The sequence below is a fragment of the Argopecten irradians genome, chromosome 2 (genome assembly GCF_041381155.1).
Source record: "Argopecten irradians isolate NY chromosome 2, Ai_NY, whole genome shotgun sequence".
Classification (NCBI taxonomy): Eukaryota; Metazoa; Mollusca; class Bivalvia; order Pectinida; family Pectinidae; genus Argopecten; species Argopecten irradians.
Window position 1 is genome coordinate 16,714,134 of NC_091135.1, and position 144,179 is coordinate 16,858,312.

At 34.6% G+C, this 144,179-nt stretch overlaps 7 protein-coding genes and 2 long non-coding RNA genes across 10 annotated transcripts; 7 read left to right on the forward strand and 2 right to left on the reverse strand.

Annotated features, from left to right (window-relative positions):
- Positions 1–6,681: 6,681 nt before the first annotated feature.
- On the forward strand, positions 6,682–7,896 carry LOC138314628 (uncharacterized). Its single transcript, XM_069255065.1, has one exon. It carries the CDS (start codon positions 6,730–6,732, stop codon positions 7,852–7,854), a length of 1,125 nt encoding a protein of 374 aa, XP_069111166.1. The 5' UTR covers positions 6,682–6,729; the 3' UTR covers positions 7,855–7,896.
- A 25-nt stretch (positions 7,897–7,921) lies between these two features.
- LOC138314629 (uncharacterized) lies at positions 7,922–20,908 on the forward strand. Of its 2 annotated transcripts, none has more exons than XR_011207402.1 (4): positions 7,922–8,830; positions 18,801–18,911; positions 19,694–19,804; positions 20,332–20,908. It is a non-coding gene; the product is annotated as an uncharacterized lncRNA (long non-coding RNA). The 2 variants fall into 2 exon arrangements; XR_011207401.1 differs by lacking the exon at positions 7,922–8,830 and adding an exon at positions 11,433–11,641.
- Positions 20,909–27,158: 6,250 nt separating this feature from the next.
- LOC138314630 (uncharacterized) lies at positions 27,159–36,017 on the forward strand. The gene is made up of 3 exons (XR_011207403.1): positions 27,159–27,435; positions 32,798–33,051; positions 33,842–36,017. It is a non-coding gene; the product is annotated as an uncharacterized lncRNA (long non-coding RNA).
- A 6,644-nt stretch (positions 36,018–42,661) lies between these two features.
- Positions 42,662–48,045, forward strand: LOC138314631 (uncharacterized). The gene is made up of 2 exons (XM_069255066.1): positions 42,662–42,817; positions 46,714–48,045. Exons 1-2 carry the CDS (start codon positions 42,773–42,775, stop codon positions 47,857–47,859), a joined length of 1,191 nt encoding a protein of 396 aa, XP_069111167.1. The 5' UTR covers positions 42,662–42,772; the 3' UTR covers positions 47,860–48,045.
- Positions 48,046–53,532: 5,487 nt separating this feature from the next.
- Positions 53,533–73,665, forward strand: LOC138314632 (uncharacterized). Its single transcript, XM_069255068.1, has 3 exons — positions 53,533–53,645; positions 68,040–68,211; positions 71,905–73,665. Exons 2-3 carry the CDS (start codon positions 68,167–68,169, stop codon positions 73,048–73,050), a joined length of 1,191 nt encoding a protein of 396 aa, XP_069111169.1. The 5' UTR covers positions 53,533–53,645; positions 68,040–68,166; the 3' UTR covers positions 73,051–73,665.
- Positions 73,666–79,085: 5,420 nt separating this feature from the next.
- LOC138314633 (uncharacterized) lies at positions 79,086–92,605 on the reverse strand. The gene is made up of 9 exons (XM_069255069.1): positions 92,562–92,605; positions 91,634–92,269; positions 90,999–91,199; positions 89,377–89,778; positions 86,085–86,243; positions 85,319–85,692; positions 82,503–82,626; positions 81,788–81,867; positions 79,086–80,481 (listed from the first exon to the last, which is right to left on the reverse strand). Exons 2-9 carry the CDS (start codon positions 92,232–92,234, stop codon positions 80,428–80,430), a joined length of 1,995 nt encoding a protein of 664 aa, XP_069111170.1. The 5' UTR covers positions 92,235–92,269; positions 92,562–92,605; the 3' UTR covers positions 79,086–80,427.
- A 156-nt stretch (positions 92,606–92,761) lies between these two features.
- On the forward strand, positions 92,762–97,083 carry LOC138316470 (uncharacterized). The gene is made up of 2 exons (XM_069258164.1): positions 92,762–93,497; positions 95,659–97,083. Exons 1-2 carry the CDS (start codon positions 93,432–93,434, stop codon positions 97,081–97,083), a joined length of 1,491 nt encoding a protein of 496 aa, XP_069114265.1. The 5' UTR covers positions 92,762–93,431.
- A 1,418-nt stretch (positions 97,084–98,501) lies between these two features.
- Positions 98,502–99,237, forward strand: LOC138316900 (uncharacterized). Its single transcript, XM_069258547.1, has 2 exons — positions 98,502–98,941; positions 98,999–99,237. Exons 1-2 carry the CDS (start codon positions 98,529–98,531, stop codon positions 99,177–99,179), a joined length of 594 nt encoding a protein of 197 aa, XP_069114648.1. The 5' UTR covers positions 98,502–98,528; the 3' UTR covers positions 99,180–99,237.
- Positions 99,238–115,484: 16,247 nt separating this feature from the next.
- On the reverse strand, positions 115,485–127,592 carry LOC138314634 (protein PIF-like). The gene is made up of 10 exons (XM_069255070.1): positions 127,457–127,592; positions 123,234–123,331; positions 122,820–122,846; positions 121,813–122,016; positions 118,757–119,011; positions 118,009–118,155; positions 117,345–117,706; positions 117,086–117,218; positions 116,509–116,603; positions 115,485–116,210 (listed from the first exon to the last, which is right to left on the reverse strand). The coding sequence occupies exons 2-10, from the start codon at positions 123,316–123,318 to the stop codon at positions 116,142–116,144; spliced, it is 1,377 nt and encodes a 458-aa protein (XP_069111171.1). The 5' UTR covers positions 123,319–123,331; positions 127,457–127,592; the 3' UTR covers positions 115,485–116,141.
- Positions 127,593–144,179: the final 16,587 nt, after the last annotated feature.

Genomic DNA, 144,179 nt, shown 5'->3' on the forward strand with positions numbered 1-144,179 from the left:
AACTAGAAACAATAAATCCACCAAACACAAAAAATGTATTACAACATCCATTTTCATTGAGTTTGCCCTCTGTGTAAATCTAGTATAACGCCATCACTCGTATACTTTACGTCAACACATTATCCAGCAGATGTTTCCTAATGGACGGGGCAGTACAAACGCTGGCAGCTAGCATTAAAGATCTAATTGGAAAAAACCAATATGAATGCCATATCAAATTATCAGAGTTAAATTATTTAGTGAAATGTCAGTATACCCCATACGATTTGACCGTGTATTCTTTATATGAAAATGGTACTTATAGCATGTTATACATAGCAAGAAAAGATAGGAACTTTGCACTAGATAAAGAATATTATAGACTTTTTGGAAACAATAATTTCCCCTAACTAATTAACCATTCAATAAGGGATTAGACTGAACTTTTCTACTTCTGAAAAGAGCATTTGATTTATACATTATAATATCTTGTCTTAGAAATTCTACTACATTCAGTTCTTTACCAGAATTCGCCAAACCGGATGACAGTGATAGTGTTATGAATTTGATTTATACATTATGATATCTTATCTTTAAAATTCCACTATATAAATTGAAGTTCTTTACCAGAATTTGCCAAACACGACTGACAAAATTATATTGTCTGTGACTATAATTGATTACGGCCTAATAAAGCGTTTATAGTCCACTATATTATGATACATATTACTACTGTGTTATTCTTTTTTGTATATAGATTGTCGAGTGTTTCTCTCCACCGAACATATTTAACAATCATAAGGTATATGTTTGTAGATTGTCACATTTTGCACATTGACGCGTTTTTAACGTTAGGTTAGTGTTGCTATCAACAACAGTCAACATGTCACGAATGACAGTTTCTTAAGACATCTCACATCCTTTCCTGGTATCTATGTCACCATTCACTGCCACAGCACAGGAAGATATCATGACCATACTCTCAGCAAGAAGGCCACCTCATATACAGCAAAAACCAAATGATGAGAGACATCTGATAGTTAATAAAAAACAATATATTGATGGATATATCATATATTTTTAATAAATTGAACTTGTTGTCATATAGGTTATGTACCTGTTACTTCATGATCGCTAAAAAAATTGGAATTTTTGATATTTTTTCTTCGTCCCTGTGAGGAGGCTTTGGGTTCTGTCGCCATGAAGCAGTGTAACGACTGGTTTGCGTGAAAAATGCTAGCACACGAGCATTTGTGTCATATGAGTAGAGCCTCAACGGAAACCAGTTGTAACATCCGAAGGAGATATAGGCGAAATGATTAATTCTAATTTGTCATTTAAGTATCACATATCGTCAAAAGTTAGAATGACCAATTCAATGCTTGCGCTTCTCACACGCAGTCGTTTATTCCCCTCCATAAACACCGTCTATCATCGCTACACCGGAAATAGCTACACTTGAAGCGACAGCACAAAACACCGATAATTAAATCAATGTTTTTAGCTATATAAAATTAATATTGCTTGTCATTTCCTGGTTTAGGTGTTTCACAATCTATATTAGATTCGTTAAAGGTATAAACTTTGTAAATTGGATTCACCATAAAATTATTTGACATTATGTATGGTGTACATGGCGTGTACTTTCGGCGAGATGTTGAAATCTGAAAATAGTTTTATTTTATTGCAAATATTCGGCCTGGATGATCTTAATTGTATATTAGCAGTATGTATAATTGCTATAATATTGTAATTAGACCGATTTAACAACATGATTTGTACTATAAATCCCGTTTTTAATACGTAATTTAGTCGTTTTGTGTACGGGGTATAGTCATTTCAAAATAACATGTGTACGGAGTATAGCAAGTTTAAAACATTTTAAAACGTGTTCGTTTTTAGGAATTTGCTATTTAAAAAAAACTTAATCATAGTTGGATTTACAATCACAAATAAAGCATTGATTGGTTGATGTAATTAAGGTTCTTTCTAATTTACCAGTATAACAAAATATAGCAATATCATTACATAACATAACTTTTCGGCCCATTGAGCTTCTTGAAAATCTCAAAATCCAGCATTTTCCTCTCTTAAATGATTTTTCATACCCATTACAACAATTACAAAATGATTGTAGAAATTAATGCCTATTATGACGGACAACAGTATGACAACACTTACACCAAAACCTTAACCTGGGACTTCGAACGCCGACGCCAAAGTGATTCCATAAATCCCCTCTCTTCTAGAGCTAAAAATGGAAACTATTAATGACATGATAATGGTAATAGTGATGTTATACAAACAATTTGGACATCGATAAAATAAAATGCGCTGTCGGTTTTGAATGTCAGGTTTTGGACAAACCTGGTAAAATAACTTATTTTCATGCTTTCAAAAATCATATTAATATTAATCATATCAATTTGGAAAAATTAGTCATATCAGACCATGGTATAATGTTTAAACTTTATATTTATGCACAAATACACTAAAACGTAGTTAGCTAAGGGAAACTAAGCCTATAATTCGATGGTCTGCCGTCAGCAAAGAGAATGAAGGAGATTTGCTTGTTCGTCTTGTGTTGAAACGACAAACGTTCATGATAACGTTGAAAGTAAAACAGGGGAAACGCAATACTATCGTCAGAACAACATGTACACCTTCACATGACTGGTTCCTTCACACCTCTTTTAATAAGAAAATTACAATTACACTGTACTATCATTATCAGAAAATATATCCACTGTAACACATATATGTACTGGGGAATTACAAGATCGCGTAAGTAAATATTAACAGTTTTGACTGCTTTTCCATAGTTACTGACTGATTTTGTCGTTTTACTGGACACCAACTTCGCTAGTCAAGGGTATTTATCAAACTAAATACCATTGGCTAGCGAAGTATCGGACACATGTGTAAACAGGAGCGTCAACATGAAGCAAACAAACCGAAACAATCAATTGAATGGGGTAAATATACATTAAATCATTGATACTATTACGCTATACTCCGTACACCACAATAAAGTTTTTAGCTATACTCCGTACACCTCGCGAGTTATACTCCGTACACTGATGTCTCCTTATAAAACGAATATCTAAAAATCATTGAAGAAACCCAGGTTACCAACATTTTCTATTAATGAAAATATATGTATATCTTTTTATGTAAGAAAGGTGATTTGTGTTAAAATCATATAATCATTTCAAAATAAACGAAAATATGTGAGTAACCAAAATTTTTAGCAGGTACACACCACATATCTTCACAGATTATTCAATAAAGACGCATTCAAATTCAACAAGTTTTACATTTAATTTAATTCGAATGTTTTCTGAAACGACGAGACCAGGATACAGTCTGCATAATTGTGCTGTATAGTTAAAAACAATGACTGAATCATCCTCTGTCATGCTGTATTTTTGAGCTGTCGCTTCGAGTGTAGCTATTTCCGGTGTACCGATGATAGACGGTGATAAAAGCCTTGAAAAGTTCCAACTGTGTCATATGACCTATATAAGCTACATAACTTTAAAACAGGATTAATAGTATTGAGTGAGTATAACGGAGTGCAACCAAATGCCTATACCAAGGACGAAGAACGTATATAAGATGCTAGATGGAGTATATGACCAGAGATATAGCAGTGTAGTCACATTATGCCGCCAAAAGGCGCCAGAGGACATTCTAAAACAATGTACCCAAAGCGGGCAATGCTAAGTTCGTATCTTGAGGTATTAAACAGCCTATCGGAACTACCATCATGAACCAGTTTAACTATCCTGTCAGTCTGTGAGATGGCATCTTTACAGTAAGCTCATCAAAACCGATGAACAGTACTATGGTCTTCAACAATGGCAATATTTTCTATGTGCATAAAAAGGCTCGAACGCCGACAGAGCATAAAAGATAGCCATCATTTAAACAAAAACTGATGTATAATCGTGATTATATGTGTCTAACTAACACAAAAAAATCATATAAATTAATTTATTTTGCTTTTGATGCATGCATAATCAGCACTTAATTCCAATATAGGACACAGTGTCCTGAAATATTTTCGGGACGCAGTTAATTATTTTTAATATTTTTGTCTTGAATTAACTTGAAAAGAAGCTCAAACTTTTCAATGGTGGTATTGGTGCAAAGTACGTAACTGAAGAACAATGCTAATTTGTCTGCTCCTGTTTTTCATAGAGCAAAAAATGCCATTCATCTGCGGCGGTGCATCTATAAATGATTATCTAGAATACATTTATTTGTATAAAAAAATAGGATACTAATTCTAGTGGAAATGGTCACAAAGGGTGTCAAGGGATACCTTGGTGTGGTCATGCTTATCATCAACTGCTTATGTCTCAATTAAAACATTTTCTTCTGTTAATCATTGAAAATAAGTTTGAAAAACGAATAAAACCTAACCTGTTCTTCTCGCGGCGTGTCATTTATAAATCTAATGGGCCATTACCAAGATTGGTGAACGTTTCGCGTATGGTGCTATTCTCTATTTTTTATATATACCGTTGGTTCCATCAAAAGATCGATATTTGGATTCAGTATTATTGTCGGTAGGTCATGCAGTATTTCGTAAGAAGTATTGATCGAGCACTTTATTTGCACTTGTGTTATCTGCCCTTGCCTGACTTCCGTCTGTAAGGGTGGGCGTGGCTGGCTTCAGTCTATACTGCTATCATGGATCTGACAATGAAGTGGCTAACAATGTTAATCATATAATTGTATCTTCGAAACGACCCATCAAAAAAAGAAAGACGGAAATCTACCCTGACATGAAGCTTTCTAAAGTAAAAATTGTAAGTGCATTGTATCTCTGCTATACCATAATCGATACTTGGGTTCCTTACAGTCTACAGCAAGTCTGATGTAGTACCAATGGTTTCTGTGTCTAACATGATGAGGAACGTTAACTTCGAAGGGTCAAACAGATGTGTTAAGTATCTCTGCATGAAATGATATTTTTCTATCACACTCATATTTTATTGTACTCAAAGCGCGTGTGTAGACTCCAACTTGTTACTAAAGTTATGTTTAAGGCATTTCATAATAGCACCATTTCAAATACATTTTCGCTTAGCCTTCATTTTACAGTGCATAACATTTGGTTGAAAATAAATACAAGAAAAGAAGTTAAGCAGCCATTAGAAATATGAAATGATTACAACTTTCGAACCGTTAACGACTTAACGAAGGATTTTTGGTAGAATATTAATATTTGTAAGTTGAAACAGTGACTGTTCTTGTTTACGGAGTTTTTTAATCCTGAGGGTCAGGCTATCTTATCGTTCACATTTTAGTGTTCATGTTTTGGGTAGGCAAGATTAAGAGGCGCGACATGGGGAAACAGATTCATTGAATGAGAGAATTAGTATTTTAATGAGTTAAACATTAAATAAAAGCTCAGTGCATTTTAGATTCATGTGACTCAAAATACCAAGTAGGAAAATCTCAATATTTTATTGTCACGACTTTTGATATTTATTGACGACTTTTGATATTATTGTCACGACGACTATTGATACTGCTATCAGTGACGAAGCACATATGTGGTTTCAGTATAGTTGCAATCGTATGCTTTATAGGTATTACCACACAATAAACATAGTACCTTTTATGACAGTTTGTGATGGTGAAAATTACAAGAAATACAGTTTTAAGGTCCAATTCATTATATCAAAGTAAAACTTGTAAGCTAAAACATATTTAAACATCATTGAAACTATTTATTTATCAATTGTTTACAGAAATCGATGAGTGTATGTTGCCATTGAATGCATTTGCTCATAGTTGTATGCTAAATGAAGATTTCATACGACTACTATCAATTGATGTATGGGTCGATGCATCATAACACTTTTTACCCATTTAAAAAACGATTTTCTACAGTTAGTTAAAAACTTTCCTCGCATAAATAGCCAAAGAAACATACATCTGTGTTTTTTATTCAGTAAATTTTCCTGTAATATTTTTGAGTAGTTTAGTAGCGTTATACGATCATTGTAATGTGGTATTTTAATGTCGTGCCGTTAAAATCTAAAGATATGAAAAGACATTGCTGCTTTCCCTGCACGTTCTTCCCGTAAAATAAGTAATGCAATTGAACATCTAGCGTGATCTGATTGTTCCAAGGTTCGTAATTTTAGACATGTAAGATTTAACTAATTTGTAAATCATTTAGGTCCACAGTACATAATGATCACAGCAGGTAATGATCGGAGTTCATTTGCAATGTAAGAAGAATTTATTTTGTCTCTGGAGTTCTGAAATCAATACGTCATATAATAGGAAAGGGAAGGTTTATACATCAAGTTGTGCGCTGGTTACTGTCTGTTCCCTTTTTTATAGTGCGCTGAGACACCCATACACGTCTTTTGACTTTCTGCTGTGGATTTGGTTATTTTTTGTCGTGAAAAAAAGGTCACACTGCCTTTCGGGCCTAATATTTATAAAGAGTAGGATAGCGAGTATCGAAGTAGGAATGATATGATGACATAAACAAATTTTACAGCATATCAGAGAAATTGTCTAATTAACAAATATAAAATAGTATTGTATGTAGAAAAATGGAAATGATCGTGAAAGCACTATGTTCTGTCTTTTAGGTTGATATAGATGACATAGTTAGCATTATATTGAACATGAGTATATTAACACTACACCGTCTTTTCATTCCAGAGTGGATATATCCTATTGGCTGTACTTAGCGTGGTCTCAGTGATATTGGTGACGATGTATTTACGTTACACAATGCTAAACAATAAGTTTATCGTCAATGAAACACCAAGTTATTACAAATTCGTTATGGAAAATAGTTCTGAACATCACGTCCTGAAAACAAATATAAAGCGACACCTGGAGCAATCCTTACAGATGATGAATACAGATAAAAGTAGGAAGTACATTGTGTATGACTGCAGTCAGGCTAATCCAGGTGTTTGTGGTGGATGGTCTGACCGACTCTCTGGTATTCTCAGTACCTTAGTCATAGCCATCCTTACCAAACGGAATTTTCTCATCAAACATGATAAGCCATGTCTCCTCGGTGATTATCTAATCCCCACAAATCTTCTCGACTGGCGTTACAATAAGTCAATGCTTATCAATAAAACATTCTTATATCAGGACCTTAGTGCGCGCAAGTCGACAACACTGAGACCTTATCTGCGTGGAAAGTTGGATGTCACCTCGTATTTCAAACACGATGTCGACTTTCTACGAATCAATTGGGATTTCACGGAAGAATTCAGGAAAAGACCTACCATTGGGACTGAGATTCCATGGATGACGAAGTTACATTATGCTGACATATACCGACAATTATTTATGTCATTGTTTAAGCCATCGCCTTTGTTTTCCGATGCCTTGAACAAGTTTCGCAACAAACGAAGAAGACCTTACATAGCGTGTGCCCATTTACGTGTTGGGAGAAATCCGAATATGCCAGGAGATGATCCCCGAAGTACGCTTAAACTGAATGCAGTTTGGGATTATTTAAACAATCTTAATAAATCTACTTATGATTTTTTCGTTGCATCAGATGCAGAACATGTCAAGAACATTGCTAGAAACCGTTTTCCGACAAACATCATCGACAGTCCCGGAAAAATAACACATATTGACCAATCGAACGGTAATGACCCCAGTGCTGGTTTCCTAAAGCAACTCTTAGACTTTTACACATTACTTGACTGTGATGTTCTCATAACTTCCGTCAGTGGATTTAGTATATTTGCGGCATACCTCAGGGGCACAGACTCAGGTCTGTATTGTTTAGCAAGTGGAGGTCTATTACCGTGTAGCAGATACACTATCAATGATATTTTCCCAGGGGAATTCTTAGCTCCTGCTATATAATCACATGTGGAGGTATATACTTGACGATTTAAGAAATGCATCTTCCGAAATTGACCAGAATTTCTGGTTAAAATTTTGACCTGAAATTGACCTGAAAGGAGCAGAACAGTCAATTTCAGGTTAAAAAACTAACCTAAATTTCACCTGAAATTGACCTGAATTTCACATTAAAATTTGCTGAGGTCAAATTCTGGTCAATTTCTGGTCAAATTCATGTGAAATTCTGGTCAATTTCAGGTTAGTTTTTTAACCTGAAATTGACCTCAAATTATATTCTGGTCAATTTCATGTGAAATTCTGGTCAATTTCAGGTTAGACTTTTAACCTGAAATTGACCTCAATTTTCTGAGGTCATTTTCAGGTGAAATTCTGGTTAAATTCATATGAAATTCTGGTCAATTTCAGGTTAGATTTTTAACCTGAAATTGACTTTTCTGCTCCTTTCAGGTCAATTTGACCAGAAAAAATCTTGACCAGAAATTGACCTGAATTTCAGGTCAATTTCAGGTCAAGTTTTCTTCTGGTCATTTTCATGTCAATTTTACTGACAATGTCCTGGTAAATGGTTCACTTGCATCACTGTAGTTCTAGAATTGTACCCATTTCTGAGCATATCAGGTGTTGCAATCACACTGCTGAGGAATGTTTGGTGATTTTGGTCATTTGTATCAAGATATTTTGGAAAAGGAAACAGTCTTTTACAGTTGAAGAATATTAATCAAAATGTGACCATTGAATTGTTTTTATTTTTCATAACATTTTCAACTTTACTGACCATAAGGAATGAGTGTGACCACCCAAAAGTAGCAGAGGCGGCTTAACTACTTCTAAACCATGAACTTCGTGGATATAAAAGACCGCATCCAGTTCGTAGCAAGGAGCTTATGGCCCTAAACATTCCAAATGATCAGGTCACAAGGCTACTAGGTTGCAGCATCCGCACATGTTTATAACCTCCTTCAACACGTACAGTCGGGTAATGCTACCATCAGGAGACAACCTAGCGAAGTCTTATAAGAAATTACAAATTGTCTGACAAAAAGGTCACATTTTAACAAGTTTTCTTCACCATAGCATATTGTTTAAGTTTTATATACATGTACATGTAGATATACGTACATGTTGTAAATACATTTATCTATTAAAAGAAGAAATGACAATCAGATTGTTTTGTCACTTCATGATAGCTTTAAACGATTCACATTCAAAGAGGTTCACCTTCTTCAACTATTTTTTTCTAGGAACTTCGACTTTAGTGGGTCGATTTTTTTCGTAGAGGATCTGTTACACAGCCTAGAACCCTCCTCCCCTCCCTCCCCCTCCCCATCCATAGGAAAACAATGACAAAGTCTGTTTTCTGCTTTATGTTATTTATCTTCCAAAAGTCCTTTACTTGATCTTCTTGCCACTGCAATCCCTGAAATGTAAAAGAGAAACATTTACATTCCAACTGCACATGATCTACAAGTTATTTAGCTGAATCTACGGACATAAAGTCAAACTGCATGTAATATACTGGAGATGGCATACTGTGTTAACACTTTCATTAGAAGTCGGAATCATATTGTACACTGTTCTAGAAATAAAGAACACTTTGTCATCAAATGCATTGGTTTTTTCCCTCTAAAATAGTCATAGTAAGATAAAAAAAAATGTTCAAGTTTCTCTTAACATTGGGTTATATATACAATAAATCAGATGACTCAGCCTTACCAGTGTTTAATTAAATTAGATATTAAAAGTTTCAGGAAAAATCATATACTGTGCTCACTCTATGGATAGAATTTTGGGCATTTTGCTAATAGAAGACACTAATTGCTAAAATAAAAATAATCATTTTAGCATTTTTTACTAAGCCATTTTTTTGGCTGAAGAACGATAATAAATTTGTAGTTTCATTTTTTTTTCATTCTAAATACCTGAGCTATCAAATCCATATGATTCAAGATGGAATTTAAGTTCCTAAACATTTGTCATTCCAAGTGTTACACTGAAAAAATAATGGCCTGGTTATGGCCTTGAGGAATAAAGGGAGGGATATGTGGAAGATTATGAAAATATCATGTTCTTTTACTATTTTCTTAGTTTACTTTTAGCAATTTAAAGCATTGCAAATTTTGCCCTATGCGCTATTGTAGAAGTGACTTTGTTGGGCACTAGGTGTGTTCTGCTAAAAATATTTCTTTTTTGCTAAAGATAAAAGAAAGGTTTTAGCAACTTTTGCTAAGGCGTTTTTTTATCTAGAGTTACCAGAGATATATACATGTAGCATCTGACATAATTTTTTCATAAAATAAGTTATTGCAAAAGCTTAAGGATGTCATATGGAATTGTTATTATGAAATAAAGTCAGTCCCGTGTGTGCGTGTTATATTTGATATTTTATTAGAAACCATTTAATGCATCGTTGTAACTGCAATAAGGTAATATTAGTCAGTCATGTCATGATGTGATTCATGTCCAAATATATATACATGTATAAGCAACCTGCATAGCTAGAGATACCAACAGGCATGCATTTACACTACAATCATAATTATTAAATATCCCCAAATATCACGGATTTCATCACAAATCTCAATACAGCAGTCAGTCAATTTATTATATACAGCATAAGCCTACATGTACAAATGTAGTTGCCTGTTACAATATTTTACTCAACATGTAATTAACATAATAATAAGAAAACCAACAAATCAGAATAAATTAACAATAAATCTGTGTAATTATGACACTAGAATGTTTTATAAAGGCGTGATGTTTTACATACAACGATAATTATTCTATATAGACAATGCACTTTGTAACTTGTTTTTTTTTAAGAACTTGTATTAATAGGCCTAGCATAAAGTACAAATGTAGTTCTACATTGTACATTACTTGTCATTAGCTGCAACAAATTAGCTACTGTTTTAGCTAAAAGATATCACCTTCTGACTGATCTTTTTTTTTTTATTCTTTTTCTTGTGCAGGTACCCCTATTCTTAAAACCACTTTTAAATATGGTACTGAAAATCAATAGGAGTAGTTTATATATGTATATTGTATATTTACATACCGTACATGTACAATTGACAAAACGTCAAGCTCCTGCATGTGATTTACGTGTACTGGCTAGGCTACTTCATAGTCATATTTTTTCTGTATTTTGACAAAATTTCAATTTACTGTCATAATTGTATTAATTTTTTTAATTGGCAATTATTGCAGCTACACTGTATGGGCTTAACGAATCATATTCCCAGGGAAATCTAATAAAATATCCCAAGGGCCAGGACCCCAATGAAACTTTTCACAAATATTGTCTGATCAACAAAACAACAACCTTGTTTGTTTTATGAGAGAGAAAAAACTCGTCTAAATTTCATATTCATATCGACGGATTACCTGAAACACCTTCTTTCGCCTCTACTCATTTTCTACGGAAGATTGTCAACATCGATATCCCGGCCTCTGTAGTCAAAACGCGCACGTGCTGTTGTTTACGTCTGCTCGATATAGATGGCGCTCTAGTTCAAATCTAGATCATCGATATGTTTATCATTTACGGCTCGGCGGAGTCAAGCATCTCATCGACCCAGATTGGATGGAGTCTGTGACAACAGATCAAGACAGTGGCCTATGATATTGTCACAATATTTTGATTATATCGTCAATATTAGTGAATGTGGTGTAATACATTACGATATATGATGTTTACCGGTACACTACGACTAGGATGCCTAACTGTCAGCGATATTACAAGTAGCTTAACTATGTTATCGGAACAAAATACGACAATCACAAAGTAAGTTTGAGAAGCCAACATCTGATGAAAAATAAATACTATGCCGCCCGGAAGCGGAGAGGTTCTGATTAAGACAGTAGTTTTTTTACAAAGTACCTAAAATTAAAGCCAAAATAAATCCGTAAGAAAGCTCAGTCCATCTGACCCAATAAATAAAGGTGTATACATTATGTCCGATAGGCCTACTGTTTGTAGGTCTACTCTATGTAGAGTCTAGTAGTTTGTGTATCATCAGGTCCTGTATGGAGTGTATGCATATCCATATTCAGTGAATTAGATTGTCACAACCCATACTGTAATGAATCCTTCAAATTATATTTATAATCATGATTGGCATGAAGAAGTATACATGTACATTAATTGTACCCTACATGTCCGGTTGCGCGCGCATCAATGGCGGGTGGAAATGAAAATTCGAGGAAGGAACACTGTTGAAAATTGGAAATTTTTAGTGAGAAATCTTCGGAAAATAGGTTAAATAGTTAACATAACTATCAGGCATGTCATGCTGAAGCTATTCGGTTAGCAAAATGTAACTTAACTGATACGCTTAAGCGTTAAATGTGTAAGTATGTGTTGGACGTTAAAGGTGCGATCTACTCACCGTTTTTGATATGGCGAAAAGTCAGTGAGGATACCAATGCTTTGTGAGTATATGTAGCTAACTACACTGTTTATAAATGAGTGTTCAAAGACTATCCAAATATCTGGAAAGAACTGAACGAGATCTTATAGATTTGGGGGGCACATCACGTAAATTGATTATTGTATCGGACAGTAAAGGGAGACAATTACGTGAGCAGGCCTCCAGCGATGAGAGAAACTACATAGTTTGGTACATAAAACCAGGGAAAGGTTCGCGGTACATCATCAATTTTGTGATTGAAAATATAGACTCCTGGATTAGAAGATATGGATCCATTTTATTGGCCATATGGACAGGGACTTGTGATTTGACAAGGAAAGTTGATCGGTTTATCGACATAAACGACAGAGTCACACCTCAATCCATCGTTGAACAATACGAAAGGTTAACACAAATCGGTCAGCGTTATGGAAAAAACCTTCATATAGTGTTTCTGGAGTGCCCCTATTATTCGATCGAAATTTGGAATCGTCTGAAAGGTCACAACGCCAGCGAAGAATTCAAAAGTAATACAAAAAAACTAGAAGGGACTATTGATGAACTCAACAACATCATTCGAGACCTAAACAGGTCACTCGGAATTCATGCCCCTAAATTCCCTGAAGATATGTGTACATCTCGAAAACACAACAGGAACAATACATCTAAGAAAATCTCATACAACCTACTTAAAGATGGAGTTCACCCAGGTGATATGTTAGCTAAACATTGGCTAAGGAGGTTGATAGTAACACTGGTGAAAACTCACTGTGTATGAACGCATTAAACTGTTACGAACTAACTACTCTGATTTCATTCCCACAACACACAGTTTGTAAATACTATCAAAATGGAGTACAGTAGTGGTGAAGATGATAACCTATCTAATATCAACAAGAGAAGAAGAGATTACTCAGGATCAAAGTATTGTGGAAAGTGTGACATACAACTGAGAAATGACACAAACCATATTGAATGTGATTGTTGTGGTCTATTTTTCTGTCAAGTCTGTACTGGAATCCCTAAAGAAGTTTACACTCACCTAGCAGGTAATAAAACAGTAGGTACTTCATACCACTGTAAGTCTTGTAAAAGAATTCAACCAACATTACAAAACATTGATGACTCAATGAGGAAATTGATGATTACCAACGAAAAACGTTTAAAAGAAATAGACGTGAGAGTAAATAAACTGGAAGTAGAAACTCCGCAGCTGGTACATAACGAAATCACCAAGGCCAAGCACGACATCCAGACAACCCTAGCAACAAATGTAACTTCTTTGGTAGATGCCAGGCATAAGGAACTTGAGGACAGGAAAAACAAAAGTAATAACATCATCCTATTTAACGTTCCAGAGCAAACCAGTCAAGACCCACTGGACAACAAACGGAAAGATGAAAGAACAATACAGACTATTGCCTCATCACTAGGAACAGACGACCTCGCTATTGTTGCCCAGTTTCGGATGGGAAAAAGAAAACAGGGACAAAACAGACCACTTGTTGCTGTCCTAGAACACAAAAAACAGAGAAAATCACTGCTTGAGAAGGCACGCCAAATAAAAGACTCCGTACCAGAAAATCTAATCCGCGTAATCTTAACACGAGACCTAACACAAGAACAAAGGAGGGAAAGAAAAGATAAAAAAGCACTACAAGACCGGGGTGACCAAACTTCAGTAAAAGAAGATACAACAGAATCAGCTCTACGTAGGACGAGATGTAACCCGATGTTTGGGGAATGCTCCGACTCGGGCCATATCGTTCCTCACGTAGAAAATTTTGGCAGGACATTCAGTAGTAACCTGATGTTTGGGGAATGCTCCGACTCAAGTTCGCTGAAAATGCCTGCCAATAATCCTGGCCGAACTCCCCAAGTCTCAAACATAGATGCCCCACGGGCAAATCCACAGAGTATCACCAGTCCAAATATGGAACGGCAACAACCTAGGGTAACCCAGCAAAAAGTAAAACAACAGATGCAACTCCCACTGAGTCCAATAATAAATGAAAGTGCATCAAGCATGCAGAATAACAGTGCATACCACTACAACACCATTATGGATGACACAAACAACGAAGACTCTACCATAATCTACTCTGATTCACGTCTATCGTGTAGTCCCTCACCAGAACAACCTACATCACCTGTGGTGGATAGAACATAGGATTCAGGTTTTAACTATTTTAATACCTTACCAAATCAAGACACTTCCATCAGAATCAACAGGCAATACATCAAAATCTTCTATTCAAATGTTGACACCTTATCATCAGACAAAAAATTGGAGCTATTAGAAATTATTGAAAATGACAAGCCAGATATCATCTGTTTAACTGAATTTTTTCCAAAACACACAAGCCTTCATCTCGACGAGGATTCCTACCATCTGAGAAACTACACAACTAATATCTCAACAGTCAGTCACAGAGGAGTAGTAATCTACACCAGAGATACACTGAATGCTGAAAAAACTGATCAGCACATACCTTTTCAAGAATATACTACAATCTCTGTAAAACTCAACGAAAAAGATGAACTTTTGATATGCTGTGTGTATAGAAGCCCAAACAGCCCAGAGGACAACAATAAACATCTGAACGAGTTGATAGACAGTCTGGGAAACACAAAATGCTACTCACACATATTGCTACTCGGTGACTTTAATTACAAGGAGATTGATTGGAAAAACCAGATATCACTGTCAGGCCTAAATAAGCCAGCAACAAAATTCCTAGAAGCATCACGTGACAATTTCCTGATCCAACACGTAGCTAGTCCAACACGTTACCGAGTAAATCAGACTCCATCTACTTTAGACCTCATTTTTACCAACGAAGAAGAAATGATACTTGACATATCCTATGAATCAGGACTGGGGAAAAGTGACCATCTAAGTCTCCAGTTTAGACTTTACTGTTACAAGGAAACACCTCTAGAGAACCAAACTTCAACTCATCGAAATTTCTTCAAGGGTCAGTACACAGAGATAAAAAGTAACCTAGCCAAGATAGACTGTCATCGCTTAGACTCAATCCAAGATGTTGATGTAGCTTGGAATTCCCTTACTGTTCATTTTAACTACATTATAGAGAAATTTATACCAGTGAGTAAGGGGAGAAACACCAACAAACCTCAAAACCGTGAATTGAGTCACGAGGCCAAGTCAGCCATCCGAGCTAAAAACCGTCGCTGGATTAAATACTTACATTGTAAGACAGAAGATAACTTCATACTTTACAAATCTGCCAGAAACATTGCTACAAAACAAATTCGATCCTCGAAATACAACTACGAAAAGGAACTTGCTGGGAAGATCAAAACAAACCCAAAACTATTCTGGTCTCATGTCAAATCCAAATCCAGAGTTAAATCAACCATAGGAGAAATAAAAAACCAAATGGCGAACTATCAACCAATAACAAGGAAACAGCTGATACATTAAACAACTACTTTGCAAGTGTATTTGTCAAAGACCAAGATGCTGAATTAACTCCCTTTCCCCGAAGACATCAACAAGACGACATAGTCAACATAGACATTACAGAAGAAAAGGTACTAAAAGCCATTAAGAATATTAACCCAAACAAGTCTCCTGGCCCTGACAACATTCACCCAAAGTTTATAACCGAAGCAGCAGAAGAACTAAAAGGACCTTTGAAAATTATTTTTAAGAAGTCCCTACAAAACTGTAAATTACCATCAGCATGGAAAGAAGCCATAGTCACTCCATTATTCAAAAAGGGAGCAAAAAACGATCCTAGCAATTACAGACCAATTAGCTTAACATCAGTCCCATCAAAAATCATGCAACGGATAGTGAGGGATGAAATTGTAGCTTATATGGATATCAACAACCTATTTACTCCTCATCAACATGGCTTCAGATCTGGAAAATCGTGTGTCACTCAGTTACTAGAATCCATGGAAAACTGGAGCAGAAGCATAGATTCAGGAAAAAAGTGTTGATGTCATTTATCTGGACTTTAGCAAGGCTTTCGACAAAGTCTCGCACAAATTCCTCCTCCATAAATTAAAACAGTACGGAATCAACGGTAAACTGTTGGGATGGATCAAAGCCTTTCTCGACAACATGACACAACGAGTAACGGTAAATGGAGCAACATCAGAACCCCATCCAGTTACAAGTGGAGTACCGCAGGGGAGTGTACTAGGACCAATCCTCTTCTTGATCTATGTCAATGACATGCCAGACATGCTAAACTGTACAATTAAACTTTTTGCTGACGACACAAAGTTATACTCTAAAATCAACAATATGGATGATAGACAAAACCTGCAACACAACATAGACCAAATGTGTAAATGGACACAGACCTGGCTAATGAAACTTAATACATCCAAATGTAAATACCTGGAGATAGGCAGATCTCAAGGAAACCATGTTTATACTATTAGTCAAGATGGCATCGCAACACCAGTACAAAAAGTAGAGTCGGAAAAGGACTTAGGAGTGAACATTGACCAAAACCTGCAGTTCTCAATTCATGCCAACTCGTCAAGCTCAAAGGCCAACAAAATCATCGGCCTAATGTTTAGATCATTCTCATATATGAGCCCTCAAATGTTCCTGGCACTGTATAAATCACTTATTCGTCCAATTGTGGAATACGCAACACCAGTATCCTCACCACACCTGTTCAGAGACATGACCGTCATTGAAAATGTACAAAGACGAGCAACAAAAAGGATACCGTGTTTAAAACATCTATCCTACCAAGATCGCTTAAAGAGTCTAAGTCTACCAACACTTCAATATCGTAGAGAGCGCGCAGATATCATCCAAACCTACAAAATTCTAAATCATTTGGACATACTGAACGTTGAGTCACTATTCGATGAAATTGGACGAACTTCAACAAGGGGGCACTCCAGAAAACTATATAAAAGGCAATTCAGACTGGGAAAATCAGGCCACTTCTTCAGCAACAGAGTTATCAATATCTGGAATTCTCTACCAGAGGAAGTGGTGTGTTCACCATCTCTTAACACCTTCAAGTCAAGACTCAATAAGTACTGGAAAAACCACCCAGCAAAATTTCAACCATCTTTCTGACAAAATTGTATAAATCGGGGTGAAAAAATTACTCACAGGAATGGACAGCAAACCCTGTGATATTCTAAATCCATGGAAACTTTTTAATTAGTGTTTTTATCAGAGTCTGGCACTTATAAATATGTGTCGGTATCTCATTACTATGAGATTAAGTAACATTGTGTATATATATATCTCCTGTTCCCCTAACAACGGAAAAGGATTTCAACATTAATGAAATGACTGTATATACATTATTTTAAGCAACCGGAAGTCCATAGTACGCGTTAGGAGTACACAATGTCATTGTTTGAAGAAACTTTAATACATCTCCACAAGCTAGTCTTAGCTTACCAATGATGTCAACTGAGCGAATACTGAGCGAATATTATTCAGATAGACTACATAGTACATGTAGAAATCTACATATAATAATTGTACATGTAGAACTAATTATATATTTATAAGACTCAAGACTGTCATCATTCTCTATTGTCCATAACCTTGCTTAAATAGGCTTATATAAAGAATAAAGGTTAAATAAGAAATCAAATAAAACAGGAAATTAGAAATCAAATAAAACATGAACACTAGCTGTTAGGTAGTGTTATCACAACTTCAGTGTGGTAATTGTATAAATTCCACACCATAATGGATAATGTTTATATATGTAAATGGTGAAGTTTACATTGGTATACATTCTGCAGCTTCACAAATTAATAAATATAGTGCATAATTATGTACATATACCTACCAGGAAAGGATCTCTTCATGTTTTCGACACAGCTTTTTTAATGAAAAAAAAATCACTAGACTAAGAAATTAGAAATACCAGAGTAGTGATGCTTTAATTTAGATACAATAATAATGTTATAATTAATATAATCCTCATTCCTGATTCAATGATGGCATTTATGTTTTGTAAACATTCTTTAATTTGTTCTTAAATTTATCTATGGTACATATTGTGTCAACTGAATATTAATTCAGATCCAACATTGATGATTTCTTTGTGAATCTTATCAATATGCAATTTTGAAATACATAGATTATTTATAGTAAATAACTGGCAACCAATGGCTTAATATAATTATATGATTATTTAATAATATATTTCTAATATTTTGCTATCATGAAAATATAGAATATTGAAATTAATTGTGGATACTTATAATTACATTTCGTATGTCTAGTCTTTGATGAGGACATTTATAGAACTTTTAACTGATTCGATAGTTCTGTAAAATTTTATTTTAAGAGAACAGTTATCAGCATGGTGTAAAAGGGAAAAGTAAATCTTTTAAAGAACCTTACTTGCAATATTGATTCAATAACCCCAAGTAAATACAGGTAGTTAACCTATAGGTACATATAGTTACATATACACAAAATGTATACATGTACATACATGTATATGTCAGAGATACAAACATGCTAAATTGCCATCATTAGTTTATTTTTCATTTATTTTCCAGATTTGACAGATTGATGTCTTTGAAATTAAATACCGGAGATATAAAATTGATTTTAATCAAGAAAATATTCCAGGACTGGGCAAGAAGAACTTACCCAAACTTTTTTATTTGGTAAGCAAACAAAATGTGGAAAAAAAAAGTTTGTATGATATTGTACATATGAATGTCACTGTATTGATAAGTGTATTGGGAGCAAAGTTTTTATTCATTGTAAGTTTTATTCCATAATTAACTTTAAAATCAGATTGCTATAACTCATGTGGTATATTATACAATATACATGTATACTTCATAATATCTTCCCTTTGAATGAAGTGAGATATATTGTTTACAAGAACTGGCTCTTCATCCTCTTCTTATCTAATAATATCCTGCAAAGCCCTGCATTTCTGTAGTGTTAAATATATGACTTATGGTGATGAAATTTGAAGGATACATATGTAGTTCAATTCTGTAACTCAAAGCTGATATTTAATACACTACATTCAGGTAATTGACCCTATGTTCTAAGAGAAAGGTAAAAAGTAAAAGCCAAGTTCACAGTGATTTGATTGTCCAGGCTGGACCCTAACTTCTGAACTATTTGTAGTAATAACTACTAATAAGGGGAGACAATCTTGAGTTACGCTGCATATGATTTGTTCTACAGATGTATTGTTTAATTTTAGACTGGTTCCTTTCCCTTAGTTCTCTCTTTTTGATACACATGGGTCTGTGAAAGACTTGCTTTGTATAAAAAGTATGTAACCATTTTCACAAACATGTACATGATCTAATAGTGACATTCCAACATTATAATTTATATGTCTAGGCATTGATCATAACAAAAAGGCACTAGTATTGTAGCCTCTTTGTTATAAAACTTTATTAATGACAACTGTTGAATATTTCAGACTGACCACATTAAAATGCATGGCCACAAACAGCACTTTTCTCCAGACGTGAGAGTGTTTGAAAATTGAAGATCAGCAAACTAGCCATGCCTCTTCGGCTACGAAGATCAGGTATTTTTTCACATCTGAAATGATTTCATACTTAAATACGAGTTGTCTTTCTGAAATTTATGAAACTTACTTAGTCAATATATTTCTTTTATGACATTAAGTTCCTGTTTTGTAAATTTTAAATAATGTGGTTAACATTTACCTTGTTTGAAACACATACATTTCTAATGTAAGAAATAAGGACTTTTTAGTTGGAGTTGGAGAATGGTTTTATACTAACCATGTAGAATTTTAAATACATGTTGTAATACCTTCGAATAGATCAAATGTCCATAATTAATTAACTTGGTAAAAGACATACAAATGGTTTTCTGGATGAATAACATGACTTGGTAATTTGACGAACAAATAAACAAAATGTTTTTTTCTTTTTTACTTGCGGTTAATTAAGACCAATATTCATATTTTATGCATGCCGGCAAACCACAGAAACATCTAGTAATACATACGTGTACATGCTATCATGATATTTACTTAGTCAACATCATATTCATTGTGGCATTTGTTTTTTATTTCTATTTTTTTAGGTTTTCTTTCTCCCTAAATGGATGGACTGATGCCTTCTGTTGGTATGAGATTGCAGATATCTGGGGCCAGTCAGTGCCTGTAACCCCTGAATTGGAGGGAGAAGTCCATACTCTGTTTGTCTGAATTATTGGTTAGGTCAACAAGCGCCGGCTACTCTCAAGTAACAGGCTTGACCAAGGCAACAAGGGATTTGATTGGCTACAAGGCAACACCTCTGGTCATATACTCAGCTCCATATACATTGTATATCACACTGACAAAACCCACATCATCCTTTGTACAAAGCATGTACATATATGTAAAAAGTTAACTTCATCAGTGTATATACCAATTATTACTGAATTGTGTAATTATAAGTACAATTGCTATGTGTCAGAGCAGGAACTTTTGTACATACCGGTATATATATCATGCATAATTTGCGTATTTCTCTGTCCAAAGTGATGCTCAAACATGATATTGGTAAAGAGTTATCGCTCTTTGCTACAAATGATAAGCAAAACATGTGCTTAAGTTTTATGTAGCAGTTTTTTTTTCTTAACTGCAAAATAAATACTGTTTTAAAAACACTTACAATGTCTTCTCTTCATTTTTTCAGACGTTTTTATACTGGAAGAATCATTTTAATAGACAATTTTACAAATTATTTTTAATAGAAAGTAGATCTATGAAAGCCATAACAGTATCCAGTAAATGATCCAAAGAAAATTTGACCTGAAAGTCACCCAAGGAAATCTTAACCAGAATTTCAGGTCAAGATTTCTTGACCTTAAATTGACCTGAAATTGACCAGAAATTCAGGTCAAGAAATATTGACCTGAAATTCAGGTGAAGATTTCTTAACCTGAATTTTAGGTCAAGATTTCTTGACCAGAAATTGACCTGATATTGACCAGAATTTCAGGTCAAGAAATCTTGACCTGAAATTCAGGTTAAGATTTCTTGACCTGAATTTCATGTCAAGATTTCTTCACCTGAATTTCAGGTGAAGATTTCTTGACCTGAAATTCACCTGAAATTCACCAGAATTTTGCATGAAATTTGACCTGAATTTCAGGTCAAGAAATCTTCACCTGAAATTGACCAGAATTTCTCTTGAAATTTGACCTGAAATTCAGGTCAAGAAATCTTAACCTGAAATTGACCAGAAATTGACCAGAATTTCAGGTCAAGAAATCTTGACCTGAATTTCACCTGAAATTAACCAGAATTTCTGGTCAATTTCAGGTGAATTTCAGGGCAAGATTTCTTGACCTGAAATTCAGGTTAGGAAATATTGGCTGTGTATACTTGACGATTTAAGAAATGCATCTTCCGAGGAATGAAATGAAAAAATAAAAATGAAAATATCGCCCATGCATTGTAGCTAACAGCTCAGTTGAAGATCGATATATACAAACTATGATATAGCATTGTGATGGACCGAAAGGACTCGATCTCGCTACTCTTTTTCAACTTTTATTTTAAGACAACTCGTACGTTATTAATCATATTTCTCCAGATTATTTTTTAGTCTTGATAGATAATCACATACTGAGGTAGATCTATAAGATTGTATCTGGTTCTACAATGAATTGCACTTAAAATGACTTTAAAGGAATTATTTATTTACTTCTCGAAACTAACCTGCATATGCAGGTTATATACTTACGTCTGCTTTAGTAATATTAATAGTACGGATAAATTAGTTTCGTGGGAACCTGTCTCTATATCAAGACACAAAAAATACAAACAACGTTTTGTATGTATTAGATAAAAAGCATTATTTCAAAAGGTTTGTAAATAATATATAAATGCTCATTGTGGCTATTGATATATTTCAAAATAACAGATAATAAGGACGCAGCCCTTCGTGCCCAAAGTGCGAAGCACTTCTAAGGTAACGAATACACGAAAACAAAAAAAACTCTATCTTCAAAATTCAATCCTACACACTGACAGCTTCAGTTTGCGGCCGCCATTTTTGGGAGATTGTGCGTTGCTCCGGTACTGCTCTCCCCAGTAAATATATATTTAACTAATGCAAATGCATACCAGGGGTAATTAAACATTTTTTTTATTATTTTTGAAATAATAATGATAACACTTTGAAAATGCAAAGCTATAGAATGCATTCAAAATATGAAGGGTCCAAACGATCACCCTTGTCAGCGCCGGTAGCTGGCATGATTTTGTATAAATCAGTTTCGTATTTGTAGGTATGCGATTCCCTGTGTGTCAATATACGAAAAATATAATTTAATGTTATCTTTAAATTAAGTAAGAAATAATAATTGCCAACAATATGACAATTTATATATATAAAAGAATATAAGAATTCGTGTAATTTATACAATGGAAGAGTGCCGAGTTTTCCGAAGGAACGTCAGTTCTTCCGAATGTCTCAGACTTCCTTTCGCGCTGCCAGTTTAGAAGCACGTGTTTGAGGGTAAGGTTATCATTTAAGTTTTCTCTGTTTTTTGCTATTTAGGCCCTTTTTCTCATTTAAACTATGCTTAGAGTTGCCATTTTAGGATCTTCGCACGTAAGGCGCATGGATCAATCCATTCCATTCATTTTCCTACAAATCGGAGGGAATGACATTAAGGGGAATACATGTCCAGAGCATTTGGCTATGGACATTATTTCTCTTTGTCGTGAACTCGACAGTAGGATAAATGGCCTGAAATGTGTTATTATCGGTTCATTGTTTGTTAGACTTCGTCCACGTGGTGTGCCATCAGCTCAATATGAGTTAATGCGACAACACGTCAACGAAAGTCTGAATCGATTGGTATACAATCGCTTTGTCTTCTGGAAGCACAAGAGGCTCGCACCTTCTTGTCTCAGTGATGATCAGGTGCACCTCAATGCTGAAGGGAACAGGCGTTTGCACCAGTCGATTAAAGGTGCTATATGTACCTTTTTAAGGGGTAATTTTAATTTTCAAAAAAAATTAAGGTACATTTAGGGGGTATAATGTCATTTTAAATATCATGAATCTACTAGAGATTAGATCATGAATTTTAGTTTTAACACGAGGCAATACTGACTAACTGAGCAGCACATGGTATGTTACCCCACTAGTCACATTATACTGACAAATGTTGATGAACCAATAATTAATTTGATAGCTGAGAGTTAAGCCTAGGACTCTGAGCAGTACATAGTTACCTTACCCCACTAGTCACATTATACTGACAAATGGTTATGAACCAATAATTAAGTTGATAGCTGAGAGTTAAGCTTTAATTGCCATGATTATTTACTTTTGGTAATACAGAGATGGAAGTAAAACTATTTTTAAGAAATATATAGTTGTGGACCTGTGAATCGTGCAGACACAACTTAATAAAATGTATTTGTGAGGGAAGGGGAGACCGAATGGTTAAAACAATGTTACTTCTAAGCCTGCACATCTAATTAAGCTTTAAACTGTGTTCGTATGGATTCTATAGTCTATATAAATGCCAAAGCTTTGTAGACAATCATGTCATAATGCATGCTAGCGCATTATGAAATGATTGTCTGCAAAGCTCACTGCTCTGGCATCTATATAGACCATAGATTCCATAGGAACTGGAGGATAGCTTAATACTTATATTTACTTTTGTTTTATTAGTTTAACGTCCTATCAACAACCAGGGTCATGTAAGGACGTGCCAGGTTTGTTGGTGGTGGAAAGCCAGAGTACCCAGAGAAAAACCACAAACCAATGGTCAGTACCTGTCAACTGCCCCACATGGGATTCTGAACTCGCGACCCAGAGGTGGAGGGCTTGTGGCTTGTTTCGAGACATCTTAACCACTCGGCCACCGCGCCTCCTGATTATAAACTCATTTGATGTTACTATGTCAGCATTAGTGACGTCATAATGGTCACGTTTTGGGTTTCAGTTATACCACCATAGACTTTACTTTGCCTTGTAAACTTAGATTGTCTCTGTAGACGGAATCATCACATTTGAGCCAGATTTCTACTGTTTTAGTTTATATAGTACAAGTGGCAAGTGAATGTAAATATACAAATCAATATTCATGACTATGAGAGAACTTAATTTTGTCTAAAAGTTGGAGAATTTCCTGGCTTTTATTCTTCAACTTGTAATTTTACCATGTAAAACAAATCTTTTTCACATGTGTTATCCTAGTACAATACAAATATCTTAACTACACAATATAATATAATATTCTTAGTTATAGAGTCAGTTACTGTACTTACTGACCCCAAAAAGGTAAGCCATAGAATTTGAGTAAGATGTATAGGGACAAGGGCATATTTGGCAACAACCTGGACCTGTTAGAATCTTACATCAACCCTGAAAGTGATTGTAATGCCATGCAATGTAAGATTTCTGTATTTGGGTGCATGATCTTTGAGAATTTTATATCAACTATAAATCAAGGTTACTGTGCGCTAGTTCATAATATTTAACCCGAGGTGATGGTAATCAACTAATGTTACATTGCACGAGGCCGAAGGGTATTATTGTAATCTAGGATTGTCTCTGTAGACGGAAACATCACATTTGAGCCAGATTTCTACTGTTTTATAGTGACAAAATTAAAAGTTTCACTAAAGTTATTTGATAAATTGAATCTGACGGGCTCATGGCATATCAAATTATTCAACTCATTTGATAAGTTTCATATTACAATAGCAACTCATGTGAGTTCCTCTTTTTATCACATCTAAGGTAAGAAAATTTTCAAGGATATCTGATAAAAGGAACATGAAATTCAGATTATGTCTTTATATAGCTACCAGGTATATATCATTGACATCTTAAAAGCCAGAAGCAGTTTTCACATCTTTCAAATGATAAAACTATTATTTGGATTACTTTTAGAAATTTATGTTGCTTTGCAGCCATTCAGGTCAAACTCCTTGCATTAATGTTACTATTAAAATGTATTCAAAGTCAGCGGAATGTAAAGCTTTATGTTTATTTGTATATTCTAGGTCTGCTTACATTACATATCTGCCAAATTGACATATTGATTTATAAATCATAGTTTGCCATTGTTTCTTACAATAGATATTGTTTGAAGATAATAATATTAAGATGGTGTGAATACTGCTTAAGGTAAGCTATGAATAATTGTATAAAGGATGCCAAATGTTAAAGTATGTTAGAATATATATATATTTAAAAAATTGCCAAATTGAAAAAAAAAATTGAGATGAGTTTGCAAAAGAAAAAGTTTTGAATTTTGATTTACTATTTCTTCAGTTCATAGCTTACTGCTAGGGGGCACTCTCACAAACCAACATAAAGTGGTGTCATAATGACAATATACATTATGTGCTTAATACTGCACATTCCTCAGACATCATTTAATATAGTATAGATGTCTCCTATGCATGTCAAATTTACTAGTGTGAGATCACAGGCGTTTGTCTCTATATATAAGTTTCTTTTCTACCTAACTTTCATTCATTTGAAGCTGAAGTGTTGACATGCAGTGGTTTTCGAGCTACCCAATAGAACCCTGACGTGTTCATCGGAGGACAACACAGTATCCGACCAGATGAAATCTGAATATTGTACGATGTTTCTGGATACCTAGTGACATTTATACGGCATGATATATATTTATATATTATTGCCTTCTTTTGAGCGCACTATGCAGGTCTCATAGTGTTGTCGAGGTATGGCATAGTGCCCGAGCCGGATCATATAATTGACTATAATACATTAATATGCGAATGTCACAGGGGGAAATTGGATTAGGATAACTGCAGTTACCAAGATGTAATGTGGTGACTAAAGAAATCAATCACACTGTCTGTAAAAAAGTGTTCACAGAATAGACAGCCATTTTTAGGTCATCTGACTTGAAGGGTCAGGGTTGTTTTAGCACACCATCAGCACGTGGTCGGGCTATTCAAACTTGTGTATGATTAGGGTAATGAAAAGTGATTGTTAGGGTAAGACCATGTTGGATCTAGGTAACTGCAGTTAACTTAATCATAGTAATCCGGTTCCCCCTGTGAATGTCAGATAGGTTGTACTATTTTGTATTCTTTGCTCCCTTTTAAAAAAGATATAAATTTTCAGGTCAGGATGACCTATATTCATCATGCTTCGTGCGCTGTACGTAAACTTTTCTTCTTAATAATCGAAAGGCCCAGGGTCCTCATATTGGGCCTGCGGCATGCTGGCATGAAGGGCTACCATGTTTGTTCAAATGAATGACATTGACCTTCATTCCCTCAAGGTACTATATTCTTTATATTGTGCCAATAATCAGATGACTGTTAAGGCACATGGGCCTTTAAATTTGTATTAGTAATTGCCAATTTTTCAGGTTTGGATTTAACTTTATAAATATAATATCTGTCCTTGGAATATCTCCAAGGGTGATTTTTTTTCTCTTTTTACATCAAGGTGGCATATATTAAAGCATTGAACGTCTTTCAGTTAGCATTCATAGCTGAAATGAATGCCAACTGAACAGAGGCAAATTCCATGAAGCGCACAGCAATTGTGATGTCACAGTGATAATACAGTCATGAAAAAAAATGTTGAAGTTCATAGTTTATATGCTTGCAAAATGCACTTTGTAAGGTTACATAGTGGGACTGCAGTGGAAAAATGTAAATATTTGTAATTTTGCAATTGGTTCATTCAGAAAATTAGGGCAAACATTAACTTTATGGGGATAGTTTTGGGCGGGGTTTTTGGAAATAAGAGTTATCTCCCCCTGACCTTCATTTTTATTTAAGTTGTTCACATTTCCCTAGAGTACACTACCTATACTAAAGTTATTAGTATAAATATTTCCATTATACTTTCAGTTTCCCGTTTAATCTATGTTAAACAAAATGGGCAATCAGGCTATGAACTTCAATCTGGTCAAGCGTATGAATATTTAACGTTTCCGCGTCACTGATAATGTATACAATGTATACTAAGGCCTATACATAACAGTCAAAGAATATGTTTTGTTAGGTATTTATATTTACAATTCAAATTGAATTTGATTATTATGATTGCAGGAATCTCCATCTTCAGACAGTACGAGTAGACAACTTGCTGTTGCAGTAGCAGACCAACACATGCAGCTAGCAACCTCCCATTTTGACATCAAACCTTATGGATATGTAGCTTTCCAAAAATGGTAAATTAAATCTTATGTAATTATGCATTGGCTGTCATATTTTTGACATCCATTGGTGCGTAACATACATGGTGTGTTCTAGCATAGCCAAAAGATATACTAGCACAAAATGCTTATATTTACATTGTAACTAGTCACACCCTGTACCTCCTACCTTGTACCCTGTACCCTTACCCCTACCCCCTACATGAGTTGCTATTACGGACAACTTATGTAGGGGTTAAGGGTACAGAGTACAGGGTACAGGGTACAGGATACAGGGTACCGGGTACTGGGTAAGAGTTACAGGGTACAGGGTACTAGAATCAGGTACATCCCATTTTAAATAGAAAATAAGTGCATGCATGAAAATATCATTTGATGCAGCAGCCTATGATTTGATGGGAAATTATGGGCTTCCAGTGTGTTGCCATGGATAACTGCTGAACATTGGCAGTTGTTGAATGCAGAGCTTGGAAATTTCGTCTAGAACTACTCCTATGGCTCTTATAGTAGTGTGCTTGCCTTATCAGATGTTTGTTCTTGTCTAAAAATAATTTCATCAACTCCTCAGTGGTTATCTATTGCATTTGTGGAACATGCGTCACTTTGGCTCGGGTATGGGTACAGCGTACATGTTGTACATGCTTAATCGTATTGATCAACGATTTGGAATTTCAATGGTATCAATCAAAATACTCAACAACGACGTGAAATTTGTCAATATTTCTTGTTATATGTTTCATAAGGAATATAGAACAATACATTTATGTCATATTTTGCTTCGTGGTTATGTAACAGAATTAACCTCACTGAATTGTGCCTTTAATATGCTGATGTAGCAAAATTAATTAATTAATATATATCAAGTGTGTGCTTCGGTTTTATTGAAGCATTCATACTCAAATGAAGTGCCTGATATGACATTCAAATGAGAATGCCCCCTAGCGGTCAGCTATGAAATTTTCAAACGGTACCAAAATTTTAATGAGTTTCTTCTTCTCAATAACCGAAAGGCCCAGGATACTGATATTTGACCTGTAGCATGCTGGGATGAAGGGCTACCAAGTTTGTTCAAATGAATGACATTGACCTTCATTCAAGGTCACAGGGGTCAAATAGGCTAAAAATCTTTAAACAACTTCTTCTCAGGTCTGAAAGGCCAAGAATACTCTTATTGGGCCTGCAGCATACTTTGATGAAGGGCTACTAAGTTTGTTCAAATTAATAACCTTGACTGTCATTCATGGTCACAGTGGTCAAATAGGTTAAAATCTTGAAATAACTTTTTATGAATAACTAAGAGGCCTAGAGACCTGATATTGGGCCTGTGACATGCTGAGATGAAGGGCTACCATATTTGTTTTTAAAAAAAAATTACCTTGATCTTCATTCACAGGGGTCAAATAGGCTATCTTTAAACGAATATTGTGTATTGTGCAAACAGTCAGATGACTGTTAAGGCCCATGGGCCTCTTGTTTAACTTCAAATTATGAAAAATGGTCTACAGAAATCTGTAATTATATACATGTAATTGTCTTTTTTCAAATTAATGTATTCAAATGGTGATTGTACTTCATAGCTGACCATAAGCACACTTTAATAAACAGAGACTATATCAATATACATATTTAGCATATTTAGCATGATATTAATATAACCTTTACCAAGATAGGAACACTGCTTCTGGCTTTTATTTTAAATAAAAAATACTACCAAATACATATCTATCTACGTCAAAATATTGTCACATTTTTGGAAAAAATCACACTGCCTACATGTAAAATATTACATATAGTCTTATACTGCAATTGCCATTTGTATTTAAGCATTGAACATCTTTCAGTTGGCAAATTCCATGAAGCGCTAGATATCTATTGAATTTGCCTCTGTTCAGTTGGCATTCATATTGGCTATGAAGGACAACTGATAGACGTTCAATGGTTATATTTACATTTGGTTACAATTTTATAATGAAATCCCATAGGATTTTGCATCTATAATGAATTAAACATTCGTTATCGCTGGTTCGACAATTGTGAAGTCACAATGATAATGACGTCGTAATAAGCGCTTGAAATTCATAGTTTATATGACTGCCAACTGTGCTTTGTAAGGTTACATAGTGGGACTGTAGTGAAAATGTAAATATAATTTCATGAATCTTAACAATTAAATGAGCTTTTCAAGTTCTCATAAACCAAGAGGCCCATCAGAGACCTGATTTTGGGTCTGTAGTATGATGATATGCAGGGCTAACAAGTTTGATGACAATGACCTTAGTTCAGGCTTCAAATAGGCTTAAATGACTTCTTTATTAAAAGAAAAAGCCAATTTGGTTAAAAATATTTGCTTGAACAGGTGGCAGAAATCATTGATTTGGACATTATTTTTTTTACAATGGATGTTGATATTGATCGAAGGAAATGTGACAATTTTTTTATGTCTATTCTAGCTAGCCAAGTGTAAATGTACAAATTTTAAGTTGTTTTAATTTCTATGAATGAATATCATTATAAAGCTATACACATTCTAACTAGAACATGTTCCACTGTTCTCTCTATAAGTTGTTCAATATTAAAAATGTATGGGTGAATTGAATATTCACATTTTACGAAATTGCTGCTGACATTTATTTTTCAATAAAATGAGTACTCCACAAGCAATGTGGAGCTATGTATATGGATACATGCTCGATCAATTATAGCTGATCCAAGATTTAGAAATGATTTCGGGTAAAATAAGGCTTATTTTTACAGAGTCTGTGACATGGCACTTGAACTATAATACTATTTGACTATAACCAGTCACAATTCCAAAGCATATAAGTTGATATCAAATGGAAATAGGTAACTGATTACATTGTGCATATATATATATTGCTTTTATAGAGGAAACAGGGAATATTAATTAAGGAAAACAGTTGAATTGATGAAAAGTAATGACATATTTTTATCTGAAGTATTATTTCAAAGGATATAAGAGTGTTGGATGAGTAATATTTCGACATGAAAAGAATATAATTCATATATAGTTAATATAAAAAAGTAAAATCAAAGTTGAAGAATAAAAGCCAGACAATTCTTCAATTATCATTTACTTTTCATTTAATCTTTAAAAAATATTACTTAACTACAGAGTTCTCAAACGAGGAACCTTATTTAATATTTACATATGGTAAGTTTAGATAAAAAGTAATTATCATAATTAACTAATAACTGACACAACAAAGCATTAATGAGCCTAAGTTGTGTCTGCACGTATCACAGGTCCACAACAATTAAAATCATTTATGCCTTAAATTGCGTCTGTACGTATCACAGGTCCACAACAATTAAAATCATTTATGCCTTAAATTGTGTCTGCACGTATCACAGGTCCACAACAATTAAAATCATTTATGCCTTAAATTGTGTCTGCACGTATCACAGGTCCACAACAATTTAAAATCATTAATGCCCTAAGTTGTGTCTGCACGTATCACAGGTCCACAACAATTAAAAATCATTAATGCCCTAAGTTTTGTCTGCACGTATCACAGGTCCACAACAATTTAAAATCATTAATGCCCTAATTTGTGTCTGCACGTATCACAGGTCCACAACAATTAAAAATCATTAATGCCCTAAGTTTTGTCTGCACGTATTACAGGTCCACAACAAATTGAAAATTGGTATAAATTAAGGATTATTTTATGTACCAGGTAATTAGTGTAGTATGATAAAAATCCATTGGGTGTGAGAACCAAAAATGATTGTTTGAGTTAATATATAGTGTTTACCATGTGGCCAGGCAAATTCCTTAATTTCGGTTGTCAGTATTCTATTTGAAGATGCAATTTAATCAGACAGTTTAAAAAGCTTGATACCCAGTCATAATTATATATATTTCAACAATTTAGCAACAAGTACTACCTGACCTGGCAGAAATCTTATACAAAATGTATTTCCAAATGCATCTAACATGGTTGATCTTTTGTATTGGATTATGCAAGGCCTGATATTTAATCTGTGAATGTAATATTTATTTGAATATGTATAAAGATCATTGCTTTTGAGTGTCTGTGTCATCACTATTTGTGCCATATTATGAAGATGTTATAATTGTCATTTTCTTCCCATTGGGTAGTGTAATTGTCAAAGGTCAATTCAGTGTTTGTGGAGGGACTCTAAAGTTTGGGTCAATGGATATTCTGTCAGTGTTAACGATTACAGGATGGGTGTTTTCATTAGAAGTTGGTTGAATCCGATTATTCCTTTCTACATATGTAATTGGTGGATATGGTGCTACAGATGGTACATTTGGTAATGGTGATTGATTATTATCACCATTTGATCTAGTTAATAGTTTGGCTTTGTCTTCTGCTGTTGGAGCATGAAGGTTTATTTTACTTTTCTGTCTTTTGTTTTGAATTTTTTTGAAAGTAGGTTGTTTTTCAAAATTTTGGTTGCTTGATACTTTGAATTGGGGTTTCAATTTGGTTGTTGGCAGTAAAAAGTTTCTTGCCTCATTGATTTTTACTATGTTTTCAAGTGACACAACTATTGATTCCAGGTGTTGTGGTTGAGATGTTGCTGCTTCACTCTGATGTTGTATTGCATCAATAGCCCGTGTTAAGCGCTCTAATAACCTGTCTGTCTTCATTTTATCATTGACTTTATGAACTCTGGTGTTCACTAAATCGCTTACATGATTGTCATCAGAGTCCTTTGGTGTATTTAATGAGTGTACTTTATAAATATGTTTACACAATGAATTTGAATCTGGGCATGAACATTTGAACATGTGACCACACAAATTAACACATGGGATATTTTTACATTTCAAAAAACATGACTGTAGTTCACATACTGAAGCACCCCTGGTAACTGTGTATGGTGGAACATTTACATTAGATGACCTCACTGTGTATTGGTTTTCATTTACATGTTCTACAAAATTATCGGGGATGTCTAACCCTGAAGTATGCCTATCTGTATGATATATCTGTTGAATCGACATGTTGAGGTTTATCATAGTTGGTATATCTAAACCTGTTTAAATAATAATGCTTTTCCATGTCAAGTAGAATAGAAATTAATCTGTCGACTCTTTTGTTTTGTTTCCTATCAAAATATATAGTTTTAAGTTTATTGTGGAAGCTTTCCAAAAACATGTTAGTATTTAATTCAGTTTGCAGGTCTGGTTGGCGTAATAGAAGAGCCCATTTTTCAGGTCTGGACAGATAGTTTTTTTGGAAATAAGATACAAATTCCGGTTCTAATATTGAATATTTTGCCATGAACTGTTTAATAAATTGATTGTATTCAGATTCAGTCTTTGAATTTAAAATTGAACGAAGAAAAAAAACCATTTCTATTTTGTGGTCTTTATTTTTAACAGATGCATGTAATTTTCGACGCCATGACTGATTAACATGCCAGACACAAAGATAGTGATGCAAGTTATTACCAAATACTGTTCGGGCAGCTGTAATACTAGCGGAATCATCGTCTGTGAGAAAAAACCGTATTTCTGTATCTGGACATTTACACTTTACAGCATTGAGAAAAATTTGCAAAGTTGATGTATCTTCACGGCCTGAAATACAAAAAGCCACTGGATACCCTTTATGGTAATCGTCCACAACTAATAAGGTGATTAATTTGAAGTTATAAATATTTGTTTTGTGTGTAGAGTCCATGCACAGCAATCTGCTTCCAAATTTTTCATACATATCAATTTGTTCCTTTGTCAATAAAACTAATATAAAGTCATCTTTTGTTAATTCTGGTAAGGTAGGTTCCAATTTACCAACCTGTTTAAAACAAAGAACTGGATTAGTATCTGTATTGGATTCTAACTCCTTTACCCAAAGACAAATTGAAGTGGCATCATCGGGATGTCGTTTATACTCGCATTCTACAAGTTTACTTTTCATAGCCATAATATTTTTTCTGTTAATTAGTTGATAAAATTTAATATCATTGCTGCTGCGTCCATCTAAATTTCCAATGTCACATTGGATATCATCTAAAATTTTATCAACAGGAATCCCCAAATATAATTTTCTGGAAATGTCATTCCTTACATTTTCAGGCATAGGTAAATATTTAGTTTGTTCGAAATCGACAGAATGACTATGAGATGAGATGTAGGTTACCTTTACATGACCTGTAGCCTTATCTATACTAACATACATCCTAGATGGACAGAGATCATTAAGTTTACAAGACCCTTTCTTATTTGATCTGCGTTTTCTCATTTCCTTTACGCTGGTGCTTATTTATTCCACTTCTGTTACAAACAAACTGCATGGTAGTGGAAGTCTTGCCCTCTTTGCCTGGGCATTCGCTTCTGAAAAACACATTATTGTTTAACTCTTGTGTGCTTTTCCATTGTTTAAATTTCGTCAAATGTTTCAAATTCTAATTTTGTTGTTTCGAGGGTTGCAGAATGAACAGAAGTTAAATGGGGCAAAAGCTGTTTTACTCTATTAAAGCGGGCTGGACAGGAAGGAATCATGCAGCGGATTGAATTTTTGTTTTGAACTGCTTGGATTATCTGAGTGAATTCTTTTATTGTGGCGTTGCAAAGTTGTTAAGCTACTGAATACAGAATGACACTCTTTACAGCTTATCGTTTGTATACCTGATTGCTTTGGATTTTTGATGGGTTGACTGAAGCTTGAAAATTCCGTTTCTTCCCACTTAAATGTTCCAAATGGCTGCTCAAATGACATAGACTCTTTGCTTTGACTAAGATCAGTATTTCGTTGTACTACTGCATTATAGTGGCCACCACCAAAATTTGTAAAAGCTATGTGCAGGTCCATATGTGGTTTATTTGCAAAATGTTCGATAGAAAAAACTCTGGGATCTGTTATTGTACCCCCATATGTAACCAATATGTTTACCCCTAGTGCCAGTGATAACGCAACAACACTTTCCTGACCAGCATATACTCCATTCCTTGACAAACGGTTTATTTCATTCAGCATATGCTGATGAGGATCAATTGTTGCATCGTCTGGATGGAAAAAATCTTGAAATAAATGAAGATTTTCATTCATGAACTCTGTAGCAGTTTGACATAAGTATTCATGCGAATCCTCATCCCCTAACAAAACAAAACTTATGGCCCTTAATAAACAATTACCATCACCCAACACTTGTCTCCTCATTATCCGAAATCATTAAGATACTGGTCCTGATTCCTAACCTCAACATTCCTCTCCTTGGATCTTTGGGCCATCAACTACAAAAACATGGGTTTCCATAATCATTCAATTATTTATGATTAATGTCTTTCTTCAATTTACAATTTTGATTCATCTAAATTTGAAAAATTTAAAAGTATATATAGGATTTGATGTTTAACAAAATTTGAGTAAACAGACAGCACTATAATATGGGTTATCTATGACATAATTTTGTCTCTAGCAGTGAAGGTCCATAAATTTAAAAAAAAAAAACAATTTTCGTCTTGGTTTTCTATTTGCTTGTGGTAATATGTCGTGACATCTTTACCACTTGGCCACCTCAGGTATAGTGTAATTGTGAAAAAATACATTTACTATGTATTTTCAAAATGTTATGTAATTGTTTTCAAAAGTGGGCATTTAAATCAATATGAAAGTGGAACAGATGCAATTGTCAAAATAATTAAACTTCAACCTTTCTTGTCATAATTTGTTGTGATATGATTAAGATATATTTACATTACATTCCATATTATACATACCATAGCTCTTTAAAGGTATCAAAGGAAAAGCATTGGCATGAAAACAACAAAAATATGAACCAATATCCAAACTGGAATATAAATAACAAATGTTAGGTAATAAAACTCCATGGATGACTTTCACCTCTAGCAAAAATGAATTGAGAAGTGATTGATGTGTATTAAAATCAAACCCATATCCAATTCAGCAATGCCAGAAATAGTGATCTTTCATTGATGTGTTGATATGCAAGTTTCACATAAAAACAAATCAATTTTAATACTGTTTCAAAATTTCATAGTCCTATTAGAGCATGCCAGGTTTAGGAAATTAACTCTACTCAGGTGGAGGGCTTGTGGTAATACTTGTATATAGAAACACCGTACCACTAAGTCACCAAAGTCCGTTCTTAAGGACCAATAACAGAAAATTCAAAGACATAAATTTCAAATTGCAATAAAAAAACACCAGTTTTTTGTGATCATAAACAAAGTAATGATATTTACTGTCATGTGGATTCCTGCATCTAATGTAACCTGTGCCAATTATACAGTAGTTATGTTTGAAAACTTCATAAATTAAATAAACTGATAGCTCTCCAACAATAATGGCCAATTGGCAACTACATTTTAATTCAATAAAATAAATTTAAGTTTCACTATATACATATTGATGCTGAAATTATATTAAGTAATTAATTTATTTCTTCATCTTTTTAAATTTTATTTAAATCAATAAAACTGACATTTTTAGTATGAATATCTCACCATGGGTTCAATACTGGAAGTATTGGATTCAACGTTGGAACTGGCACTGACAGTCTGCATTTCTATGCAGTTCCTCAGAGGAATCTGCTTAATGATAGTGTTAATTTCAAGAAGTATGATTAATGAAAATTCTCATTACAATATTTTAAAAGCACGTTTTCTTTGTCATTGTCTATACAAATCTGTACTGAATCACATGCCAAACTTGCAATTCATTTACATTAACAATAACACAGTGGTGAGTGTAAAACCATTTCAACTTCTTACTAGATAGAGTCATCTGCTTTGCAGACAAATGAGGTTAATATTTGTATATTTACGTACATGTATCTTTCTCAAATTAATGAATATCTTGATTCAATCAACGTTTATATATTATGAATAAAGAAAAATGATATACAGACAATAACAAATTACACTTTTACCTCGGCATACGAATGCTCCATATTTAGCACTCCTGGAACCATCAAACCTGACAAGAGCACTATGCTCAACTGAAACACGTAAATATAGATTGCAGCTTAAGTAAAATACAACACACAAAATGTATTATCATATTTGTAGTGCCAATAGGTGCGTCATCTTGGCAGTGCTTATGCTAGCGTTACTGTAAATTAAATACAAAATACTACAAATGAACAGCATAATAATGTGACAAAGCTACATTACCAATGCAATCAGAATTGCCTGCATGACTAATTCTCCTAGATCAGCACTCTAAAACAAACGAAGACTGACGATATTTAGATCGATAGACGGATAGACCGCAGTTCAAATATCCTTGAATTTGAAAATTAGGCGGTAAAATACAGAAAGTACTTTCGTTTTACATGCGCTCTCTTATACCACCCTGTACTCATCGGATTTTATTAATACAGTGACTTCCGGAGGCAAAATATGAAACTAAAGGGTATAGGTGAAACCAAGGGTGATCAAAATTGACCCGAGGAGGTCCGAACGAACGGCGCATTCGACCACTGTTCGGAACGTCCTTAATTGGTTAATATATATACAGTTTGTTTCAGTTATATATATATCATGAAGATAATATGATGCAGAAGTAACTTGTGGCGATCTTAAGACCGCACCTTCACTTAAAATTATTTTTCCATAAATAATTTGGGTAAGTGAAAATAAATATTTCGCACAATTTCTTAAAAGGTGAGCCAGTTATCTGCCAAAACTCCTTCTTCCGTTGTTTATTCAGGATTATTTATTTTGAGCGAACAGAGCGTGTTGCTTTACAATTGAGTATATACAATTGAGGAGGTCTTTCGGTATATGTGTACGAATTAGGGAGAAAATGCTATTTTGAGAGAGAAGATATACTATACACCTAGGACGTCGAGGGACGACACAACCGCCGAGGAAACGACGGCCAGTTTATATTAATCAAGTGAGGAGGTGGTGTAGGGCCAAGGACGAGTTATACACCACATTACCAACAGTAAAAAAACAAGCTAGACTAGACGCCCAGATGAGAGACAGATATTATATCCTGAATGGTAAAATACCGTATCGCTAGCTGTATTTTTACCGTGAACCCGTAATCTAAACTGGACCTTATTTATGCTTTACATTATATCACCGTGGGATCTGCGTGCGCAGGAGGTGTATATATGTTTACCCCTGACTTCAATTTCAATCCTTTATATTACCTTAGGCCATTTGCCTTATCAGTTATTAACAAGCATATACATTTACACAATAACACAAATTCTAAAGAAAACATTTGACAAAATACTAAAGCGGTGCGTATTTTCCAAAAAAGTAATCATAGGAATTAAATACATACAACGTAAACAGAATAACCATTATATAATACTTTGAATTAGATCAAAGTTTCAATATGGAGTTATATGTACTATAATTACACATGTACCAATGACAAAAAAAGGGACGAACGGACTGATTGAAAGACACGAAAATATCGGATAGAGAGCAGCACTTAGAAGACAAAAGCATTACAGTTATAATGTTATTATACAATCTACGTTTATATGGTTCTAATATAAATCTTCTCAACAAGTTCAATTCTTTCTGACTCTTTGAGTTGATAGTTCGATAACTTTGTGAACTGATGGCTTGTGACAATAATATTTCTTTATATATTTCATCATTATATCAGAATAAAAGCGACAGACAAGAAGAAAACACCTTTCTACATTCCTGTATATCCCAGATTCTACAGCCAAATTATGCGCAGAAAGACGAAATTTCGTAATCATAATTCTTCGTTGATTTGGTAATGATTAAGTCCAAAAGAATTGCAAAGTTACTTTATCAACCATATGCCTATAAAGATCACATTTACTTGAGACTTATATCAAATAAATTATATTTTGATTGGCCTGATCTTCAATTCTCTGTTTAATTAGAGGCAAAAGATAGATATCATAACCAAAACCTAGCTCAAATAATTTACGCTTTAGAAATACTAACCAATTTTGCTTAGGATGTTCCTTCTCCGTTTCCTTGTAAAGAAAGTTATATACCTCAGATAAGATACAATTATCTGATTTTAATAATTTAAACCAATATTTTAACATTCTATACAGTTGTGCATTAGCTAGCTAGCGCGCGGTTGACGACCAAGTTCAATGTATTAGTGTTACATGTGGATTTCTTTACACGAAGTTAATTTTTGCAAAACTCAAATGAATTTTTTCTACCTCAACCGATTTATTAATTCCCCATATTTCACCGGCATAGAAAAAAACCCACTACAAACATATAAATAAAAAAGATGCAACATAGATTTGATATTCAAACTCATATTATGACATTTGGAGCGAATAGAGCTTTTTGTCCCGTCCCTGTTCAGCCACATGTTTAGACATAAAACTAGGTTTATTGTTGAATCGGAAGAGGCATTGAAAGTCCGAATTTAGTTTGCTTTAACTATACCGCCATTACGAAAAACGACAATATTAGTTTTTTTCTGTATTTACTGTAAGTTTCCATTTATCTGCATATGTATTCAAATATGATGTTTTTAACTTCGTGTAGATTCGTAGGTTATTGTGGTGTGTATAGATGTAGAAATCCAACGCAGATTCAGTGGATGGTACGATACGTTTATTGGAGTCTTAGGAATCGACTCTGTACAGAGATTATTGGCGAGTTAATATATAGCAGTACATCAGGATAACATATGTCAATATTTGGGTATGAAAGCCAATACCTGGACCAGATGACCCAACGTAGTTGCTGTATTACATAGGGAAACATGGTTACTCATCAGAACTTACCATGTATCATAATTAATAACATGGCTAGGTAATTAGTAGTTATACAATGACCCTAACAGAAGTTGGTTTCCACTAGACTTTACATGCACGTACATATACTATTGTAAATATGAAACACATATGCTTGACCTACACAGTGTAACATACCCCGTACTTGAAAGATATATGTAGGTAATTATATATTGGTCCAACTTTCAAACTCTAAAATTCTGATCATTTATATGTATTATACTACACAAACTGTTTAAAAGACCTTGCAACCCTTCAACCGATTCAGAAAACAATACCAGGTCGTCAGCGTACGCGTATAGATGAAGGAATAAACTTAATTCTCCAAACTCGTAACTAGGAGCACCATTTTCAATAAAGCTATTCTCAAAATCGTTTATAAACAAAGAAAAAGCAGAGGGGGCAAAATTTCCCCATGCATTAAACTTACGATATTTAAGAAAAAAATGAACAGTTTCCATTTACAAAAACCTAAAATTTAACAGAAGTATAAAGAGATTTGACCGTAGTCAAAACCTTTCCACGAATACCTATTTTGGACAGCTAGTACTGTCAAGGTGTTATTGTGGGGTTGTACCTGGATTGCTGAAGTATACAAGAAATCCTTTTTAAGTTTTTCGTGATCTTTATTGCTCGGCGATGTTTCAAGAGTGACGATTAAATCATAATATTCATTCACAGTATAAAGAGTGTTAATTAATGATAGTTGAACATACATAGTGCTTAACGCTTAGATATGAATAAACAATACATTTAAAGAATCGGGTTTGAGTGAATACATGACAGTTCTTGTGTTATATATACATCCCATCCTAACAGCGCGCTAAATTTAAATTGATAACGCTCCGTCAAAATGGATTGCCTTTCCCCAACAATTTCTCGGGGTAGAAACTATACAATCAGTGCAGACATATACAATAAAATTATCAGTGATCGTATACTCCCTTATAAATGTTTTAGACTGTAATTTAAGTTGAATTGATGAAGAAAATGTTGTTTTGTTATCTTCTGCAAGGTCTTCAAAACTTAACCGGAAATCAGCAAAGCAATTATAAAATTGGAACCAAAAGGAATAAGATTTCCGGATAAAAACTAAATTCTGGCTTTTGGAAGTATTCCGTAAAATAGTCAACTAAACATTACCGATTATAATGTAAAGCTTATAAATTATTTTATGGTTCAGTGATAGATGATTATTTACGTATTTTACACAGACAGTAAATATATCAAATATATCAAAAAATAATTATTTAGATAAAAGCAATACTGAAGTTGGAGACATAAACTTAACTCCTATCATCAACTTATTCAGAGAAATAACTAGGGATACATTATCTCCTAAATAAGGAAGTACAGTTACAATATATGTGAAAAATAATTTTAAGTTATTGATCAGGGAAATTATTCCATTAGTAAAATATGCTTTATATACATAAAATTGTTTACCAGCAATTGGTTATAAAACATTCCTATATTTAAAAAATAGAAAATATTAAACGGTAAAAGTTCATAAAAAATGTAATAAAAATACATTCAAAGTTTGACTCACCTGAAGTATACAAGAAATCCTTTTTAAGTTTTTCGTGATCTTTATTGCTCGGCGATGTTTCAAGAGTGACCCAACACCGAACATCGGAAATCTTGTATACCCCAAACATGAGATTAACTATTTAGCCAATGAGATGTCTTGTTTAGATTCTTTCTTAATTATGATGACCAATCAAAGATGATGTATTAATTGGTCAACCGTTCTGCCCATGCGTCAGGTCCCTTGCTCACGTGTCTCAGTGACGCGGACCTGCAGTGAAATAATCCTATTGCGCCTATCGCCAATTAATTATATCTATTATTCAAACAACTCTGGCTGACAGCAATTAAGTCCAATTCAAAGTCTTTTGGTTCGACATAACTGTTACCAATTAATTCATTCCGGAATGTTAGCTGTAATAATAATCTTTACAAATTTCGAGTCAGGAACATGTGTCAGCCGGCTTGATTGCATTTTATTTGTGATTTATCTAATCTAGACTTTACATCCTACAAATCCTATTTTCTTTGTTGTTACAGCTTACTGCCAAACTGGTTTTGGAATTACACAATTCCTACTCTTACAGAATTTGAGAATTATTTGAGAAACGTTTATTTTCTGAACATAGTAATATTTAAAATAAAATTTAACTATCAATTTATTGACCATATTTAGCTAGAATAAATTTCAAGTAAAAATACGGCGTGATAGTACCAGAGACCTGATCTATCTACGAAAATCTACACAACAACAATAAAGACGTTTTCTTTTAGACGAAGATTTTGCAATCATAGGAAAGCGAAAATAGCATCAATTTGTACTACCCCCAGGTCTGAATCCGATTTGAGCGTCCGTTAAAATATCATGTCTGTTACAGACATCTAATAATCTTTAATTAAGAACTGAGGTAAACAATTTACATAAACAGCTGATTAGGCTAATGCCCCTATAATTGTTAGGGTCAGTTCGACTTCCTTTTTTTATAAAAAGTACAATAACTGCAGTAGACAATTCAGACGGAAAACAACCAGAGTTTAAAATGTTGTTAAATAATGTATGCAACATACGACTTTGGGTGGCGCGGGACTGAAATAACTGAAGTCATTGCAGTCCGGTGGCTTGTATTGATGCTCCACCTTTTTGGTTATATGAAAATATTCACTTATGTTGTATATATGTTTATGCAGCATGGCTGACATTGTTGTTACCATGTCTGCCATGTTATTACTCGTCATTTAATAAAGATGACATTAACTGGACATTTTGATTCTCTGTTGTAAGTTATATAATATACCCAAAAACTTAGCTTCAATCGTGTCTTTTAGTCGGAGTGATGTAGATGTATAACATAAATATGCATAGGCAATGAAAACACTTTACCTTCGATAAAACATTTATGTATCTATGGATTATACTGGATATATTACACTATGTTATCTCGATTAATCTCATCGGTAGAATGGAAATCACTCTTGAAATGAGAGAAGCCTATAAATTATTTCTGGAAGCACACTTTAATAAATGGACAAATTTATTTATTAACAAATTGGGTCACATTAAGGACGTATATCCATGTATGAGACACTCGTACTAATAAAACGATTTTTCAACTGAAAAGGAGAGCATGGGGTTGTTATAGACAAATACAAATTAACACCTATCCCAATTCGTTCTTTTTATTTTCAAATAACTGTCCGGAGCTTTGTATCATAAACGGCACTCTTATGCATTAAGTGTATTAGTTTTATATGCTTCATTTTTTTTTTTACATTGTTTAGGAAATATAAGTCGTAGATTATGTAAACACTATTTATTCTTACATATACTAACTAAAATGTCCACATTTTCGTTGTTCACGTTATAGTCAATATCAATCAATAATATTTTATTTATAGTAATATTACATTTCGTGTGATAGAGATCCCCAAGTCCATGTATTAAACTATGCCATTATTTTTGCCTCGCGCATGCACAGTAGGTAACACTTGAAAACGGTTATAAATGAAAATTACTGGTAGCCACCCGGATCAGACTGACATGTTACAACGAGCCTTTGATAGTTGTGTGCTACAGTGAAGGGCAGTGCACACCTCTTCTAGAATGAAATGCAGGTTCATGGATCAAATTATGTCGACAAACAGAAAGGTAAATGATATTTTAGCTTAACTCATCTGAACATGCATGTACCTAAAACGTTATTTTCTTTTTTTTATTTCATATATTGTTTTAATTTCCACTTTGAATCGAATAGTTGTTGTTTGATTTTCCCTTTATTTTGAAATGCACGATTAGCTGTCATAGTTTTCGCTATATTTCTATATATTTCCATGTCGTGTGACCTGTCATACATGTATATAATCTGTAACCCACAAAAATGTGATATAAACTTGCATTTGTCGACATTGTAATGGAACGAAATAGCATTGCATTCGAACAGAACAATTATTCCGTTCGAACGAAATTTCGTTCCACCGCAACGATATTTTATTCCCATGCAATAGAATTTCGTTAGAATCAGAGATTTAGATAGTAAAATCTCTGATTCCACCGCAATGATTTTATCTATTTCATGTCCGCTGCCAGCCACCGTACATTCCCAACAAGGAGGGTGTATAAATCTGCTCACCTGCTTACGTGCTAGAAAGAAATTCCCTTTAGCAGTCCGGGGTTGCGGGTTTGAGCCCGGCTGGCAGCACATTGCCGTCGCCCTTTTATTAGGTCATCTCACCGGAAGGGTCAGGATAAGCTATTGCCATCATGCACCGTCCGTCGTCGTGCGCCGTGCGCCGTGTGCCGTGCTCCATGCGCCGTGCGTAAACTTTTTATTCAAACGGCTTCTTCTCAATAACCAAAAGGACCAGGGTACTGATATTTGGCCTGTAAAACATTGGGATGAATGGCTACCAAGTTTGTTCAAATGAATGACCTTGACCTCCATCAAAAGTCACAGGGATCAAAAGGGCTAAAATCTTTAAAAGACTTTTTCTCAAGAACTGAAAGGCCCAGGATACTCATATTTGGCCTGCAGTATGCTTTGATGAAGAGCTTCCAAGTTTGTTGAAATTAATGACCTTGACTGCTATTCAAGGTCACAGGGTTCAAATAGGCTTAAATCTTTAAACGACTTCTTGAGATTAACTAAGAGGCCTAGAGACCTGATATTGGGCCTGTGACATGCTGGGATGAAGAGCTACCAAGTTTGTTCAAATGAATAACCTTGATCTTCATTCAAGGTCACAGGGGTCAAATAGGCTAAAAATTTTAAACAACTATGTTGTATTGTGCCAATAGTCAGATGACCGTTAAATCCCATGGGTCTCTTGTTAATTTAATAATATATACCTTCTTATTTGAGTTACATCATATTTTGGTTTTGAAATGAACATTTTTTAAACAAAATTGTTGATGTTTTGCACAAAACTGTTTGCTTATGTAGTGTAAAGTGTTCTTTGGTCAGGAATAATCATTTACTTGCAAAGGTATTTCAGAAATCCTACCATTTAAAACATTTTAGACAAAATTGTTGATGTTTTGCACAAAACTGTTTGCTTATGTAGTGTAAAGTGTTCTTTGGTCAGGAATAATCATTTACTTGCAAAGGTATTTCAGAAATCCTACCATTTAAAACATTTTAGACAAAATTGTTGATGTTTTGCACAAAACTGTTTGCTTATGTAGTGTAAAGTGTTCTTTGGTCAGGAATAATCATTTACTTGCAAAGGTATTTCAGAAATCCTACCATTTTTTACAGATTCATTTTTTCACATTTTAGTTTTCCAATTAAAAATATATAAATATATATATAACTTTCAAAATAACATGGTTAGGTATGTTTTTTATTGCTTGTATGTTCAGAGGGTACCCATAGGCAATATTTATATCATTTACAAATTTACAATTTTTTTGTTGGTACACTTTACCTTAAGAGGTTAAATGTATTTCAAGAGTTGGCATTAACGTTGATATACAAATATAAAATTTAGTTTAAATAAATTGTTTCGGAGGCAAATTTCCATTGTTTGTGAAAGATGTCCTTTGTAGTTTTTTTTATTAATTACGGATTAGGGAAGACACGCTTTGATTTCTTAGATAGAAGTGTACATTTTAAATACATTGTGGTTTTTGCAAATGGTATGGTATATCATGAATTAGGAAGGATTTCTGTAGAGATTTGGAGAAAACTGAAAATGTTCAAATATAACATAAAATTGAAACAAATTGACAATTGTGTTTTGAATGCTTGCTATTAGAAACATTATACTTAGTATAAGGGTAGGGTGTTTGTGGAAGTTTGGGAATTTATATACACCTGACTATGCAATTAATGTTAGTTATGTAATATATCAATAAGAATACAAGCAAAAAGTATTTATCTTCAAAAACAGACGTGTAATTTCTCTGTAGAAAGCATTATTGGTAATGATAATTTCTGGATGTTTTCTATATACTTCTCTCTGAAAAAGTACGGTTTCTATATGTTTCCATCTGATCATGTACGGTCGCGAGATAATTTACTAATTTGGATAATCTACTCTTGGAATAAAAATATTGCTTAATCTCTTAAGAGGATAACAGTAATCGACATGCTCTTGGGTGGAAACGGTGATTTATCAACCATCGAAATTGATATAGCCCTCATTCGAGGCAGCACTTCCTCCGGTTAATATCCTTGCACTATCTACCTGAAAAAGGTTTAATATAATATTATGTTTCTTATAGCAGTAAATATTTCCATCTAGTCTATATAGACTTCACAATAAATAGATCTTTCTCATATCTCTGTAACACATTATCTAGTCTGTCTGTGGTCTGAATGTAGTGGACATATTATCTGAACATAATGTCCAACTGTAGTGGACACCGTGTTCACACGTAGTGCACTCCGTGTCCACCTGTAGTCTAAACCTCGTGCACTCCGTGTCTACTTTTAGTCTAAACCTCGCGCACTCCGTGTCTACCTGTAGTCTAAACCTCGTGCACTCCGTGTCCACTCGTAGTTCACACCATGTGCACAATGTGTAACCTTTAGTCTACTACCAACTGTATGTAAGGCAGATACTGATATAACTGATATAACTGATATATGGAACAAATTCACGTGGTCGTATTGACAGATAAAGTATATCGTATTGACGGATAAAGCACAAGTTTATACGGCAGTAGTTATCGGTCAGTATGTGGGACAGTTGCAGGATAAATCTTTTTTGAAGATATATATGTGATATTTACCCGGTTCGTATCAGTGCATATCTGAGTTCAGGATGCACTGATACGAACCGGGTAAATATCACATATACCCAATAGTCTATTCCCCGAGTAATAGTCTATTCACCAAAATCTCGCGCCTTCGGGCGCTCGCAAAATCATTAAAATACATTGTAAAACTCATCCCAGCCATTCTAAATCGTAATATTTTCCCGGGGTCGACCCCCAGAACCCAAAATCTCGCGCCTTCGGCGCTCACACGCTTATTTGGCCAATTTGCGTATTCGTTAATTTATTTTTAGTGACCCCACTGTCTATAAATGTGTACAAAGATTATATTTAATGATATATGAAAAAAGTATATAAAGTATATATGGTTGTGTGTTGAATTAATCTCCTCCTGTATAGGTGCGGCGCGAGGGTGTATGATTGTTGTCTGTTTTCAATACACCTGAATATGTATGTTTGATAGATGTTTACCCTACACATGAATATGTATAACTGTTATATATTTTCCCTTCACATGAATATGTCTGATTGTTATATATATTCGCTGCACATGAACATGTATGGTTGTTACACATGAATATGTATGGTTGTTACACATGAATATGTATGGCTGTTACACGTGAATATGTATGGTTGTTACACATGAATATGTATGGTTGTTACACATTAATATGTATGGTTGTTACACATTAATATGTATGGTTGTTACACATTAATATGTATGGTTTTTTTTTTACTAAACTTCTTAAATTTAACCTATCAGACAACTCGAGCAACAACATTTAATAGGATATGTCATGATTAATGTGTAATACGTCTCGTTTCAGGTGTTTATTTTGACAGCCAGTGTTTTAACGGTAACCTTACTCGGTGTACTGCCATTACCACAGAATCTTAACTACAGCACAATCAAACAACAGACAAAGTGTGATCGCCACACAATTATACATTCACCTGAAAATATCTTGGGGAAATTTATCCAAAAACGAATGTCTACTGACGGAGACAAATACATAGTATATGATTGCAGCAAGGCTAGAAAAGGAATCTGTGGAGGTTGGTCCGATAGGTTATCGGGGATTCTCTCAACCTTAGTCATATCGCTCCTCACTAAACGCCGTTTTCTCATCAACCATGACAACCCGTGTCGTCTTCAGGACTTTCTCGTACCCACTCAAGGCTTTGACTGGGTGTACAATGACTCTATCGTGAAAGGTAGAACCCAATCATTCCATAACCTGATAGCCCACGGATCTAGAAATCTTAGGAAGTATATGACTGGTTCTTCAGATATCAATACCTACTTCAAACATGATATCAGCTTCGTTAGAATGAATTGGGATTTTACAGAGGACTTCAGAAAAAGACCACATATTGGATTAGAGATCCCGTGGGTTACCGAATTACATTATGCTGATATGTATAAACAGTTAATTGATTACTTCTTCAAACCATCACCTCTCTTATCCAAATCACTAGACGATTTTAAAAGAAAGAATCGTCTAAGGCCTAAACTAGCCTGCGCTCATATACGCACTGGCAAAAATCCAAACATGCCTCATGATGACCCGCGGTCGGCCACTCCCTTGACAGTTCTGTGGAAATACTTTGACAAATTTAACAAAACGGAGTATGACTTCTTCATTGCTTCTGATTCTGACAGCGTCAAGTCTTTGGCTAAAGGCCGTTATGCTGCAAATATGATTGACACCCCTGGAAAGATTACTCATATTGATCAGCCCAACAGGAATGACGACCGCACAGGATTTCTGAAACAACTCTTAGATTTCTATACATTGGCCAGCTGTGATGCTTTGGTCTTACCTAAGAGTGGGTTTAGTATATTCGCAGCTTATATTCGTGAGAAAAAATCAAAATTGTATTGTGTCCGCAATGATGATCTTAGACCTTGTTCAAGATATACGATTCACAACACATTTCCAGAACCCATTCTTGCTCGGCCACCTCCTTAGACTCCCATTAGAAAAAAATCATAAAAGATAAAAAAGTTATAAGGGTCATAATGTTATGAATGTTTAATTTGGCAAAATTCGCGAATAACTTGAAGTAATCTGCGATAATAGATCTAATGAGATAAGTCGCAATTGGTCAAAAACAAGAATGTAGAATGATTGAATAAAACAAGACTGTAGAATAATTGAATTTCTTTACACACCTGGACTTTTCCTACCTGTTGTTCACATGTTTATGGTGTTGTAATTAGGATTGTTCAGCTGCACACATTCTCATATGAATATGCAAATACAGCTCATGTACCGTGGTAACTATGGATAGTCAATATTGTAATGAAAACACGTCGACAAATATATTATCGTTTGCCATTTCCATATGATGAATTTAATCATCAATAAGTTTATTGCATATATTCCTTGTTTCTATCAAGCAAACAAAACATAATACGACTGAGAAAACATGCTAACAAGCGTTGATGCTTATGTTAATTTCTTACCTTCTATTTAAAGATGCTACACCGCTGACAAACGATATTGTTCTCAATCAAAAACAGGAGAATACAATTAGTATTTTTTCATGTACAAAAGCTACTTAATTTATACCATTACCACCATTGAAAAGTTTGAGCTTCTGATTTCATTTTAATTTTAAAATGCGCATGCACCAAAAGTATATTAAATTATTTCATATTATTTTGTTTGTTAATTGGACAGTATATATGCTTGATTAAACACCAATAAATGTCCAAGTAATGACTATCGTTTATGCACATCTTTAAATCAAATACAAATGACAACTGACAATAAACAAGATATCAAAGAAATTGCTATCTAAATTAAATCCTACTGAATAACATATACAGACCGGCGATGTGTAGGGAGAGGAAATAAGTTAGTGGGCTTTGAGCTTTACAGCCTTCGAACCAAATAAAATCATAATTATGTCTATTATAAAAACAAGAAACGAATGTCGGCATAATTAATAAATAATCAGATATTTAGATATAGCATTGACAGGTTCATGACAACTAAAATCAGATAAATACTTTTATGAAGGTGTAAGCTTGCTAAATGTAAGTAAGAACTATAAAACGGTATTTAATTATAACGTAATGCGTCCCCAAGACTACTATAACACATGATTGATGAGATAACAAGAAAGTAATGATGTAGTTTTCAATCTGTGATTTATAATAGACAATAACAAGGCTAATTTTTTTTATATCAAATTGTCATAATAACAAGTAATTTGTAAATTATGACGACAGATTTAATGCATACTAACGATTCCAAACAATAGCTTCATGACGGAATAGATTTAAAAATAGATGATACATTAATTTAAACAAAAAGTGAACACCTTTCTTTGATAAAATATGACAAACAGGGCAAAACCTGCTCGTCATTCCAATCAGAAATTGCTGGTGTCTTTTTTAGTTAGTGTCGTGAACTTGTTTGTTACATAAAGGAACTACATGTAATTGGTCATATGTGTGTAAGTTACTGTTTAAATTCACGTTTTTATATATGTAACAGAGTGCAGGATTTTATACAAACACAACCACTGCCTCTGCTACAGGGATTACCTAAGGAAATGTATGTGTGACGTGTAATACCAGGTTCAAATAGAATATCCCTGTTGCATACCTCCCCAAAGACAGATTAGATTACAGTGTCACAACCCTCCTGAATACATTTCAAAATAAAGACATGACTGTGTAGTGAGTGTAGTTATGCTCCCTCTTTGTATCCGTCCTAAATATAAACAAATTAGTTGACAACAGTAGATGCAATAACTTTAGTAGTAAGAACACCTAAGGCTCTACCAGCTGATTTTGCAAGTTCCTTCACTGCAAGCTTTAAGTCCATATATTCGTCAAGCCATAACCCGAGGTACTTGTAGGCACTTGATATTTCCAATCGCTCCGATCCACACATAAAAACAAATTCAGTACGATTGCTTTTTGAAGGTCGAAAATGGACGACTTTAGTCGTAGAAATGTTAACTGAGAGCCTCCAATCGGAACACCACTTTTTTACAATATTAAGCAATTGCTGTAACGATTCCTCAGTTGATGCGATGAGAACTATATCATCCGCGTAAAACAGCGAACACAATGTTATATCGTCGATAAACCAAGATGACAAAGTATATCTATAATTTGTAATTTTTCGGGGCGAAAAGACGAAAAGACGAGAATTAAGATTTTTAATTTTCGTCTTTTCGGGGCGAAAAGACGAAAAGACGAGAATTAAGATTTTTAATTTTCGTCTTTTCGGGGCGAAAAGACGAAAAGACGAAATGGCATAAATCAGCCACCGTAATATTGAATACAATAGCGCTACAAGGAATTGCACCACGGCTGAAACGCACTGCCTTCCTTTCGTTTGAAGTAACCGTGAACAAGTAACGGTTTGTTTGGGGTTTTGGTTGAAAGCCCTTCCCGCTCATTCTGATTGGTCGTTTACTTGCAGTTATATATAGTGAAGATGTCCAACAGCAGCAGAGTGGAGTCACGTATATACACTAATTCATTAAAAAATTTAACACACCATCAGACATACCTCAAACATTGAATTTTCTGCTCATAAGCATGTCTCATATACATGGATATGGATTTTATTATAGTATTTTGAAATAATTAAAATATCATTTGAGACTATTATTGAATGAGGCTGTGTACTGTATTTTTCATTGAAATGATAGTATGGATCGAACTGATCATGAAGTCAAATAACATCTATACGAAGACTGCATCTGTATTACAGCATACCGCTTATTATTAAGGAAAACTTGTAACGGCAATCCTTTGATCTCCCACACAGCTCGGGCGACGACCAGTTTGCAAAACGTTTCTGATTGGCCGGCCAACCAGGGAACAGTATCGACGTGAGTGTAACACTTTGATTGACTACTTGCTGTACATATAGCTACATGTATACCATAAACACCGATCATTGGTATTCCAGGAATATACCCTTCACTAAGGGGAACCAAAACGCTAGGATATATTACATTTTATTATACTTCAAAATCTATCTGGAGCTATTTAGTAATAGTTTTGCCAAATTAGTCTGTTTATCTATAAAAAAAAATCATATTAAGGACGGAGCTTTCCGTTCACGTCTTTTCGCTTACCGTCAAAGCGCTATGTGTTGGTTTTTATGAACCCGTCGGTGATTAGGTTAACGGAAGACATGCGATTTCAAGCGTCTTCGTGACGTTGCTAATGTTGTAAACAGACGACGGGACGAAACCAAAATTCATTGAGATTTACATAAACGTTAAGATTAAAACAAACGCAGGAGACAAGACAACAAGAATTTTCACTTAATATTTATTGTTATTGTTTCTAGACTTTTGGTATAATAGAATAAATACTACCTGCATTAGAGGGTGACAGTGCTTAGTGTCACCCCTCGGAATATCACTGTCACCCGAGGCGAAGTGTCACCCGAGGCTTCGCCTCGGGTGACAGTGATATCCTCGGGGTGACACTAGGCACTGTCACCCTCTAATGCAGGTAGTATTTATATAGTAGGCCTATGTCCCTTTCGTATTGATTGTGTTGGAGACGAGCCTCACCATTTATATATTTGTAAAACGAGTTAATATAATAGCTATAGTTTTATCCGCTGCGCACGAACCATCTCTGTTTCCACTGTGGTGGAATTCATTGTAAGGCCCGGTCCCACTGAAGAGCGGATTAATTACGGATGAATTGAGTTTATAATTTTTGGCCGTTCGTTGTCATCCACAACAAAATTGGCTTAAAATAACAAATTTTCAAGTATAAATTACGGGTATATTAATAACATTCTGCGATTTTTTTACGAACAAATGCGGATATTTCACGAGTACAAGCGAATACGATATCTGACGCTCTCCCGTGAGGTGTACATTTGGTAAAAAAAAACAATTACGAATATATAACGCATACATTGAGGAAACAGATCGGAAGTATTGCGATTGTTACGGAAATATTACGAATCTATTAATAATGCATTGCGCAGATGTAACGGAAAGAACGGTTGTATTGCGCATGTAGGGCATCTGAATTACGGACTAAAAAGAAACGCGCTCGGGCCTTTCGGTATCGCTTTTCACAACAACACGACTGCAACAAAGATAAGCAAGCTGCAACTTTCATCCTACCTCCTCTAGATACAAAGAAGGTCCAGTCTGTTTCAAACTCAAATCAAAGCATACAACTTTTTCTTTTCTGTCTTTGAAACAATTTCATGACTTGAACAAGTAGATTAATATGATGTTGGATACCATTGTTACGCTGTACTGGTATTATTGCCGATGACCCATTATTACACCTGTACTTCTTGACGGACAGGATAAAATAGATAAATTTGTCGATTTTTGCCATATTTATAAAGTAGTTTTAGTTTACGCAACACGTTTTTTATACATTCGCAAATTATTCTCAAATCAAATGCAAAAAAGACGCAATACAAACGCTGAACTCAATATGCATTCGCTACAAATTATTTTAATTCGTGATGTCAACGTGATAGGTACGCTATACATTCGTTTTACACACTGTCCCAGTTCGCTATAAAGCCGCAAAAGCCAGTCAGTTGCGGATATCAACGAATAACAGCGGATATACATATAGTATATGCATATAGTAAGCATGTATTGAGTATGTATTGCGTACGAATAGCGTATCTAATGCGAATGATTTCCGCAATCAAAATTTCGTGCAGTTCAAAAATCCTGGGAACGGAAAAACATGCCATTGCGGATAATTGCGGACGTGTGCGGATATTGGGCGACAGATACAAGAACGATTTACGAATATTGCGTATGTTCAGCGAATATCAGCCAATTTTGTGCGCAATACATTCGCAAATCTTCCTAAACGCCAGTGGGACCGGGCCTTAAGGGATGCAAGGCATGTATACATATAATTCATTGTATGATGCGTTAGACACGGTTCTCGGTTTTACGATGGCCGCTGATTTAAGTAACTTGATAAAGAGTGCATTAGATAATGTACTTCAGAGTAAATGGCCATGTACACTTCGTATAACTGTGATAATAAAGAGTGCAAAATTGACCGTTTAATTGAAGTAGACTTTTTGTATATCAAGTATTAATGTAGAAGAAGTTGAATTTGACGGCTCAATCGAAGTTTGAATTGACCGGGCTCAAACCGTACATTTGAGTTTACCTGTACGAATTTAAAATTGTGTAATGCATAGTTAATTAAGAGTGAAATTCTTTCACATACCACTCGATATTTGATCCTTTGTTTTGTTAGATGGATTTTTTAAACAAACGTGCTGTCACGCTACTGATCTTAGAATCTATGTAACTTGTCTTCTTTCAAACAAAAATGAGATGAGTCATCATTGACACTTATAACCTGACAAATAATAGATAGTTATTGTGACATTGGGCAAGTCTTATGTAGTGTTACTGCACATTTTTTTTTTCTAAAAGATGCATATCGTCTGGAATTTCAATGCCGTGTCAGATTTTGACCCGAAGTGGAATCCAATATACATTTCTTTTTCCTCGTCACATATATCAAACGATGTTTTAAAATTCATATTCTAATAATAAATTTCTTTTGTGAATAAATTTATAGTTTGAGAAAATCAACTTAAAATCTATGCCCATCTTGATCGCACATGTGCTTGTTTTGTACCGATGAAATTAAAGTTAGAAATTGGACCGGGCCGCGATTTCCGTCGAAGTCAAAACTTATTTCGGCATGTTATGAATTACATATTTGAGTATTTTGACCAATGGATTCTCGGCTTTCTTGGTATGTATAGTAAATAGATATTTTGTTAATTTTGTATTAGGATTAAGTTAACTGTGTAGTACACAATATACTTATTACATGTACTTAATCTACGAGAAAATTATTGTTTGAAGAGTGGATTTCTTTCAATATAAGTGGTCACACATAAAATTGACAATATCAACTACAAAAACTGTGAAATACAAGTATTAATTCTTGCTACTTGTTGACTATTTCGAGACACAATTTCGATTCTACGCTCCGGCGGTTACGCCGTCTGACACACGACGTCAACAATTTTAAAATGCTCGGATTTAAGTTAGCATGATTTTTCAACTCACTGAAAGAGAACAGAGACGTTGCCAAATGAATTTTTGTTTGAGATAAAAGTTGTCGGTTATTTACAGTTGTTTTACGACATGTAAACAGTATCCCGATAGCTCAAGAAATAAGAGAGATATTGCGATTTTCTCAACACCGACATCACTGTGGGTATCCGTACACGGGATATTGGTACCGACGAGGCGGTGGCCTGTCACAGCAAGGGGAAGTTTTGCAATATTTTCACAGTTTTAATGTAATTAATGTATCTGAAACTATTGGTCTGTTCAAGCTAAGTATATATCGCATCCGTATGCGATCTGTCAACCCCCAGCGTCATATATTTATGGAGGGATAGAAGGAATCCAGGGTCACCTGTAGGGGGGTACCGCAATGAAAACGACTGTGAACTATTGTTCGTGATATTGAATTACTAGATTGTTCCATGTTATCATTTAAGGGTTGTATAGACGGGTTATGATATGGAAGTTTATGTTTAGGCCAATTTCATATTGTCGTGGCCATGGATGTTTCAACAAGAAGACTGAAAATTTAGCTTTTGTACGGGGGCTTGCTAAACTGGTGTACGGGGACTTGGTTTATGTGATAAAAATGGTGTACGGGACTTGGCATAATTAAAATGACAAACTTCACAATTTATTTAAAACAAATAGCGTCTAGTCGTCCAAAAGACAGATGTAAAGTTTTCATCCGACGTTTATGTCTTCGTAGATCTCATGTAAAGATGTCAATGGAATAGTAGGCCTTCCAGACGAAGTTGATGAATGTTGGTTGGTCTGCAGATTCTGTATACAAGATCAGTTTGTTTGTTGGCAATTTTGTTAAATTCTTTAACGGAGGGGATCATTTTGAGGAAGGAATTCCTGTACTTGTATTACACAACCATATAGCGCCGATTTCGATAAGAAGTATAACTTCATCTGGTGGGATTCAAGTAATTTTACTTTTGAATTGTAAACCATGGCTACGAATACATATTTGTCATAGCGTTGTTTTGACATCGCGTTTGTACAAGAAAAACTCCAATCAGGTATTTTCCACAATGCTCCAACACAACGAAGGTGAGTAGTATATTTTAGCATAGTTAATTGTAATATGTAATGATATTTACGGTGCAATGTTTGACGGAAAGTCTGTGAATCTCAGCAGCTGCAAAACTCGTAATTACAGTTTTAAATATTGACGATGTATCATGCCAAAGAACTCTATAATTCGAGAATACAACACGGAACTTCAGTTTAATGTACAGTTGTCCAGATGTCACCCTTTACTGATATGGTTCCGTTTCTTACATTTTCCGTTTTAATTTTGCATCCTTTCCTTATTTGTCAGATTTATTGTTTATCATTTGCTGTTATTTATCTTTATCTGAAGATAATGTTTTAATACGTTAATACTTTTAGTTGCCCAGACTTAAACATTAATTGAAAAGATCAGTTTTTGCCTGAATTGATCAAAATCAAAATAATTAATAATTCTACATAGCGTATCGTTTCAATCAGTAATTTGACAATCATATAGAACGCTATATATTGATATCTAGAAAGGAATATTTGGCTTAAAAAGCTGCGTTTATCAACTCATCAACCAATTCGCCGTACAATCTTCAACTATGCTGCCGTACAATCAACATCCAAGCCCCCGTACACTTGATTTCTAACAACAAGCAAGCCCCCGTACACAACGTGATTTTCACGGATTTATTTCGTAATCTTCATGACCTCAAAATTTGTCATCGGGGCGTGAGTTGCTTTCCTATGTTGTGAATTAGCCATAGAAAATGAATTCCGTTTTCAGAGAAGCATTATATATTCATATCAGTGATTTATTTTGAAGCGCATTTTTCACTGCGGTACCCCCCTGCATGTGACCCTGGATTCCTGTCTATTCCTCAATAACTATATGACGCTGGGGGTTGACAGATCGCATACGGACGCGATATATACTAAGCTTTAACTGACCAATAGTTACAGATACATTAATTACATTAAAACTGTGAAAATATTGCAAAACTTCCCCTTGCTGTGACAGGTCACCGCCTCGTCGATACCAATATCCCGTGTACGGGTACCCACAGTGGACATGAAAATGCGTAGAAATGCGTAAATGGGAGTAAGACCGTCCACTCTGTGATGTCATGCGTTTGTAATGTTGCTACTGGATCCCGGTAAATATACTTATTTCTCCGTACCCCACTTCTGACACAGGGATCTGAGCATTAATTACAGATTATATAATCATGGACCCACCAGAGTGCCGTAAGACCATTTTCAGACGTTTAAGAGGTCTAAATCAAAACACGGTGTTAAAATCATACTATACATGATACCTTATACGAGTAGAAAGGGCACTTTGGTGGGTCCATGATTACATAATCTGTGACTAATTCGCAGATTCCTGTACTTCTGACATCGGTATTCGAGCGATTATTTCGTCTTCGTCTGAAGTCCGAGTATCAAATTGACGTGTACCAATCTAAATGTGTTAGTATTAGTAGAGATTTATATTTAAATCTCTGGTATTTGGTAATATATTGATAGCTCTCGATTTCTTTAGCAAGGGATTTACTTGCTTGACCGTTTATAAAGTTCTATTTTCTTTGAACAAAAAATATGTAATTATGTGTCACGATCATACTAATTTGACATTCACTTTTGTGTAATCAGAAAAGATGTCTCAAAACAAAATTCTCACCATTATTGTCAAATTTTAATGGCGACAGTATTTATATACGGGACACCTTCGTGCGAATATTACGCAACTGTTTTTTTTAATCGAGAATATATAAGTGATACGTCATCTACGTCCTTGTTTTAACATAGTGTTCGGAGATGGCTTTATGCTGGCATTTTAAGAAAGTTTCCGTTTTATTTCAGTAATATATCAAATCAGTCTTCATTTAAAAATCACATGGTAGTTGTTTCAAGTAGCGCTGCAAATCTAAGAAATAGTTTTTAAACTATAAAATACGTTTTTAGCTGTATTCGCATTCACTGAAAGTTACATATCACACTTGCTCTGGTTTTACAAAGCATATATTGTATCGGTTATTCACGGTACTTTTATTATATATCTACCTTGCATTTGGCACATACATTGTATACTTTATTATAGTTTTAATTAAATTTTATCTGTAATCGTAAATATTAGCTAAATTTTGTATTGAATACAAAGCAAAAACAAAAAACGAACTACCATGTTTTAATGCATTGCTTTTGTCAAATATTAACTTACGATGTAGTTTGACCTTTCAGTATTATAGACGAAAAAACAAAAAGGCCACAGATGATACTGTTCCTATCTTAGACTGTGTATAGGTTGTAAATGTATCTTCTGTGTTTCATGGCCTTTCCGAGTTCATTACTGTCGTTACAAGCAGTATGGAAACTAAACTGGGTACTAGCTTGAAAAAACTCATTCTTAAAAAAAAATATTAACAATGATAATTCAATATAATAACATGCGTCATGTACTTTTATTTGTATTTATTTATGTTAGCACTCAACTGGTCATTGGTCACGTAGATTGGCCGAGTCACTACTGCACTACACTACAACCAAGGGATTAGCTCACGTGTCACTCATACCTCTACTGTATGGGGAACCCTTGTGGTTAGCTTAAAGCTGACAATGCAAGTTAAATTATTAAAATGATTTTTTTTAAATAAGTATACTCGAATTTCAAGAATAGTTTATGAGACATTCCCTGGTTGAGGACAGCCATTTTTAGTCCTTAAGTCTTGCAAAGCAAGGCTCCAGGGACTATTGTCACCGCTTTTGCCGAAGTACGCTTGAACTAGCTTTTTACCCCCCCCCCCCCCCCCGGCTGACGTTTTGACGGAATATGCATTCATAAGTGGTGGTATTTGTGCTAGCAATTTGCACTCACTTGTAAAATAACATTGTTTAGAGTACTTGTGTAAGTTAATCTTGAAATATTATATCATCAAAAAGTCACAAAAACGAAAACAAACAGTAAACAAAAGTGATCTACATGTATCTACATGTATATAGCAGAAATTTTCACTCTATATCTCTAAGATGGAAATGTGGTATCGAGGTAACATGCAATCTTTCTGTGCAAGCGGCATATAACTTATACAACTCGTGTGTATTTTTTTTTTATTAATGTTTAACTTATATCATGTAATAAATAGATTTTTTAGCAAAATGTTATACCTGTTACATTCATATGTAATTGTAGTCTTTACAAAGTTGCTTTATGTACATACATTCATGCATTTGATAAACATCCTTAAACGTAGAATCCCTTAATGGACATTTTTAGTGTAGTTCATGTGTATTGAATTTCTACTATTAAAGGTTTGAACATTATGTGCTTGAATGTTTTAGGAAATGCGCCGCACAGCGAACAATTTTTTAGAATGAAGTACGAAAAATGTGCAGGAGGACCCTTTTTCCTTTCGAATATGCATTTTTAGAACATTTCAGTCGGCGAAAATAGGGGGGGGGGCAAAAAGATATGTTTGCCCCCCCCCCCCCTGGGGAACGGGGGGGGGCAACTTGAACGGGGGGGGGGGGACAGTTGCCCCCCCCACCCGCTTCCTACGCCCCTGTATATTCTACAATTAATCAATTGGGGAATTAATCGGAACGTATCAGTATTGAAAGAGGTTGTTGTCAAGGAGATCCAATAGCTCCTTACATTTTTATCATATGAGCAGAAGTACTCATATTAAAGGCATTGATGTGGATAATGTACCAATTTTGAACGTGCAATATGCAGATGACACTGGTTTGATACTAGATGGGTCAGAGAGGTCTCTTAATGAGTCTATATCGGAGCTGAATAGCTATGCAAAAAAATCAGATTTAAATATTAATACTAGTAAAACACAAGTTATATGGTTAGGGAGCTATAAATACAGTAATATAACATATAGGCCAGATTTGAATTTACAGTGGAGGAAAAACCAGATTTACATTTTTGGGGGTTGAATTTTCAGTTGATTTAGATCAGATACCAAAAATGAATTTTGACAAAAAAATGTAAAACTCAAAACACTTCTTACTGCTTGGAAGAGGCGGAGCTTGACTCCAATTGGGAAAATCAATGTTATTAAATCTTTATTGATCTCGCAACTTAACTATCTATTTACAACCTTACCAAACCCACCAGAAAAATATTTAGCTACAATAAATTCTTTATTATTTGATTTTTTGTGGAATGGTAAATGCCATAAGATCAAATCAGATGTTATGATTCAAAATTATGCAGATGGTGAACGTAAGATGATTGACTTGTATGCTTTCATCCATTCATTAAACTTAGGATGGATTAGAAGATTATTCTCGTCTTCAGGCAAATGGTATCTGATCCTCAAGTCAACTCAAGATTTAAATAAGATATATAATTGTGGGAAGGATTATGTAAAATTGTGTATATCCAGATGTCGTAATCAATTTTGGAAAGATGTCTTTAAAGCATGGGATAAATTAAATTATTCTGAAGATATGAGGCTAAATAGACAAGAGTATATCCTCAAAACACCTCTCTGGTACAACAATGATATTAAAGTTGATAATAAATTTGTTTTTTACCCCAATTGGTTTAGGTAAGGTATTTTAATTTTAAATGATGTGATGAAAAATTCTGACAATTTTACTTTTCTTTCTTTTGACGAATTTATACAAAAATTTGGAATTGATACTAATTTTCTACAATACCATGGACTAATATTGTCAATAAAGCGCTATTTAAGAAATCTCGAAATAAAACCAGAGAAACTTTCATACCCTTTTATACCACAATTATTAGAAATTTTCATTAAAAACAAAAAGGGTGTGAAAGACTTCTATAGGTTTATCATAACTCCATCAACAACTCCAACAGGTACTAGGATATAGAAATGTGGTTAAAAAGATATACTCTTCCACTTAAGATAACAAAAAATTCCAAATTGATATGGTTTCAAGTCAGAATTATTCATCATATATTAGTTACTAATACCTTCCTTCATAAGATAGGAATAAATCCTAGTCCTATGTGTACTTTATGTAATACAGAAAGGGAGACAATTATACATTGCCTATGGGAATGCAAAGAGGTGCAAACTCTGCTTCAAAATTTTGAAACTTTATTAGATTTATTTTTTATTCCCTTTGCATATAATAAAGATTCATTTCTTTTTGGAATAGTTTTACAAAATTGTAGCTCTGTTGACAATGAGATTTTGATAATTATGAGACATTACATTTATAAAACCAGATGCCTTAGCAACAATGCTCTTATTAATGTAATTAAGGATAATTTTTTAGTTCAAAAATATATGTTTTTAGTCAAAGTGACCATGTTAAAAGGCAATTTGAAATAGGCTGGAGGAAATGGAAACCTTTATTGGACCTTTGAGTATATACCTTTACCCTAGTCTTTCACTTAGTCTTTTACTACTGCTAACTTACTTTAATTTTCTTTTTTATCTTTTGTTGGGGTTTATATAGTTGATCAGCACAACGATTCTTCAGAACAATTTTTTTTATTTAGTATAATATATTTAAACTATGATATACGTGTATGTGTAACGGTACCTCCTCCTCCCTCTTCTTTCTTCTTCCTTCTTATCTTTCTTCTTTAGTATGTCTGTATGTATGTATGTATGTATGTATGTATGTATGTATGTATGTATGTATGTATGTGAGTTAGAGAGAGAGAGAGTGAGAGAGCATGCATATATGTGCGTTATGGTTGGCTATTAATGGCTAATATATGTTTTTATGGATGTTTCATAACGTACAACTTGATGTTTTTAAGTATTGTGCATGAGTGCATATGCAAGTGTTTGTGTGTTAGTGTCCATTTTTATATGATGTGTAAAATGTTTGAAAATTAAAAATTAAAAAAAAAAGAGTTATATGTACTAGAATTACACCTGTACCAATGACAGACAAAAGGAACAAGCGGACGAACGGACTGATTCGATAACTTTGTGAACTGATGGCTTCATCCTGAACTCATCGGGTATTATCACGAAAATATTCCCCAAGGAGTTTTGGATGCTGATGGCTTGTGCCAATAATATTTCTTTATATATTTCATCCTAATATCAGAATAAAAGCGACAGACAAGAAGAAAACACCTTTCTACATTCCTGTATATCCCGGATTCTACAGCTAAATTATGCGCAGAAAGACGAAATTTCGTAATCATAATTCTTCGTTGATTTGGTAATGATTAAGTCCAAAAGACTTGCAAAGTTACTTTATCAACCATATGCCTATAAAGATCACATTTACTTGAGACTTATATCAAATTAAATATATTTTGATTGGCCTCATCTTCAATTCTCTGTTTAATTAGAGGCAAAAGATAGATATCGCTGGGAGTCTGTCTGGTCCAAAAATAACCAAAACCTAGCTCAAATAATTTACGCTTTAGAAATACTAACCAATTTTGCTTAGGATGTTCCTTCTCCGTTTCCATGTAAAGAAAGTTATATACCTCAGATAAGATACAATTATCTGATTTTAATAATTTAAACCAATATTTTAACATTCTATACAGTTGTGCATTAGCTAGCGCGCGGTTGACGACCAAGTTCAATGTATTAGTGTTACATGTGGATTTCTTTACACGAAGTTAATTTTTGCAAAACTCCAAATGAATTTTTTCTACCTCAACCGATTTATTAATTCTCCATATTTCACCGGCATAGAAAAAAACACTACAAACATATAAATCAAAAAGATGCAACATAGTTTTGATATTCAAACTCATATTATTACATTTGGAGCGAATAGAGCTTTTCGTCCCGTCCCTGTTCAGCCACATGTTTAGACATAAAACTAGGTTTATTGTTGAATCGGAAGAGGCGCCTAAATAATAAAATTGATCAACTACAGAAAGCTGTTCCCCATTGAAAGTCCGAATTTCGTTTGCTTTCACTATACCGCCATTACGAAAAACGACAATCTTAGTTTTTTCTGTATTTACAGTTAGTTTCCATTTATCTGCATATGTATTCAAACTGTTTAAAAGACCTTGCAACCCTTCAACCGATTCAGAAAACAATATTAGGTCGTCAGCGTATAGAAGAAGGAATAAACTTAATTCTCCAAACTCGTAACTAGGAGCACCATTTTCAATAAAGCTATTCTCAAAATCGTTTATAAACAAAGAAAAAAGCAGAGGGGACAAAATTTTCCCATGCATTAAACCTGCGATATTTAAGAAAAAAATGAACAGTTTCCATTTACAAAAACCTAAAATTGAACAGAAGTGTAAAGAGATTTGACCATTGTCAAAAACTTTCCACGAATACCTATTTTGGACAGCTAGTACCAGAGACTTGCTCTATCTACATAGTCAAAAGCTTTACGAAAATCTACATTTAACAACAATAAAGACGTTTTCTTTTAGACAACGTTTTTTCAATCATAGGAAAGCGAAAATAGCATCAAATGTACTAACCCCAGGTCTGGATCCGATTTAAGGGTCCGTTAAAATATAATGTCTGTTACAGACTTCTAATAATCTTTTATTAAAAACAGGGGTAAACAATTTACATAAACAGCTGGCTAAAATTAGGCTAATGCCCCTATAATTGTTAGGGTCAGTTCGACTCCCTTTCTTATGAACAGGTACAATAACTGCAGTAGACCATTCAGACGGAAAACAACCAGAGTTTAAAATGTTATTAAATAATGTATGCAACATACGACTTTTGGTGGCGCGGGACTGAATTAACTGAAGTCATTGCAGTCCGGTGGCATGTTTTGATGCTCCACCTTTTTGGTTATATCAAAATATTCACTTATGTTGTATATATGTTTTTATGCAGCATGGCTGACATTGTTTTCACTATGTCTGCCAGCATGTTTTGATGCTCCACCTTTTTGGTTATATCAAAATATTCACTTATGTTGTATATATTTTTATGCAGCATGGCTGACATTGTTGTTACCATGTCTGCCAGCATGTTTTGATGCTCCACCTTTTTGGTTATGTCACAGTGTAAAAAACACTGTTGTTTTATTTTAAGTAAATATATACAAAATGAATTTTAACGTTATTAATAGTTGAATTGAAAAGTACAATTTCGGAATGAAATACAAAATGTTACATAAGTAGACTTCGGAAAGGTTATTTTCATAAAGGTTTTACTAACGTTTCTTTATTAGACAGTTATTACCTGGATGTTGTCACCGGTATATATATATATGACACAAAAAAATTTATTTTCAACTACAAAAAGGAAGCGATTCCTCGCCTAGGGATGCGTATGGCATGTTAATAGCCATCATCAAAGCAGACCTAAACTTTAGTTACGGGAACTTGCCTTTGGTTCTAGTTAATTTAATCTTACCCTAAGGTTCTGTATTGGTCACCGGACCTTGCCACGTTTCGTATCGGTCAGCTTGTCCTCATTGGTTAATTATTATAATTCTCTTTTAAAATCCTAATAATTAAATGTAAACCCAGTTTTGATTGGTCAAGGAAAGTTCTGAGAATCTTGATATAGTCTGGTCCAAGCTGTTGTCCTCCACTCTTTCGACGACAGCAATAAACTTTGGACTTAATTCAAGACTTCTCTTTATATTTAAAAGGTAAGAACATTCCTTTGATGCTTTATATTTATACATATAATTTTATGTGTAAATTATTTATTTTTTGATAATGGTATTTATCTTAAATATGTATTAATTCGTAATGATTCTTGATAGCAGAATTGATATAGCATTTTTGTTTTTAAGGTTAAAGATAAAAGTTATTGAAAAATAGCTTAATTTTTATATTTTTTTGCTAATCGGTTTCACATGTATGTTGTAAATAGTTCTGAATATTCTGTAAATACATTATAGACCATGTGTTTTATTTCGGATATTTGATAACTAATTGTTTATCAATTATTTAATTAATTCCGGACATAATTGTCCGTCTCTTTTTATAATATCATTTGTCTTATTCCGGATATTTTATAACTAATGGTTTACCATTTGTTTTGTTAATTCCGGACATAATTGTCCGTCTCTTTTTATAATATACATACGCATAACTGACTTCCGCAACAAGACTTTCGGCTTTTTGCAAATTAGGAAAAGGGCTTTTATAGTTGTTTTATCAGGAAGTATATGTGTTATGAATCGTGAAATATTTATTTATGTTACCACGATTCATTAGAATTATCTATTTATCATTGTTATTCAATTTTATAGGAATTATTTAGACTTTATTAGACAGTTATTACCTGTATGTTGTCACCGGTATATATATATGACACAAAAAGATTTATTTTCAACTACAAAAAGGAAGCGATTCCTCGCCTAGGGATGCGTATGGCATGTTAATAGCCATCATCAAAGCAGACCTAAACTTTAGTTACGGAAACTTGCCTTCGGTTCTAGTTAATTTAATCTTACCCTAAGGTTCTGTATTGGTCACCGGACCTTGCCACGTTTCGTATCGGTCAGCTTGTCCTCATTGGTTAATTATTATAATTCTCTTTTAAAATCCAAATAATTAAATGTAAACCCAGTTTTGATTGGTCAAGGAAAGTTCTGAGAATCTTGATATAGTCTGGTCCAAGCTGTTGTCCTCCACTCTTTCGACGACAGCAATAAACTTTGGACTTAATTCAAGACTTCTCTTTATATTTAAAAGGTAAGAACATTCCTTGAATGCTTTATATCTATACATATAATTTTATGTGTAAATTATTTCTATTTTTTTGATAATGGTATTTATCTTAAATATATATTAATTCGTAATGATTCTTGATAGCATAATTAATATAGCATTTTTGTTTTAAAGATGCTCCACCGCCGACAGAGCATAAATGATATTCATTATTTGTGTTTAATCATGTATATATATGTCAAATTATCACAAACAAAATACAGAATAATTTATTTTTGCCTTTGGTGCATGGGCAATCAGTACTTCATTCCATATAGAATATAGTGTCACAGAATTTTTTCGGGATGCAATTAATTATTTTTTGTATTTTTAACTTGAAATAAAATTAGAGGCTCAAACTTTTCAATGGTGGTAATGGTGTAAAGTAAGTAACTTTTGTAACGGAAGAAAAATACTAAATCGTCTGCTACTGTTTTTATAGTGAAAAAATACCATTTGTCAGCAGTGGAGCATCTTTAAAGGTTAAAGGCCCACTACCTTTCCGAAACGGTTTTTTATTTTTAAAATGGGAATGTAAAACAAGATTAATAATTTTGTAGAGTGGCAAAAGTTATTAACTTAACGTTAATACTACATTTATTATCACCTCCTAAACATTTAAATTAAAATAAATTAAATGTTAATTTTCATAACGCGGGTCGTCTTATGTTTTCTCCCGTCGTCCTAAATACCGCGCGGTAGTTGACTATCACTGCGGCATACGGTAAAACAGCGAAATCACTCTCCATTGTTATTATATATTACGCAGGAAATCTTGCATATGTTTGGTGTTGTAACCTCATCTTAGGCCATCGGTATATATTTCCTGAGGTAATTAATGTTTCAAGAAATCTTTATATTTTGCTCCGGAAAGGCAGTGGGCCTTTATAGATAAAAGTTATTGAAATATAGCTTAATTTTTATAGTTTTTTGATAATCGGTTATATGTTGTAAATAGTTCTGAATATTCTGTAAATACATTATAGACCATGTGTTTTATTTCGGATATTTGATAACTAATTGTTTATCAATTATTTAATTAATTCCGGACATAATTGTCCGTCTCTTTTTATAATATCATTTGTCTTATTCCGGATATTTTATAACTAATGGTTTACCATTTGTTTTGTTAATTCCGGACATAATTGTCCGTCTCTTTTTATAATATTACATACGCATAACTGACTTCCGCAACAAAACTTTCGGCTTTTTGCAAATTAGGAAAAGGGCTTTTATAGTTGTTTTATCAGGGAGTATATGTGTTATGAATCGTGAAATATTTATTTATGTTGCCACGATTCATTAGAATTATGTTTTTGTCATTGTTATTCAATTTTATAGGAATTATTTAGACTTTATTAGACAGTTATTACCTGTATGTTGTCACCGGTATATATATATGTATATATATATGTTTTTTTGACAGTGCAAAACATTAACCGCCCGAAAAAGATGCGCACTCGTTTCTTTTTTCGACGCCATCTTTGTTTTTTGAAGCGACGCTTCATAATTTATCTGGAGCTATTTAGTAACAGTTTTGCCAAATTACTCTGTTTATCAATAAAAAATCATATCAAGGACAGAGCTTTCCGTTCAAGTCTTTTCGCTTACCGTCAAAGCGCTATGTGTTGGTTTTACGAACCCGTCGGTAATTAAGTGAACGGAAGACATGCGATTTCAAGCGTCTTCGTTACGTTGCCAATGTTGTAAACAGACGACGGGACGAAACCAAAACTCATTGAGATTTACAAAAATGTTAAGATTTAAACAAACGCAGGAGACAAGACAACAAGAATTTTCACTAAATGCTTATTGTGGGTATTCTTTTTTTATAATGCAGTGATAGTTAGCGCTACTGAGTAGGCCTAGAAGCTGATATGCTATTCTACTGCCGACGGTGACTGTTCGACTTTTGCTAAAATCAGTTAAAGTGTTTCAATATATTGCAAATACTTGAAAATTAGTTTTGTTTCTAGACTTTTGGTATAATAAAATAAATACTACCTGCATTAGAGGGTGAAAATGCCTAGTGTCACCCCTCGGAATATCACTGTCACCCTCGGCTTCGCCTCGGGTGACAGTGATATCCTCGGGGTGACACCAGGCACTGTCACCCTCTAATGCAGGTAGTATTTATATAATATTATGATGTTGTTTTTATTATTCGATTTAAGATCATCTGTTTGTTAAATGTAAACATTTTCTTTGTTCATCAATTCAATAACTTCATTATTGATAAATGTATTTGTATTTGTAACTGCACTCTTTCGACGACAGCAATAAACTTTGGACTTGATTCAAGACTTCTCTTTATATTTAAAAGGTACACTGCGTGCCACAGTGAAGCTAAATGAGTTCAGCTAATTCCCCAACTGTGTCACAGTTATATCAAAATATTTACTTATGTTGAATATATGTTTATGCAGCATGGCTGACATTGTTGTTACCATGTCTGCCATAATATTACTCGTCATTTAATAAAAATGACATTAACTGGACATTTTGATTCTCTGTTGTAAGTAATATAATATACCCAAAAACTTAGCTTCAATCGTGTCTTTTAGTCAGAGTGATGTAGATGTATAACATAAATATGTATAGGCAATGAAAACACTTTACCTTCGATAAAACATTCATTTATCTATGAATTATACTGGATATATTACACTATGTTATCTCGATTAATCTCATCGGTAGAATTTAAATCACTCTATATGCAAAAATTGTTGGTTTTTAATTTTCCTCTCAATATCTGTCTATAATTGCATTGAAAAATGCAAACAACTATCAATTTTGACGGGAATTTTATTTTCTATTTCTTAAGAAATTATACTGGATATATTAACACTGTTTTATCGAGTTTAACATTCCTTTGCCCGACTTTTCACTTAAACATATTTAATATTTAAAACATGTGGTCGTACACTTGAAATGGGAGAAGCCTATAAATTATTTCTGGAAGCACACTTTAATAAATGGACAAATTTATTAATCAACAAATTGGGTCACATTAAGGACGTATATGCATGTATGAGACACTCGTACTAATAAAACGATTTTTCAACTGAAAAAAAAAAATTGGTCTGATAAGGAGAGCACGGGGTTGTTATAGACAAATACATATAAACACCTATCCCCATTCGTTCTTTTTACTTTCAAATAACTATCCGGAGCTTTGTATCATAAACGGCACTCATATGCAAAGTTTCTTAGTTCTCTATGCGTCGTTTTTTTTTTACATTTTTTAGGAAATAAAGTCGTAGATTATGTAAACACAATTTATTCTTACATATACTAACTAAAATGTCCACATTTTCGATGTTCACGTTATAGTCAATATCAATCAATAATATTTTATTTATAGTAATATTGCATTTCGTGTGATAGAGATCCCCAGTTATTAAACTATGCCATTATTTTTGCCTCGCGGATGCACAATAGGTAACACTTGAAAACGGTCATAAATGAAAATTACTGGTAATACTGCCACCCGGATCAGACTGACATGTTACAACGAGCCTATGATAGTTGTGTGCTACAGTGAAGGGCAGTGCACACCTCTTCTAGAATGAAATGCAGGTTCATGGATCAAATTATGTCGACAAACAGAAAGGTAAATGATATTTTAGCTTAATTCATCTAAACATGCATGTGCCTTAAACTTTGTTTTCTTTCTTTATTTTATATATTGTTTTAATTTCCACTTTGAATCAAATGGTTGTTGTTGGATTTTCCCCTTATTTTGAAATGCACGATTAGTTGTCATAGTTTCCGCTATATTATATCGTGTGACCTGTCATACATGTTTATAATCTGTAACCCACAAAGAATGTGATATAAACTTGCATTTGTCGATATTGTATTGGAACGAAATAGCATTGCATTCGAACAGAATAATTATTCCGTTCGAACGAAATTTCTTTCCCCCGCAACGATATTTCATTTCCATGCAATACAATTTCGTTGGAGTCAGAGATTTAGATAGTAAAATCTCTGATTGAACCACAATGATTTTATCTATTTCATGTCCGCTGCCAGCCACCGTACATTCCCAACAAGGAGGATGTATAAATCTGCTCACCTGCTAACGTGCTAGGAAAAAATTCCCTTTAGCAGTCCGGGGTCGCGGGTTTGAGCCCGGCTTGCGGCACATTGCCGTCGCCCTTTTATTAGGTCATCTCACCCGAAGGGTCAGGATGAGCTATTGACATCATGCACCGTCCGTCGTCGTGCGCCATGCGCCGTGTGCCGTGCTCCATGCGCCGTGCGTAAACTTTATATTCAAACGGCTTCTTCTCAATAACCAAAAGGACCAGGGTACTGATATTTGGCCTGTAGAATGTTGGGATGAAATGCTACTAAGTTTGTTCAAATGAATGACCTTGACCTCCATTAAAGGTCACAGGGATCAAAAGGGCTAAGATCTTTAAACGGCGTCTTCTCAAGAACTGAAAGGCCCAGGATACTCATATTTGGCCTGCAGTATGCTTTGATGAAGAGCTTCCAAGTTTGTTGAAATTAATGACCTTGACTGCTATTCAAGGTCACAGGATTCAAATAGGCTTAAATCTTTAAACGACTTTTTCAGATTAACTAAGAGGCCTAGAGACCTGATATTGGGCCTGTGACATGCTGGGAAGAAGAGCTACCAAGTTTGTTCAAATGAATAACATTGATCTTCATTCAAGGTCACAGGGGTCAAATAGGCTAAAAAATTTAAACAACTTTGTTGCATTGTGCCAATAGTCAGATGACCGTTAAATCCCATGGGCCTCTTGTTAATTTAACAATATATACCTTCTTATTTGAGTTACATCATATTTTGGTTTTGAAATGAACATTTTTTAAACAAAATTGTTGTTGTTTTGCACAAAACTGTTTGCTTATGTAGTGTAAAGTGTTCTTTGGTCAGGAATAATCATTTACTTGCAAAGGTATTTCAGAAATCTACCATTTTTTTACAGATTCATTGTGACGAGCCTCTTAGTTAGATTCCTGCATTCTGAACGCCTTGTCAGAAATGGAATTTCTTATTCTACTCATGATGTTTCTTGCTTATATATTGTTGTAACAGTAGAACAAAATATATACTAATATAAACTATCAAAACCACATAAAAGTGTCATATTTGTATAAATGTAGACAACTAACAACTTGACCGGAAGTCTTTGATGGCACGAAAATCACTTAAAGGGAATGGCCGCCGGATCCGGAAACAATAAAGCTCGATTACATCTACTTCAAACAACAAATATTTAAAAATCGGTTTTATGTCCAACATATATTTTTATAATTTTGATATGTTTGGGTGTTATCAATGGTCTGTATAATAAATCAAAAACATCAAAAAGTGCTTTATCTTTTCAATATAGTGGAAATATATTACCTTCACCTCAATTTTAGCAAGGAGTCGGGCGTTATTATTCTAAAAATGCAAAAAATGTCGGGATATTTCTAAAACCTGTATGCATACGAGTAACACTCATACATTTATTAACTATATAAAACAAGTTTAAGTTATGTTTATGATAAAGGATACCAGAAAAAACGTTTTATTTTTGGTCTTCTGTGATACGGATATTGAAGTAATCGGCCATCTTTATGACGTCATATTGACCACTGGTTGCGACTCCAAGGAACAAGGCATTGTTTTTCTGATGCCCACGGTTGTTCTTAACAAAATGACATATGCCTTGATATTTCTTCACGAAATGCACACAGAAGCCTTTTTTACGCCCTAAGGTACCGGACTAGAAGTTTAATGTTAATTCTGGAACAAATCAACACTAGACAATTTAACTTCGGTATTTCATCTAAATGTGATGTTATATGTATGGCTTAACTTTAGTAGACATGCAATTGTATCTTAAAGAAAAAAGGGTCCTCCTGCACATTTTTCGTTCGTCATTCTAAAAAAATTTCCGCTGCGCGGCGCATTTCCTAAAACGTTCAAGCACATAATGCTCAAACCTTTAATAGTAGAAATTCAATACACATGAACTACACTAAAATGTCCATTAAGGGATTCTGCGTACTTCATTTGTATTTCAAAAATTGTTTCTCAAAAGATTACTTTGTTTATATGTCTTAGCAAGACAATTAATCCATTATTATTTTGAGTTACAAAACAATGTGCCGATGGTGTGAAGCCGGTATGTTCAGATCGAGCAGGGTTGCACAATGATATGACGACACAATTATCACAATTATTATTTCTAAATGCAGGTTACTTTAAATCGAAAAATTACCATGGTAAGAACGCTTTAAAATCATTAAAATACATCGTAAAACTCATCTCAGCCATTCTAAATCGTAATTTTGATTTCCGAGGGAGACCCCCGGACCCCCCAAACACCAAAATCTTGCGCCTTCGGGCGCTCGCATATTCATCAAAATGCATCGTAAAAACTCATCTTAGCAATTCTAAATCGTAATATTTTTTCCCGGGGAGACCCCCAAACTCTACAAAAACCCCTTCGGGCGCTCGCAAAATCATTAAAATAAATTTTAAAACTCATCTCAGCCATTCTAAATCGTAATATTTTTCCCGGGGTCGACCCCCAGACCCTAAAATCTCGCGCCTTCGGCGCTCACACGCTTATTTGGCCAATTTGCGTATTCGTTAATTTCCTTTTAGTGACCCCACTGTCTATAAATGTGTACAAGGATTATATTTAATGATATATGAAAAAGGATATAAAGTGTATATGTTGTGTGTTGAATTAATCTCCTCCTGTATAGGTGCGGCGCGAGGGTTTACAAAATATTGAGAACCTTTGGCCCCCCCCCCCCCCCCAATTACGTTTCATCTTCCTACTCCACTGTATATATTTGTTTAGATATTTGTACGATATTTTCCTCGGCATGAATATGTAGAACTGTTGCATATTTTGGCAACACATGAATATGTATGATTGTTATGTGTATATTTTCCTTACTCATGAATATGTATGACTATTCAATATTTTCCTTACATATGAATGTGTATGATTGTTGTCTGTTTTCAATACACCTGAATATGTATGTTTGATAGATGTTTACCCTACACATAAATATGTATAACTGTTATATATTTTCCCTTCACATGAATATGTCTAATTATTATATATATTCGCTGCACATGAATATGTATGGTTGTTACACATGAATATGTATGGTTGTTACACATGAATATGCGTATACAGCAGGTCACATACATTGTAGATCACTATTTTACTATAATTCTTAAATTTAACCTATCAGACAACTCGAGCAACAACATTTAATAGGATATGTCATGATTAATGTGTAATACGTCTCGTTTCAGGTGTTTATTTTGACAGCCAGTGTTTTAACAGTAACCTTACTCGGTGTACTGACATTACCACAGAATCTTAACTACAGCACAATCAAACAACAGACAAAGTGTGATCGCCACACAATTATACATTCACCTGAAAATATCTTGGAGAAATTTATCCAAAAACGAATGTCTACTGACGGAGACAAATACATAGTATATGATTGCAGCAAGGCTAGAAAAGGAATCTGTGGAGGTTGGTCCGATAGGTTATCGGGGATTCTCTCAACCTTAGTCATATCGCTCCTCACTAAACGCCGTTTTCTCATCAACCATGACAACCCGTGTCGTCTTCAGGACTTTCTCGTACCCACTCAAGGCTTTGACTGGGTGTACAATGACTCTATCGTGAAAGGTAGAACCCAATCATTCCATAACCTGATAGCCCACGGATCTAGAAATCTTAGGAAGTATATGACTGGTTCTTCAGATATCAATACCTACTTCAAACATGATATCAGCTTCGTTAGAATGAATTGGGATTTTACAGAGGACTTCAGGAAAAGACCACATATTGGATTAGAGATCCCTTGGGTTACAGAGTTACATTATGCTGATATGTATAAACAGTTAATTGATTACTTCTTCAAACCATCACCTCTCTTATCCAAATCACTAGACGATTTTAAAAGAAAGAATCGTCTAAGGCCTAAACTAGCCTGCGCTCATATACGCACTGGCAAAAATCCAAACATGCCTCATGATGACCCGCGGTCGGCCACTCCCTTGACAGTTCTGTGGAAATACTTTGACAAATTTAACAAAACGGAGTATGACTTCTTCATTGCTTCTGATTCTGACAGCGTCAAGTCTTTGGCTAAAGGCCGTTATGCTGCAAATATGATTGACACCCCTGGAAAGATTACTCATATTGATCAGCCCAACAGGAATGACGACCGCACAGGATTTCTGAAACAACTCTTAGATTTCTATACATTGGCTAGCTGTGATGCCTTGGTCTTACCTGAGAGTGGGTTTAGTATATTCGCAGCTTATATTCGTGAGAAAAAATCAAAATTGTATTGTGTCCGCAATGATGATCTTAGACCTTGTTCAAGATATACGATTCACAACACATTTCCAGAACCCATTCTTGCTCGGCCACCTCCTTAGCTAAGTAAATTTGTCTACAATCATTTTGATGCAATTTTAGACTCACATTAGAAAAAAAATCATAAAAGATAAAAAAAGTTATAAAGGTCATAATGTTATGAATGTTTAATTTGGCAAATTTCGCGAATAACTTGAAGTAATCTGCGATAATAGATCTAATGAGAGAAGTCGCAATTGGTCAAAAACAAGAATGTAGAATGATTGAATAAAACAAGACTGTAGAATAATTGAATTTCTTTACACACCTGGACTTTTCCTACCTGTTGTTCACATGTTTATGGTGTTGTAATTGGGATTGGTCAGCTGCACACATTCTCATATGAATATGCAAATACAGCTCATGTACCGTGGTAACTATGGATAGTCAATACTGTAATGAAAACACGTCGACAAATATATTATCGTTTGCCATTTCCATATGATGAATTTAATCATCAATAAGTTTATTGCATAAATCCCTTGTTTGTAACAAGCAAACAAAACATAATACCACTAAGAAAACATGCTAACAAGCGTTGATGCTTATGTAAATTTATTACCTTCTATTTAAAGATGCTACACCACTGACAAACGATATTGTTCTCAATAAAAAACAGGAGAATACAAATTAGTTTTTTTTTCATGTACAAAAGCTACTTAATTGATACCATTACCAACCTTGAAAAGTTTGAACTTCTGATTTCATTTTAATTTTTAAATGCGCATGCACCAAAAGTATAATAAATTATTTCATATTATTTTGTGAGTTAATTGGACAGTATACATGCTTGATTAAACACCAATAAGTGTCAAAGTAATGACTATCGTTTATACACATCTTTAAATCAAATACAAATGACAACTGACAATGAACAAGATATCAAAGAAATTGTTATCTAAATTAAATCCTACTGAATAACATATACAGACCGGCGGTGTGTAGGGAGAGGAAATAAGTTAGTGGGCTTTGAGCTTTACAGCCTTCGAATCAAATAAAATCATGATTATGTCTATTATAAAAACAGTACACGAATGTTGTCATAATTAATAAATAATCAGATATAGCATTGACCGGTTCATGACAACTAAAATCAGATAAATACTTTTATGAAGGTGTAAGCTTGCTAAATGCAAGTAAGAACTATAAAACGGTAATTAATTATAACGTAATGCGTCCCCAAGACTACTATAACACATGATTGATGAGATAGCAAGAAAGTAATGATGTAGTTTTCAATCTGTGATTTATAATAGACAATAACATGGCTATTTTTTTGTATTATAATGTCATATAAACAAGTAATTTGTAAATTATGACGACAGATTTAATGCATACTAACGATTCAAAAGAATAGCTTAATGACGAAATAGATTTAAAAATAGATGATACATTAATTAAAACAAAAAGTGAACACCTTTCTTTGATAAAATATGACAAACAGGGCAAAACCCTGCTCGTCATTCCAATCAGAAATTGCTGGTGTCTTTTTAAGTTAGTGTCGTGAACTTGTTTGTTACATTAAAGGCACTACATGTTATTGGTTATATGTGTGTAAATTACTGTTTAAATTCATGTTTTTATATATGTTACAGAGTGCAGGATTTTAAACAAACACAACCACTGCCTCTGCTACAGGGATTACCTAAGGAAATGTATATGTGTCGTGTAATACCAGGTTCAAATAGAATATCCCGCTAGCATACCTCACCAAATAGACATGACTGTGCATTGAGTGAAGTTATGCTCCCTCTTTATATCCGTCCTAAATATAAACCATTTAGTTGACAACTGGCGTAGGTTAAACCAAGTGTGTTCCGTCTTATGTAAGATATATAAATATTGACAAAGACTCCACTAAATTTTCCTGCACAAAACAGACATTGCCAATTTGTCAGTGTCATAGTAAAGCAATATACTGTACATTGCTTAGTCTTAATTACCCTATATTACTTTTTTGTTACATTATCTTTGTTATTTATTTTATTGAGTTTTCCCGTAATAGCCTCTCATTTCCATACGTGTCCATCTTATAGGAAGTGAAAGTTGAATGCATTTTATATACATTTAACCAAACAACAATTAGCAATAATGTTTCCCTAGTGTTCCCTGTATTGGAGAGCCACAAAAATTAAAAAAAAAATCAAACCTAGTAAATGTTTCTTGTCACATTTTAAATGTGTGTTTTATCACTTACTATTTTGTGACACAAGTCACGTAACCGAGCTAAATTTAACATTAAATTAAGCATTGATGTCACTATTTATTAATATTATCGGGGTATGAAAAAAAAATTGTTTGCAAACGGTGTGAATCCGCGTAGCGGATTCTCACAAAAGTTTACAAACAATTTTTTTTCATAACATGATAAAATTAAAAAATAGTGACATCAATACTTATAATTAATTTTATACTCTATTTGATAAAATGAAGTATGTTTAAATGTAACATTATAGTGGTTTTTCAAGGGATTCTTTTTTTCCGAATCAATACGCAACGTCAATGTCTTTATTATGACGTCACGATAACGTCGGGGTTTCGCGCCATTCTCGGATTTTTTTTCATAGTGGTATGCAAAATAAATATTAGCCAATCAGAAAGCCAGATATGGTATGAAAACAAAGAAAAATTAATTATTTTGCAATGAACTAGGTTTAAGATAATGTCGATGTCAAAATGTGCTGTTATATCACGCCATCTCCGGATTTCTGACATCACGCCATTGTTTGTAAATGATATCACAATCGATTAGTGGTTTTTTTTCTGATTATCATGCGATTTACATGCTATTCATTTCACACATGTTAATCGCATAATTTATATTTACATGTGAAAACATGGGTATGACACATATGAATATCACCTGAAATATTTTACATATCAGAATCATAACTGAATTTTCATCCGATTTTTCTTAAATTTTCAACTTTTCCTAAATTTTGATATTTTCACTCTTTTGCAATCTCTCATGTCATTTTTGTGTATATTCTATCGAATCTGTTTTTCTCGTTAACTGTGGTTTGAGTGTTAGAGACTATAATGTATTGGCGGTATGTGCTTTGATTTTTAAATGCAGAGATTTCTTATGTCGTGCAAGGCAATCAAAAATTCCAGTCATATATTAAGTACATATCCGTGTCATGGTCGGAAAACATTTTACAAAAAAGTGCAAAATGATTACATTAAAACTCCACATGAAAATAGGAACAAAACATAGTTTGGAGAACATAGTTTTAAGGAAACGAGAACTTGTTATGAAAGTGATACCAACTATTGCTTTTGTGTAAATATTAAACCGACCCTATAAAACATATATAAGTTATATATAAGTGTATAGGAGCTTCATGATCGAAAAAAATATATATATATATTTTTAATGCAAAAAGGTTACAAGAAAATTATGGAACAAAACATATTTTTGAGGACATATTTTTAATTAAACAAGCCATTAAAATGATTACTAAATATTGTTTTTATGTAAATATATGTCCGATTCTGTGATTTATTTTTACTTACAAAATTTACCTATATGCAACATTATTAAAATGTTTGGTTTTGAGCATCAGTGTATAAAGTGGGGGAGGGGGGATCACTGCCATATAACTGTATTTGATGTACATGTAACTGCATTCAATGTAAAACATACTGGTATCCTGAGCTAGAATATAACAGGATTTAAATTCTGATCAGCCATTAGGAACCATATCTGTCAGCAAACTTTGATCTAATACAAAAGGACGGTTGTAGACTGATTTTTTTAATTGAGCAAATTTCAAAATAGTCAAATTATTGCCATATGTACTGTAGGATTTGAGCAGTTAACTAAATCTTTTGTCCTTTAGAAAACGCCTGAAAATATAAATAGGCTACCATTCAGTAGAACATTTCAATTGCAATTATGCATTGAGAATTTAAATGGAAATATCCTTGTCAATTCCTAGATCTAACTATAAATATTTGGTGGTCACTGATCATGGCTTTAAAGTTAACTTTCCATCGAGATAGGATGGGATCCCGGGCTTGCACCAAACAGTGACGTTTCTGACGTCACTAAACATTCTAACAACTGGAACCAAGTGTATTCCGGATATATCTATTTATAGCAAAAATTGTACTTGCTGATTTTATTTCAGTCAATTAAGTTTGGTACTTTTAAAAAAAATAATTCTTAAAGATGAGTTACAAAGAATTATTTTTTTTTAAATCTCATTATTGAAAAAATGTCGGTATATCTTCCGGTATGTGCTATCCGGATTATGTCGTTTCGGAAATTGCACCATTCCGGTACGGAAGGACGCTGACAAACGGACTTGACGAACGTTGACAGCAGCACGCGGTTGAATAACAGCTGAACAATACATGGTAAGTTGTGATGGATGGGGGCATATAGGGCCTAACCCGTTGTAAGTCAGCTGAACAGTTTTAATTGGAATCGCCATACGTGGTTTTTTATGATTAACCGCCATAGTGATACATGCAGTCAATGACGAGCCACTTGCTGTCACTCGTATCGGCATCAGTCAAGCTAAAAACAGTACAGTACTGTAGATTGTGTCGTTGCAACATTACAAAATAAATATAGACATGCAAAATAAAACTGTTCATGCTCAAAATGTTTAGGCAGTAATACACTACCATGAATATATGAAATAATTTGAAGTCAGAATTGATCAGGTCGTTTCGGTGCAGAGTTTTACAAAGTCGTTCGGTACAAGCGAGAGCAGTTTCGGTACATTAATAACTTATAAGCTATTTTGGCATTTTAAATTTATACTTTTAATGTTATTTATTTGTATAAAGCTTTAGTTGGATTAATACTATTATTCTATTATGGCCCTTTCCAGAGGGAACTGTTCTCCTATAGTATTGTCTGGCGAGGTATGGTCCCTGAGTCGAAGACGAGGGGACTAGACCTCCCGAGACAACACTATAGGAGAACTGTTCCCGAGGGAAAGGGCCATAATAGAATAATAGTATTAATCCAACTGTGTTTCTCGCATGATTCACCTATGAATTTTACTCATGATAAACGTGTATTTCATGTGTGGCACTTTTGCCTGTGCAATTGCATGCGACATTTTGCCTGGGAAATTAAATTTTGTTCATTCGCTGAAAAAGATTTCATCCAATGAGGCGTTGTATCAATTAACTCATAAACACGTTATATTACCACAGTCATACTGTTTATTCAAGTAAATCATTATCATTAACAGAACAGAAAAGGAATATTCATCTGATTTATGTATATATTTATTTTATGAAAAAAAACTAAAACCTTATCTGACGAGTAAATCATGGTTAATTCCGCACATCAGGTTTTGTCAAGTGTCTCACCAACGGAATCATTCACCTAAGACTAGTGCTATTTTTGTTAATTCAAGTTACTAGTAGCTGTTATGTGACATGCTAAATTTCAAGAAAATGAGTTTTTGACATGTTTCTATGCAAAATAACAAAATTACCATAGATACCATTCCGAACTTCATAAAGAATAAACAAAGACGAAATATGAGCAAAACATAAATGATTACGGAAAATCTAAAAGAGTAACGATATAAATAGAACTTTAAAAAATAACGGTGGCGACAACAGAACGACCACTGGAGGACCGTCAAGGTACACAGACTATTGTCAAAGAAGCTTTCTTCTCTCCTTATCAACCTGCATCATAGTCACGAACACATCAGCACTACTTCTTAATACGTTTGTATTTGGGGAAATATTTTCTGTTTTATTTGAACATAATCTTATTGTTTTCTAGTGACTGCAGATACTAATTAGACATTACCTAAATAGTCTTTGATTAGATATGAGGGCCGCGATGACTGAGTGGTTAAGATGTTATTTATGTTAATACTCTATTTTGAATCTTTTATTGAGCAGTTGTCAGGTACTTGTCTTTTTGCAGGTATTAAGTCTTTTGTCTACCACCTCAACTTGGCCATAAAATGACTGACTATTGAAATATGAAGCAAATAAATAACAAAGGTAAATATACAAAACATTTATTGGAATTAAAACAAAAATAATGTTTACATTGTTAAGATGAATACGAGAACATAAATTGACAATTATAATTTGAACAAACATTTTTATTCACACTGATGTTCGTACGTATAATACACACTTGGCGTATTTAATTAATCAGGTAAAAATACCAATGCTCATTAGACCTAAGTTTAATTTTAGCACCACTGCATGCATGTAACAATAATCACACTCTATGGTTAAGAAGGTATTCAAGCTAAATTTAACTTTGTTAAAGACGAGTTTGTTATGTATGATATAAAGTTATGTTTACTACATAAAATCCTATTCTTAGGATTATAATGAAATATCGCACAAATGAGCAACATAACATGTGGATGGATATTGCCCAACATATGTAAACATTTATGCCGTAGAAACAGGTTTCACATTTGAAAAAAAAAATCAGTATCAACTAGGAAACTAAATCTCATCATTGCCAGAAGAGAGCCTACAATGAAGAAACATAATTTCAAATTTAAGGCAAGGGACACTGCTGCACAAAGACCAATAAAGAGTCACTGGTGCACAAAGACCAATAAAGAGTCACTGCTGCACAAAGACCAATAAAGAGTCACTGCTGCACAAAGACCAATAAAGAGTCACTGCAAGAACGTTAACGGAATAAAACAAGTTTCGTTTTCACATGTTTATTTTGGGGTCGGATTTACACGAATTGTGAACTTCTAAGGAAATCTGCGGCAAATACGACGCTAGGGCACATGAAATTACTACAAACCTATAAAAATTACTACAAACATATAGAAGTGGTTTAAGAAAGCTACAACAAAATCTACGATTGGTTATTTATTCTCATTGTGGTTTTTTAATTCATTTTTTGTTTTGTTATTATCTTTTTTTTTTTTTTTTTTTTGAAAATGTATATTTTCAAAAGATAAACGTTCATAATTGAATTTACTATTTGAGTGAAAGGCCATGGATTTGAAAAACAAATTACGAAACAGACAAACAGTGCGCTAAGTGGCTTTTTAAAACCAATAACACTAAATAATTATTTTATTTAAAAAAAACTAAAAATAAAATGCAATTAATAAACTTAACTATATTATCATACACAACTTAACGTCGTTAACACAGGATCGTGTTCTGGATATGGCCCTGACCAATACTTTCAATTTATATTCAAAAACTTAATACTTATAACTCGAATCCTCTGATAACTCGAAATATCTAATAAAACGAAATCTCTGATAACTCGAATTCTCTGCTAATCTTACCCTGGGTACATCGGTTTTGTCATTGGAAACATATTATTTCGGGAATATCAAAGATTTAATATCATACCATAATTTGAATATATATCATAAGTCTTTCCAATTACATGATATATTACATGACATTATTCAAACTGTTCATGCAGAAGGGCCCCCAGCAAAGTTGCCATTCAAACAGTCACCAATACACACCTGGAATGAAAACAGCAATACATGTTGTATTTTAAATTTATATGTGCTGTAACTTGGCAAAAAGTTTGACATGCTATTTTTTCTTCATTAATCTATTGAATACCACAATGTTTGAGGAATTAAGTTGTGAAAATCATTCAAATAGCTTCATATACCTTATAAACGTAAGTTATAACACAGAAATTATGTACTGTAAAACTGTTGTTTTTATGCCTTATACATGTTTAAATGGAAACATACCTGCAGAAATCACTTTAAAATTACTACTAACACTAAACAAATGTTAAATGAAATTGTAGACAACAATTTGGCTTCATGGTCTGACCGTAGGTACTCATATTATTTTACTATTGACTCAAACATACTGATTTTTAGCAGTACTGCCAATAATTATCTACAGCTCTTATTTGTACTTTAAAATTAAAAACCTATGCATTGAAAGTACTGTAATTCTCAAAATGTAGTTAAATTTTGGTGGCGAATAACATATTAAAAACTTTTTTCGATCCGGGAGTAGGAAAAATACGGCACATATAACTCTAAGTGTTGCATTTTCACAGAATGTTGACAATATTTACGTTCTTTTTCCTGTAAGCATTCACGCGTACCTGAGGGAAACGCTTTGCTTAGTACTGTATAGCTGTTTAATTTTAAGGAAATAAAATTCGCGAGTTTCAGTTTGAAACTTATTCACAGGGTTTATTTTCGCGGATTATCTTTGTAGCCTTCGAAAACGTTATTTATCAATCAAACTGCATTATGTATACAGTAACCATGATTTTGAAAAAAAAATCGAGAGGTACCAAAAACGAACTTAAAACCCTCGTGAATATTAGCAACTATGCATTGCGGACTTTAAATGCTACATAGGTCTGTGTTTAATGTTACGTTTGCTAAGAAAGATGCCAATGGTAATTATACATTTAGTTACTATACGCTTCTGACAAATAAAAATCATTGTGTTGTGTGTTTCCTGTCAGAAGGTGCGGTATAAGAGGGAATCATGAAATTAACCCTCCTACCTAGATACTACAACAACTGCATACAATCGAACTGATCAATAACAAAGGAGGACACGGTTAACTTGTCACTCATTAACATCATAAACAAAAGCCTTTCACAACATCGGCACATCCATAATTAACGTATATTTAGGTTTAATTGTGTAGAAACATGTATTATAGAAATACATTAGAACTTGTATTTTTAAGACATTATTAACCTGGTTGTTTCAAATCTAAATTATTTACAATAGCTGGAGATTTCAAATGTTTCCGAAAAGTCTACTGTGGTATTAGATACTCACATCATCCATTTCACCATGGAAACCATCTCTGTCAAGGCATTTACCTATCCTTAACGGCTCTAACCCCACTTTGAGTTCACCTGAAGCCAAACGAAAGTCTCTAATCAGTTATGTAGTGGACCTCGCCGGGAAAAAGGAATAGAAAAACTCTGATTACGATACGGATTGAAACATAAATAAGATGAATTTCTTTATATATCTATTTTGTTAAACTGACTGTTTATGGACGCCCCAGTACGAGTTCGTATTAGTATGTTCCTTGGCGTCAAACTGACTGTCTATGGACGCCCCAGTTCGTACCTGTAATTTCCTTGGTGTTTAACTGACTGTCTATGGATGCCCCAGTACATACCAGCAAGTTCCTTGGTATCAAACTGACTATCTATGGACGTTCCAGTACGCAAATGTATTTTCTTTAGTGTCAAACCGACTGTCTATGGACGCCCCAGTACACACTTATATGTTCCTTGGTACAAAACGGACAGTCTATGAACGCCCTAGTACATACCTGTAAATTCATTGGTGTCAAACTGACTTTCTATGGACGTCCCAGTACGTACCTGTAAGTTATTGATGTCAACCTGACTGTCTATGGACGCCGCAGTACGTACCTGTAAGTTCCTTGGTGTCAAACTGACTGTCTATGGACGCCTCAGTACGTACCAGTAAGTTCCTTGGTGTCAAACGGACTGTCTATGGACGCTCCAATACATACCTGTAAGTTCCTTGGTGTCAAACTGACTATCTATGGACGCCCCGGTGTCGTAGTCTATAGTATTTGTGGTGGCCGTTAGTCTCTGTCCATTAAACACAAGCTCCAGACTGGTCCATTGGTTAGGCTGTTGGTGAACGACATGTTCTGATTATATTGAATTATTTATCATTAATTCTATTTATTTACAATTTTATTATCGTTAAAGTAATCAATTGTTTTTGGGTTGTTGTGATTGTTATCACTGTCGCCCATTTTTATTTGTTTTACGTCATTTTGAATAGAATATAACACACAAAATCTATATTTTATGGTAAAGCGAGATGTTCCTTTGCTGTTCTTGTTACTTTTTACAAAAACAAAACAAAAAAAACCATTCTAGAGTATCTAAAATGTTTCTATACTTCAAATCCGGTCACAAATTCATTGAAGTGTATCCAGGCAGGGATATGATTTTAAAGATGATGGCTTAGTTGCAACAAATATTCGATACAGAGACGATAACATGTAGCGGCCAGACTGGGATTCGAACCCGGGACCTCCGAAGACTAGCCGAATGTGGGGTTTTTTTTTTCAAGGATAAAAATAATTTTATTTTTCCCGTCAATAGGGTGCCGGGGGTTGGGTCCCCCGAGGTTCCTCACAAAACAAACAATTAAAAATAATCATAGAAGCATCTGCACTAATACTGTAAATACAGGCAATACATAATCATAGGACTCACAACTTCGTAAATAGTTTTAAAAAATAATTTGAATATCACAGTCATCTAGTACGATAATATCATTTGAAGAGATGAAATACTTTATGAAAAAAAATTCTTTTATGCGTACTTATAAAATAATGAAAAATATATCGAACAAAACGTTTGAACGTGATTTTGAAAAAAAATGATAATATCCACATTTCCTTCATTGCACATGACAATATTCCTTCTTTTAAAAACACAAAATCGTAAGGTAAAGTTAACAACATGATGATTTACATTCTTCCACTTTTCATAAAATCCAAGCAACATCAAACGATGCCAGTCTATATACCATTTCTGTTTTCATCACTAGTACCAGAAAAAATTTTTTTGACAAAATTATTAAAAAACACATAAAATTCATCTAATTTGGGACAATCTAAAAACAAGTGCCATAACGTTTCCGTTGCCTGTTTACAGACAGGACATACATTCGTATCCGAAATTCCACATCTAAATAATTTATCGCGCGTGAATATAGAATTATGAGCAACCTTAAAATGCACTTCCGCTACTTCGACTGGATAATTTGGGGCATGAATTATACTAAATACGCGCTCGATCTGATCATCCGGAAACCTACTTCCCCAAAACTGTAGGGCAACAGGTGCAACGAATGTCCCACTCAACAGTACCGCATAAATATCACGTGTGGATCGTGGTGACACGCGCGTGCCGTCAGGCCTTTGTAGCGTAACAACGGGATCTACGGCACATGTTTTTTCATAACAGTAATTGAGAATACTTGTGAGGACTTTATCAGGGAAACTATGGATTACCTTTACTTACTCAGTGATTATATTCTTTCTTGGGATATCTGGATAATATTCATGAACTAATTCAACAATGGATTCTATTGGAAGTAAACTTGGAAGTACCTCGTTAGTAAAATCTTTCACATGGACAAGACCCGCTTGAATAAACACACTACTGTTCAGTTCTTTTCCACAATATTGAAACAGCGGGTTAAAAAATACAGGCTGGCTATACATATAATCACTTTTTTCCTCATATTTAAGAAAATTAAATATATCCATCCAAGAAAGCAACATTTTTTAATAAAAATCTGTATATTATTCAACTGCGAACGCTTGAAATTGCAGTTAAAACAAGATCAACCTAATTTCATTTTCCCAACTAAAGATAGGAAATATTTTCCGGTATTTTTCCATAATATATTGTCATTGTTCAAAAATCTAAATGCAAATTTAATTCTGAAAGATTTCAATTTCAAATCAATGTTGGGAAACTGCACCTTTACCTTTCAGGCCTATGATCGTTTTATACGAAACAAAATGTTTACCATTGTTCCAGAGAAATTTCAAGCACATTTCTTTTATCTGAACTTTATGTAATTCGGTTATAGTAGCAGCAGACAATACATGCCAACATTTTGAAAGTAACAAGGAAGAAATAACTGTAGCCCGGCCCTGGATTGTTAAATATCTCTGAGACCACGACGTCAAAATCCTACGCATAAAATTAATTTTACCTTCCCATTCAGTGATTCACAAATTTTACAATCTGGACCCAGATATACACCAAGTATAAGTATTGTTTTATTCAGGATTTTGACTTGGAAACTCTTTGCCTCTTCTGCTGATAAAATGCCACACCCAATGCACATTACCTCTGACTTTTCAATATTAACTTTGGCCCCGGAAACTTTGCCACAACAAGCCGAATGTTCTACCGCTGAGCTACCTGGTCACCGGTGATCGACCCAGTCCAGTCCCGCTACACTCCTTCCTCCTTTTTCAAAGACTTCGTCCTCGCAGACACACGAGACCCTTATACTACCACCGTGGGTATTTTAGCTTAGCGCCAAGTTGGTAACAAGAGAGAATAACATGTAGCGGCCAGACTGGGATTCGAACCCGGGACCTCCGAACACTAGCCGAATGATCTACCGCTGAGTTAACTGTCACCGATGATCAACTCAGTCAAAATCCGCTACAATACAATACATGAACACGAACATTCATCCCAATTGACGATGAAAGAATTTACCTGTACTGTATGTGCGATAATAGCATTTTGATCTTTCTTTGTTGTTGACGTGGCAACTTACCTGGAATGTATGGGCGATACTAGCATTTCCATTGTTTTTTGTTGTTCCCAAGAATATTACATAATGTTGTCCAACAGATTTATCAATGATAATGGCTAACGAAGGCGAGAGTCGAGAATTCCTTGACGATATTTCAGTTCGGCAATTAGAAATGAGAACTTGGCGATCCTGTCCTTTTCCGGGAGTTGACTTAAACAACATCTTTATATTGATTCTCTTAGAGAAGCGCTCGTTGAACGAATACAAAGGAATTGCTAGGTATGACAGGCCATTAAAATGGCCACGGCCCCCGCTGATGTCAACGTTTTTATCATTCTCAACTTTAACAGGATTCATATGCGGCTCAAAGTCTATACAAACTTCCGGTTTACATTCTGAAACATACAAATTATATCGAAATCTGAAAGGTTTGAATCGTTCTATATTAAAAGCTCTATATGATACTGTTCGTGTCACATATTGCTTATATCACAAATCTGTTCTACAATAAAGACCTCTTTAACGTTTATCTCACTCAAACCCTATGGAGCTATATAATGACACAGTACAACCAGACAACTTGTGTATAAAAGTATTAAACTCCAACTATTTCATTTATAAAGTTTCCAATACTAACTACACAATATTTCAAATTAATAAATAAGTAAACTTAAGTGAATTCAACCCATTTTCATTGGGATGGAAGGGTCACGAAATTCTAAGTAATTTCCTGGGCACCTGAGGTCATATACACATGGGATGTACATATTTATTTATGATAAATTACCTCTTGGTAGAGTGTCCAACACATCTGCTGTGGGAAAGTCACATGTACACTTCTTAACACTAAATAAAAGATTCCCAGGACACGACATTACGTGGTGCTTGTTGGTATTTCCGATGAACTGGAATTTATCTTCGCCTACAGCTTCGAGGGAACAGCTTGCTAAAACACCAATAGGAGGTTTTCACTGTAAATTAGAGCTTACAAACACCGAGGACAATGGTGTAGGATGTTTAGGATGTCAGCGCGTAAAACGTAAAATATGGTATAGTATCTTATAGATATCGTCTCTACATTTTAAACTGATAATACCAAACCAAATCATTTATTCGATAAAAGTCAATGTACATATAAATTGTTCAAAATGCAATATAATGACATTATCTTATTAAAATATGCTACGCTACCTTGTAGCCCAAGCAAACATAAGATTTGAGAATGCCGTCTCTCTACTGCAACCAATCTCGTTCGCAACGAGAGTAACAAAGTTTTGTGTCCCTCCCTCACAGACTAAAGGAAATGAGAGGAAACAGAAGGATGGGTTTCCATAAAATTACAAAATCCTGCTCACTAGGTTGAATGGAGGGACAGGATAAGCATGCATCTCTCCCAATCCAGAGAAAGATCATTCTGTCAGAACCGGCTGGCAGCGCATATAGATAGTGTTTGCCAGGACATTAAATTGCAGAGATGCTCATAGCATCACAAACCATTTTGTAATTCAGAATCTTCCAAAAAAGCATACAAAGCCAACATAACAGCCTGCATCTCCAGCACGTCGATGTGCCCTGAAAGCTGTTCCCCAGATCAATCCACCTACTGGCAATGGCTATCGAGGTAAGCCCTTTACCCTACTATACACGCATCCGTGGACCAGATTATGGTAGGAGCTGGCTTGGACACCCCTTCCCCCTCTCCCCAAAACCTCCCATTTCCTAATGGCTTGTACCCAGTTCGCGAGGAGGAACATATCCAATCTAATATAAAGTCTCCCCAGGGGGGTCTACATCTGCCAGAGCGTTGAGATAACCCAGAAAACTGGAGAACCAATTAATCTGGACAAGGGAACAGCTGATGAAAGTCATGTCAAGATATATGACCTTAACGAACTTCCCCAACGGTGGAAAGGCAATACTCTGAACCTGAAATTGTAAGAAGGGAAACTCTCGGGATTCAGTTTCAGGACTAGACGAGTGTTCTGCTCTTAAGATTCCCACACTAGGTGGAGCATGAGGGAATAATCAAAATAGGTGTGAACATCATTTCCCCCAGAGTTCAGAAACCCCACGACAACCTGCTGCAGCTTCGTGAAGACCAAAGAAGGCGGCATTGCTCGGACGTAGAATACATGTACATCCCGTTGCAATTGGAACGGAGGGATTTCTGTGCTGACCTCTTCGAGGTGGAAGTGTATAGGCATCTCATAAGGTGGCCCACCCATTGAAGCTATGATGAGATAATATATATGCCTGTTGAAGTAACACTGAAATATAATTGGACACCGAGCTCCAAACTTCTTACGGACCAGAAATATTATAGAATAAAAGCTGTGTGCGCAGCCCTCCATAAATACCTCCTTCACTGTGCCCTTTAGAAGCATGGCTTTCGCGGTCTGCATTCTTTTCAAAGAAATGCAAAAAGAGTGGACCTAGAGAAAAAGTAATAGATCGATTGGGCAGTTTTTCAAAACAGAAAACACGCTTAGCCAACAATGACACCTGAGGCCTGTTCAGGATGGCGAACGTTCCCCGTAAGTGCTTGCACGACAAGAAATATGTCATCCTGAACAGCAGCGAGTACTCGGACGCGCATTTGATATGGTGGTCTCCCTTGTACTTGTTCTGGCACTATATGTATTGAAGAATCATAAACAGAGCGTATTTGAAGTAGAAGTAGGGGGTTGAGTGACAGCTTACATTTTAATAAGGACAACATGTCTCTCTCTCTCTCTCTCTCTTTTAGCTTATGATGTTTAAAACTATGTATTTCACAAAGAGTTGTATGTTTTGGTGTCGTTTTTTGTTTGTTTTAAAATATACCAATAATTAAGTCCCATTCTGTTAGTAAGGACTTACTTGCTCAATCAAATCGTCACATAGGATTAACTCAATAGATAGACTTACGCGTGCACGTCCGTTCAGAAGCTAGCGCCCGTTATCGCTCGCGAGCGCTTGTCATTCTGAATAGTAAACACGCCTCTGTAATGATACCAGCGCTCGCAATATTCAGCGTAGAGGTAAATCTGTCCTTAATGTCCTCTCTCTCTCTCTCTCTCTCTCTCTCTCTCTCTCTCTCTCTCTCTCTCTCTCTCTCTCTCTCTCTCTCTCTCTCCCGATCTCGATCTCGAAGACCCAACTCTCAGGCAAATCAGACAACCTATATAGACTAACTGTCAGGAATGACAGCGAAACTAGATAGAGAGACGCAACAGCCTCTTCATCGTGTGGTTTTCCACTTAGTGTCGAATAAAAAAAATTAAGATTACTCCACTGCCGACAGAGCTTAATGATATTCATTATTTAAACAATAATTGATGTTTAATCGTATATATATATGCCTAATTAACACAAAAAATAAAATGAAATAATTTTTTACGCATTTGGTGCATGCGTAATTAGTACTTCATTCCATAAAGGATATAGCACCATAGATTTCTTTTCGGGATGCAATTAAATATTTTTCATAATTCTAATTTGAAGTAGAACTTTTCAATGATAGTTATGGTGTAAAGTAAGTAACCTTTGTAACTGAAGAAAAATTCTAAATCGTTTGCTCCTGTTTTAGTAGTGAACAAATCTCATTTGTCAGCGGTGGAGCATCTTTAAATTGATCATCAGAATACCAAATAATACATTTGCAACCATTTATAATCTGAATAAGTATATAAAATTGAATAAGTAATCAATGAATTGAATAAGTAATTGGCCTTTAATGAGTAATTAAAATGTCAAATTGATTAATGTGCTACATAATAATGTATTTTGAACTATTTTTGATGTTAATTAGTTGTTAGAATTGGAATTAGTAATCAGGGACTCGAACGAGTAATGGAATAAGGAACAAGAAACTACGAATCAACTTTGCGGGGGTTAGTATTTACGCCGAACAAAGACAACGATTGTCCATGTAAATAGTCCAAGAATTTTATGACATGCAGTGGTTTACAGCGGGATATTTTCCACCGGCTTATGCCGCTAACCTTCAGAATGACCCGGGACACTTGAATGTATCAAAGTGAAGGCCAAGAATATGGAATCTATGAAGAACCTAACCGATTCTTTGTACAGCTACTCACGGTTTGGTGAAGGCTGGTTTGTTGTAGCAGTGGTCTTCTCCACCCTCTCAAGTTGGAAAGCATCCACGGGACATGGTACGGTACACAAACTATCATCTACACATGTTCCATTCATATAGGACTGACCGTCAGCGCAGCACATAGATTTGGACTTTTTATCGTGACATTCATAGAAGCTGCGACAATTGAGTTCATTGGGGTAGGCTGTGGTATCTGTGTTTTGACAAGGCTCCGGACATGCAGTGGTACAGTTACTGTCCTCAACACACTGACCATGCCTGTAGGAGTGATACTTCTCGCAGCACAGAGGCACAGAATGCCCTCTCTCACACGACCAGAACGCTCGACAGTTCTCATTCAGACCACTGTCGTACGAGGTAAGGGAGGGATTTCTACACAGATCTGAAAGAAACCAACTATTTTAATATTTTCTTGTTCAATAAATACTTGTAAAAATAATTCAATGATTAGATATTTCGTTTTTGCATATTACATAGTTACCTCCCTTACGGATAGGTCTCCCAATGTGATGTCATTATTTTTTGGGTGAAACTCACCTTGTTTTCTCTGAAAAGTATGACGTTACGCTCGCAAACACATGACGTCACAATCAATACCCATCCGCAATGGTAGATCATTCCATATTTTGCATATACAGAATTAAATAATTTTGTAGCCTTACATAAATTTTTAACCTGTTTATTGGTAAAAACAACGTTGTCCAAATTGATTTCACTTATACATTTTTTTCTTCTTTATGAGAACAAATAAAATGTAGTAATAATATGATAAAATAACATCAAATGGGCCGAGACATTTCGTACCTGCACACAATAGATGTAAACAAACATGTAGACAAACACGTTGTGTTAGTGTTATTTCGGACTGAAGAAGGCCCTATAGTGGCTGAATATATATTCCATAGAAATGATTTTGATTTTACTTTGAATTTATTTATTTTGGCCTTTTATTTCGGATTATTAATATACTAGCTTTATACCGTTTTTCCTCATTATGATAAAATAAAAACCAAGGTTTTTATATCTGTTACATTATGACTTAACAGAAGCATATGCGTCATATACAAATATTGAACTCATATCGGGTCAATATCTGAACTTAAATTTCTACAAAGAAAATATTTCCTTCTGCCTCTTTAATCCATTGAAATTAGGTCAAGGTTTGTTAAATTTAATTGGAATTTTAAGTTTTTCAATGACATAACTCACTATCATAATATTATAATCAAATTACAATATTATATTGAAATAATGCAAAATAACTCATTTGTGTTATCATTATTTATACGAACGACTCAAAATAAAAAACTAATTCTTTGATCTCAATGTTTGAAATACTTTAAGAAAAATAACAATTTTTAATAGAAATTTATGTCATTCTATTTTATATAATACCCGTATGGTAATGATATTTTACATGATACTTATATTGCAGTTCTATCATACATGATACATATTAGGTAATACTATTTCATATGATAGTAGTAATTATATGTTATATGATACGTGTATAACAATTTTATAACATAATGTACATGTATGACACAGTATTATTATATGAACTGTACGATAACTGTAAGGCAGTTTTATTATATACGATACCTGTATGACAGTCGACCATGTGAGAGAACTGGCAAGTGTTATCCTCATCTGACCAGAAGGTTCCGAAGCTACAGCGCATTATAAAAGCTGTCCATTTATCGTTCTGGATAAAACAGTGAATATATTTCCTGCAGTCACGTGGGTGCTTCAGAAAACAGGAATTTCGTACTGTTATATCCGGGTTACACCTTTTACAAATCGCTGAAGAAAATAGTTAACGATGTCATAGTTACCAACACGTTCTGATTACGTGCCAAAATAAAATATACATAATTTTAAATTAGAAAATAAAGTCTGAACGGAGATTCGTTTTTATATATACAAGAAGTACTTGATTATTTTACTGTGATTTATGATAATGGTAAAACGCTATTGGCCTAAATAATAATACGACATTCATCATAGTATTAAAAACGTGAAACGGCAACATTTTAATGAGATGACAAAACAAGCTATGTGCGGTGTGCAATTAATTTGAAATTAAACACTAAAGTCAAGAAAATATATGAACATTAACAAATAACGACATTTAGAAAAGAAAATATTAAAGTTTTTGTTTAGGGCTTATGATTATGGTTTTGACGTCTAAATATTTAATGATGGTAGAGAACGATTTATTTATGTACTTTAGATACCTGCATCATAGAATTTCTCTTTATCAGAGTTAATTTCCTCCACAGTGGGATATGGTCCTGAAAACAACCTATCTTTCAGCCCGTTCACGTCACTATTATGTGTGTTTACGTCACTTCCTGGTGTTTCAATATGTGTTGGTGGTTTTCGAGCACTTTTCACTCCCGCGTTCGTCCGGTCACCAGGTGGCATGGAATCTACCTGGTTACCATCGAGAACGCTGTCGATTAGTCGTTCAGTTAAAAATGTGTCAACTTGAGCATCAAATGGAACCTTGTTTACTTGATTTCCAGTTTGAACTGTATCGATTTGACCAGTGTTTGGAATATTTTTAGTTTGGTTAGCAGACAGAACCTGTTCTCTGCCTTGGTCTGGGATTATGTCCACTGTATCTCCGACTGGAGCTGTTTCGGCCTGATTCCCAGTTTCTATGTCTATTTGATTTCCAGTGGCTACGTCAGTTCCATTTTCACCTTGAGCTGTGTCGCCATGGATACTAGACGGAACAACATCGGTTTGGTTGTTGAATGGACTATTTGAATTTGGTAGTTCAATGGTGTCGTTCATTGAATTGTCAAGGACGCCAGCTGCTATATCAATCATGCCCTCCCCTGCTGTATCATTGGCTGGGGCGCTGTCTGAAATAAGTTGGCTTATTGATTGTCAATAAATATTCATACATAGTATAACAAAACCATGATTATATAGACAACAATTTAACAACAATTTATAGTATACAAATATGAACAGACAACTTTTAGGTGTTTAAATTTGCCAAAAAAGTTATAAAGGCCCAAAAGGTAACTTAATTGTCAGGCAGAAAAATGATCAATTCTTTTCGTCAGTGACTACCGACATTTCGATTTGCGTATTGAATCAGAATCCCACCAGAACCCATCATCGTCTGAACCTGTTTTGATATCGTCTTACCTATACATGTGAGTGCTAGTGACAAACAGATGAGACTGAGTGTAAGCTGCATCTGGAAGTAAAATTGAGAAATGGTAGAAAGTTTATTCAAAGAGTTTCTTGTAACCGAAATAAAAGAACGATTTCATCAAACAATAAATATAAATTTGTATATGGGTCACTTCATGAACTGCCGTAAGCATAACGGTATGTTGCAATAACAAATGCAAACCATATATTATTCATTTAGTATTTATTTACCACTTACCATCGATAATGCGATTTGAAGATGTAAGATTTAGAAAATATCCTGTTATAGTTGATATTATCTTACCTAGCTCATCATCTAAATACTAGTGTAAAGGAACACATTGCAATACATGACCATACTATTTATCACATACGTATAATTATTCATATTACTAAAAATATGACTCAGCCTGCAAAATTAAGATGCGTAAATCACTGTCACAGATTAAGGAAGTATATTTTGTCTGAGGTAAGATATATCAGCGGATAACTTTACAGTTCAGAAAAAGGAACTAATGGTATTCAAGAACGGAAGACTGTCTCCGTCGTTGAAATAACATAAATATTGCGATCATGGAGAATATCGTCAATCTATTTTGGGAATAAAACAAGATATTGTGTTCAGCTGATCAACCTATGGCCGCTTGTGTTTTAACATGTGCTGTTGTTTCACTTATGACCAAAACGAGGAGAGCCAACCACAGTACTGGAGAGACAGCCAGGCCAAAACATCGCCTTCTATTGTTAAACAGATCATTGATAGTAATGTTTATATTTTAGACACGTGACTTCCGAAATTCTGACGATTTTACAATCAATAGCCATTGGAAAATTCTTGGATAAAGATATTATTATTTTGATATGTACCAAGATTACCTCGCCTGTATAAGCTTTTGTACCAAGATGAGGATATCTAAAGTAAAAAATGTAAGTAGATTTCTTTCTTATTGAATCAATTATCAAGATGTTAATTCAGGTAAATTCAAAACTACGTCCAGTTATCAACATATGCTATTAAGTCCCAAAGCGACTGGGCAAATGACGAGCAAATTGAGAGGTTTTCACTGCAGCAAGCATTTTATGTTCTGTTAGGGTTCGCCGTTGTTTGTGATTGAAAAAAAACCCTGAACAAATGTAGCTTGGTAATTACAAAAGTGAAAAAAAGAAGAAGAAAAAGATCGTTATCAGAATGATATTATTATTACGTAACATGACTTCTAGGTGGATTAAAATGACGTAATTTACATAACAAAGTCAGCGGATGTTCTGTCCATGTATTTAATATGTAAGAATGCTAAGATTTATTGTAATACCTAAAATCTCGAGAATACGCCGTGGCTTATATTCGTTTTCGATAGGAAACCCCAGGCCCGGTTTCGAGACCGGCCTATTGCAGTCTTACTTTCGAATTCATCCTGTAAACCATATAGGGATCACATAAAACAGGGTAACTTTAGACAGTTTTCGAAAGTAAAACCTAACATTCACCAATGTAACAATTCGTTTTGTTTGAATTAAATATTCAAATGAAAAAAAAGTATTAAATGAACTAGTTTGGTGATATAAATATGTATGCTCAAGATTTCAATTTTCTGTATCTATATACATAATAAAAGAAAAACAAGTAAATTGCAAGGAATGAATCTTACGTTCAAGCTTATTTTTTATTCAGGTTATTATCGATATTTTAAGATAAACACATGTATCTAGAATCCCAGCCACTGTTTTATATTGGCATTACACATTGTCACTTACTGGCCTAATTGGCTTTTTATAAGAATGCTTCTTCCTATAATATGTATACACAGGCATGTTCTGTGTTATGGTAGTTATCGAGAGGACAGGACCTGATCCCATCTTTTGTGTACGCTTCAGAGAGAGATAACTTTTACTCAACCGACAAGGTTATCCCTTGTTTGCTAGGGAAAGATAACTGTGTTTTACAGTAGAAAATGACGTCACTGATTTTAAGTATTGCGACGTCTTTATGATGGCGCCTCTATAAAAATGTTTCCAAAATTGTCACGATTTTTAGATTAAACATGGTAGAACAATACTAAAACATGTAGCTGTCATGTGGACATAAATATCTTATTTCTAGTGAAAGATTTTCGCCGTCACTCCTCGGCAAGCCTCGGATTGACCATCCAAATCCAAGTCCAATTGATGGATCCATATAATGATTAATTAATGAAGCGAGATTTTCTGTTATCATAAGCTACCGATCTGGGATAGATTCCATAACAGTACTAGGAAATAAAAGCATTCATGTTATGAGAGGAGACATCTTAGTACAGGTCAAATCTAGTGTTGTTCTGACGCTGTAAATTGGATGTGACGGTATAATGACAATTGATACCATGCAAAATTCATGCAGCATCAGAAATAAAGTATTCAAATGATCAAACATGGTAGAACAATACTAAAACATGTAGCTGTCATGTGGACATAAATATCTTATTTCTAGTGAAAGATTTTCGCCGTCACTCCTCGGCAAGCCTCGGATTGACCATCCCAATCCCAGTCCAATTGATGGATCCATATAATGATTAATTAATGAAGCGAGATTTTCTGTTATCATAAGCTACCGATCTGGGATAGATTCCATAACAGTACTAGGAAATAAAAGCATTCATGTTATGAGAGGAGACATCTTAGTACAGGTCAAATCTAGTGTTGTTCTGACGCTGTAACTTGGATGTGACGGTATAATGACAATTGATACCATGCAAAATTCATGCAGCATCAGAAATAAAGTATTCAAATACACCAAATTATTTCATGTTTTTTCTAAAGCAATAAAAAGATATTAATTTGAGTGAAAAAAAGTAAATGTTAACTTGATATGATGTTTGATATATCAAGTCTTATTTTTTTCTAACGTATTATATCGAGACAAGTTTTATTAATTCACATAAAAACACAAACAGATAATCCTGAATCAGCTGTCGTGCCTCCGTTCTTGCTTGACCCTTAGGCAGGGATATAAAAATCTGAAATACTGTGTAAATCTTTTACTTAAATACAATGTTTTACCGTATGTTAGCGACACTATCTAGTAAAATTTAATTATGACTTATCATTTCAGAACCGGTACATCTTGATCATAGCAGGTGTGATGTCACTACTTGTGATTACAATGCTGTTTCGTTACGTCATTAACAGTGGGATGATAATCAACGATACACTTATCTATAAAGAAGTCATATTGGAAAACAGTTCATCAAAAAAATATCAAAAAGAAAACACAAAGCAAGTGCTTGTGAAACACAAAATGAATCAGATAAAGAACGCCAAAATGAAAACACTTCAAAAAACAAACTTAAAAAATAGTTCAGTGAAATATCTTAAGGATATGAATGCAAAACAAAGTTCACTGAAAAGACTTCAGATAAAGAAGGCGAACAATAAATCAGTGAACAAACGCCAGAAGCCAAACATAATTTCAGTAAAACAGTTTCAGAAACTCCTCAAGAAATTTAAAACTGAAAATTGTTCAGTGGTTAAACTTCTGGAGCAATCCTTACAGTTGATGAATACAGATAAAAGAAGGAGATACATAGTGTATGATTGCAGTCAGGCTAATCCAGGTGTTTGTGGTGGATGGTCTAACCGACTCTCTGGTATTCTCAGTACCTTAGTCATAGCCATCCTTACCAAACGGAATTTTCTCATTAAACATGATAAGCCATGTTCCCTCGGTGATTATCTTATCCCCACAAATCTTCTCGACTGGCGTTACAATAAGTCAATACTTATCAATAAATCATTCTTATATCAGGACCTTAGTGCGCGCAAGTCGACAACACTGAGACCTTATTTGCGTGGAAAGTTGGATGTCACCTCGTATTTCAAACATGATGTCGACTTTCTACGAATCAATTGGGATTTCACGGAAGAATTCAGGAAAAGACCTACCATTGGGACTGAGATTCCATGGATAACGAAGTTACATTATGCTGACATATACCGACAATTATTTATGTCATTGTTTAAGCCAACGCCTTTGTTTTCCGATGCCTTGAACAAGTTTCGCAACAAACGTAGAAGACCTAAGATAGCGTGTGCCCATTTACGTGTTGGGAGAAATCCGGTTATGCTAGGAGATGATCCCCGAAGTACGCTTAAATTGGATGCAGTTTGGGATTATTTACACAAGCTTGATAAATCTACTTATGATATTTTCGTTGCATCAGATGCAGAACAAGTCAAGAACATTGCTAGAAACCGTTTTCCGACAAACATCATCGACAGTCCCGGAAAATTAACACATATTGACCAATCGAACGGTAATGACCCTACTGCTGGTTTCCTAAAGCAACTCTTAGACTTTTACACATTACTTGACTGTGATGTTCTCATAACTTCCGTCAGTGGATTTAGTATATTTGCGGCATACCTCAGGGGGACAGATGCAGGTCTGTATTGTTTAGCAAGTGGAGGTCTGTTACCTTGTAGCAGATACACTATCATTGATATTTTCCCAGGGGAATTCTTAGCTCCTGCTAAATAAACATCGATTGAAGTACACAAAGTTTTGGTCATGTCTGTAATTTGTTTGTTGTCTATCTACAAACCAGAGATTTGTTGACAACTAAATCTGACACATTGTATATCCAGAGTCAAGATAGAACACCCAATGTATATGACACATCATCGTATATAATAGAACTACACATCATTGTATATAACAGAACTACACATCATTGTATATAATAGAACATCCAATGTATATTCCACATCATTGTATATAATAGAACATCCAATGTATATTCCACATCATTGTACATCATTACCCAATGTTTCTCCCATAGTTGACAGGTTTATCCCGAGATTGCTAGATAACTCTGTCCTTTACCGGGGTAGGGAAAAGAAAGCTCACACGCGCTAGACAGCGACGTCACCAATACATGCGACGACCATTTTTACGCACAGCGACGTTCATGTTGACTGAATTTTTACCATTTCTCGTTAAAGTATGGGAGAAAAAGAATCATACATGGGCCAGTCAGGTGGACAGGGATATCTCAACCCTCGTGAAAGATTTTGACTATCAACCCTCGGCAAGCCTCGGGTTAACCAGCCAAAATCTTTCACTCAGGTCGAGTTATCCCTGTCCACATGACAGGCCCACGTAAGAATCTATTGCTCTTACACACCACTTCACAGCTGGTCGCGATGGACTTTCTCTCCTTGGAAACTTCGAAAGGAGGATTTCGAAACATCTTGGTCATCGTGGGCCACTTTACCAGATATGCGGTTGCCATACCAACGAGGAACACCACCGCAAAAACCACGGCCGAAGTCTTCTTTAATAACTTTGTGACTCACTACGGACTCCCACAGCGGATACACAGTGACCAAGGTCCTAATTTCGAAGGGAAACTTATCAAGGAACTATGTCAACTAACAGGGATGAGCAAGTCACGCACGACTCCATATCACCCCATGGGAAACGGAACCTGCAAAAGATTCGATAGGACACTCCTTGGAATGTTAAGAACTCTGGAAAACCCACTTAAACAGGACTGAAAGTCTCACGTTCCGACATTGGTACACGCATATAACTGTACAAAACAGGAGAGGACTGGATTTTCACCTTACTTTCTTATGTTTGGGAGAGAACCACTTTTGCCAGAAGACCTTGCTTTTGGTCTAACCAGAACTTCAGGAAGGACAGAGCCGACATCAGTCTACATCAAACAGATGAGGAACCGCCTGAAGGAGGCTTATGACCTTGCCAAGAAACATGTGAACAAGGCACAGAGGAAACAGAAGTCTTGTTATGACCTTAAAGCGAAAGATGCGATGCTACAACCAGGCGACGGGGCACTGGTTAAGGTGGTTGCTTTCGATGGAAAGCATAAGATAGCAGACAGATGGGAGGAAGAACTCTATACAGTCTTGAGGCAACCAAATGATGAAGTACCAGTGTACGAAGTACAGAGACAGGATGGTATGGGGAGAAAGAGAACACTTTACAGAAATCTCCTACTGCCAGTAGGACTGAGATTAAACATATCAACTCTGGAACCGGACACCAGTGTTAAACGGCCGAAACCTGCACCCAGGCGAAAACATCGCAACATCACTGTGATGGAGGATATTGACCCCTATCAGGACGACAGTGATGAAGAGGTCACATTAGAAGTAACTCCTAAGAGTGTGGTTGACCCCCAAGTGACCTTGGAGGAGTATGAGGACCACCAAGATGATGATGACGCTCCCACGAGTACTGGTAACGACCAGTTATTGGAGGATGAGGAGGATGGACAGAGTCAGCATCCCCCATCAGAGGAGGAGGAGGAGCAAGATCAGGAGAGTAATGTTCAAGAGGAGACTAATGAGGACGCAGAAGTCCAACATCCTCCGTCAGAGGAGGAACCAGAAGTTGACCTCGACCTTGATGAAGTGACCTCTTGACTTAGGCGAACACGGATACAACCAAAGTGGATGCAGAGTGGGCAGTATGTCCTAAGTCAGCAGCCAGATTGGGTCAGTAGAGCTAACTACATCAGAAGCTTCGCCAGGTCTGGGGAATTCCAGAATGCCCAGAGTGACCTCACTCGAGCACTTCTGAAGGTTATCACAGATAATGATACAGAATAAATTTGTTTCATCATTGTTTTTAACTATGATTATATAGAAATATTGCCTTATGTTTCAAATGTCCAGAAATAATATTATTATATTTCTGCTATTAACTGAATTTATTTCTCTTCAGGTATGCAGAAGAATTAAGATGAATTATTAAATTCAGATTAATCATTCTTTATTATTTGTTTTAAAAGTTGCAGATGCCGGGGACGACATCCTTAAGCAAGGGGAGAATGTGGCAGGGTAATTAACTATGTAATCAATTAAGTAACTAATTAGTTTATGTAATTAGTATTAGTGTATTTATGTATAGTTATAAGTTAAGCTGCACCCCTGCACTACATGTATGTGTTGTCCCAGTACTGTCTATATGCCCCTGTCTTGTTTACCTGTATACCTGTATATTACCTGGAATGAGAGAGTGCATGGATGGATGAGCACATTCTTTGATTATAGGTATGGGTAGTACCAGTTAGGTGACTTACCTGGCTGGTCAGCTAATTGTTTTTATTGATTTAATTGGTTAATAGATATAATAATGTGTGTTTTTATTGGACAAACTTTCCCTCCAAAATTCTATCTTTGGAGAACTTTCCTTTGTCTGTGGGCAGTTCACAGAGAGAGTTTAATGAAAGCAGTTGTGTTTTGGTTTCTCAGATATTTTGTGGAATTTGGATATATATAGGAGGAAATTCTTCTACTTCTGTAAGTCTCATTTTTCTATTTCTTACTAATATTGTATATCCTGTGCAATGTTCATAAAGTAAATTATTTATATTTATTTGCTTATTTTGGTAGAATTATCAGAATGTGTTGAACTATTTTTGAATAAGTTAAATTGACATGAAAGTGTAAAAGTATAAGTATGTATTTGAATTTAAGTGCAATTGTCTATTTATATGGACAATTTGATATAAAGTAATATGTATATATTGATTTCTATTATAACCGTCATAGAGATGGAAAAATTAGTGTTTTATATGGAGATATTTTGTAAGTTTAGACCTTTTTGTGATATTGTGCATTTTATTCATGAATATTCAAAAATGTATATCTTTGTATTTGTATTAGAATATGATGTAAGTAATGCATTGATAGAGTTATGTGTTGTAGTGTCTAAGTGGGTAGATCATCTTCCCTTAGATTTTAGATTATAGTGGGAACAGATTGTCTCTGTAAATAGATTAACTCTGATATTATTCATATGTATTGTGAATCTGATGTTGATATACCGTAGGCTACATAGGGACCTTGTGTGTATGATTAATATGAATGTTATGTTATTATGTATTATTGAAATGTGAACCTGAACTTAATGAGTCTTGTTTTATCTTGTTACAGACGATTATACGCTCTTCGATTATACGCTGATACGCATTTACGCTTATACGCCTATACGCATTTACGCATGTACACTTGTACATATATAGACAGTAAAGCATCATGACTTAGAAGATGGATTGTGTCATTATTCTCTAACCGCATACCCATCTGTGTCATCTGGGACCTAACCCAACCCAGCAACAAGATTGCAAATACTTGAAAACTAGTTTTGTTTCTAGACTTTTGATATAATAAAATAAATACTACCTGCTTAAGAGGATGACAGTGCCTAGTATCACCCCTCGGAATATCCCTGTCACCCTTGGTGATATCCTCGGGGTGACACTAGGCACTGTAACCCTTTAATGCAGGTAGTATTTATATAATATATTAACATTTCCGTTTGTTCTTTTCTATATAACCTTACCAACTGGGAAATCGTTTACACTTGTGTAAATGCAGTCAGTTGTCGCGCAAGAATACATACACCAGAACACTGAATTCCGCAAGTAGTGTTAATGTGCATCAGATTTGGCCTGTGTTGCTTCTGTATCTTTAATTTTACAATTAAACAAATTGAATGTAATACATATCTAAAGTATATTTCAGAAAACAAAATATTTGAGAAATATTGCATCAATGAAATGACAAATGTGTTATTGTGGAACTATAGTTTGTGTTCTTCCGGAACTTGACAACATTTCCTGCCAAATTGGAGCCAGCTGTTCCGGGATTCCATCAACTGACGGGCTGTTACATCAATCGTATAACGTTGAAAAAACGATGTTTTATTTCATCAGAACGTTGAATTTAAATGAAATAGTCGGATGAATATAAGAAATGATTTTTATTTTTCGTTGTTTACTGGTACGTAAACTACATTTGTTGGACAGATATTTTAACATGACGCGCTAACGCGTGTCATTTAAAATAGTTTTGCCACGCGTCATTTAAAATATCTGTCCAGCAAATGCAGTTTACACACTAGTAAACAACAAAAAATACAAATCATTCCTTAAATAGCACTCTTATTCAATCCACCTTTCACGATCAGGTGCATATCCACAATGTCACAATAATGGACCCTGTCAACAATATGTCAATTTCGTTTTGGAATCTCGAAACTCCCGTATTTGAGAAATTAAATAAATGTAAAATAAATATGAATTAGTCTACATACAGCTTTAACAGTTGACGTTCAAAGCTCATATTAAAATGTTTTATTTAGGTTTATATTTTGGTACTTAGTTCATAGAAAAATGTTTACATGTATAGAATGCCATTCTTCATCATCACTTTAGTCAAATAAGTAAAATATGAGCATTTTCTTTCCAAATGCAATTCATGCATAGTGATGAATATTAATTTCGTTAGTTTTTCTTTAGCGCATTGTCAAAGTTGTCTGGATAGTTTTTCATCTATTGTAAGATTGGAATTTGCAGTCAGGCCTCTCAAGACTTGACTTACAGAGGGTTACGTTTTAATCAGACATCCGCTATGAGATAGGCGCATGTAAATGCCAAAATTAACAAAAATTTTATAATGCATAACGCGTAAAACATTCTACCTCTGCCCCCAGTTTTTAACTAAATGACTTATATGCAGTAAAAAGAGAGGAGAGGGAGTGAACAAATAATGCAAACAAATACATCGTTCACAACCTATACGTACGGATAGGGATGAAATAGCAACTTCATTGATGTTACCATCAGGGATTTTTGTCATTATATTTATTATATAAGTATATATATTAGTAATTATATTATTATTTATTTATTTTTGCTAAGGAAATATACATGTATAGGAATCAAAATTCTGACTTGTTGTTTTTCACTCCTACTCGAAATTACTTTAGAGGACTTGAGGCCAGCGCGGCATTGATGTGTCTTATTGCACTGGTATACAGGTGGTCAACTTCGAGGTGTCCAGAGTCCGGCCAAAACATTGCTGTAGCAGTAATTCGGCTCCGTTATTTCCATAAATTGCACTTTTAACAACCTTCTGTGCAATCAATAGGTACTGAAACATCAGGCTCCGCTCGTTAAGGCCTTAAAGGGCGCAGCCAGATGTTTCAGTACCTATTGATTATACATTAGAATGTTAAAAAGTGCAATTTATGGAAATAACGGAGCCGAATTTAAGTTTATTTTCTATTCATATATTCACACTCTATCATTGTCCAGAAACACTCATTTGAGAAGAAACCACCATTAGAGATCGAAGTATTTTTTCCCATAACGGATATTACGTTTCTCTGCAACTGGTTATATTGAAAGGTAGTCTAAATCACTTGAACGCTTGCAAATAAATAGCGGATTATGAGCTTACTTCAAAGCATCATATCCATGGTGATAACCCATGATTCCCCTCCCCATAGGAATAAAAAATGGCGGCCGCAAACTGAAGCTGTTAGTATGTAGGATTGGATTTAGAATATTTCGTCCCGAAAAAAAATCCTTGGCAATATATATAATGTACATTTATTCTCTATGGAATGAAGAATGGATTGCGCATGCACCAAAAGTATTAGAAATTATTTCACATTATTTTTTGTGTGTTAATTGGACATATATATACTTGATTAAACAAAAATACATGTAATTGTCCAAGTGATGAGTATCGTTTATGCACTGTCGGCGATGGAGCATCTTTAAAATTGCCACAAATGAAAACTGATAATGAACAGGATATCAAAGAAATTATTATCTAAATTAAATCTTACTGAATTACATCTACAGACCGGCGGTGTGTAGGGAGGGGAAATAAGTTAGTGGGCATTGAGCTTTACAGCCTTGGAATCAAATTAAAATCATGATTATGTCTATTATAAAAACAAGAAACGAATGTCGGCATAATTAATAAACAATTAGATATTTAGGTATAGCATTGACAGGTTCATGACAACTAAAATCAGATAAATACTTTTATGAAGGTGTAAGCTTGCTAAATGCAAGTAAGTACTATAAAACGGTATTTAATTATAACGTAATGCGTCCCCAAGACTACTATAACACATGATTGATGAGATAACAAGAAAGTAATGATGTAGTTTTCAATCTGTGATTTATAATAGACAATAACATGGCTATTTTTTTGTATTATATTGTCATATAAACAAGTAATTTGTAAATTATGACGACAGATTTAATGCATACTAGCGATTCCAAACAATATCTTCATGACGAAATAGATTTAAAAATAGATGATACATTATTTAATAAAATATGACAAACAGAGCAAAACCCTGCTCGTCATTCCAATCAGAAATTGGCTGGTGTCTTTTTAAGTTAGTGTCGTGAACTTGTTTGTTACATTAAAGGCACTACATGTAATTGGTTATATGTGTGTAAGTTACTGTTTAAATTCATGTTTTATATATGTTACAGTGCAGGATTTTATACAAACACAACCACTGCCTCTGCTATAGGGATTACCTAAGAAAATGTATGTGTGACGTGTAATACCAGGATCAAATAGAATATCCCGCTTGCATACCTCCCCAAAGACAGATTATATTAAAGTGTCACAAACCTCCTGAATGCATTTCAAAAGAAAGTCATGACTGTGTAATAAGTGAAGTTATGCTCCCTCTTTGTATCCGTCCTAAATATAAACAAATTAGTTGACAACTGGCGTAGGTTAAACCAAGTGTTTTCCGTCTTATGTAAGATATATAAATATTGACAAAGACTACACTAACTTGTCCTGCACAAAACAGACATTGCCAATCTGTCAGTGTCATAGTAAAGCAATATACTGTACACTGCATAGTCTTAATTACCCTATATTAACTTTTTGTTGCATTATCTTTGTTATTTATTTAATGAGTTTTCCCCTAATGATGTACGTAACAGCCTATCTCATATCCCCACGTGTCCATCTTACAGGAAGTAAAAGTTTAATGCATTTTATATACAATTTAACAAAACAACAATTAGAAATAATGGTTTCCCTAATGTTCCCTATGTTGGAATGCCACAAAAATTAACAAAAATCTAACTTAGTTCCCTTAAAATTAAAAAAAGAACAACTTATTATTGTCATACAATCCTTTGTAATATATAAATGTACAGGGAGAGAACCATCTATTTTTGGAAGATTGGTAAATCTAAAATAAGCATCGAATAGTAAATGTTCCTCGCCAAATCTTTTAATGTGTATTTTTATCACTTGCGATTTTGTGACACAAGCAAGTCACGGAACCGAGCAAAATTTAACATTTCATTTGCAATGAACATAGATTTAAGATACTTTAGTCATATTGTAACAAAGAATGTCGATGTCAAAATGTGTTGTAAAATATCTAGCGGAGGCAGCTATTTTATCACGCCATCACCGGAATCCTGACATCACGCCATTGTTTGTAAATGACATCACAATCGATTAGTGGATTTTTCTTTTCATATTATTATATTTCTGTCTCCATTTACTAATTCTCTAATATATGAACCAGTGTACCGTTTCACAAAGCTTCGTAACTTACGAATTTTTCGTAACTTTTGCGTAAGTCATATTTACGAATTACTAAGCATTTCACAAAACTTCATAACTTACGAACGTTCGTAAGTTACGTCACAAATCTTGCGTAACTTTACGCCAACTCTACCCTGTCGTAACTTCTACGCATTTTCATGTCGGTGTTGGAAAACTCGTCATATCTCCTTCATTTGTGGATATATCACCAAGCACTATAAATTACACGTTGTAAAAACTACAGATAGAAACGGAGAACTTATATTGTAACCGAAGATGTCAAAATTGTAGTAAAATATCACTTGGCAATGTCCACATTTCTCGGATTCAGTGACATCACGCCAGTTTTGTAAATGACATCACAAATCGTGATTTTTTCTTTAGACATTATTATATAGTTCTTTCTCCATTACTAATTCTTAATATATGGATAGGTATGTATGTTACTGTCTTAATTTCCCGTACGTAAAAAAAACAATTTTAAATTCATGTTTTGATGTTTTTGTTTATTGCGAGAAATGAATGAATTTTAACTGATTCAAATGACTATTGATTTCAAACAAATAACTTTTATCTTATATAATTGGACTTCACAAGGATAGGGCGATTGTTTATAATAGATGAGAATGATGTAGTGGCGATACCTAAGGCGACCATTAGATCTGATACGAATTCATTTAACATTTACCAAGTCATCAATTGAATTAACTTATTTTAAAAGTCGTCGTTCCTAGTGAGGATTTATTGATTGTTTAGTTCATCTGATGTTACAGTAGGAATACTGGAGCCTTATGTCTGTATTTCTGAAGCTCTAATATATGTATAATGATAATCATTTGACACCAATGGACATACTTCAAATGAAGCTAATTAATATCTTATAAAATGCTTATTACCACGGAATACGGGGGTGCGACGGTACTGAATCAATTACAATAAATAATGTATTCATGTATTACTGAATCAGTTACATTATAACATGTATTTTACGCACTGTTGAATCAATTACATTATGACATGTATTTCATACATTACTGAATCAGTTACATTTTAACTTGTATTCTGTGCATTTCTGAATCAGTTACATTATAAGATATATGTGATATATATTTCATATATTACTGGATAACTTACATTATAACATAATTTCTATGCATTTCTGAGTCAATTACATTATAACATATTTTTATATATTACTCAATCAGTAACATTGTAACTTGTATTCTGTGCATTTCTGAATCAGTTACATTATAAAATATATGTTACATATATTTCATATGTTACTGAATAACTTGCATTATAACATGAATTCTATGCATTTCTGAGTCAATTACATTAAAACATATTTTTCATATATTACTCAATCAGTTACATTGCAACTTGTATTCTGTGCATTTCTGAATCAGAAAAAACAAACAAGCTTGAATGCTAATGGAAGTAGTCGTTATTACTATGTTATGCAAGAAAAGCCCAAGGCGGTGTAAATGCCGTACCATCGCCCGTGTCAGTGCAACTTTGTCTCGAACAACAAAAATCGCTCTTAAAGTAGCATGTTTGCCTAATTAAATCTTTTTTCGCAATTTTTTCATTTTTTATTGGGTTTTTGTTGGGTTTTTTTTACGTTTTTTCCCCAAACTCATGTAAGTTATGCTGTGCACTTTTTGCTGTTATTGCTATTTATAGATACTTTTTGTTACGACCAAATGTTATAAAAGTTAACGAACTAGTGAACTCACCTTACATAAATCACTGGAGAAATTGTGTACATGGTTTAGGATAAATAACAATATTATTTGTCCTCTTTAACAAGCAACGTATTCATATAAACAAATGCTGTATACCTTTGTTAAATACTAATGATTGCATATAATATTGCAATTCTCTATGCATATTATCATCAAAAGAGAAATAAATGAATTTTGAATTTGTTAATTTTTCATGAAGATTCAAAATGTTTACTTGGGCGTCACATTGCCTTATGTATTACACGTATTCATTTGATTTATCAACCGGCAAATTATGGTTGGAACTAATAAGAGAAGGAATCGATGGAAAGCTGTTATTACTTATAAAGTCATTGTATGAAAATGTTGTGTCATCCATAACAAGAAAGCCTTGATGTTTGTGATCAATAATGTTACACTTGTTTACCTGATAACTGATCAACAAATGCTTCATGCATGTACCTGCCCTATTCACTTATGTTGTATTCCTCTATTGTCTACGTTGTTACGTTACATATATTGAGGATCAAAACGTGCCGAGTCAAAGCGGCAAAGTCAATTGTATATAGAGGGTTCGAAGGCTAACAGTATTTCAGGATTCTTTCTGACCTATTTCGTAATGCGTACAGGTGGATGCTGACCCTTGTCGATAAGGGCTTCCGTTTTTGGGATGCTGACATAGACTCATGCTGTGAGGTGTGACCCTTATAAAATGTTGCTGCATATACCATTTAGTTTAAACTAGATTTGATCGCGATCAAAACACTGCCGATTTCCGCCCAAATAATGATACGCTACTTACATGTATAAGTAATGTTATCGATCAATCGATTGCTTTAATACCCTTTCCCTTCTTGGTTTTTTAAGTCGATATGAATGAATAACGAGCGAACGGATAAAAGCTGCAAAGAAACATTTAATGACCGAAATTAAGAACGATCGGACAAATAAAAATGCCGCCATAATTGGTAATTTGTATATTTAGAGCGCATAATTGATATCAAACTCCGTATCCTTACCTTCCGACTATTAATACTGTTGTGTCGCACACCGTAAATCAAGTATTTTGTAATCTGTAACAATTAATGGCTCCGCTACGTTTTTTACAACGTGTGTTTTCGTTTTTATATTCATTCCGTAATATTAACCATCGCTTAAATAGTTACCAAACGAACACTTGTACATGGGTTAGGCCTAGTACACGTAAGTCTTGTTTATAATATACGTATGTATTGCTAACGATAGCAATACATATGATTAATTGCATACTTCGTTTTTATTTTTCTTTTGCTTGTGGTAAATGCAATGTGTATAAAGTTTACGGAACGGAGACGACATGTACACAACTACCACAGTTGGTCATGGTAAAAAAAACATCGGTCTAATTTCAACCACGAATAATTCGAAGTCTCGATGTTTCGAAGTTTTTCTGACGGTCCCTTGAACTTCGATACATCGAGGTTTGACTGTATATAGAGGGTTCGAAGGCTAACAGTATTTCAGGATTCTTTCTGACCTATTTCGTAATGCGTACAGGTGGATGCTGACCCCTTGTCGATAGGGCTCCGTTTTGGGATGCTGACATAGACATTCTGTGAGGTGTGACTTAAAATGTTGCTGCATATACCATTTAGTTTAAACTAGATTTGATCGCGATCAAAACACTGGATTTCCGCCCAAATAATGATACGTACATGTATAAGTAATGTTATCGATCAATCGATTGCTTTAATACCCTTTCCCTTCGGTTTTTTAAGTCGAATGAATGAATAACGAGCGAACGGATAAAAGAACAAAGAAGAATTAATGACCGAAATTAAGAACGATCGGACAAATAAAATGATACATGTAATTATATATTGTGTAAAGCTGCATATTGATATCCAAGTATCCTTAATTCCGACTATTAATCTGTGTGTGCACACGTCCAAGATCTTACAATTAATGGCCCGCTACTTTTCCGAAACAAAAAATAAAAATTTCTTTAAAACAATAATATCAATTGAAAATTTATATCGATGGCATGAAATAAGGCAACCACGCCAAACAAATGCAAAATTTCCTGCGTAATCTATATTAGAGTGAAAATTCATTTCGATATTACTCCGTCTGACGCAGTGATAATCAACTAACGATCGGTATTAAGGACGACGGCGGGAAACATAATACGACCGCGGTATGAAAATTAACATCTGATTTATTTTAACTAAATTGTTTAGGAATTGATAATAAGTATAGTATCAACTTTAAGATTAACAAAAATTCAATATTAACAGTCTCTTTTTTACATTCCCATTTTAAAAATCAAAAGCCGTCTCGGAAAGGTCTCTTGAATTTCAAACTTGAAATTTTATTACTAGTCTCTCTACAAACTACACTGTGTAGAGAAACATTACAACATCTAACAAATGCAACATACATGGAAGACAAATTATATATTTTTGTGAAACATACATGTGCATTGAACAGATCACTGCCTAAGATGGATGAAATCTCAACATTTTGTGTGATTTCTGTGAAGTGTAGCTGCAATATTGTAGCTCAAAAGATTTTTAGACAGAAAATGGTGTCGTCTTTAGAGCTACAATTGGTGCATATTACTGCTAATGGAGCAAAGTAATGATTATGCAAACCATTATAAAACGTTTGTTTGCATTTTATCGTACTTGTTTGATATCGCTGACCTACTAGGCAATAAAACTGAACCACATAAAATATCAAACTCTCATCGAGGCGTTATTTTGTACATAATATATATGAAGGTCTTTCTGAAGGGAATCTATACGGCAAGTCCACAAAATGTGAATTTGACGTCTTGTGAGCGATACGGTAAGTATTAAGAATGGTATTTATGTTTGTTTTGGACAAAAATAATATGTAAATGCGTGTATACGCATAAAATAATTGGAAACCTACAAAAAAAGTATAGAAAACTGTGCCCGAGTGATTTTCGGAGGCAGTGCTCCACTACGAGACATAGGGACCAATTCGTACCCGGCCGAAAGGTATAGTAGGCCGGGTACGTATATTCGTTCTATATGAAGTGAAAGTGCCAATTTTGTATAAACAAGTTATGTATATTTTATATGGGGTCATTAAACACGTAACAATTATTAAAAAACGGTGTAAACGTGAAAGCACATCTGTATTCAAAATGTTTGTCCTTATGTAGTCTTCGAAATTCATTCTACTATAGTATATCTTTGATTTCATGAACTAGTAAGTAAGTTAAATCGTGGTCAAAAGGACGCATTTCGAGATAAACTCGGCGAGCGGTCGCGATCGTTATTTAACTTTGGTGATCAAATTGTCAATTTTATAAACCAATATACCTGCCATTTTGTATGATATGACTTTGAAACTCATTACTGTTATAGACATCTTTACCTAGTATATACATACATTAATGTGCGAAAAATGGCCATTAAAACCAAATTGTAAATTCGCTGTGACCCCGTGAAAATCATTCAAAAGCACAGACAAACATCAGTAAACATGTATGAAGCTCTATAGGGACCCGTTACAATACAGCATGTGTGCACCATATTAGTTCTTGTCTTTATACTTTATGTATGTTTAGATGAAATATTATGTGAAAAATGTGTTAATGACCGACAAGATTGTCGATTTAGCTACCTCATAATGTAGACAGTGCCCATACTTGTGGTTTAGTAGATGTTGTCACTTAAAGGTTTTTAAGTTTAAAAAGATTGTTTAAATTACATTTTAATGGAACTTATGCTATAAAAACAACTGAATGGATCACTACCTGCCGTGCTTCTTCACTCTCAAACTTCAAACTTTATTGTAAATCTCTTTATAAAATGCATTGTGTAGAGAAACAAATTTACAACATTCAACAAATGCAACATAGATGGATGGAATACAACTCATATAACTTTTTGTGAAACATAAATGTGCGTTGAACAGATCACTGCCTCAGATGGGATATTAATATATATAAACATTATAGAAAAACATTGCCAATATTTCAAATAAAATCTAATTTTGAAAACTTTCTAATTTCAGGTATAAGAACGTTTGTAGGAAGTCAAAAACCCTAAGAAATCTATAAAAATCTTATGATTTAGTACATTTAAACCTATTACGTCCAGGAAGCGTTAGATTAGAGGTAAGTTCGCCACAAACACTACAGAAACACTGAGTTTTTTGGCTTACGCACAATATTTACAATAATGGAAAATATTCCAGATAACCTAGGTCTTGTATTGTGACACTACGTGGAGCGACACATGGCTGTCAAAATGCATCCGGAAATGGTAAACTAAAACGAATATGCAGCAAGAAAGCGAACTCCAATTTCGCACTTCTCAGAACAATAGTTCACTTTGTTGATAGGGTGTCATTGATCCAACTTTACAAATACTTCATTAGATCAGAGCTCGATTACGCTTGTCTTGTGTGAGCACCACATCTTAACATACATATTGAAAAAAATAGAGGGCGTCCAAAGAAGAGCAACTAAGTCTGTTCCGGGAACGAAGATCATGACAAACGAAGGAAAGATTGAAGAAACTATATCTACCAACACTGGCCTTCTCAGGAGAATCAGAGGAGATATGACTGGATATGACACACAAAAACATATTTCAGACCTGTATTCTTCTTGAATGAACTACCAGAACATATGGTATTGGAAATCAATGTTAACTCTTTAGAAACGGAAGTTGGATACTCATTTAAAACATCAGAAACTTTTTTTTTAATTATAAAGCAACGATAACATCATAGAGAAGCATAATTTTGTATAATGTATGTTGTAGATTATCAATGTATTTTTACTTAATATACGAGTCTGGTAGAAAGGACTTCAGATAGTACTGAACCAGAATAAATCTTAAATCCAGTCTCACTAGAGATAGATCAATCCAGAGACGTCGAGTACACGCAAGTATGAACATCGAAGAATTGCCCTATACTATCAAAGAAAAGAACCTTGCCTGTCCCGACTCGCAAAGGGAGTGTTCCCTGCCGATAAATTGCCTCATTGCGTGAGCAGCTATCCTTGGACGTACGTTTGTAACACGGATCCAACAAACCTACCAGGAAAACAATGGGTTACTGTTCGGTTCCAAAGCCCATCGTAAGAAGTATATGACGACAGTTTGGGCCGCACACCGGATTATTGCTTTTATAAAACGTTACGGAACGCTATCTCCTACCTCAAATTACAGTGGAAATTATACTTTACTTACTGATGAAGTGTCGACAAGTGGCATGACCGAAGTGGTGAGCTATAATGATGTACAAATTATGATATGTATGTCTTATGATTACGTAACACAAAAGTGTCTATTTAATCACGTGTTTCCATCGTTTGTTTTTTCATTCCGCCAACATGAAGGGCCTGGTAAAGACACACTCGTCCTTTCTTCGTTTACTGTATGATACCAATGCATGACAGAGGAGAATGATGTTAGAAACGATTACAAACGACTTAGTGCGTGCCTTGTGTGAATTGATAATGAATTGGTACCTTGGCACATTTGAGGTCAGTTATTACTATATCAACAAACTGATATATTATAAAAGATTTTACAAAAAGTATGCAATCGACGTGTTGAAAGGATACGTAAGAAATCATGGCTCTGAGAACACATTCCATACTACCCATTCTGATCAAACGGCACTGTCCATGCTAAACGACGAAAGCACCGACGATGATGAGTGATTATGTGTATATATCAATCATAATTATAGTGGTTTTCTACGTATACATTTCTAAATAATTTATGATGTCGAAAACAATGTGAGGCCCAGGCAAACTTTATTTGATACACATGTAATTATATACTACTATTAATTATGATAACTAGGTAAACACTTCAAAAGCCCTGCAATATGTCTACATTCATATTATGAATAATGTATGAAGAAATACATTAACATTATTTAACTAATTTAAAATCAGGCAAACGTTTCTGAAACTATTACTTTTTAATTTTATTCAAAGTTTGAAGTCATTAGCATTTTGTACATACACCGTCGAAATGTAAATACAATATGAATATAGAATATAAAGTGGCCAATAAGTGTCAGATTTGAAATCCAGTTCAGTAATGTACATCTCTTCCCGCAATGAAATCCACACACGCTAAAAGACAATAAACGTTATTCGGAGTAGATATCAAGAAAAGTAGTCGAAGTTAGTATTAGGTTAACTTTCACTTACCTTTTCTGCTAAAAAAAGGATTATTTGACTCAAAACTGTCTCTCTTCACTTTGGACGAGAAAACAGTGGTCTTCTAAAGGCCTCCCTTGTAAATGAGTTCGGATCACCTCGGGCGACATTCTTCAGGGGAAATTATCATATATGTCAACATTCATTAGGGACAAAGAGTACACATTTATAGGATGAGTCTATGTCTGGATTACGTCCAGTATTAATTTAATTTTATGTTTTACGCTTCAGATTAGACAATCGCACTCCGGCGCTACAAAAGACCCAAGGCGCCCCCTAATTATCAGTTGTCAATTTTAAGGCTTAAAGCCATGCGGATTGTGAGTCATGCAGTAATTACATTTCTCAATTAAACAAATTCCTCTTTGTTTTACCTTTGTATATATTAACGCACGGTTTCTGTGACAATAATATAATACAACGTGCTCATAATCATGTCATATCTGCTCATTCAAAGGGAATGTTTATACAATGTGCTTATAATATATACATCATTATTTTGACTTCATTAGCTTAATTAATAACAAAACAGCAGTCGACAGCAACGTATTTTTTCAAACAACTGTTTATTCATCACGACCACGTTATTTGAAACTTGCATCTAGAAAATGAACTTTTTATATTTTTATTTTTTTTTTATTTTTGTAGCCATCAAAATATTATTTTCTTTATAACAGTTCTAGATAAATCAATCATCGTTGTGTTAAGTCTGTTATTGTGGAGAGTGGTAGAAGGAATGGAATCCTTGAAGGATTAAGTAAACGTTCGTATTGTGTAGATAAGTATAACAGATCCTCCAAGAACGTTGAAATAGGAACCAAATACAGACCAAAATATGCTTTTATGTAGATTACCTATAGACAATGCTAACATTTAAGACACTTCAGCATGTTGTGTATCAGTTTCAGCATGAATAGGTATCCAAAGTGGAACATATTCAGCATGTTGGGTATTCAAAATGGAACAGATTCAGCATGTTATGTATCAAAGTGGAATCGATTCAACATGTATGGGTATCAAAGTGGAACATATTCAGCATGTTGGGTATCCAAAGTGGAACATATTCAGCATGTTGGGTATTCAAAATGGAACAGATTCAGCATGTTATGTATCAAAGAGGAACATATTCAGCATGTTTTGTGTATCAAAGTGGAATCGATTCAACATGTATGGGTATCAAAGTGGAACATATTCAGCATGTTGGGTATCCAAAGTGTATAAGATTCAGCATGTTGGGTAACAAAGTGGAACAGTTTCAGCATGTATGGGTATCAAAGTGGAACATATTCAGTATGTTGGGTATCCAAAGTGGATAAGATTCAGCATGTTGGGTAACAAAGTGGAATAGATTCAGCATGCATTGGTATACAAAGTCGATCAAACTCAGTATGTTGTATATTAAAGTGGAACAGGTTCAGCATGTTGGCTATCAAAGTGGAACAGATTCAGCATGTATAAGTATCCAAAATGAAACATATTTAGCATGTTGGCTATCAAAGTGAAACAGATTCAGCATTAATGGGTATCAAAGTGAAACAGATTCAACATGTTTGGGTATCAAAGTGGAACAGATTCAATATATATGGGTATGCAAAGTTGAACAGATTCGGCATGAATGTGTATCAAAGTGAAACAGATTCGGCATGAATGTGTATCAAAGTGAAACAGATTCAAATATATGGGTATGCAAAGTTGAACAGATTCAGCATTAATGGGTATCAAAGTGGAACAGATTCAGCATGTTGGCTATCCAAAGTGGAACACATATACATATATATCCATTGTTTAAAACATATCTGTCATCATTTTAGTAAAGTTCAGTAAGGTTAATCGAGATAAAAAGCAACTTAGAAGATATGATCACTATAATAGCTTTGTCAATGAAAGTAATTATGATGTTGTGGAATGCAAAATGATAACTCTGTACAAGATACATATGTAAATTGTTCTATTTAAGGAAGAGTAACATTTTAGGGTAGCAAGATGTTTATCTTCATACGATCTATATGTGGGGTGGTGTTATGTTTGGTGAAATGACTTTTTCATAAAATTTTCATTCAAAATAAAGCAACAGGCAAGAATTTATCTTTGACAAGTCTTTAGGTTCCATTGTCATCATCGGGTTTATAGTTTGAAACTACTTAACGTGAGATCGCTTTCTGGGGCGGTATCACTAATATAACGTAGACCACTCACTCTTCTGGAGCCTATCATTCCTTATACTGTAGTAACCATGTAAAAATAACATGTTTATGTGATTTGTTCTCATTTGCTTACAAATTGATTCTTTATGAGCCAATCAAATTTATTTATTATTCTAATTCGTTTTCAATACAAAAAAATCGCAAAAACATAATGATAATAAAAAATGAATTACAAAATCTTAATCTCAATTTCACAAAAAGTACAGTTTTTGATCCAAAATTTTTTAGTCAGGTAAGAGTCCAAAGTCATGAAACTAAGTTATTTGTGTGTTTGTACAGATCAAATCATTATTGAAATACGTACAATATTTATGAAGATATGAATGCTTGGCTAGTCACATAACTACGACGCTTTCATTCTTTGCAAACAAACAAAAACTATCAAATGCACTTGTCTATATGAACAAAAGGGACTTTATTGATACATTACATATATCATTATACATGAACAACAACATTTGATTTATGCAGAGACAACATACATGCAATTGACGTTTCTAGTACGTGACATTCCTCTGAGATATAAGGAAACAGATTTACAAGGTCTTATTTGGTCGCGACATCATATCTAATTGTATATTTGTGAACAATTGTCACAAAAACATATTTTTTGTTGGAGACAAGAGAAAGTTTCGATGATTTTTCAAAATACGTTCGCTTGCACAATATCCAAATATCGTTTCAGCACGTCTGTTCTCCCATAAGAGTTTGGAGCAAGTGATAGTTTACAAAACTAATTACAGTATAACTTATACGCAGTTTTACCAACTAAATTGACTTTGACGAACATGTTCATATTTCAGGCTATCATAGATTATCACCTATTATAATGGCATTCCTAACTAAGTCATACAGTAGTAGCGAACGCATTATGTAATAGAAACTTAAATGGAATAATAAATATTATATGGTAAGCTTTATCATAAAATGAAATAATATCTCATGATCTTGATCATTATGTTATAAAATGAAATAAATAGGCTCATTGTTTCGATACACTCTTAAGTGACCGATATTGAGGATCCAAATGTTCCGAGAAAAGGCGACTTCATGGAAGCATATTGTTTTTATTTCTATTGTCCACATATGTACTGCATACCCATCCGGCCAGGTTTGCCTACAAACCAAATAGAATTACATTATAGCTATGACTTCATTATATTTTTTGCTTTGCTGTTGCTATTTCATTACCAGTATGACTGGTTATAATGTTGGTACCTAGTTTTACCATTCTGCGTTAACTTCATTCAGTGTCTCCTTATTCAAACAGTCGTAAACGTAAAAGGGATAAACATATTTGAATCTCAAAAAGACCAATTTAATACTATTTTCGTCAAGTTTGAAACAGCTTTAAGAAGTTTTTGTACATGACTGTATATCCTTTTTGTCCGAGCAATATATATTTATGTAATTACCTTATATATAATGCCGTCGAAGTAATGTTCGTTACAGGAGCCGATTGTAAGTGGGCTTTGACTACGCAAAAGTGTTATTGGATCTCCTGTCTCTGCTGTAATGACAAAACATGAAGTTTATTAGAAACATATTACTTACAATTAAACAAAATGCTGTTTTTTTTTCTCGCAAATGTTGTCGAACTTACACTCGTATACTTGAATATATCTGTGCAAAGCAGTAGTTGAAAAAACTCCTCATTTTTGTCTTTTTTACAATTCTTTTTCAATCAAAGTTGACCAAGGATCTAATACTGTTATATATTTTGGCATTTTTTTTTATTTCTCAATGTTTACCAATATTTTTTTAAATTGTAGATTTTGTTGTTGTTATTTTTTCAAACTTCATTTTTACAATCTAATGTTATCATGTATTTTTTAGTTACATTCTTTAGTATTAATAGATGCAGTTTACATTCCAGTAACAGCAGAATAAAAAATTATAAAATTTAATACTAAATAATTGCGCTGAATGGCATAGTGACCGTTATGGTTTTAAAGGCTTATATCATGTGACGTAAGACTTGGAATGACGTACTTGCTAATGTGACGTTCTTCGTATACACTTCAGTAGCTGCAGAAGGATCCGCAAATTGGTCACTTAGAGGAACCACTGTGGCCTGTAGGTTACGGCCGTCGAAGATATACCGCACCCAATTCCATGATCCTTTCTGAACACAAATATTGCAAATTAATATATTTTTTTAACTTCGTACTACATAAGTAATTGAGATGCCTATGACATGAATATTAAACTATACAGAAACAAAGTACTCTATGAAATGTTCATAACGTACCTTAAATTTGACTGTCATTTTGATGATCGAGTCATAATCAGCCTTGGCGTTGTCGTCTGCTACGAAGAGTAATGTTCCATCAATATTACTGACCATAATTCCTATGCTTGGGCGGTCGACGATATCTGAGCGACAATTTGTGATCAGAAACTGCTTTCTGTCCCCAGTGCTCTCAGATTTAAATATGACAGTCAAATTGAAATGACTCAAAATGTTGCTGTTCCCAGCGTAGTGGTGAATTTTACTGGAAGATTGTTTTGCCGTGGAGAAGTATCCGAGTCCATTGTGCCTATCAACTCCTTTATCCTTCTTCAGACCTCCATTGGAGCTAGCATAGTCTATTACCATTTCTGGATAACACTCTGTAAATAAAAGCGTGGTTTACTTATGCTGTTCGTTCTGGCTGGTACAATAACGTACAGGTTTGCACTTAGTTATAAAGATATGATGTCTTAGACAGATACTAGCATTTTCCTGTTTCTTCTAGATCTCTACATAGCAAAGTCAAAAGCAGATAGAGAAATAAAACAATATAGCTAGTAAATATATAATAACTCAATTTCGGGTCAACGAGATATTAACAAGCAAAATTTGCATTGGAACTTCTGGTAAAATGAAAACCACAAAGTGTTTGTTACACGTAACTGAATTAAAGGGGACTGACCTGTTGAAGGGATATAGCTCTCATCATTAACACAGTCACATTTAGTCTGATTAAAAATGGTTCCTCGGGCACAAAGGGCGGTAATTTTAATATCGTTGATCACATATTTATCCGGACTTCCAGGAACAGCACTTCTTGTACACATCTCTACAACAATAAAAACAAAGATTTCATATCAATTTTAGGACTACATTAATGAAAACAATACAGGTTTTAGCACCTAAGTCAAAATAAACTTCGACTCTCTCCTCCACTCTTATAATGTAAATGGGGTTAACCAATACAAGAAATATTTAAAAATAATTCATTTTCAAGATTCAAACAATATAAAGAGGATAAAAACGACTTATTTCTACAATTGAAGATTTACACTGAAAACGTTTCATTTAAACATCGTTCTAAATGTTTCTTAAAAGAATTGTTTTAGTAACAAAATGATGTATGCGTTGTAGTAACAAAATGTACCTGTTGTAGTAACAAAATGTACCTGTTATAGTAAAAAAATGTACCTGTTGTAGTAACAAAATGTACCTGTTGTAGTAATAAAATGTACCTGTTGTAGTAACAAAATGTACCTGATGGACTAACAAAATGTACCTGTTGTAGTAACAAAATGTACCTGTTGTAGTAACAAAATGTACCTGTTATAGTAACAAAAGTACCTGTTTAGTAACAAAATGAATTGTTTTAGTAACAAAATGTACCTGTTGTAGTAACAAAATGTACCTGTTGTAGTAACAAAATGTACCTGTTGTAGTTTCTGTTGCTATTGTGGTGGTGAAATTTCCACTGGATTCTGTTGTTGTCTCCACAGGGGTATAGGCCGGCGGACAATTCCATCTGCACTTACTTCCACTACTGATTGGCACACACTGGCCGTCAATGTACTCGTGGTCCCGGTTACAGCACGTGGGCATGGACACCCCATCGACACATTTGTAATACTGGGCACAGAATGGTCCGTTTTGATAGGAAGGAACCGCATCTGCTGCGGCACATTTGTCTGGAAAAATAGATCCACAAATATATGTTTTACTGTAAACGCCAGCATTGGTGACCTGGTTATACGCTGCTTCAGCAGTCAACTCAAGCACTAAAAAGTATCCTTAAATGTACATATCCTAAAAAATACTAATGGTAGCGGCATACAGACGAAAATGAAGAAAAGAAAACAACACGTCCCAGAAGTCAAGTGAAATCAGCAAACAGCTTGATTTTAAACATATTTTTATTGTCGTTAATTATTGACAATAGGGATTGGAGTTTTGCCAACTTAGTAACGTCCTCCCCCGAATACTTAATATGAATATATACATAATGGACAGCAATGAACTAAAAATATTCTGTTATAAGAATGAAGGAGAGAAGGGAAAGATGGAGGAGTGTGGGAGAGGAAAATAGTTATTTGTTAAATTATAATTATTTGTAAATGTGATAATTGTGTACATAGTTATTTGGCTAGCTGGGAAACACCGATCGATTACTTTCTTAAAACGTTGTCCATTAAACACATTCCATAGAAAACATTACACTGTAGATCCACTCAGAGCAATTCCTTTCCTTGAGAATCTTCGACTTCACCATCCAGCAGATACAACTGATTTATACCACTGACATATGTTTTGTATTAATTAACTAAGATACAGGGTATGTATAGGAAATGGGGTAGTTTGCTCAGAATGTCAAAATCTGCAAGTACTATCAATAGAAATTTGGACTGTCTATGCAGTGTTAAGGTAAGCATCATTTTCTAAATCTGCATCTTCTCTTAGTAATGAATTTAATGTGATGTCACAGGGGTACAAATGTCTGTCGTATAATGTGATATTTTGGGCATGTGAATCCATATTCACAGCGTGCTGAAGGCAAAATATTGGATCTGAAAAGATCGTAATTCAAAGTACTTGTTCTATTTCTTAATCTACAATGGAGAACATTAAGCCGTCTAGTACCACACAAATCGGTTTTCTGGAAGGAATGGGTTTTTTTTTTAATATGAGGTAGCTATGTTAGGTTTTATATTATAAAAGAGGGTTAATTTTCTTATCTCTCTCCGTTTAGATAACGGAAGCCATCCAATTTCTTTATAAATGAACTCTATTTTGGTATATATTGGTAGTCCTGTAATAATACGAGCGGCATCAAGTTGTAAATTTTCAAGATTATTGGAATTGGCAACACCACAATTAATCCAAACTTCAGATACATACTCTATGATAGGTCTTATCGTCTAGATTTTTCTGCTTAGTAGAAATTTCAATTGACGAAGTGTTGCTATATATTTCGAAACCTTCTTTATAATTTCATCTATGTGTTCAGACAATTTAGCATCGCTATTTTAGATTACTCCAAAGTGTTTTTGTTTTCGTGTAATTTCTATAACTATATTGTTGAATGTAAAAAGTAGCTGGAAAGGGAGATTTGAAAGAGATACTAACATGATTTCTGTCTTTGGTTGAAATATCATTAATATAATAAGGAAAAATAGAGGTTCTAGGATAGATCCGTGTGGTACACCAGCATTAATATTTTTCAAAGAAGAATTGGATGTATTTATAAAAACAGACTGTTTTCTACACGACAGATAATTAGCTATCCAGGTAAGTAATTTTTCGATTATTCCATATTGTTGAAGTTTATAGAAGAGGCCTTTATGCCAAACTCTATCAAAGGCTTTGGAAAAACAAAAGCTTTGTGTTCATAATTTTCTAAAGACAGAAGCATGAAATGATATAATTCTAATAGCTGATGTGTGCAAGAGTGTTTTGTTAAAATCCTGATTGTAACTTGTAAATGATATTATTTTGGTTGAAAAAATGTAAAGATGTTTGTATACTAAACGCTCAAAGAATTTTCCAATACAACTTAGCAATGAAATTGGCCTGTAATTAGATAAAATGCGTTTATCACCACCCTGAAATATAGGCATAGCATTTGCTATTTTCCAACTTTCGAGATAGGAATAGGTTTGAAGGAACGCATTAAAGAGGATAGACAAGACAAAGGTAGGGCAATCTCGTTACTAATCAATTTTAACATTCTATGGCTTATTCCGTCAGGGCTTGTTTGTGTATTTAAACGTAGGTAGGTGTTTGCCTTGGTCATCTATTGTCGATTATGGATGGAAAGTAATAGTTTAAAAGGTTGCATTTCAGTGTGTCGTTAAAAATATAGTTCGATTAATGTTCACGATATCGGGGAGATTATACGGTGTTTTTCCCCTTTAAGTAAGAGTTTAAGTAATTTCCAGTATGTTTTGAGCCAGAATCGGAACTATCAATAAGGTTATCTATGTTTTCGAAAAATATTCAGTTATCTTTTCTCATCTGTTCCCAACAATATTGTACAACATAAGACGACCTTCAATATTTTTTAAGATCGTTAACAAAGAACAAACTGTGAAACTCACACCTAATCCCACATTAACTTTATTTATCTTCCAATCTAACTCTAGCGAATCCACTTGACGTCTAATTATAAACTTTTTTTTGCTTTCTTTGAGATTTCAATAGTGAAACGAAGATGTGTGTTATTAAGGGGCCTACACGTGGAGAAACATTGGTCATCCACAGCCAATTCCACATAACTACATTAACAAGATCTATATTGTAATATCTGAAAATATCCAAGGTAAGATTTGACACTGAGGGTGAGTAAAAGAGGTTCGCAATTTGTTCTGATACTGGTTTGAATTTGTTGAATCGTGTTATTCACATAAAGTAGTGCTTTAAATCAGATGTAAATTGTTCTTTTTAATTGTCTAAATAAACCCCGAGAGCTATATTTAGTAACCGGAATCCTTACCTGGACATGTGCTTTTTTCCCTCCTAATACAGGTGAGTCTTGTCTGGGACCATACCAAGCCTAGAGGACAGGTGTACAGGAACGCCTGGGTATACTCATCTGCCCCAATATGTTTATAACACGAGATGTATTGATGGCAGGCCTCGCTATACTCCGCATAGCACGTGTCCGTATCCTTGGAACATGTATTCATACATGCGTTTTCTGCAGGTGCAAACAATATTCTGGTATACAAAATGTCTGTTCCAAACATGATACATATTTACTGCACTAGGTAAACGTTACAGAACGGAAAAATATTTCACCATGATAGCGCAACGACGTATGTCTTATCAACATACCTTCCAGTAGCAATTCACACACGAAATGATAAGAAGATAACAATCCATGGGAATTATTATTTCAGTAATTGAATTATAATCACTTATCTTTTTTTATTCCAAAGTCCAAAAAAGCATCTTTTCGAAGTTTTTCTGAAGGTTTTGCTACAAAAAGTAACCCCTGTTCAGATCGTGTGTGATACCAATATCTGCTGTACCAACGATGTTCATATCTGCGGGGCCATTTTAAACTTCAAGGCTAAATTCAAACTGCTATTATCACCTACTTTTGTAACTCTCTACAGCTTTTTACAAATATTGATAGGCCTTCCCTAGTTAGAAAGATTAATTTTAAAATATAAAGCATTGTTGAAAACATGAATTCAGGAGTGTTTGGAATCTGTTGTAAATTTACTATATATAAGTGTACTTATAAGTATAAGTGTACTTACTGAGTCTCTGTGTAAATATGTATAATATAAGTGTACTTACTGAGTCTCTGTGTAAATATTATAATAGTGAATATCTCTGTAATTCCTAGTGTACTTCTGAGTCTCTGTGTAAATATTTATATAATTTAAGTGTACTTACTGAGTCTCTGTGTAAATATATATAAATGAATTACTTCGTCTCGTGTAGTGTACTACTGATCTCTGTGTGAATATACTATAAAATTAATGTACTTACTGAGTGTCTGTGTGAAGCTGGGTGTATCTAGAAAAGAGAGACACATCGCACATAAAATCGATATATCCTTGATATACATGTAAATGAATTCAATTTTTTTACTGTGTTTTATTCCAATAATAAAGTTCAATTCCATAAAATACATATAAGTCTAATCCACCATTGCTATATGTATAGTACTATTTTTTTTAAAAATAGTACAATAATCTTTCAAAAACAAATAAACAAAAAATTGGTGACTTGTGTACTAGCCTTTTACATGTAATCTTAAATGAAACAATACCAGCGGAGAGACATCTATTAATCCAGGAAAATAAGGAGCTGTCAAATTACAATGATGTTTATTTGTTTCTTCTGTATAGTACTGTATCTTGCTTTCGTTCTCTAAATGAGTGCAGTGATATTGATACGTACTTAATGGGTTAGATTGTACCGGATGTGAAAAATAAAACGACACAGCAAATATTACTGCCAAGGCTCTCTGCGTAATCGTGACCATTCTGAAGGTATTTCTGAAAGGAATAGAAAACAAATTAACAAAAACGAAACAATAGTAAATAGAAATGAATATTGAAATACCATCACAGTTCTAACAAAATCACGATAAAGAAGTGATTCTATCGTCAAAACCTGAATTTGTGAAATGAAGAGTGAACCTCAATTTAATCTCTCAAATGGATCAACTGACACCGTTCCATTTTTATTTGTAAATATCATGGATTTCAACGCTAACTCTCTTTGAGACTCTGGTTCTATTTGCCATGTACTATTGCTCAAAGGTTTCATGTATAGTTTATTCTTTGTGATATTATGCCTTTTCAATCCAATTTCAGTTTAATCCTGCTCGCTGGAGCACATCACGTTATTTTCCGGTATGTACATGCATATAGTTGCCTTATTTGTAATGCTTAAGGGATGATAAACTAGTTCGTGTCTATAACTCTGATTTTAAACGACTGTGTCATTCTAAAGCAGACGGTAATCTTTTAACCTTTATACATTGTAATTCTATTAAGATATAAACAAGAAACAGGTTTAAGAACTTGTCTATCTCTGTCAGCAGGTCTAGTTATAAATCTTACCCCATCCCAATTGACCTTTGCTATGGAAGAAATAAATCTTTTTTATCACTATATTCCGTATCGTTTTATCACAGACTGTATATTCAACGAACTGTTGGATATAATTAACTAACATTCAGAGCTAACAATTTGATTTCCGATATATAACTTTGACGCTAAGTACATATGTACTTTTACAAAATAATCATAATATTACATTAATCTGACTTAATGACTTTATGATTTAATTCATAGGTACACCTACAGGTGTTTACCTTAGATGAGTAATCATTGTTATCATGAAGTTGCTTTTTCCTATTGTATTTATAAAACGTTCATTTCTAAATAATCATTGATGTAACTTTTCGGGTTATGAAATAAATTGTAAACTTTTTTCAGATTCACACACTTTGTTATATTTTCTAAAGTTTGCTATATTGATGAATTAACGTCCAATCAGGCTACCATCGTATACAGTATTTGTTTAATTATACTCTACCTTAGCAGAAAATTAACATGCGCAAAGGTGGAAGAGACACATTATGTACCAACTACTGATTAGCGGTGTAGCATATGATGGTCTGCATTGTGTTTCCTTGTAGTTTATTTATATCCAGCACATATTTCGTCTTTGCCTTAATATTTCTTCTTAACAAAGTATATACAAAAAGCTCATTTCTACTCTTTATAGTTTTCGTTGATTACATACGAGTGACAAACATTATAAATATACCGTTAAAGTTAATATAGGATGTGATTCCTTGATGATGACCGTACAAACGGACTGGTTCATGACATCAAGGAAACAAGTAAATCAAGCACCTGACGTTACCACGTCATACAATACCTACGTATACATCTCACAACTAATGGAAATCAATGTGCATATATTACGTTTGTAAACTCTGATGGAAAATATAAACGTATTTGATTTGGCCAGTATTGTCTTACCTATATCTAAAGTTTTATGGTAGCAATCCTACGGTTTGTACGACAAAGCGACCTTATGAACAATTTGTATCCCATTACTGTAACATAATTAGTAAAGGTAAATGCAATAAATGCTTTATCGACAAGAATATAGCAATATGTATTTGTCTTGAAAATAAACACAAAGGTATTGCAAAAAAGTTGATATATATACAGAAATTATGAGGAAATGACGAATAGTTACTACTGCTATATCAATGTTTTTGTGATGTCGTTGCACGTGGTATACGCCCTACGCCTACACTAATTGTTACCGAGAATTTCTACATTTTCTTCTTTCGTTTGCAAGTAGATGTATAAGGCATAATATTTCATTTTTCTTTGTTTCTGACTTTCTGATTGGTCTATTCATTTTTTGCATTCCACATGAAAAAAAATCTGGGAATGGCGCGAAAATCCGACGTTATCGTGACGTCACAATAGAAACATTAACGTTGTATTGATTTGCCAAAAATAATCCATTGGAAAAATCAATGGAATCGTACGTGTAAACGTATTTCATTTTATAAAGTAGCGTTGAAAATTAATTATAAGCATAGAAGTCACTATCTTTTAATTTCATCGGGTTATGAAATAAATTTTGTTTGCAAACTTTTGTGAGAATCCGCTACGTGGATTCACACAGTTTGCAAACAAAATTTCTTTCATACCCCGATGAAATTAAAAAGATAGTGACTTCAATGCTTACATGTTAAAGATTTAAAAGAAAGACATCAAAATTCTTACTTTTGTAATTGCACATTCTATTTACATATCTAATACGCTTATGTAAATAATAATTACAGTTTAAAGACAGTGATCTGTTATTGCCCAGACTCATCAGTATAATAAAACGAGATTTCGTTACCTTTGTTTGACGCAGATGTAACAGAATGCATGATGTATGTACATTTTCATTGTAGATATATCATGTAATTAAGTGGCCCATTAATCAGATTAAATTATCACTTAAGAGCCACGAGCAAATTCTGGGTTAAAGACCAGTACGACAATTTAAATATGTTTTTGTCTGAAGATATATAAAGATGTTCACGTCTTCCCTGGGTTTAAAAAATTTATTTTCTTAATTTGCACGTTGTTGTTTAACGATTTATAAACGTAAACATATTTTCTTTTTTGAAGTTATACATGTTTATAAACATCAACGTATTTTCTTTTCTGAAGTTATACATACGTATTACTTTTCGTATGTACCTGACTTACTATATCATAAAACCAATTTTATGAAACATTGGCACTCGAATCCAACATTGAGCGCTCAGAATAGAATTTTGTCCAGGTCACTGGATGGCTGGTTAATTATGAATTTCTGAAGTATTCTGACAAGTAATTATCCATAGATAACTATGATATAAAGCTGGAAAGTCATATTCAAAATATCAAATGAGACAGTGAAGATTTAAAAACACCAGACTTTCAGATTTATGTAATATGAGAACCTGTATTTTGGTTATTGAGCATGATAGCTTATATTGACTCAGTAGTTATAATTTTTATCCCAAAACTGTAACACTGTGTTCTATGTAAAATCATTTAGTTGATTGGCCCCGTAGTACAGCACGTGAAATCTCAAGTTAGACAGCCCTGATGATGTTGTGATTGACGGTCAATTAAGTTGGTGTCACTGGCCGGAAGGTCAGTACATATGTAATAATGTCTGAACGACAACAACATGACTATTGTATATACATCACAACAATAGCACCACAAAACATTCATATGTACTGACATTTCTACATGGCGGGAAGTACAGTTATTGGTTACTTGATTCTACAGAAAGAAATCTTATATTTACAATTGATACTATGGGTATATCAGCATAGAGCGCAACAAACTGGATGGATAGAGGAAATATCTGGATGCTTTTTATTCAAAATATCAAGCTAACTTAACCTTTAAAATGTCGCATAGTCATTGGCGTTACGAGGAATGAGTTAAATTAAATGTCAGAGTTTTCCTCTTCACTAATTCTTAGTAGAGAAATTTTATCAAAAATATTGAATAAGTTATGTAAATGATCAGCATACATTTGCAAATCATTAAATAAAGATAATAAATCATTTTGCATACCAATGACTTCAAACATTAAAGGATGGGTAAGAAACTTTTATATACCGGAGAAATAAGGTTTATATGATAATTAACATTATATATATATTATATTAACATGATATGAAAAGGGATGTAATAATTACTCTCCTTCGTGACCATTATGTTGTCTTACCTAGAGTCCTATCTGTCACAATTATATTAGTTTCAATATAAAAAAAGAAAACTCAACAGTAATATTGCATCAACGTTAGGTTGAAATGGGCATTAGTTGTAAGTAGATCTACATTCGTAGGTACTCATGCATCATGATTATCTGGAAGAGACTCCAACTAGCAATACAAGAGACTGTATCAAACGTAATAAATTATCATGGTACAATTGGAATCACTCGTTTATAACTTTATAGAAGATAAAATTGTCTAGTTTAATAGTAAAAAATATCAAGATATGAAAACATAAGAAGCCGTTTAAAATGTATCTGATTAATACAGTTATAAAAGTGAGTGTTAATGATCTTACGTAAGGTTCACTTACCTGTGTGATCGAGTCTGTGACTACCTCACCAATAATCACCGTGTGTTGGCACAGACACTATATATTGTCACTCAAACCGACAGTCTGCCTCGGGCTATGGCGAGGTGGTAAGTCTGCCTTCGGCAACGCACTCCAAGCCTTCATTTTACGATGAGACATTTCGCCCCGCCCAACTTGTATTGTATATGTCATATTTTATGGGGAACATCGCACAACCTTTTATGCTTCATTTTCTTTTCCCTATACAAATAAATTATCTAAATAATTAAAGCTAAAAGCACTTAAGAAAACAATTTTTCGAAAGCATTTTATTGTAGTAGCTTTTTCAGTTTTGCAATTATAACAATACTTTACAATTTAGTACGGAGCGTTTTTGAAACGGCCCCCAGTAGAAATTCTAGGCATGATGGCCAATGAATAAACAACATTTCTCTGACGTCATTATTTTGTTTGTAAAGCGTTAATTCTGTTATAGATAATACAAAATAGATAGAGACCTCATTTAAACCACATCTATGTGAACAGGACGAAGCGTGTGTACGTCAGAGGATATAGAAATACATGTAAACCTCCATAAAATATCGTCACAACTGCCACCACAAAACATAAGTTTTAATCAAAAGTCACTACAAATGAGAAAAAACTTAACGTCATCATTTTTAACTCCGTAATGAAAAAGATGGTAAATAAACAAGCAAAAACATCTGATATATGAGCGTAATATCACGACAGATGACATCATTTATATCCAAATTTTACAATGTTCTACAGAGTCTATCAAAGGTGGAAATGTGGTAATCTTTTCCAATGTCTGACATTCAATTACTAACCCTTTATCACTTGCTCAGGGTTTATAAGATGAGGAAATTATTGACCATAGTTCGATGTTTTGTCTCAGGGAAATTTTTCTCCACAATTTGATGTAGAAACGGGTAAAAATGAAGGATATGGAGGGGGTAAGGAAGAGGAAAGTTGGTTAGGAAGAAGAGAAAGGATAAGATCCTAAATTTAGTAACCTTTTACGACCATGAATTAGGGGCGGCAGGTACAATCTGACGTCCTACCTACAGGGCCAATGATGACAAAAAATAATATACTAGAATAATTCCATTGATTGTAAAGTAACTTCTTAAAGGAAGTAATCCTCTTGTTTGGTGTACTCGTAGTGTTTTAGATATAAGTTTGAATAACATTGATATCAACAGCGCCTAAATACAATACAATACAATATTAAATACAAATTACACTGTGTACCTTTGGATGTAATAGGTAGCCCTACAGCGCTTATTGCACACAATTGACATCTCGTATTTTTATCAGTTAGTAGCCACGTGCTTCAATATAAAACGCTTAGAAAATGATTTTTTTTAATTGATTGACCAATAAATCAGCATACCCCATGGAAAACAGTAGACTGAGTAAACCGACCCACATTGAGAACCCTCCTCTCTCAAATAATGTGTCTTAATTTATGTTATATTATCCACTACTAAGAATCAAGGACATAAAGCATGCTTAATTATCCTTTAATTCCTAATTGTAATCAATATGTACCAAGGCCCATTTGCATGTAATATTTCCCTAGAACATGCCATAAATGCAACTTCCTTATTATCTTTTAAACAAAATGCCAATATCTTTTATGGAATCTAAATGTACCAGTAATGGATATATCATTTCAGCTTACCACTGACTTTCTACGTAGATGTGATACTATATGTGTTTTACGAACAATTTGTAAATACGAGTCTTTGAGTCATTCTGTTATCAAGTTTATAATAAAGACTTTTTATCATTATCAATAAAGATTCATAATAATACAGAAAACCTGTTTAATAAAGCTTATTTATGATACAGTCTTGTTTATTTTGATTTGACTTTATCAACTTCATAGTTACTTCCAATTCAAACTCCAATAACGTTTTCCATTTCTCGGCGGACTGTAATAACCTTGTATGTTGTCGACTGTTCGCTGGAAATGCAACTTTCAGGTAGGCGACAGCTAATACTTTGTTTGCATTGAAATAGGTAAGTTTGGTCTAGATGTGTTTGGTAAGGTGGGCAAGCTTTCTCTTATCGAACTTGTTTGAACTCTTGAGTTCCCATTTGAATTATTTGTCATAACTTAATCAATTATAAAGTCTCTGTCAATTTTCACTTGATATTATTGTTATTGTTTCACCATTTGTCATTTTGGATTTAGTATGACCTCCACATCTATTCAAATACATTCTTTAAAAACTTTATTGAAGAAAAATCCGGTGAATATGGCCAATCCTTATCGCAAAGGTGATATGAAATAAAGAAAGGTTGGGTGCATTTTACATAAAAAAAGACCCCGGATGCGGCCAGGATGATATAAACTGTATTGTTTGCGTCATTTTGACTCACGTGGGTCACTGATCACGAACACCAATCTAATGCAGGTGCATTCTGAAATTAGAACGTCAGCATGACGATGTCAATTAAAATGACCAATTCGGATTAACTTATCCTTACGTAATAATAAATCCCTGCACCTGCTGTGATTTCCATGTAAACGTTTGTTCTGCTCGGTCGTCCTACGTATCCCACCTACACAATTTACCAGCCGACTTACAAAAACGTCGACTAAATCGGAGATCTAATATTTTCTAACGTTTATGTTCGCATCGCCTCATTTTCGGTCTTCAGTTGAGAGCTCGCCCCAGTGAGGAAAGGTCTAGATTCTGTGTCCTACCGAGACACACCCTAGGTTTTTTTCTCGAGTTTAGTGCTCAGCATACAGAGAGTGCGGCGATTACTTTGCCTGTTGCCAGTATAATCTCTCCTTTCCTTCTAAATAACAAATAATTGCATTGGTATGTACGATCTCACCAATGTTATGGTATTTAGTTATGGCATTGGTTCTCTCACGCAGAGCAATGGGATACTTTTTATCGTATAAAATTAAATCTAAAAAAAATATGCAGACAGAATAAGTATATTTGGCAAACAGGTCAAGCTTTTGAAATATTAATAATAAAAACTGGTGAAGCAGGAGCAGACACTAGCACTTTTATAGACTACGGGGTGTATCGGCTATTGGTCCAAGACTTTACTTCACAGAGGCGAACCGCAAATCCGAGGGCGAAAAGTGAGGCGGTGTCAATGGAGACGCTTGGAAAGTAAGTTAGGAGTAAGAGAAAAAATATTATCCTAGATTTAATCGCCTTTTACGCCGATATGAAAACGGGCAATAATTTGGGTTTATTCATTAAATTTACGTCCTATTGATAGCCAAGGTCATTTAAGGACGGCCACTCGTTTATGTGATGTCTTCTTTGGGCGGAGTGCAAGGTACTTGGTTTTGGGAGACTGTGATATGTTCGTATTGTGTCTTCATGTATAGTGGAACTTTTGCCCTTTTTATAGGACCAACAGGTAGGTTATCATAACGCCTCGCAGAAACTAGCTGTTTGAAACACTGACAACATCTCATCCGGTATTACTGGAAATGGACAAACCAGTCGTCCAACTTTATTTTTGAAAAAAAACCTCCTAAACAAGTTTATGAACTAAAAGGAAATAAAGTTATATCTCACTTCAATTTTTATTTGAAATTGAAATAAGGATGTGATTAAAAAATCTCAGTATAGAGAAATTTGACATTCAGCTGACACTTTGACTTTCACGATGTCAGTTTGTAAGTGTCATATTAGTGAACATTCTATTTGGGTATACGTTAGAGCTCGTCCTTTTGTTTTAGGCCTATAGTATAGAAAATAGACAAACAAGTTCCTTATCGTTTTTAATTCACTTAAGCGCTATCTGAGCCTATCTCACTAAAGCATACAACCAAGGTCCTCCATAATAAGCACTAAAAATGGGCAGACACTACCAAATTTGGCCAACTTTGAGTCTTACCTTACCATATTATATCAAAAATTTAGTCGCCTTTCTCGATAAATAGGTGGAATGGAGCAGATTTTGAGACGCAATAACTCTTCTTGGCGGGGAAAAGAAAATGTTTGGGATTTGATCACATGACAACGAAAAACTTAAAGTGTATGTTTGTCATCATCTATATATTTATATATTATACACTAAAAGATATCGTACGAGGCAATATTCAGGTCCGAAACATTTGTTCTATATCTGCTTAGCGTTGAGCTTTGTATAATGTGATCAGGTGGGGTGTGTTGTTTGGTGTCTCTAGCGGTATTCTTCAGTGAGATAGCTTTATGAATTGGGCAAGAATTTCCACCTTTTCAAAAACACGAGCATATCGGAGCATCCCAAGATAAACAGACAAATACACACAGAACACATAGCATACCTTGATGACCAAGCTAGAATGACACTGGCTGCTGAAGGGACATTTTAATGATGTGCACTATTCCCCCGCCAAATGTGCAGCCCTAAATAAACTCATGTGGTGACGAAATTCACCTGATTAATTTAGCTTATCGTTTCATTACTGTAACGGCGTATTCTAGCGTATTAGGCCATGGGCTAGGAGGGTCCCACATGCACCCTCCCACCAAACCTCCGAACCAATATTTTTCTGAACCCTTATGACCCACTGATCACAAATCCAAATGTTAACATTGCATAAGTTGGGATGAACTTCCGGTTATGACGTCATCAAGATGGCCGCCATCTCGAATTTCACTAAAAAATGAAAAATAGTCATAACATTAACATTTTTCAACCGAAGTAGACAAATGAGGTATCAAAATGACCACAATAGAACAACAAATACATATCAGGACCAAAAAATCCAATATGTGTAGTGATTTCTACGCAGGAAATGAAAAAATCGGATTTAAAGCTCAAAAATGGTGATTTTTCAGCAAATTTTTCATATTTTGTTTGACGCAGCAAAAATGTTTCCCAACAGCAATCTATTATTTCTTAAAAGTTTTTTGACTACTTGTCAATCAGTTTAAGCAACAAAAACAACCAAAACCAATGTTAACATCGTATAAATTCCGGTTATGACGTCATCAAGATGGCCACCATCTCGAATTTCACTGAAAAATGAAAAATAGACATTACATTGACATTTTTCAACTGAAGTAGACAAATGAGGTATCAAAATGACAACAATAGAACAACAAATACATGTCAGGACCAATAAGCCAATATATGTAGTGATTTGAACGCAGGAAATGAATTAAAAATAATATTTTAAGCTCAAAAATGGTAATTTTTAAGCATTTTGTCATATTTGGCTTGACGCAGCAATGTTTCCCAACAACAAATTATTATTCACAATCAGTTATTTGACCTCTTATCAATCTGTTAAAACAACAACAACAAAAAATATAGAAATGCAAAAGAGAATTGTTATACCATCATTTGGTTTACAAAACATTACCGGATGCGGCATTTTTTCCAAACCGCTAACACTACAGTTTCCTGGTGTCTTGGAATTTCCTGAATATAACATTTGCTATTGACGATTTATATCTTAACAAATTTGAATTTAAAGTTGGCTGAATATCTAAGTGGGACTTCAAAATAATCCATTTTCATGTTCAAAATTTTGTAGACTAGTAGCCTCTCAAACTGAATTATTACAGCAAAACGCTAACTAATAGCTATAGGGTATCAAATTAAAGTTCCGTAAATACCATGACACTTTTCGAAACATATTGTGTCTTTTAGAATGAGCACATCCATTGTTTATTTCCTGTGTATAACGCAAGGAAATATAAGATGGTTACTACAGTGTCACATATTTCTTTCACTAGTTCTTAATGCTAATCATTTTCGTTGTGCGTACTTTCTCGCCAGAGTGTCGTCTTCGACCTCGGTGACCTGATGTGACATTACATTACCGGGTTACCATCGTGGTTCTAACTTGTCAACTGTCCATGGTCAGAGTTAAGATCAGAAACATCGGCTTCAGGGATGTGGGAGCTCTTCCTGTTTCCAACCTAGTTTCACCTAGATTCCCATATCGTATATGATGTTCCAGACTTCCCCGGCATGATGGAAAAGACACCAGATCAACATTCTGCGGAGGGTTGAGATGGTTCTCCTTAATTCGTATGAAGCACAATTCCTCATTCTTGTGAACCTCAGTGACCATAGGTGGCACAGGTGGATTCTTTGAGGTCATAAATGAGGTCTGCAGTGAAGTTTTACTCTTTGCCAAGTCTGGAAAGCACTTTAGAGAACTTTTTACTGGAGAGTCTTCAATGGTCTCTTTGCGCATACACCAGATGTGACACAACCAGCACCTTCAAGGGAGTGGGAAAAGTCAGACCAATGAAAAACATTAAACATTTATGCCCTCATTAATGACCTCGATGATATCACCTGTGCCATTTATGGTTGCACGAGGGTCCACAAGATTGATGAATAGTACTTCATACGAATTATGGAGTTATGTGCTAAAGAGAACCAATTCCACCATTGGAAGAATGTGCATCTGGTGTAATTTCCATTATGCCGGGGAAGTCTGAAACAGCATATACGTACGATATGTTAGAATCTGAAAGAGATCCCACATCCCTGAACTTGTTGTTCCTGATATGAACTCTGGTCATGGATGGGTCATAAAAGGCTAGAACAACACTGGTAATGCAGTGTCACATGAGCTCATCGACATCGAAGACGTCGATCTGGCTTTCGACGAATTGGATACTGATATCTCGAGTACTCTGATTCGGACTACATGCACCAGCTACCAGATATGCCGAGTCTCTTCAGTGGATATGTCAGTGAGGCGAGAAAGCACGCACAATGATAATGGTTATCAATGAGAACCAGTGAAAGACATATTAGTGACATTGTAGTAACCATATGACATTTTGCTTATGCTATGCATAGGGAAAAAAACAATGAATGTGCTCATTTTCAAAGACACAAACGCTTTGGGAACTGTTAATGATATTAACGGAAACATAGGCTTAGCTTAGGTTACATTTGTTACGCTATCAGTAGGTGTTGTGTTATTTTTGAGACGCTGCTAATCTACAAAATTGAGGGTATAACAATATTTTTTTTTTTTGCATTTCTATATATTTTTGTTGTTGTTTTTGTTTTTACTGATTGATAGGAGTTTAAATAACTGATTACGAGTAATAATTTGTTGTTGGGAAACATTTCTGCTGCGTCAAGCCAAGTATGAAAAATTTGCTGAAAAATCACCATTTTTGAGCTTAAAATATTATTTTTTTATTTCTTCCGTACAAATCACTACACATATTGGATTATTTGGTCCTGATATGTATTTGTCGTTCTATTGTGGTCATTTTGATACCACATTTGTCTACTTTAGTTGAAAAATATTAGTGTTATGACTATTCTTCATTTTTTAGTGAAATTCGAGATGGTGGCCATCTTGATGACGTCATAACCGGAACCTATACCATGTTAACATTGGTTTTTGTTGTTGTTGTTGTTGTTTAAACTGATTGATAAGTGGTCAAAACACTTATTAGAAATAATAGATTGTTGTTGGGAAACATTTTTGCTGCGTCAAACAAAATATGAAAAATTTGCTGAAAAATCACCATTTTTTAGCTTTAAATCCGATGTTTTCATTTCCTGCGTAAAAATCACTACATATATTGGGTTTTTTGGTCCTGATATGTATTTGTTGTTCTATTGTGGTCATTTTGATACCTCATTTGTCTACTTCGGTTGAAAAATGTTAATGTTATGACTATTTTTTAATTTTAGTGAAATTCGAGATGGCGGCCATCTTGATGACGTCATAACCGGAAGTTCATCCCAACTTATGCAATGTTAACATTTGGATTTGTGATCAGTGGGTCATAAGGGTTCAGAAAAATATTGGTTCGGAGGTTTGGGGGGGGGAGCATGTGGGACCCTCCTAGCCCATGGCCTATATGGAATGGAACAAAATAAAAATCTAACGCCATACCCGCAGGAAAAATAAAATCTACTATTCCAAAGGACTATGTACGGTTTGATCGCTAATCCAGAGTAATTAAATTGTTTAATATTAACTATCGAGTACATCTTTGATAGTATAGGTATAATAGTTATGTGTAATTACAGTTGTAGTTGCTATGGTAACCATCCTCAATATGTAAAATTTATCAAAACTTTGTTATTATTGGCCATTTTTGCCAAGTTTTTCATCTAGAAACTATAGAAACTACAGTCGAAACTCGTTATCTCAAAATCGCTTGAGTCAAAATTCCGGTTGTTGAAGTCCCGTTTTTTCCCCCTTCTTTGTGTATGTATTTTAAGATCGGATGACTCGAATTTCGATGACTCGAAACTCCGGTTGAGTCAAAGTAAATTCCTGGTCCCTAGAACGGATATTCGGCGAAAAAAATAGTTGCTATCTCGAAATCAATTTCATTCAAAATTTTAAATAAAAAAATCAATTACGTAAATGAAACATAGACACAAGCAATTGAAATTCACCTGTGGTTTGTTGTAACACGATTGGTTTACCTGCACATATCGCGATCGGTATATGCAGGCCTATGGGAACATACTATAACAATGACTTCTAATTATGAATTGTTTAATAATCCTCTCAAGTCTGGGTTCCTAATTAGTGTCACTTTACAATTGTGACTTACCTGTTCATAGACACGGTAAGTCACAATAGGTACATCCTTTAACAAACTTTATATTTTCCCTAAAGAGGTGTCTTGCGTACCCTCATATTCTGAATAAATGTGAAGTATGTTCAAGATTGCGCTCTATTGTTTTTTAGACAAATTCAGTTGATTCATGCATGTTTCGGATGGTTACCATGTCAAATTAAAGCTGCGAAAGTATTATACTTAAATTACAATTTGTTTGGTTGTTTGATTAATTAATCAACGTCATATTAACAGCCAGGGTTATGTTAGGACAGTATCCCATGTATGCAGTGTGATGCGTGTATGTAGTGTGCGGTGTATGTTCTGGGAGACTACAGTATGTTATAATTAAATCAGGGATGTACTAATATATCAAATGCATTAATTTTATTTATTAATTCGATGGTTTTGGGGGCCAAAAGGACCCGAACCATACATGGTCATTGTAGTGCTTTATTTCGACAGACAGTATAATTTCAGGATAACAAAATACTGTGATTATTTTACAGTACTTAACAGTCTTTTAGGTCAACTTATTGCCATCATGTTTCGTTCGTTTTCGTGCTTCGTCCACTATCCGTCGTGCGTAAATCTATTTCATTCAAAAGCCTACAGCTACTCCTCCTTAATCCCAATGCGAATTTTATATAAGAGAGCCAGGTCCGAACCTTGGGGTAGATGGGCGTGGCTCCAATAGGGGAATAATGCTGAAATTTGTTTTCAAATTTCACTCCTTCTAAAACCTTTACTGGACTACAACCAGATTTGGTGTGCAACATCATTGGGTAAAAACAATCTTATTTCATATAAATTAGCCTCGTTCCACCTCCAGAGGCAGAAGGGCGGGGTCATAATATGTGAATATTGTTGATATTTTGTTTTTAAAATCCTACTCCTCCTGGACTGAGGAACTGAGGTCCAAAAGATTGCATTGCTTGATGTTTGCTTTAAATCCACACTGCTCATTAACGCTTGCATGGGAATCATTGGCAAAAAAATCCACACTGCTCATTAACGCTTGCATGGGAATCATTGGCAAAAAAACAATCACATGTTTTAAATGCATGATGTCTTTTCGTACCTATTGCTCTGTGTCTCTATGTTTATGTGCATGATATAGCTCGTGTTGATAAACACCACAAAAATCCTTATGAATAGTTAATGAAGTTATTTAACAAAAGCATAACCAGCACCTAAAATGCATTGTTCTAGAACTTAACATTCTAAGAATATGTTGCCTGTGGAATTATTTTGGAAGGGAAATCATTTTGGAAGTGAGAAATGTATAGAACTTCGAAAAAAAATACTCGCCTTTTATGATAATGCAAGCACATATTAATTCTTCCTTTCTTTATTTTTGGCGATTCAACTGAGCATACGCTCTAATGAGGATTTGGTTGAATAGTTACCAATATACGCCGGCATAGCCTGATAATGACGTTGATTGCCACCAGTGTGTATGCGGTGTGTTGCGTGCGCAAATGTCTAAAAGGATGCTCAAATTTCAGGCCGAAATATACTACTCCAGTTCACCTCTCGATGTACAAAGAGGGCGGGTTCAATTTTGCATGGACCTAGGGATATCTCAACTTAAGTGAAACGCTTATTAGACTAAGTTTTATTCTGTCATGTGGTCAAGATTAATAGAATCCTTTATCCCCGAGACGGTGCGACTGGTCGTAATTAAAGCTTCAATGAAGGTGAGACGGAAGAATCTCAAGTTGTCCAATACGAGGTTTGCCGAATGTTTGAGAGCATAAAAATATTACCACAAGGTTCGAGAATGATCATTTCCTCTTATCACGACTGTATATATGACTATTCCAGATACGTCATAACACTTTTAAACAGTCTCAAAAGACATACCAATGAAATATTTAATGTAATGAACTTTTACTTAACTAATCTGTTAGGGGTTCAAAGTAGAAGTACGTGGCAGGCAATAATATTGAAAGTTTTGGTTGACAGCTCTGTGACTGTATCATCACTAACTGTTATACACATGATGTCATCTTAGATGTAGACAGGATACTTCAATAGCTTGTCTTCACTCTCACGGAACAGCGTCTACTGGACCGTAATTAAAAACTACAAATGATTAATTGGTTGAACGCGTTAATTACCATTACTGTGATGGATATTTTAATGTTTCCAATATAATTCAATAACATGTCAGAGTCACAAAAACAAATTAAGATTTATTAATTTTTACATTTTTTATTAGACTAAATTTAATTCTCTTCTTTTTGTTTGATTTGAGACAGCGAAAAAAGCTTGCTCACCCTAAAAAACTAATAAATATTATCACGCTATTTGATTGATATACTAGTACATGTACAGTTAAGTTCGAAGGTTTCTCTAACTTTGTAAGGACTCGATAGTATGTTCAAACTGTGTATTCGCTGTCTTTATCAAAACTAATTACGACAAGAAAACATAGACCGCTAGATACTACCTATATCTGAGACTTTTCTGCTGTGTATAGTGAGGCCTATTTGTGATATAATATAGGTCTAAGGACTTCTATAGAATAGTACTGTCGTTGATTGTAGTCCGGTAGGTAAAATTCGTTCTTTTGAGGCACTTGGGTGTTTTTTTTCACAGTAATCGTGACAGGTAAATTAAGAGCTGTCTCATTTAGCAGCTTTTACAGGGGTTCTGAGATAGTTGTTACAAGTTAAAAGGAAACAAAATTGTACTTGATACATATTTTATTGAATATCATCAATATCTTACATTAGAGTAACCAAATCTTGTATAAGCTGGACTATACAGTAACCATACACTTCTAAAGCATGAACAGAAATATAATGTGAGAAATAACACAGGGACCAGAAACATCCCTGTGATTGAAGTATTTAAGGACTTACATTTGGCAATAGTCTGGTCCCTGTGATAAACCTCGCAACTCTACATAACACAACAGTGTTCTTAACAATACAGCTTCCACAAGTGGGTATATTTAGATATCCCCTTCTTACAAATAGAGTCAGAGAATAGAGAAAAATATTTTCACAATAATCACTTAAAGTAAACTTATAGGAAACAATTTGACAATATATGCAAACAACATCAACACTTTAATAGGACTATAAACTTAGCGAGAAAACATGTATAAAAAATGATGTTATGTATATGCATTTCATTCTGTATCAGAAAAAACAGCATCTCTGGGAAACTCACATTTATGATAATTACCATGTGGAATTAGTTTTGGTTCTAGCTGGCAGTTTACAGATCTCGATTGAGTTCTAGCAGTAATAATTCTATCACCTTTTCCCTTGGCTGAAGGTAATACCTGTCTGCCTTTGATGTATGTTAATTGGATTTACATGATATAAAGGTTTTTGTATAACACTCGTCTGCCAACTTATGTTGTCTTGAATCAAAGGCCTATTTGTGATATTATTATAGGTCTTTGAGACTTTTCTGCTGTGTATATTGAGGCCTATTTGTGATATATATTATAGGTCTTTGAGACTTTTTTCTGCTGTGTATTATGAGACGCTTTTTTGTGAAATATTATAGGTCTTGAGACTTTTCTGCTGTGTATATTGAGGCCTATTTGTGTTATATATTATAGGTCTTTGAGACTTTTTGCTGGTCTATTGAGGCCTATTTTGGATATATTATAGTCTATGGACTTCTATTAGAATAGTACTGTCGGTTGATTGTGTCCGCTAGGTAATATTCGTTCTTTTGAGGCACTTGGGTGTTTTTTCACAGTAATCGTGGACAGCTGTCTCATTTAGCAGCTTTTACAGGGGTTCATGAGATAGTTGTAACAAGTTATAAGAAACAAAATTGTATACTTGATACATATTTTATTGAATATCATCAATATCTTACATTAGAGTAACCAAATCTTGTATAAGCTGGACTATACAGTAACCATACACTTCTAAAGCATGAACAGAAATATAATGTGAGAAATAACACAGGGACCAGAAACATCCCTGTGATTGAAGTATTTAAGGACTTACATTTGGCAATAGTCTGGTCCCTGTGATAAACCTCGCAACTCTACATAACACAACAGTGTTCTTAACAATACAGCTTCCACAAGTGGGTATATTTAGATATCCCCTTCTTACAAATAGAGTCAGAGAATAGAGAAAAATATTTTCACAATAATCACTTAAAGTAAACTTATAGGAAACAATTTGACAATATATGCAAACAACATCAACACTTTAATAGGACTATAAACTTAGCGAGAAAACATGTATAAAAAATGATGTTATGTATATGCATTTCATTCTGTATCAGAAAAAACAGCATCTCTGGGAAACTCACATTTATGATAATTACCATGTGAAATTAGTTTTGGTTCTAGCTGGCAGTTTACATATCTCGATTGAGTTCTAGCAGTTATAAATCTATCACCTTTTCCCTTGGCTGAAGGTAATACCTGTCTGCCTTTGATGTATGTTAATTGGATTTACATGATATTAAGGTTTTTGTATAACACTCGTCTGCCAACTTATGTTGTCTTGAATCAATCAAACAAAGATACAGGTAAAATATTATTTACATTGAAATGTGGGTTGATCCCTAAATTTATTCTTACAATCAAAATCATATGTGTCAAATATCCCGTATATACATTCTATTGGCTCTTAGAATCTTGACTATTTTTTAATTCATTGCTGTTTGAGAACATTATACACTTCCCATATTGTGTAAGGTCTACAATAACGTTTTAACTCTATCAATACCTGTTCACAAGGGAAGATAACTCTATCCAGAGAAAAGAAAGAGATGGCATCGACATAGAATTCTATCATATTAACTTACGTAATATCAAAGCATGGTGCTCTAAATTGACTAGTGGTGATTGGCATTAAGGCAAACTATGAAATAATATCTGGAATAGTGCTTAAAATATGTTAACAATATAATGAATTAGACATAGAAAATTGAATACTGTTGTTTACTGTTACGACATGTAGTGGTAGTTAACCTAGATATAAGATAAAAACATTGACGGCCCCGTCCCAATATACATGTATTAGTGGGACTGAACGGGATGGACATACTCTGTAGGTAACACTATGTCCCTCTCCACTGTAGGTAACACTATTTCCCCAATACTTCACAGGGATATCCCGTGGTTGCTAGGGAAAAGATATCTATCTTACACAGGAGGAATTCTTTTTGCCGAGACTCGAGTTTCGAGTCAACTTTTTCGAGTTTCGAGTTACACAAGGGGCGCAAGACAGCTCACACGCGATAGAAAATAACGTGACGTCATCAATACATGCTGCGTAACTGCGGCGCGCATTGTACATGACGTTCCTGCGGCAATGGCGCGACGAAAACGCTGGAAACCAAGTGGAATTTCATCATTTTTTGTACTAAGTATGGGAGCAAAAGAATCAAACATGGGTCTGTGAAGTGGACAAGGATATCTCAACCCTCGTGAAATATTTTGTCCGTCAACCCTCGGTAAGCCTCGAGTGGACAAGCCAAAACTTTCACTCGGGTAGAGATATCCCTGTCCACTTCACAGACCCATGTAAGGTTATATAAGTTCCACTCTCCTGTAGGTAACACTATGTCCCTCTTCCCTGTAGGTAACACTATGTCCCTCTCCCCTGTAGGTAACACTATGTCCCTCTCCCCTGTAGGTAACACTATGTCCCTCTCCCCTGTAGGTAACACTATGTCCCTCTCCCCTGTAGGTAACACTATGTCCCTCTCCCCTGTAGGTAACACTATGTCCCTCTCCCCTGTAGGTAACACTATGTCCCTCTCCCCTGTAGGTAACACTATGTCCCTCTCCCCTGTAGGTAACACTATGTCCCTCTCCCCTGTAGGTAACACTATGTCCCTCTCCCCTGTAGGTAACACTAGTCCCTCTCCCCTGTAGGTAACACTATGTCCCTCTCCCCTGTAGGTAACACTATGTCCCTCTCCCCTGTAGGTAACACTATGTCCCTCTCCCTGTAGGTAACACTATGTCCCTCTCCCCTGTAGGTAACACTATGTCCCTCTCCCTGTAGGTAACACTATGTCCCTCTCCCCTGTAGGTAACACTATGTCCCTCTCCCCTGTAGGTAACACTATGTCCCTCTCCCCTGTAGGTAACACTATGTCCCTCTCCCCTGTAGGTAACACTATGTCCCTCTCCCCTGTAGGTAACACTATGTCCCTCTCCCCTGTAGGTAACACTATGTCCCTCTCCCCTGTAGGTAACACTATGTCCCTCTCCCCTGTAGGTAACACTATGTCCCTCTCCCCTGTAGGTAAACACTATGTCCCTCTCCCCTGTAGGTAACACTATGTCCCTCTCCCCTGTAGGTAACACTATGTCCCTCTCCCCTGTAGGTAAACACTATGTCCCTCTCCCCTGTAGGTAACACTATGTCCCTCTCCCCTGTAGGTAACACTATGTCCCTCTCCCCTGTAGGTAACACTATGTCCCTCTCCCCTGTAGGTAACACTATGTCCCTCTCCCCTGTAGGTAACACTATGTCCCTCTCCCCTGTAGGTAACACTATGTCCCTCTCCCCTGTAGGTAAACACTATGTCCCTCTCCCCTGTAGGTAACACTATGTCCCTCTCCCCTGTAGGTAACACTATGTCCCTCTCCCCTGTAGGTAACACTATGTCCCTCTCCCCTGTAGGTAACACTATGTCCCTCTCCCCTGTAGGTAACACTATGTCCCTCTCCCCTGTAGGTAACACTATGTCCCTCTCCCCTGTAGGTAACACTATGTCCCTCTCCCTGTAGGTAAACTATGTCCCTCTCCCCTGTAGGTAACACTATGTCCCTCTCCCCTGTAGGTAACACTATGTCCCTCTCCCCTGTAGGTAAACACTATGTCCCTCTCCCCTGTAGGTAACACTATGTCCCTCTCCCCTGTAGGTAACACTATGTCCCTCTCCCCTGTAGGTAACACTATGTCCCTCTCCCCTGTAGGTAACACTATGTCCCTCTCCCCTGTAGGTAACACTATGTCCCTCTCCCCTGTAGGTAACACTATGTCCCTCTCCCCTGTAGGTAACACTATGTCCCTCTCCCCTGTAGGTAACACTATGTCCCTCTCCCCTGTAGGTAACACTATGTCCCTCTCCCCTGTAGGTAACACTACTATGTCCCCTCTCCCCTGTAGGTAACACTATGTCCCTCTCCCCTGTAGGTAACACTATGTCCCTCTCCCCTGTAGGTAACACTATGTCCCTCTCCCTGTAGGTAACACTATGTCCCTCTCCCCTGTAGGTAACACATATGTCCCTCTCCCCTGTAGGTAACACTATGTCCTCTCCCTGTAGGTAACACTATGTCCCTCTCCCTGTAGGTAACACTATAGGTACCTAGTCCCTCTCCCTGTAGGTAACACTATGTCCCCTCCCCTGTAGGGTCCCTCTCCCTGTAGGTAACACTATGTCCCTCTCCCTGTAGGTAACACTATGTCCCTCTCCCTGTAGACACTAGCCCCTTAGGTACACTATGTCCTCTCCCCTGTAGGTAACACTATGTCCCTCTCCCCTGTAGTAACACTACCTCCCTGTAGGTAACACTAGTCCCCTCTCCCTGTAGGTAACATATGTCCTCTCCCCTGTAGGTAACACTATGTCCCTCTCCCCTGTAGGTAACACTATGTCCCTCTCCCTGTAGGTAACACTACGTCCCTCTCCCCTCTAGGTAACACTATGTCCCTCGTCCCCTGTAGGTTACCACTATTGTCCCTCTCCCCTGAAGGTATTCTTAGGTCCCTCTCCCATTTTTTGGGACATCAATATGCATACTATCTATCACACAACACAGAAAAATAATAAACAGACCAAACAACAGAGATTAACACTTCTGTTAAACAAAAATCATTTTGGCATGGTAGACCATATACCTGAACCGTAAGATCTTACTCAAAGGACATTACATTGTTGAAGGTTGGGTTAAAGATAGGTTGAATTTTGGGGAATTATTCTTAAAACATTTTGGGTCCATTTGTTCAGATGATTTGTGAGGGGTGGGTGGAGGATGAGAGGAGGGTATATCATGAAAGGAGGTGGTTATTTATAAGTCACTCACAGAGGGGACTACTGTACTGACCAATTATATCTATTATCAGTTTCTTAATGAAATCAATATGACTCAATATTATTGATATAGAACAACAGGTTCAGTTAGTTTTGACAACCTTGTCTTTTTATAATCAATTTACATCTGATTTCCA

Bases quoted from the DNA above. Each gene is read 5' to 3' on its own strand.
- LOC138314628 (XM_069255065.1), top strand. From the start codon at position 6,730: ATGTATTTACGTTACACAATGCTAAACAATAAGTTTATCGTCAATGAA.
- LOC138314631 (XM_069255066.1), top strand. From the start codon at position 42,773: ATGAAATGCAGGTTCATGGATCAAATTATGTCGACAAACAGAAAG. The intron at 42,818-46,713 runs GTAAATGATATT...GTCTCGTTTCAG, and splicing joins TTATGTCGACAAACAGAAAG to GTGTTTATTTTGACAGCCAG.
- LOC138314632 (XM_069255068.1), top strand. From the start codon at position 68,167: ATGAAATGCAGGTTCATGGATCAAATTATGTCGACAAACAGAAAG. The intron at 68,212-71,904 runs GTAAATGATATT...GTCTCGTTTCAG, and splicing joins TTATGTCGACAAACAGAAAG to GTGTTTATTTTGACAGCCAG.
- LOC138314633 (XM_069255069.1), bottom strand. From the start codon at position 92,234: ATGATTGATATAGCAGCTGGCGTCCTTGACAATTCAATGAACGACACC. The intron at 86,244-89,376 runs GTGAGTAGCTGT...TTGGTGTTTTAG, and splicing joins AAACCAGCCTTCACCAAACC to CAAGCTGTTCCCTCGAAGCT. The intron at 81,868-82,502 runs GTATGTATTGGA...GTTTGGCTTCAG, and splicing joins TGACACCAAGGAACTTACAG to GTGAACTCAAAGTGGGGTTA.
- LOC138316470 (XM_069258164.1), top strand. From the start codon at position 93,432: ATGTACCAAGATTACCTCGCCTGTATAAGCTTTTGTACCAAGATGAGG. The intron at 93,498-95,658 runs GTAAGTAGATTT...TTATCATTTCAG, and splicing joins GGATATCTAAAGTAAAAAAT to AACCGGTACATCTTGATCAT.
- LOC138316900 (XM_069258547.1), top strand. From the start codon at position 98,529: ATGGGGAGAAAGAGAACACTTTACAGAAATCTCCTACTGCCAGTAGGA. The intron at 98,942-98,998 runs GTCAGAGGAGGA...CTCTTGACTTAG, and splicing joins GCAGAAGTCCAACATCCTCC to GCGAACACGGATACAACCAA.
- LOC138314634 (XM_069255070.1), bottom strand. From the start codon at position 123,318: ATGGTCACGATTACGCAGAGAGCCTTGGCAGTAATATTTGCTGTGTCG. The intron at 118,156-118,756 runs GTACATTTTGTT...TTATTGTTGTAG, and splicing joins AGCAACAGAAACTACAACAG to AGATGTGTACAAGAAGTGCT. The intron at 117,219-117,344 runs GTACGTTATGAA...ATTTGTGTTCAG, and splicing joins AAATGACAGTCAAATTTAAG to AAAGGATCATGGAATTGGGT.